Raw genomic sequence first — 144,179 nt, forward strand, 5'->3', positions numbered from 1 at the left:
CGATGCTCATAAGAAGGGGCTCCGTGCGGAAACGTATGGTACAGTCCAATCTTTCATTGTTTACACAATTGATGTAAAGGGGTCTGGCGAGACTGGTCACTGGGATGTTGAACCTGTTGACGAGAGAGGCCAAAATAAAATTTCCTGCAGATCCAGAGTCCAAGAAGGCCACAGTAGCGAAGGAGAAGGCAGAGGCAGACATCCGCACAGGCACAGTAAGACGTGGAGAAGCAGAGTAGACATCAAGGACTGTCTCACCTTTGTGCGGAGTCAGCGTACGTCTTTCCAGGCGGGGAGGACGGATAGGACAATCCCTCAGGAAGTGTTCGGTACTAGCACAGTACAGGCAGAGGTTCTCCATGCGGCGTCGTGTCCTCTCTTGAGGTGTCAGGCGAGACCGGTCGACCTGCATAGCCTCCACGGCGGGAGGCACAGGAACAGATTGCAGGGGACCAGAGGAGAGAGGAGCCGAGGAGAAGAAACGCCTCGTGCGAACAGAGTCTATATCTTGGCGGAGCTCCTGACGCCTTTCGGAAAAACGCATGTCAATGCGAGTGGCTAGGTGAATAAGTTCATGTAGATTAGCAGGAATTTCTCAAGCGGCCAGAACATCTTTAATGTTGCTGGATAGGCCTTTTTTAAAGGTCGCGCAGAGGGCCTCATTATTCCAGGATAATTCTGAAGCAAGAGTACGGAATTGTACGGCATACTCGCCAACGGAAGAATTACCCTGGACCAGGTTCAACAGGGCAGTCTCAGCAGAAGAGGCTCGGGCAGGTTCCTCAAAGACACTTCGGATTTCCGAGAAGAAGGAGTGTACAGAGGCAGTGACGGGGTCATTGCGGTCCCAGAGCGGTGTGGCCCAAGACAGGGCTTTTCCAGACAGAAGGCTGACTACGAAAGCCACCTTAGACCTTTCAGTGGGAAACAGGTCCGACATCATCTCCAGATGCAGGGAACATTGGGAAAGAAAGCCACGGCAAAACTTAGAGTCCCCATCAAATTTATCCGGCAAGGATAGGCGTAGACCAGGAGCGGCCACTCGCTGCGGAGGAGGTGCAGGAGCTGGCGGAGGAGATGACTGCTGAAGCTGTGGTAGTAACTGCTGTAGCATAACGGTCAGTTGAGACAGCTGTTGGCCTTGTTGCGCTATCTGTTGTGACTGCTGGGCGACCACCGTGGTAAGGTCAGCGACAACTGGCAGAGGAACTTCAGCGGGATCCATGGCCGGATCTACTGTCACGATGCCGGCTGGCAGGTAGTGGATCCTCTGTGCCAGAGAGGGATTGGCGTGGACCGTGCTAGTGGATCGGTTCTAAGTCACTACTGGTTTTCACCAGAGCCCGCCGCAAAGCGGGATGGTCTTGCTGCGGCGGTAGTGACCAGGTCGTATCCACTAGCAACGGCTCACCTCTCTGGCTGCTGAAGATAGGCGCGGTACAAGGGAGTAGACAGAAGCAAGGTCGGACGTAGCAGAAGGTCGGGGCAGGCAGCAAGGATCGTAGTCAGGGGCAACGGCAGGAGGTCTGGAACACAGGCTAGGAACACACAAGGAAACGCTTTCACTGGCACAATGGCAACAAGATCCGGCAAGGAAGTGCAGGGGGAGTGAGGTGATATAGGGAAGTGCACAGGTGAAGACACTAATTGGAATCACTGCGCCAATCAGCGGCGCAGTGGCCCTTTAAATCGCAAAGACCCGGCGCGCGCGCGCCCTAGGGAGCGGGGCCGCGCGCGCCGGGACAGAACTGAGGGAGAGCGAGTCAGGTACGGGAGCCGGGGTGCGCATCGCGAGCGGGCGCTACCCGCATCGCGAATCGCACCCCGGCTGGAAGCGGAATCGCAGCGCCCCGGGTCAGTGGATCTGACCGGAGCGCTGCAGCGGGGAGAGTGTAGCGAGCGCTCCGGGGAGGAGCGGGGACCCGGAGCGCTCGGCGTAACACTGTGCACTTTGGTACACACCGACAGGCTCAAGAACTGGCCCACCTTCTGTTCCACAAAATTTAGCAGGGCTGGTACTGCCTTCTTCACAAAGAAATGACGGCTTGACACTCTCCACTTCAGCTTGGCACAAGCCATCAGTTCTCTGAAAGGTGCAGAGTCCACCACTTGAAAAGGGAGGGACTACAGCACTAGCAACTTGGACAGTAGCACATTCAGCTTCTGTGCCATTGGATGAGTGGGCGCATACTGTTATCTCTTGGACATGGCTTCGCCGATGGATTGCTGACGGAATGACTGACTCGAAGTAGGAGGAGCAGGAGCATCTGGTGCGACATAAGATAGGTAGGACACACAGCTCCCTTCCGCTGATGTGGGGGAGCCTTGGCTGGCTGAAACAGGGAGCGGCGTGCCACTGGGGGATGCCGCAGGCTGGACCACTACATCGGAGCCATGGTTCTCCCAGGCTGCTTTATGGTGACCCTGTATATGTTGACGCAGGGCTGTGGTGCCAACATTGGGATCCTGGCCACGCTTAACCTTCTGCCGACGCTTCTTCCATGTGGCCAGGTTAACCTCCTTCGGATGCTTCATGAAAAACTGCCACCCCGCCGAGTAGCTGATTTTCCCACCAACAGTCCGCACTGATTGACTGCTACTACCGCCGGAACCCCTGTTTCACTACATCCCGGGAAGTTATAGTCTATTCAGGAAGGATCAGACAAACAGAAAGGGGGAGGAGTTTGTCTTTATGTAAAGTCCAGTCTGAAGGCCGCACTGTGGGAGGATATACAGAAGGGATAGGTTAATGTGGAATCATTATGGGTAGAAATATATGGATATAAAAAAAAAAATCTTATAGGGGTTTGCTATAAGCCACTAAACATAATGGAAGAGGTAGAAGAACAATTACTGAGGCAAATAAACAAGGCAGCAAATCAGAATGAGGTGATAATAATCGGAGAATTTAATTACCCTGATATAAACTGGGAGACTGAGACCTGTGAATCTCATAAAGCAAACAGGTTTCTGACAATAGCTAAAGACAATTATCTGTCCCAAATTGTGCAGGGCCCAGCCAGAGGGTGCACCTTATTAGACTTAATATTAACCAACAGAGCTGACAGAGTAACTAATGTGCAAGTAGATGGACACCTAGGACATAGTGATCATAATATAATACATTATAACTTGTTCTTCAATAAGGAAATATCACGAGGGGCTACAAAAACAATGAACTTTAGGAAGGCAAAGTTTGATCAACTCAGAGAAGCCCTTAACAATATAAAAGGGGATAATGTCCTCAAAAACAAGAATACTGACATTAAATGGAAGACTTTTAAGAATATTTTTAATTCTCACTGTAAGAGGTATATACCTTATGGGAATAAAAGGGTCAGGAATAAAAGAAAACTAATATGGATGAATAAAAATGTTAAGGGGGCAATAAATGACAAAAAAAAGCATTTAAACTACTAAAACAGGATGGCAGTGAAGAAGCATTAAAAAACTATAGAGAAAAATTTAAAATATGTAAAAAAACAAATAAAAGCCGCAAAAATAGAGACAGAAAGACTAATTGCCAAAGAGAGTAAAACTAACCTCAAAATGTTCTTTAACTATAAAAATAGCAAAAAGGTCAAAAATGAAAGTGTAGGCCCTTTAAAAAATGATGTGGAAGAAATTATAGGCGGGGATCAGGAAAAGCAAATATATTAAGAAATTCTCCACTGTATTCACAGAGGAAAATGAAATGCCATGTGAAATACAGGGGAAATACAGTGTGATAAGGTAAACTCCCCAGTACAGGTCACCTGTCTAACCCAGGAAGAAGTACAGTGCTGCCTACAAAAAATCTAAATAGACAAATTACCAGGTCCAGATGGCATTTACCCTCATGAATTAAGTAGTGTAATAGACAGACCCCTATTTTTAATATTCAGGGACTCTATAGTAACAGAGACTGTTCCCTAGGACTGAACAACAACAAAGACGTGGTCTCAAATGGCAGGAGGTGCTCAACCCCAAATGCAGTTGTGCATTTATACTGGGGGAGCAGATCCTGCCCTTGTGGTCTGTTGCTAAGGACGATCCCCAGCATAAAAATGCATAAAATTGAGGATGCCTGCATCAGACTAAAGTGCCACAATGGCATCCTACACCAGATAAACGGTGTGGATGTGTAACAATTAGAATAATACAATACAATAATTTAGGTGCACTACTGTGGTAGATGTATACAATGACATTGGCTAACCCTCAACACTGATGTTAAAATTGAGACATTCGCCAGTATATCCTTAGATGAAGGACATACCAGAGCCCGCACACCAACGCCAAGGTTTCTCAAATGGCACGGGACCTAACACTAACCTACCTGTGTGTGATAAGCAAAAACCAGGGGCCAGTGGGCAATTACAGCAACATTAGGCCGACTAAACCTTGGCGTTGGTGTGCGGGTTCTGGTATGTCCTTCATCTGAGGATACACTGGCGAATGTTCCCCAGGACTGGCGCATGGCAAATGTGGTGCAAACATTTAAAAAGGGGTCAAAAGGTGACCTCGGGAATTATAGACCTGTTAGTTTAACCTCCGTTGTATGTAAATTGTTTGAGGGTTTTCTAAGAGATTCAAAATGTATGGTATGCGCTGAGAAGGACTTGAATGAATATGTATATATATGGTGTTACTACCTATATATAGCATATCTGTACTAGGACAGCATTCATCAAAGTTATATGGAGAGCTGAAGCAATGAGAAAGAGGCTGGCAGCGTTCCTCAATGATATTGTAGAATAAAATGTGTTCAGAAAAAAATGCTGAAAAGAGGAAACAGTGTGAAGTTATTGATTACTGTACAAGTATAAAATCTCTCATTTGTAGGTACCGTATTTATGGGGGTATATCACGCACCGGCCTATAACACGCACCCTCATTTTTCCAAGGATATTTGGGTAAAGAACATTTTTTACACAAATATCCTTGGTAAAATGAGGGTGCGTGTGTGTGCATGTTTATACCCTGATAGACTGTTTCTGACCCAGCAGAAGCGCGGCTTTTGCAGGGACAGAGACCGCCGTCGCTGCCTGCTTCTCTCCCCCTGCCTTTCCTGGGGTCTAGAGTCCTGCTACCGCCGCTTCTCTCCCCCTGGCTATCCAGAGACTGCCGCCGCTGCTGCCCCATTACCTCCCCCATCCCTGGTTTTATGATTACCTGTTACCGGGGTCCACACTGCTTCTGGCTCCGGAGGCATCCTTAGCTGTCACTGTGTGCCAGGCCACTGACGGTGACATCACGTTGAAGACGTCACTCGTCATTGCGCAGCGCATAGCAACAACGCAGCAGACCGCCGGAGCCAGAAGCAGCGCGGACCCTGGGAACAGATAATTATAAAACCAGGGATGGGGGAGGCAATGGGGCAGTGGGGGCGGCGGTCTCTGGACCCCAGGATAGGCAGGGGCAGAGAAGCGGGCAGCGACGGCAGGTCTCTGGACCTGCAAAAGCCGCCGCAGTTCATTGATTTAAAGTCCCCGCTTTAAATCATTGAACTGCAGCAGCTTATTGGCGTAAAGTACGCAGATAGACTTTAGGCTAAAAATGTTAGCCTAAAAAATGTGTGTTATACGTTGATAAATACGGTAGTCACTGGCATATACCTATTAAATGCAAGCAGATGATGATGATAGTGGTAGTGTGTAGCGTGACACCGCGGCTATGAATGATCTTGGTGAGTAGTCTGTTATAGGAAAGTGGACCAGTGTATAGAAGGCAATAATATAAAAGAACGGGGAACCTGCTGTGTCGGTCCGGATGTCCGTGATGATGTCCGGTTCCTTATTTGTTTTTAGCGAGGCTCCTACAGCTGGATGGTCCTGGGGTCCTCCGCTATGTCTTGTAGCGATTGTGCAGTTGGAGATCGCCCTGGCCGGTGGTGTCTCAATCAAACTGCTGCCGGCTTCCGGGTTGCTCGATATTGCTAGCAGTATTGACATCACTACAGTGGCTGTGGAAGTCCAAAATGCCTTCAACGCGTTTTGGAAACTAATTGACGGCTTCCTTCCCGATGAAGGAAACCGTCAATTAGTTTCCAGAACTGGTTTCTAATTTGCTTCAGCTCTCCACTACAACTTTGATGAATGCTGTCTGTCAGGATCCGGACTGGTATGCAGAGAGGACACTGGAGGTGGATCCTCTGTGTCAGTGAGGTGATGGCGTGGGCCGTACCAGGGGAACGGAATCTAAGGGGTTACTGGTTTTCACCAGAGCCCGCCGCAAAGCGGGATGGACTTGCAGCGGCAGGTAACCCCCAGGTCATTCCACCCGATAGCGAATCAACCTCACTGACAGCTGAGTCAGGCGCGGTACACAAGGACAAGGCAAGAGCAAGGTCAGACGTAGCAGAAGGTCTGGGCAGGCAGCAATGGTTCGTAGTCAGGGGCAACGGCAAGGGTCAGGATACACAGGCTTGGGAAACACAAAACGCTTTCTCAGGGCACTAGGGCAAAAAGATCTGGCAAGGACAGGAAGGGGAAGTGGGTTTTTATATGTATTGAACTGATTGGGCCAGGCACCAATTAGTGGTGCACTGGCCCTTTAAATTTCATAGAGCCGGGGCCGTAGAGAGCGGGGCCGCGCTTGGAGGGCAGTGAAGGAGGACGTGGTGGGTGAGAGACAAGGGGCGCGATCCGAGAGCGGGCAAGTCCCGCACCTCGGATCGCGTCCCCTCTGGGAACATGGAAGCAGCGCTCGTGGTCAGTGGTGCCGACCGGAGCGCTGCATCCAGAAGCACGCCGCGAGCGCTCCTGGGAAGCAGCGGGACCCGGAGCGCTCGGCGTGACAGTACCCCCCCCTTCGGGTCTCCCCCTCTTTTTGGAGCCCAGGAACCTATGGATGAGTTCTTTGTCAAGGATATTGTTCTCGGGCTCCCAAGACCTCTCTTCGGGGCCATAATTCTCCCAGTCAAGAATTTTTTTTTTTTTTACCTCTGACGACCTTGGAGGCGAGGATTTCTTTTACCGAGAAGACGTCAGAGGACCCAGTGACAGGAGCAGGAACGGTGACCTTGGGGGAAAAGCGGTTAAGAATGAGAGGTTTGAGAAGGGATACATGAAAGGAGTTAGGAATACGAAGAGAAGGAGGAAGACAGGGTTAATTTGACTTTTGACTCTGAATGGCCCGAGGTAACGAGGACCCAGCTTGTAGCTAGGGACACGAAACCGAATATATTTGGCAGAGAGCCACACTTTGTCACCAGGGGCAAAGACAGGTTGAGTTCTTCTCTTCTTATCCGCATGTTTCTTCATGCGAGAAGAGGCCAGTGAGAGCGACTTTTGAGTCTCCTTCCAGATAGAGGAGAAGTCCCGGGTCAATTCGTCTACGGCAGGAACTCCGGAAGAAGTGGGGACGGCCGTACACCACAAAGAACGGAGACTTGGCGGATGACTCAGAGTTTTTGAAATTGTACGAGAATTCAGCCCAGGGTGACAGGTCGACCCAATCATCTTGGCGGGAGGAGACAAAATGTTGCAGGTAGTCACCAAGGATCTGGTTCACTCTCTCCACTTGTCCATTGGACTGTGGGTGGTAGGAGGCCGAGAATTTTAATTTGATCTTTAATTGATTACAGAGAGCTCTCCAAAATTTAGACACAAATTGAACGCCTCTATCCGAGACGATATGCGTGGGAAGCCCGTGAAGATGAAAAATCTGCAGAAAAAATTTATTCGCCAACTGTGGCGCCTGGAAGGAAGGCCTGGAAGCGGAATAAAGTGAGCCATTTTGGAAAAACGATCAACAACCACCCAGATGACAGTGTTGCCATGGGATACAGGAAGATCAGTGATGAAGTCCATGGCTATGTGGGACCAAGGCTGTTCAGGCACCAGCAGCAGATGGAGAAGACATGAAGGTTTCTGACGAGGGGTCTTGTCACGTGCACATATTGTACAGGCTCATACGAATTCGGTCACATCCTTTTCCAAGGAGGACCACTAATAGTGTCTGGCAATCAACTGTAAAGTCTTTTTTATTCCAGCGTGACCAGCCAGAAGGGAGGAATGGCCCCATTTGAGGATCCGGAGGCGAAGATGGGGAGGAACATAAGTCTTTCCTGGAGGGACAGGTACCAGAGAAGCAGGAGCAGAAGAGATTAGGCACTCAGGGGGAATGATAGAGCATCAGCTCTGACATTCTTGTCAGTGGGACGAAAATGGATCTGAAAGTTGAAACGGGCAAAAAACAACGACCACCTAGCCTGGCGAGGATTTAGCCGCTGGGTGGATTGGAGATAAGACAAATTTTTGTGATCTGTAAAAATGGTGATGGGGTGAAGGGATCCTTCCAAAAGATGTCTCCATTCCTCAAGGGCCAACTTAATCGCCAACAGTTCACGGTCTCCGATGGAATAATTTTTTTCTGGAGGTGAAAAGGTTTTGGAGAAAAATCCGCAAGTGACATTTTTTCCTTTAGCGGATTTTTGTAGGAGAACAGCTCCGGCTCCAACAGAGGAGGCGTCAACCTCGAGGAAGGGCTTCTGAGGATCAGGTCTGGACAAGACTGGAGCAGAGGAGAAGGCGGCTTTGAGGTGGTTAAAGGCTTCCTCTGTCTGTGGCGGCCAGGATTTCGGATTAGCATTTTTCTTAGTCAGTGCTACAATAGGAGCAACGATGGTGGAGAAGTGGGGAATGAATTGGCGGTAGTAATTTGCAAATCCGAGAAATCTTTGGATTGCTCGCAGGCCAGTGGGACGAGGCCAATCCATTACCGCAGAAAGTTTAACAGGGTCCATTTGAAGACCTTGTCCGGACACAATGTAACCCAAGAAGGGAAGACTGCTGCGTTCGAAAAGACACTTCTCGATTTTGGCATAAAGTTGATTTTGGCGTTGTCGCTGGAGCACTTGACGAACATGAAGGCGATGCTCCTCTAAGTTGGAGGAAAAAAATTAGGATGTCGTCAAGATAGACTACCACACAAAAGTACAGCATATCCCGAAAAATTTCATTAACAAAGTCCTGAAAGACTGCTGGGGCCTTGCATAGACCAAATGGCATTACAAGGCATTCAAAGTGACCATCTCTGGTATTGAAGGCGGTCTTCCATTCATCACCTGCTCGAATACGGATGAGGTTATATGCGCCCCTTAGATCTAGTTTGGTGAAAATCTTAGCACCTCGCAGTCGGTCGAAGAGTTCAGAGATGAGGGGCAGAGGATAGTGATTTTTTACGGTAATTTTATTTAGACTGCGGCAATCAATACAAGGGTGGAGAGATCCATCTTTTTTAGCGACAAAGAAAAATACAGCTCCAGCCGGGGAAGAAGATTTCCGGATAAAACCTCTTTTGAGTTTTTTTTGTATGTACTTGTATGTACTCAGACATAGCTTGAGCTTGAGTTGAAGGATGAATTTCTCATGCCCATAAGGGAATGCTGGGAGTTGTGGTGGTCTGCATCCTGCTGTTGCATAACTACAGCTCCCAGCATGCCCTTTCTGCATGCTGGGAGCTGTTGCTAAGCAACAGCAGGAGGCTGTCACCACCAACTGCTGCTCCACGCCGCCGCACACAGGTCAATCCCTCGTCGTCTCCGCCGCTCCTGGGGCCCCCATCCCAACAGGGACACTGGGGATCGGGGTCCCCAGCTGCCGGGGTCAACTTCCCGCACCGCTCACATCCTCTGGATGAATCAGGACGATCGTGAGGTAGCACCAGTGCCACCTCACCCCTGCTGGCTATGGCTAATTCCGGGTCACCGGGTCACTGGAGACCCAATTGACCCGGAATCGCCGCAGATCGCTGGGCTGAATTGTCCAGCGATCTGTGGCCATCGCCGACATGGGGGGACTTAATGACCCCCCTGGGCGATATGCCGCGATGCCTGCTGAATGATTTCAGCAGGCATCCGGCTCCGGTCCCCAACCAGCTAGCGGTGGGGACCGGATTTCCCTCGGGCGTATGGATACGCCCTCGGTCCTTAAGGACTCAGAATGCAGGGCATATCCATACGCCCTGTGTCCTGAAAAGGTTAAAGTGATAAAAACTATAGAGGACAGTGCACTATTACAAATGGATCTGGATAGGTTGGAGGTTTGGGCTGAGAAGTGGCAGATGAGGTTCAACACTGATAAATGTAAGGTAATGCACATGGGGAAGAAAAATCCAGTCTGGGATTATGTATTAAATGGGAGAACACTTGGGACGACTGACGTGGAAAAGGACTTGGCGGTCTTAGTAACAGAAAATTTTGCTGTAGTGACCAGTATCGGTCAGCTGCTGCCAAGGCAAATAAAATCATGGGGTGCATCAATAGGGATATAGATTCCCATGACAAGGAAATAATTCTACCACTGTACAAATCACTAGTCAGACCACACATAGAATACTGTGTACAGTACTGGGTACCAGTCTACAAGAAATATATAGTGGAGCTGGAGAGGGTTCAAAGACAGGCAACCAGGGTGATATGGGGAATAGGAGGATTACAGTACCCAGAAATATTATCAGAATTAGGGTTATTTAGTTTAGAAAAAAGAAGGCTTAGGGGAGACCTAATAACCATGTATAAATATATCAGAGGGCAGTACAGAGATTTCTCCCATGATCTATTTATACCCAGGGCTGTATAACAAGGGGTCATCCTCTACGTCTTGAGGAAAGAAGGTTTCTACACCAGCAGACGGGGGTTCTTTACTGTAAGAGCAGTGAGACTGTGGAATTCTCTCCCGGAGGAAGTGGTCATGGTGAACTCTGTAATTGAGTTCAAAAGGGGTCTGGATGCATTTTTGGAGAATAATAACATCGCTGGTTATGTATACTAGATTTATAAGGACAGAACATTGATCCAGGGATTTATTCTGATAATAATTTTTAACTCTAGTATGAGTTTTTTTTGCCTTCCTCTGGATCAACTCAGTAGGGACTCATTAGGTTGAACTTGATGGACTCTGGTATTTTTTCAACCTTATGAATTATGAACTATGTAATTATGAACTACCCCGGGCATGTTTGGCTCCAGACTTTTCACTTCTGCCACCATGCTGACTGCCAACCATGCTAACACTTTGCTGGCTCAACTGCTGCCTCACAGGCAACCTGCAACCCTTTTCTCCTGATGATGATGAAGCCCTTTCTGCACCCGGCTCCCAAGTGCTATTGGCTTCATTATAATCATCGAGTTGTGTCTGCACGTCACTGATGTCCTCCTCAGGTTCCTCAACAGTGTCTGCTTCAGGAACCTGAATGCTCGCAACACCACCTCCCACGCCACTCTCCTCATCACAACTTGCCTGCCTAGTGTAGGAAGCGGCAGATGTCTCCTCCACTTGTTTGCTGGGCAGTAGCTGCTGACTGTCCTCTAGTAGATCATCCTTACTAAATACTAGAGCTGAACCCACAGCATAAGATACTTCTGTGGGGGAGGGAACAGCATAGGACAGAGACAATGGGAGGACAGGAACTGCTCGCGGGCCATGCCAACTGAGGGTTGTGTCTGAGGAACCCACCGACTGTCGACTGGGGGTGTCAGATGTCAGTTGTGATGAAGTTGCTGACCATGTTAACCAATCGATGATGGCAGATGGTTTGCTGGTTGAGACACGACCGCTAGCTGATGCCGGGAGATCAGGCCTCTCGCTGTGAATCCTGCTGCCACTTGCCCCTAGTTTGCTGCAACCTCTGCCTGATTAATTTAGGCCTCTGCCACTCCTTTGTGCATGTCCTGCCACTTCTCTGCCTGACATACTTAGTGCGTATATGAGAGGAGTACAATACACTACAGTACGCTTAAAAAAGTATTTGTGTACAACACCTGGCGGTGAGCACTTTTGCCTGGCCTTTCACAGTATCTAGGCCTTTGAGACTTTTACAGGTACAAAATAGTACACCACTTAGATGTACATATATGGTATGCATTTATGATTGGACAAAAATGCGCTACAGTATGCTTAAAAATGTATTTGTGTACAACACCAGCTGATGAGTACTTTTGCCTGGCCTTTCACAGTATCTAGGCCCTTGAGACTTTAACAGGAAAACAATAGTACACCACTTAGTTGTATGTATGTGGTATGCAATTATGAGGGAAGTAAAATGTGCTACAGTACGCTTAAAAAAGTATTTGTGCACAACACCAGCAGTACACACCCATGCTGCAGCACACAGTCACTGTGTATTACACAAAAAATTGCACTTTCTCCCTCAATCTCACTCCCTTCCCTATCAGTGCTTCTAGGCAGGATTTGTACTTGATGTGAATCGCTGTTGTTCTGTGCAACACACTGCTCTCTGTCCCTCTCTGTAATAGAACGATGTAGACAGTGACTGGGAGGGGAATTGCTGCAGAAAGAATGCTTTTCTGTGCAACACACACAGCTCTCTGTCCCTCCCTGTAATAGAACGATGTAGACAGTGACTGGGAGGTGAATTGCTGCAGAAAGAATGCTTTTCTGTGAAACACACACAGCTCTCTGTCCCTCTCTGTAATAGAACGATGTAGACAGTGACTGGGAGGTGAATTGCTGCAGAAAGAATGCTTTTCTGTGCAACACACACAGCTCTCTGTCCCTCTCTGTAATAGAACAATGTAGACAGTGACTGGGAGGTGAATTGCTGCAGAAAGAATGCTTTTCTGTGAAACACACACAGCTCTCTGTCCCTCTCTGTAATAGAACGATGTAGACAGTGACTGGGAGGTGAATTGCTGCAGAAAGAATGCTTTTCTGTGCAACACACACAGCTCTCTGTCCCTCTCTGTAATAGAACAATGTAGACAGTGACTGGGAGGTGAATTGCTGCAGAAAGAATGCTTTTCTGTGAAACACACACAGCTCTCTGTCCCTCTCTGTAATAGAACGATGTAGACAGTGACTGGGAGGTGAATTGCTGCAGAAAGAATGCTTTTCTGTGAAACACACACAGCTCTCTGTCCTTCTCTATGTGCAACAGAAAGCTTACTTGACTAGGAGGTGAATCACTGCTGGAAAAAAGCTTTTCTGTGCAACACACAGCCCTATTTGTCCCTATCTATCTCTCTGCAGTGAAAGGCTGAAGTGACTGGTTGCAATATGGTTGCCGATTATATAGGGCTATGACATCACAGGGGTGACTGGCTGCTGATAGGCTGCATGCTGCATAGGATTCAGGGTCATCCCGCATATCCTTGTTCCCGCCTTCCCAGGATACCATGCCCCATGTCCTCACATGAGGATCCGGTATTTTAGATGGCCTGGACCGCATTAAATGGAGTTTAATGAACGATATTCGCATTCGTTGCAAAGCAAATTTTTCCTGAAATCTGTGATGAATTCGGATTTGTCAGATTCGATTCGCTCATCCCTAATTACAGACAATCACAGCTTAGCTTCCTCTTTACCAGAGCTCGATATGATATGAAAGTGACGAAGCAACAAGCAAAATGCACATCAGGGAGGTTTTCTTGTGACCTTCATATAATGGTAGTATGGCTGGTGGGCTGATGCTTTCTTGGGACTAGGTACATCTAATATCATGGTATGTACTTTTATATATCCTGTATGAGACTGAGGAGCAGTACATTTAATAATAGATTACTGTAATATATTTCTCTACTTTACATATGAGATTGACTATGGTGAATACCGGGCTTGCTATGTCCTTTTCTATTGCCTGCATGTACTAGGTATAGTTGTGTGCCAGATAAAACCCTTGCCAGTTTTGAGTTTACCTGTGTTAATTTGTACCAATTCATACTGCCATTTCCTTTGTAAGGTCTTTCTTACACCATTCTGTGCATTTAAACATTTTATACATATTTCTACACCCTATGTATCAATAACCAAAGGGAGTTGTGCTGTTTGCCATATGGCTACATGCTTATTTGTCTATAATGGATGAGTCAGAGAGAGCAGAGTTTAATTTATAACCTAGAAGTTGTTTATTTTTTTTTATGGAATCATAGTTCAATAGTGACATCATGGAGGAAAGAGGTAACTATGTTCTTTACCTCCTTAAGTTTTAATAGAAACCAATTAAGCTATCTTTAACACATAACCTTATTCCCTATCCAAAGGATCTCCCTGCTGCACCCGGCGTTTGTTTAGAGAGTCGGGTGCAGCTCCGGAAGGCTTGGAACGTCATGGCCGCGCTACGCTTGTGATGTCACAGCCACACCCCCTCAATGCAAGTCTATGGGAGGGGGCGGCCATCATGCCCCCTCCCATAGATTTACATTGAGGGGGCATGGCCATTACATCACGAGCGGGGCGTGAGTGTGACGTCGAGAGCCTCCACCCTGCATTGCCAGTCATCCGGCACGGAGCGAAGTTTGATCAGATATCTTATCCCGTATCCTTTGGATAGGGGATGAGATGTCTAGGAGAGACGTACCCTTTTAATCTTTAACCTCTTCAGATGCCAGTTTTCTTGGGCACTTATAGCCTGCATAGATTTCTATTTGTGGTGAACAGACAGCCACGGATGCAATAGATTTATTCAGTGGCACACATCCCTTAATAAATTTGTTTGCATCTTAACGGCATATGAAATGTCGTTCCTTAGTAATTTGCCCCCCCATATGTTCACAGCCTTTAACCACACTTATCTTTGCTTAAAATTTACAACAAACCATTTACGGAATAGCCGTTTATAAGCAATGCACTTTACACAGAAAGGCAGATCTAGTTTTGGTGACATTTAAAAGTCACCTTTTATAATCAGATCTTAAGGTTTCATGAGTATGTGCTTTAATGTCTTCTGCATGAGTCACTGTTTTGTTGCCAAATGTCATCTCAGTTCGAATAAAGAAGCACAAACACAAAGTACAGTTTATAGTTATAATGGACCTCACATTATCAGACAATAGGCAGTTTCCCTGCAATTAATTTTCAGATTTCTCAATCAGAGTACAGTATATTCTGAATATGCAGCTTGTCTGCTTACATAGTACTAGAGCAAGCCAAACTATCTGCACTCTGCAAAAAGAAGGTAGCGTTGGACTGTCTGCATGAGGTCATGTGACATGCTACATTTACAGTAAGCAGAGAGCATGTACACACAGTGTCTAGGATGGCCGCCATTCTGGAGTTTCCTCCAAAACATCAGGTTGCTAATGACATAGAAGGCCCAGCAACTGGTAGTGCACTGCATCTTTACTGGTAGGGCCCCTCCTGGCATTCATTTTCCCATTGAGGAAACATATTTTTAAATAAGAATATACTACAAAGTTGCTGGAAATGATGCGGGCTTTTTAATAAAGTAAAGTTGTTGTAAATGACAGGAACCCTAAAAAGGGTTTATCTGGTTATTCATTTTTTTTTTTATTTTATTTTTTTTAAAGGCTCCAAATGCATTAAAATAGCAAAAGCAGTTACTCATCCCATGCTGATCTAGTGAAGCAAGGAGTTGTAGGGGTTAGCATTTCTTAGACCCATAGTGACATGGAAAGTTTGGGCAAGAGCCATTAGCTATCTTACCTGCAACCTGATTCCCTGGAGAACTTGTGGTGTGGCACGCAGTCCTTCAGGCACCAGTATGCAAATAGTTTTTCATATATTTATTTTTATTTCTTTCTCCCCTGCCTCTTGCCAGACATGTAAGCAAAACTTGTGTGGGGAGTATTGCTTCCCATAGGGTACAGTTCCAGAGAAGGGTTTGTGTTATGGGGTGTTCACATACTGGTCCTATCAGGGCCACGGATATGTAGGGGTTAGCGAGCGTCTCATTGCTGCTATGATCTCCTTATTTCCAGCTTTTTTTTTTTTTTTTTTTACTGTAGCCCTATTAAATTCAGTAGAGCTATAGAAAAGCAATGTGAGGGTTAAATTTTCTGAGTTCAATAAGGCTGCTATATAAAAACTAGTGAAAAGGACATGTGGGCAGTCAAATAGGAGAAGTTATGTGCCACACATCACTGCCACAGGCCACAGGGAAAGATGGGTGCCCTTAGCTGGTGCTAATTTCATAAGCAATAGACTCTAGTGCAAAAGAATATATTTATTGCAGATATAGCCCATTGATGTGCCCAAAGCCTTCAATTCTAAGCATCAAGTCTGGAGGAAACCAGGCACTGTTCATAACCTGTCCAATACCATCCCTACAGTGAAGCATGGTGGTGGCAAAATCATGCTGTGAGAGTGTTTTTTTTAGCAGCTAGGACAGGGAGACTGGACAGGATTAAGGGAAAGCTCAATGGAGCAAAGTACAGACATATTCTTAATTAAAACCTGTTCCATAGAACTCTGTACCTGGACTGGGCTGAATGTTCACCTACCAACAATACAATGGGGGGATTTATCAAGGGATTTAGAGCAGTTTTTGTTACTTGGCTGTAAGCAAAAAGCAACAAAAGAGCCTACTAAAGTAAATTTCAGTTTTCACTTTGCAGTGGTCAGGGATTTATCAAGTGCGGAAGTCACATAAAAAATCGCAACTGCCTCCAAAGCAGCGTAAATGTAAGTTAGCCCGAACCTAGCTTACAGCCATGACTTGCATAGTTTTGTTGGATTAGCCTTTTAGAATTGTTGCAAGTTGACTTTAGTGCTCTCACTGCTGTTATTGAGTCTCTGAGTCTCCATGGTACACATCTGTTTCTTATTCTCTCCATATTAGGGTAGGACCAGACCTAGAATGTTTCTCAGTAGTACACACACAATTACTTCCTCTATAATTGTCTGGCCAATCATAGCACCGTATTTACTCCACTCTGCTATTCCATGACATAGTGCTGGTGAAAGCGCACCGGACTTAATAAGTTGGCACTGTGCTGAACAGGTCCAAACTAAGGAAATGCATTGCCGTCTATGAGACAGCACATTCCCATGTTCTGCCGGCGCACCGCTTTCAGTAGAATGTCCGCCATTTTTTTCCTCTTCACCTTAACACCCATAACATTTTTAGTTTTTCACCAACAGAGCTGTATGGGTGCGGGACAAGTTGTGTTTTTATTTAGCTTAGTCTTCATTTCACCCTATGATGTAAGAATCTGTGCATCTTCATGTTCTGGCCTCTATAAACATTTTTTCTTTTTTCCCCTATGGAGCTCTTTAAGGGATCATTTGCACCATAATCTGTACCACTAGATGGGACTTATTAATCACTTTTTATAAAATTTTTGTGATGTGACCAAAAATCTACAATTTTGGCAATTGTCTTTTTTTTTTTGTTTACACCTTTTACAACTAAAATAGTTTTGACACTTCTGTACAATACCATAGATGTATCAGTGGCCGAGTCATAGCAGGCACGACTAATATAAGTCCTGTGCTGCCCTGACAACCAATTGACAACTTGTGATTATATTGTGGGAGGTTCTAATCGGGTCACTGCACAACCAGGCAGCAAAACAATTTATATGGCTGTTGATAGTGGCTTTTAGGTCCCATCCACACTGCTGAATTTCCACCTGAAATATTCTGCTGCAGAATTCCCTTATTTTTTTTTAAATAGGATTCTGTCTCACTATTCACACTGTACTGCAGAATTTCAGGAATTCAGGATTTCAAACCCACAAAAAGAATGAACATGTTTGCCATCTATGGTGACGGCTCATGATGGTCCTACCGCCAATGATTTTTGGTGGCGTCTGCTGCAGACTAGTGTTGAGCGGCATAGGCCATATTCGAATTCGCAATATTTCGCGAATATATGGACGAATATTCATCATATATTCGTGAATTTCGATTATTCGTTATATTCGAGTTGATTTTTAAATATTGCGAATTTTCGGCAATTGCGAAAATAATTGCGAAAATAACTGATTACAAAAATTACGTCGCTCACGCACATGCGTGCTATTACATCATGCGATAACAGAGAGAGTTTCCTGGATGCTTGCCAGTGAGATCGCGATCGCGAATAAGCTAAGCAAAGCGAAGATGGTGGGAAGTAATTTCAGCGAAAGTGAGGAGAGAGTTCTGATTTGTGTAAGTATTTTCACCACTGTTAGTTAATTATATTTAACTGCATTTTAGACTAGATTAAAAGTTATGAATCATAACTTTTAATCTAGTCATGATATAAAATCACGCAGTGTTTCCCAAATGTGCTTTGAAAAAAGCAGTTGGGTCTTTTGCTTTAAAAAAAGCAGTTGGGGCTTTTGCTTTGAAAAAAGCAGTTGGGTCTAAGGTAGTACTATGAAGAACAAAGCTCAAAGCTCAAAGGATGCTGAAAAAATGACAGAAGCACTCCACTCTCAAAACCACCATGTGAATCTGCAAGCAAATACTGCTGGGAGTGATCTTATATACTGGTCGTGCCAGCAAGTTTCCATTGGTTGCTAGGGAGGTTGCTAACCTCTGACAACTGTGGTTGCAGAACTATCATTGGCTCAGAGGCATAAGAAGGGCGTGGAAAATATTCGCGAATATTCGCAATACGAATATTCGCATGCGCAAACTAATCGCCTTAGATTCTCCCCCCACGGTCTCTAATCATACCAGCAATGCAATTATCCGTCGATGGAGATCAATATAATGTGATCTGTGTTTAAACAAGTTATATTTGTGGTCGTGGCCCATGTATAAAAATGTACGTACTTACCAACCCTCCGTCCCGATCTGCTATTCAGCTCGTCCACCTGAAAAACACATCCTGCCACAAAATGCAAATGTCATGACCTAGATTGGTTCTAACTGACCCTATCACTGCTTCTAACAGCGGTTGAATTGTGCCAAAACCGCGAACGAGGGTACGCCTATAGAGGGCATACCCTTATAATAAAGAATAGAGAAGAAGGGTTTTGGGAGGGTGGGCAACGCTGTACAACGAACGCCCCGGCTGCAGAGAGGCCGGGCGTTAAATACCCTTGGCCCCTCCCACAAATACAGCCGATAGGCTTCCCACTTGTGGTCGTGGCCCATGTATAAAAATGTACGTACTTACCAACCCTCCGTCCCGATCTGCTATTCAGCTCGTCCACCTGAAAAACACATCCTGCCACAAAATGCAAATGTCATGACCTAGATTGGTTCTAACTGACCCTATCACTGCTTCTAACAGCGGTTGAATTGTGCCAAAACCGCGAACGAGGGTACGCCTATAGAGGGCAAAAAGACACAGATAGGTTTATGATGCAAGCAATTAATTTTATTCCTTATAAAACTAACACTCTAAATACATCCGCCATTTCCAGCTGGGGGTTCGGAATGTATGTAGTGAAGGCATTAGAGTTCCATCTACCTAGCTTTTTTAGCACGTGTACTGGTACTCCGTGCCTGGAGGCTGCTGAGGCTGCCCCTATACGGAATGAATGTCCCGAGTAGCAGCGTGGGTCAAGACCCAACAGCCTAACCAATGTGCGCACATGACTGACAAATTGCGAAGTGGTGAGTGGTGCAGAATCAAACGGCAGCAACGGCCTTACCTCTGGTCGATTGTTCATGATGCTTGCCCACTCAGAAAGTACCACTAGCGGACACCAGGGATTGCCAGAGGGATAGTACCGTATCGCAGTAGCCTTCTTGCAAGTTTTGGTACCCCATAATGTCAGCTCTGCATGATCTTGTCTGATACTAAGTTGCGTTTTCTCTACAAATGGAGCTGCTCGTGACGCACAAGTGAACTCCCCAGGCCTCAGAAACCCATAGAGAGCTAAGTATATGCTGACCTTGATGACCTTGCTGTGAAACCATCCGAATGGAGCGGAGTCAAGTAGAGCCGACATGTCCCTAAACATTTGCCCAGTGATAGGCTGCCTTGGACTCACACGCGGGATGCTGCTGGAATTGATCCCCTTCAAAGCGGCCTTGATAACATGTGTGGAGCATATGGAAGGCTCGCCGGGAAACTGTAACGCGTGGTGGTGTTGAATCCCGGATAAATGTAATTTAATGGTGTTGTATGACAAGCCTAAATCAGAGTGGCAAAAGGCCAAGAACTGCAGTATGGTGGAAATGTTGAAGCCCCATGGTAGAGCGTGTCTGTCCAGGAATGAGCTGTACAGCCTGATAGCTGCTGCATAAGCCTTTCTTGTCCTCGGAGCTAGGGAACTTCTCACTAAGGTTTCTGCTAACAAGGTGTAACGCCTTAATCCAGCGTCAGCACCTGATGTGGAGGCACTGGGGTTGCTACTCGGTCTGCACCTGGTGTGACCTGAAAAAAGAGATCATAGTTACCCCTGGATAAGGCGTCAGCCGCTGTATTGCAAGTGCCCGCTATGTGACACGCTGTGAAATTGAAATTATGCTGTAGTGCTACCCATACCAGTCTGCGCAAGTAGCTCATGACCTGTAATGACTTGGATCTGCTCTTATTGACTGCCTGTACTGTGGCCAGATTATCACAAAAAAAGGTGACCGTGGAGTTTGACCATAAAGGCCCCCAAACCACTGCCGCAGCCACGATGGGATAAACTTCAAACAACGCGGAGGTGCGACCAAACCCCGGGACCCCCAGAACCTCTGGTGGCCACGGGCCGGCCATCCACCGACCGCCGTATATTGCTGCAAAACCCAACGTACCCGTGGCATCCGTGTGTACCTTAGGAGAATCGTTCGTGACAGCTGGCAAGAACATGGACACCCCATTCCACTGGCTGATGTGGTTGTGCCACATGTGTAAATCAGCCAGTGCCTCGGGACCCAACCTAACCTGACTACTTGGCTTGGTTGCTGAAGACAGTAGTGCTAACAACCTAGAAACAAAGGATCTACCTTGTGGAATTATCCGCATAGCGAAGGCCAACATACCTAACAAACTCTGGAGTTCCACCCTTGATGTCACCCTGGTTCTCACAAATTTTTGGATGGTCTCCTTGATCCTGCTTAACTTGTCTGCTGGCAGGCTAGCCTGCATGTTTACCGTGTCTAATATCACGCCGAGGAACATGATAGTGACCGCTGGACCTTCTGTTTTTTTGGGAGACACAGGTACACCAAGGGTGTGGAACAGTGACCTCAATGTGGACAGGCTGTCGGGAACACACCCTGGGGAATCTATTAAGAGGAAATCATCCAGATAATGTATCACGTGTCTGCAATCTGTTACATTGACTAACGCCCAGTGTAACGCTCGTGCCAGCTGTTCGAACAACCAGGGGCTGCTTTTTGAGCCGAACGTTAATTTTGACGCGAAATAGTACATGCCCTGCCATTTTATGCCATACCACTTCCACAACTCTTCAGCCACTGGTAGTAGCTTGAAAGCATCGGTAATGTCCGCCTTCGCTAACCATGTGCCTGGCCCCAACTGGAGAATGATTTGTATGGCCTGGTCTATGGAAGCGTATTTCATAGAAAATTCCTCGGATGGGATCAGAGCGTTTAAACTGGGTACCACAGAGGAATACGGGGCAGATAAATCGTAAATTAGACGTTTTTTATTAGAGAATTTTCCCGTCACCACTCCCACCGGGCTGACCCTCCAAACTTCGAAAGGTGAGGACTGAAAAGGCCCTATTATGTAGCCCTTTGCTAACTCCTGTTGAATCAACTCCGTAACCACCTGGGGCTCTTTCGTGGCTGACGCTAGATTCTCACACTCGAAAGTGGATTGAGGTAACGCCACTAACCCTGTGTGAAAACCCGTCCTGAAACCTGCGAGTAACCATTGTACCCAGTCTTGTTCCGGGTGACTAGCCAACACCCAAGCCAACGCACCAACCTGAACCCCGTCTAGTCAAGACTGCTGAGACCTCTGGGAGCACATGGAGCTAGGATGGGCCCGGAAGCAAAGTAAGCAGACGTGCAACAACCTACAGTTACTGAAATTACAACTCGACAAATTGTAGTTATTGCACACCTGGCTCCTGCCCAGGAATCTCACAGGGCGCCCCAGTTTGTCTACTGCAGACGAGAACTTATGACCAGGAGCAGGTGACGCCATGACACTCCTGCTGGTGCTTGGTTCTGGTTCCTGGCCAATGCTGGAACACCACGGGGCAGTGTGGGAGATGGATTGGCAGATCGTACAGGTGGGTGCCTTCAACCCAGCGAAGTGCTTACAATACAGTTCGGTGTCCACGACACTCCAGTCAGTCTCGTAAGCAAACTGGCTGACCCCTGCCGCTGCCTTTGCCGCAAAGGACTTGTGGTATTCGTAAAAATAGGACCCACCATACTTGTATGCGAACTCAGACAACTTGTATAAGTACAGATCCAGCTCCTCCCTTCTTTCTGGTTTTGCTGTGCAAACCACATCTCTGTATAAGCTGAAAGCAATGACAAATTCAACTATTGTAAGCTTACGATTTAACCTGGCATCCTTACTCTTAAAGACAACTGAGACCTCTCCACACGCCACTGTCTTGGTCTCAGTGACGTCCTGGGTACTGATAAGCAAGGATGCCAAGTTAACGTCCTTGCCATCGAGAATATCTCTGCGAATGGCAGCAGGAATGAAGTGGGATGGTGTGATCTTTGGAGGCGTAGTTCCCCTACCTAAAGGCACTGCCACCGCAGAAGTAGCAGGCGCTGCTGCTGCAACTACCGTAGGAGGGACTGATGCTTGGGATGCACCACCCTTCTCCATTGTGTCCATTCTGGATTGCAGGCTGGACAAGGAAGACATCACGCTGTTCATCATATTGTGTAGTTGTGCCAAAGACGTGGCCACAGTCTGCCCTGATATGTCCTGTTGACTTCCGCTAGCTTCCTCTCCTGACATCATAAGCTTGTACAATTCCGCTTTCCTGGCTGAAGCCGGAAATGGAATTCCCTTCTTGCGGAGTTCCTCCATCAATCTGGGAATTGTCCATGACCTATAAGCAGTACCCACTCCCTGCTCGGAGCTCCTGGCAGGGGTCTCTGGGACGGACAAGGTCTCTTCGATGTCTGATGCGTTTGACATGACGCTACCACCTGTCCGGGCCGTGACGGGTGCCGGGGAAAGATTAACGAGACATGAAAACCACATACGACTATCAACTCCACCTAATACACCCCCTAACTACTGACCTGCAAACAACCAGCGCAAATCGTCTGACCAGGACCTAAAACAACGTTGTATATTAGTATACTACCATGTAACAACTTGACTCAAGTGCCTACCACCTCATTGTGTACCCGAACCGTCCCAACTGCAGTGGTACCCTTGTTTATGCAACCATCACCCCCATCCTATCATGACACCGTGCGCAAGTGCGGATCCGAGCGCTTGGCGTTGGCGCCGGCCCGTATAGAATGTGGTAATGGATGTGTTACACCGTGCCTATGAATCATGCCATGTTCTGACGACCGCGTCGATCGCCACCTTGTAACCCCCTCCTTACAGAAGTGTCAGGAGATAGTCGCGTATATCAATGCAGTCGAGTGTTGCTCTGAAGACGTGTCAGCAGCAACCTGATCATTGTTACCCGCCCCCTGAGTGTGTCAGGATAATGGTAGAACATGTACTTATCGATAACGTATGGTATACTCTGAAGACGTGTCAGCAGTAACCAATCGTAGGTTGCCCCCCTGAAGACGTGTCAGGAACACGGGCGATCGCCTACTACAAGTGTGCCGTAACGTAAGCTCTGAAGACGTGTCAGCAGCAAACCAGCCGAAGCTACCCCTGAAAATGTGTCAGGGTAATGGGTTAATGTCGACCTGCATGTGATACGTGTGGTATACTCTGAAGACGTGTCAGCAGCAACCAATCGTAGGTTGCCCCCCTGAAGGCGTGTCAGGAACACGGGCGATCGCCTACTATAAGTATGCCGTAAAGTAAGCTCTGAAGACGTGTCAGCAGCAAACCAGCCGAAGCTACCCCTGAAAATGTGTCAGGGTAATGGGTTGATGTCTACCTGCGTACGGTGTGCTCTGAATGACGTGTCAGTAGCAACCAAGTGTCTAAAAGTACGTTGTGAGACCAGTCGTGGTAAGTGTAAAACACCCCTTTTTATTTATTTTTTTTTTTTTTATCTATATATTTTTTTTTTTTTTTTACTATATATATTTTTTTTTTTTTTTTTCTGTCTCCAACCCAACAATTTGCCTCGGAGTCTGATCCATACACTGTTTGAGACAGCACTAACGTATGCCCGAAGGATACACGGCCGACGGTCTCCCCCGGAAACATGACGACGGCCTGCTCAGCGGTCCTGCCAAAGCCATGTCCCCGGAGCAACCGCAGCACGTGCACCGCCCGACCCATCCGTGTGCGTCAGAATGGACAACAACCTAGCATCATTATAACCACCTGAACCCCAAATGCTGTTAAACACTCTTAAAACATACCTACCAGTCTAGAATGACGACAGGACTTGTAGCAAGTACTCTTGCACCTGTGAAGTACAAATGACATGACAACCCCTTGCCAATAGATATTACCCCTATAACATTGTGACAACTGCGGCTCAGTGATTTAAACAGCATCTGGTGCAAATGCTGCGTTTGTTTCCAAAAAACCCCGTCGAAACGTCTGTGGTGTAAGCATAACACCCCCGCGGCACTGCCGCGTCCGCCGCCCCCCCCCTCCCCCAGTATTATGGTCAATATTCAATACCCCATTCTAGCAACCATGGATCCCACGAATTCCACCGCATATGTGGATTGACTCTGGTTGGCGGAAGCCCTTGCGGCGGGCTGTGTGCTAGACAGGTGCCGGGACCCGGCGCTTACCCGATCTTCTTGTCAGAGTCTGGAGACGTACACCGCCCGCTCGCCGTGCGCCGCTGTCAGAACCGGAAGTCCCTGATTGATGACGTCACCTTCCTCCGACGTCCACCAACGCTGTACAACGAACGCCCCGGCTGCAGAGAGGCCGGGCGTTAAATACCCTTGGCCCCTCCCACAAATACAGCCGATAGGCTTCCCACATATTCGCGATATTCTAAATATTCGCAAATTTGCGAATATGCTATATTCGCTACGAATATTCGCATTGCGAATATTCGTGAGCAACACTACTGCAGACAGAATCTCCGCCTGGAATATCTCCGGACAGGAATTTAGCTGTGTGAACTGGCCCTTAAATAGTTTAATTACCATCATGGGAGAAATCTCCAATGATGGTAATTACCGTCAGATCTCGGCTGAAGATCTGCCAGACAAACATCTTAGGCACTGCATTTTTCTACAATTCCTTCCCACCTCTTTATAAACCAATCTATAGTCCCCAAAATGGTAATAATGCTTCCTTAGGCATCCTGCATAGTAATGGCTTGTTCACACAGGCGGATCCATAGCATATTTTATGCTGCAGATCCGCCAACGATGGACCCACAGAGGGTGTCTCAGATGTGCCTGCTTGGAGCGGCAATCCGCCGCTACGAGCAGACACACTGTGATGTGCCATTCGCTGCGCACATGCGCAGTATACTCGCACACGTCGTGGCTGCTCTCGGCCTAGCTCAGGGAGCAGGAGAAGCGGCCACAGCTGTGTGTCTGCTCGTAGCGGCGGATTGCTGCTTCTAGCAGGCACATCTGAGACACACTGTATGGGTCCATCGTCGGTGGATCCACAGTGCAAAATGTGAATGAGCACTAAAAGTGGATAGATAAGTGAGTTCCCTATTAAGTAAGAACATCCCTACTCAGGCTGCATCTACTACAACCAATCAAAGGGTTAGATGTGAGTGGCTCTATCATGAGCTGGTTTATCTCTTATTATTTTATTAATACTAATGGCACTGATGTAAATGTAATAGTTTACATCCAAACAATGTTATAATGCTTGTAAGCTATGTTAACACACTGCTGTTTTTTAGGCCATATTTTTAGTCAAAACATTTACTGTTTTTTAATAGTTTTAAATATGGCAAATTTTTTGGCCATAAACAAATGAAAAAAGTGCATGTAAGTTAGGTTTACAAGCAAAGTGTGAAGGAAACAGTCAGTTTATTAAAGGTCAGTAAAATTCAATAGCATAAAGAAATTTACTATTTTACACCAGCAAAATGTCAGTTTTCCAGGTGGAAAAGGGGCCAAAATACCTGATGATGTAGCCAACGGGTTAAGAAACTTACAGTTGCATTATAGTTAGTTATTATAGCCTGAGTGCTATAATATCTAAAAGGCTAAGTTTCCACTTGTTTTTTTTTTTCTGGCAGTTTTTGGAAAACGGCCACTGCAGTTTTTGAGCCAAAGCCAGAAATGTATTCAAAAGGAATAGGACATATAAAGGAAGGACTTACACTTCTCTTCCCTTATGGATCCACTTCTGACTTTGGCTCAAAAACTGCAGTGGCAGTTTTCCAAAAACTGCCAGAAAAAAAAATAAGTGGAAACTTAGCCTAAATATAGCAAAAGGTTTTTCTCCATGATTTACTTAAAGGGAAGCTGTCATCAGCATCACCCACACTAACCTATTGGTATAGACTTGTAGTGCAGGTGATGCTAATAACAATGGTAATTCTAATTAAGTAGCTTAGAGCACACTGACCGTGCCCAAGCCTGGGTGGAAGGTGATGTCAGGCTTAAAGGGGTACTACCATGCTGACAACTTATCCCCTACCTAAAGGACCACTGGAGACCCCGCGATCTCGAACGCAGCACCCCGCTCTCATCAGGTCTCAGAGCGAACATCGCTCCGGATCTGATGACTGCCGATCACGGGGCCGCAGTATCGTGACACCACAGCTCCGCCCCCATGTGACGTCACGCTTCGCCCCCTCAATGTAAGTCTATGGCAGGGGGTAAGACAGCTGTCTCGCCCCTGCCATAGACTTGCATTGAGGGGGCGGAGCGTGATGTCACACGGGGGCAGAGCTGTGACATCACGATCACCGGCCCCGTCATCAGACCCGGAGCGGATGTTCGCTCCAGGGCCTGATGAGAGCTGGGTGCTGCGTGCGAGATCGGGGGGGTCCCCAGCGACAGATAGATAGGGGATAAGTTGTCAGCACGATAGTACCCCTTTAAATCTTCATTGTAAATCCTCCCCTCTGCTGAGCCTCCTCCGCTTTAGAATATATCTCTACTCTACATCTAGAACCCTCTCCTCTGCTGTGAAATCTCTCTTGTAAGCAAAGAGATTTCAATTCATGTCTTCTGTGGAGATCCCTTCTGCAGAAGAAGGGGAGGCATTTACTATGAGGAATAAAGCCGGATGTCACCCTGCAACCGGGGCTTGGGCATGTCCCGTGTACACCAAGCTAATTCATTAGCATATCAAGAAAACCAGGAATATCAGCAGAATGGAGGCACACATCATCCTTCGGGCACAATAGAAAAATGGCAGGCAGCGTGATGACGATCAGCAGTGCAATTTCACCTCTACACTGCATTGGATCGGCACGTCCTCCTGCCTGCTGGAATCTCAAGTCAGTGTCACACTGACTTTATCTACTGGCACCTGTGGGCTACTACTGCTTAGGGTGTTGGACAGCAGGAAGCAAATCTATAGATACATAGCTTTTTGTAGTGAAGCAGGCAGTTGGAGATCCAAGAGCTTTAATGATAATCTGGTCCTGGTGCTGGAGGATGCCTTACTTTGCACTTTTATAGATGGCATATGGAAGGAGAAGAGGTTACTGATGCACTGGTTGTGCAAGATGCTATGTGAGCAGAAAGGACTGAGCTGTTGCTACTGACATGACTAGGAACTAAAGAAGAGAAAAAGCGAGATCACTTCATAGACAAATATTGTGTCATATAGACACCAAGTTTATTGAGTACATAAAAAAGCCTAGACCTACTTACTTCATGTTAAGGGCAGGAAAAGCCTCAGCTTGCATACACACAGGGTTGCTCTCTTCCTCTTCTTCCTTTTTACTGCACATAACACCTGCTAAGCCCCACCCTCACTTCCTGAGTTCTTTTTTGTTGTTGTTGCTGTTAGCCTTAGAGAAAGATTTACTAAGACTGGCATTTCATACTCCAATCTTAAACTGATGTGCATTGGACTAATAATAAGTAAAAAGTGCCATATGTCTTTAAAAAAATCTTTAAAAAACCTTTTAGGTTGCTCTTAGAATATAAATTGTAATGCATGCCTGCTATGAGCAGTTATAGACTACAATATACTTAAATTTAATTGTAGATGTATTGGGAACATTTCAAAAACTTGGTTACAAAGCTGGATTTATAGGACAACTGCAGCGGCATTACACTTATCCCCTATCCACAGGATAGGGGATAAGTGTTTGATCCCAGGGGGTCCGATCTCCCTAACGGGGCGCCGCCATAAGCGCTCATGGTGAGCGCTAAGGCACGTAGCGTCGACCTAGAGGTCGACGGTGACGCCCGGTCTCCTCCCGGTCTCCATACAGTTCTATGGGGGATGCGGGGAGGCACGAACGCTGCCTCCCCGCCTCTCCCATAGAGATGTATGGAGGAGGCGTGCCGGCCGCAACATCATGCTGCGGCTGGCACACCCCCTGCACGGGAGAGCCGCAGCCCCGTACAGGAGATCGACGGGGGCCCCAGTGTTCGGACCCCCCGCGATCAAACACTTATCCCCTATCTTGAGGATAGGGGATAAGTGTTTGTAACGCTGCAGATGTCCTTTAATTGGAGATTTTTCTAGCCTTGGTGACAAAAAATATAGATTTTATTGAAGACAGGAGGCGAATATTATGCTAATTCCTTCTTTACTAGCTCACATAGCAGCAAAGGGTTAAAACAGTTACAGTGAAGAAAACTTTACAGAAATCATGCGTACAGTAGATTTATAATAGCCAATCAGGTCAGAGTCCATAACATATAATATCTGAATCCCTCTTACTTTGTTGCACAGACTAAAATTCAGGAAATAGTTGAAAAAATTGAATATCCAAACTTGAAAACAACATGTGAAACTTGACAACGAAGTAATAATCATGTAGATGAAACTTTAACCGTGAAGAATCTTCCTCATAAAAAGGTCAAACTGTAAAATATAAAGAATAACTCAATGTAGAGGGTGGGTTATTAAGGAGGGATAATATCCGCCTCCTGTCTATAATAAAATCTATATTTTCTGATACCAAGGCTAGGAAAATCTCCAATTTTATGTCAGACAGGAGACTCATATTATGCATGTTTAAAGGGGTACTCGGATAGAAAACTTTTTTTTTTTTTTTAAATCAACTGGTGCCAGAAAGTTAAACAGATTTGTAAATTACTTCTATAAAAAATTCTTTATCCTTCCAGTACTTATTAGCAGCTGTATACTACAGAGGAAATTCTTTTCTTTTGGGATTTCTTTTCTGTCATGACCACAGTGCTCTCTGCTGACACCTCTGTCCATTTTAGGAACTGTCCAGAGCAGCATATGTTTGTTATGGGGATTTTCTCCTGCTCTGTACAGTTCCTGACATGGACAGAGGTGTCAGCACTGTGGTCATGACAGAAAAGAAATCTCAAAAGAAAAGAATTTCCTCTGTAGTATACAACAGCTAATAAGTACTGGAAGGATTAATAATTTTTATGAAAGTAATTTACAAATCTGTTTAACTTTCTGGCACCAGTTGTTTTAAAATAAAAAGTTTTCCACCGGAGTACCCCTTTAAAGTTAAACAATATAGAAACTGGTAGGTGAGGTTTACAATAAGATATGAGTAGTTGGAAAGAAGAAGAAGATCTAAGCAAGTCTGTTCTTTGTTCATAGGATTGTAAACAATGAATCCAAAGTTTCCAGGCTGATTTGTATTTAGATCTGGTACCCAGTGCCCAGGCCTCTGAGAGGATGTCTTTAGTTGTTAGAGAAAATTCTTGGTTAGGTGAGGAAGACCTGATATTAACCATGTAACAAGCGATAGAGTTTCCAAGAGACCAAGGGGATGGAGATTGATTTCCTGATGGATCTTGAAGGATGTATGGAAACATTGGAAGAATACGAGGACAATCTATGGACATCCGTAATACTTGAGGGAATCAAGCTTGAGTTGGCCACCAAGGAGTTATTAAAATTATTGTTACTTTCTGAGATACGGTTTATAGCAGTACTCTCAGTATCAGGGAGAAAGGAGGAAATGCGTAGAGGGTCTTGGATGGCCAAGGTTGAAGAAATGCGTCTACACCTGATGCCTCCGGATCTGGGCGCCAACTGAAGAACTGGGGAAGTTGTTGATTCAAAGGAGAAGCAAATAGATCTAGATAGATCGGACCCCAAAGGGTAATGTTTTTAGCAAAAATCGTCTGATCTAAACGCCAATCGCTGGTATCAACAAGGAAGCGGGAGTTCCAATCCGCTACTGAATTAGAAAGACCCAGAAGATATTCTGCTTTTAAGACGATTTCTCTGTCCAAGCAAAAATGGCAAATCTTTTGCGATGTTGGCCAAAAGTTTTGATCTTGTGCCTCCAAGGCGATTCATATACTGAACCGCTGAAATGTTGTCCATCCGATGAAGGAGTTCTAAACATTTCTAAACATTTCTTCTGTGGACCATTTTCCTACCATGGAAAAACTTCCGTAACGGCCACTCCAGCCGAGGAGACTCGCATCCGATCTAGAAGATCTAGAAGAGAGATGAAGATTGCCTTCCCGTTCCAAGATTGGACATGTAGCCACCAAATCAATTCTTGTTTGGTTTCTGTCATAAGAGATATCGTATCTGTATAACTCAGACCATTCCTCAAATGTTGAGTTTTTAACCTGTTGGGGACGGAGGGGCGTACCTGTATGCCCTCGTCCTGCTCCCCTTCTATGACGCGCGCTCAGGAGCTGAGCACAGGTCATAGCGGGTCGGTCCCGCCGGCTATCTGCCGCCGGGACCCATGTCTAATGCCGGACATCATCAATCACGGTGATACCCAGCATTAACCCCTTAGATGCGGCGATCAAAGTTGAACACGGCATCTAAAGTGAAAGCAAAAGTATCCCAGCAGCTCAGTCGGGCTGTTCGGGACTGCTGCGGTGAAATCGCAGCATCCCAAACAGCTGAGAGGACAGGGTGAGGGTCCCTACCTGCCTCCTCTCCGTCCGATCGGCGATCTGCTGCTCCATGCCTGCTCAGCAGGCTGGAGAAGCAGAGTGCAGATAACACTGATCAATGCTATACTATGGCATATCATTAAAGAGTAGCTCCCACCATTCTTTTTTTTTCTGTCACTGCCTATTGCCCATCTATCCCTAACCCCCTCCCTGCCTTTACATTTTTTTTTTACTATATTGAAAATGCCTTTATGTCTGCCTGGTAGTGTGCTCACTTACCAGGCAGACTTCCATGATGCCTGCTGGGGCCGACACTTCCGCCCTTAGTTCATCTATACAGGGTGCCTCCAGCTGTTTCACCACTACAACTCCAAGCTTGCCCTGACATCTATTGGCTGTCAGGGCATGCTGGGAGTTGTAGTGGTGAAACAACTGGAGGCACCCTGTGTTGAAAACAATATATCTTTGCTATGGCCGCAACACGCTACCCCAAACCCCACCGCGCAACCAGCTCTATATCAATCACAACCCCCTCCCCGGCCGCCACCGCGCAACCCACTCTATCAGACTCCCCCCCCCCCCTGGCTGCTGCCTCGCAACCGGCTCTACCCCCCCACCCCCACCCCACCCCGAAAATAACTTACCTCCGGGAGGCGGGGCCGGCGTGCGAGGCCAGGGAACCAATGCAGACATCCTCTGTGCTCTCAGCGCTCACTCCCGCCTGTCTGATTGACAGGCAGGGAGCGAGCACAGGTTGATTGGCTGACTGAATTAGGCCGGCATCGGTCCTAATTCAGTCGTGACGTCACAACAGGCTGCAGCCGGCCACTAGGAGGGAGACCCCTAGTGGCCGGTTTTCAAATATAAAATAAACAATTTTAATAAAATACAATTAAAAAATAATGAAAGTATATTAGAGATATGTTGCAGTACATAATTACTACAACATATAAAAAAAAAAAGGTTGGTGACAGTGCCCATTTAAACAGTGTATGCAATCAGTAGATTGCATATAATAGTTCCCTATGGGGACAAAAAAATTGTGTAAAAAAAGTTTCTAAAAAAGTTAATAAATGTGATTTAACCCCTTTCCTAATAAAAGTTTGAATCACCCCATAAAAAATTTCCCATAAAAAATGTATAAAATATGTAAACAAAAATAAACATATGTGGTATCACTGTGTGTGTAAATTTCCGAGCTATAAAAATATAATGTTAATTAAACTGCATGGTCAATGGCATACATGTAAAAAATTCCAAAGTCCAAAATTGAGTATTTTTGCTCACTTTGCATACCGTAAAAAAAATGTATAAAAAGCGATCAAAAAGTCCATAAAAAAAAAATTATACCAATAAAAACTTCAGACCACGGTGCAAAAAATGAGCCCTCAGCTCGGCCCGCAGCCCAGTATACGGAAAAATTAAAAAGTTATTGGGGTCAGAAGAGGACAATTTTAAACATTCTTAAATTGTTTATAACAAGTTATAATGTTTTAAAACAAGTAAAACAAAATCAAACCTATATAAGTTGGGTAACATTTTAATTGTATGGACCTACAGAATAAATATAAGGTGTAATTATTTTTACCGAAAAGTGCGCTGCGTAGAATCGGAAGCCCCCAAAATTTATAAAATGGCGTTTTTTCCCCCCAATTTTGCCTAATATTATTGCCAAATATTTATTTTCTGGTTTTGCCGTAAATTTGGTGGTGAAATGATTGACAGTAATACAAAGTAAAATTGGTGGCGCAAAAAACAAGCCCTCGTATGGGTCTGTAGGTGGAAAATTTTAAGTGTTTTTTTTCTTCTTTCTTTTTCTAGTTGGCTATGCATATTCTCTTTTGGAATGTGAGAGGGTTAGGGGACTGGCTCAAAAAATGTGCAGTTTTGATTCCATTTCTAGGTCTCTTCCAGCTATAATTTGCCTTGCAGAGACCCATGACAGCCCAGAGACGGTTTTTAGGATTAAAAGAAGACGGGCTGGGCTTGACTATCACTCATTCTTTTCACACTTTTCACGCTCGAGTGCATTGTCCCGCTCTCCCCTGCTGCCGGCAGGGCTGGGATTCGCATTGTGGGATGCACCCACATGCGAATCACAGCCCGTCACTTACCACGGTCCTCTGCTGCCTCTTCCTCTGCCTCTCAGCTCTGGCGCGTGTGTCCCCGTCTCCTAGGGAGCGCGTGCGCCGGAGCTCTGAAATGTAACCCCTTAAGGACTGAGCCCTTTTTTGCAATATTGACCACTGTCACTTTATACATTAATAACTCTGGTACGCTTTTACCGATTATTCTGATTCCGAGATTGTTTTTTCGTGACATATTCTACTTTAACACAGTGGTAAATATCGTCGTTACTTGCATCCTTTCTTGGTGAAAAATCACAAAATTTCAAGAAAATGTTGAAAATTTTGCATTTTTCTAACTTTGAAACTCTCTGCTTGTAAGGAAAATGGGTATTCCAAATAAATAATATACAGTGGTCCCTCAACATACCAGGGTAATTCGTTCCAAATGAACGATCGTTAGTTGAAACCATCGTATGTTGAGGGATCCGTGCAATGTAAAGTATAGGACAGTGGTCTCCAACCTGCGGACCTCCAGATGTTGCAAAACTACAACTCCCAGCATGCCCGGACAACCAACGGCTGTCCAGGCATGCTGGGAGTTGTAGTCTTGCAACATCTGGAGGTCCGCAGGTTGAAGACCACTGGTATAGGAGATTATACAGAACTCACCTTTACCTGCCGCTCACCGTTGCCCTGGATGTCGCCCTCCATCTCTGCCACCGCGTCCCCAGACCGTCTATGCTGCGTCTCTTCATCGCCATCATCACATCACTGCACACGCCGCTCCTATTGGATGACAGGACGGCGTGCATGATGACGATGATGGAGAGTGCCGGCGATGCAGGGGATCCCGAAGAGGACGGTCCGGAGCACCGGTACTTGGGAGTGACACCCACTGGACCACATGGGGCACCTTCAACGGCTATTTGGCAGCGCAGACTGCTTCATAGCCGTTTTTGCGATGGCCCCGACATAAAAAAGCATCGTATGTTGATGTTCAACATGCAATGGCCTCTAAGAGTATGTCGGGGCCATTGTAGTGTATAGATTCACATATACAATATGTCTACTTTATCTTTGCATCATAAAGTTGACATGTTTTTACTTTGGAAGACATCAGAGGGCTTCAAAGTTCAGCAGCAATTTTCCAATTTTTCACAGAATTTTTCAGGGACAAGTTCAGTTTTGAAGTGGTTTTGAGGGGGTCTTCATATTAGAAATACCCCATAAATGACCCCATTATAAAAACTACACCCCCAAAGTATTCAAAATGACATTCAGAAAGTGTGTTAACCCTTTAGGTGTTTCACACTAATAGCAGCAAGGTGAAGCAGAAGATTCAAAATCTTAATTTTTTACACTCGCATGTTCTTGTAGACCCAGTTTTTGAAATTTTACAAGGGGTAAAAGGAGAAAAAGCCCTCCAAAATTTGTAACCCAATTTCTCTCGAGTAAGTAAATACCTCATATGTGGATGTCAAGTGTACAAGGCTCAGAAGGGAAGGAGCGACAATGGGATTTTGGAGAGTGAATTTTTCTGAAATGGCTTTTGGGGGGCATGTCACAGTTAGGAAGCCCCTATGGTGCCAGAACAGCAAAAAAACAAAACTAAAAAAAACACATGGCATACTATTTTGGAAACTACACCCCTCAAGGAACGTAACAAGGGGTACAGTGTGCCTTAACACCCCACAGGTGTGTTACGCCTAGCGCTCCGGGTCCCCGCTCCTCCCCGGAGTGCTCACGGCGTCTCTCTCCCCGCAGCGCCCCGGTCAGTCCCGCTGACCGGGAGCGCTGCACTGTCATGGCCGTCGGGGATGCGATTCGCACAGCGGGACGCGCCCGCTCGCGAATCGCATCCCAGGTCACTTACCCGTCCCGGTCCCCTGCTGTCATGTGCTGGCGCGCGCGGCTCCGCTCTCTAGGGCGCGCGCGCCAGCTCTCTGAGACTTAAAGGGCCAGTGCACCAATGATTGGTGCCTGGCCCAATTAGCTTAATTGGCTCCCACCTGCTCCCAGACTATATCTGCTCACTGCCCCTGCACTCCCTTGCCGGATCTTGTTGCCTTGTGCCAGTGAAAGCGTTTAGTGTGTCCAAAGCCTGTGTTACCTGAACTTCTGCTATCCATCTTGACTACGAACCTTGCCGCCTGCCCCGACCTTCTGCTACGTCTGACCTTGCCTCTGCCTAGTCCTTCTGTCCCACGCCTTCTCAGCAGTCAGCGAGGTTGAGCCGTTGCTAGTGGATACGACCTGGTTGCTACTGCCGCAGCAAGACCATCCCGCTTTGCGGCGGGCTCTGGTGAACACCAGTAGCCTCTTAGAACCGGTCCACTAGCACGGTCCACGCCAATCCCTCGCTGACACAGAGGATCCACTACCTGGAAGCCGAATCGTGACAGTAGATCCGGCCATGGATCCCGCTGAGGTGCCGCTGCCAAGTCTCGCTGACCTTACCACGGTGGTCGCTCAGCAATCGCAGCAAATTGCCCAACAAGGACAGCAGCTGTCGCAGTTGACCGCCACGTTACAGCAACTTCTGCCTCTGCTACAGCAGCAACCATCTCCTCCGCCAGCTCCTGCACCTCCTCCGCAGCGAGTGGCCGCTCCTAGCCTCCGCTTGTCCCTGCCGGACAAATTTGATGGGGACTCCAGACTCTGCCGTGGATTTTTGTCTCAGTGTTCCCTGCATATGGAGATGTTGTCGGACTTGTTTCCTACAGAACGGTCTAAGGTGGCGTTCGTAGTGAGCCTTCTTTCAGGAAAGGCCTTGTCTTGGGCCACACCGCTCTGGGACCGCAATGATCCTGCCACAGCCACAGTCCAGTCCTTCTTCGCTGAAGTCCGGAGTGTCTTCGAGGAACCAGCCCGAGCTTCTTCTGCCGAGACTGCCCTGCTGAACCTGGTCCAGGGTAATTCTTCAGTGGGCGAGTACGCCATCCAATTTCGTACTCTCGCTTCTGAATTATCATGGAATAATGAGGCTCTCTGCGCGACCTTTAAAAAAGGCCTATCCAGTCGCATCAAGGATGTGCTGGCCGCACGAGAGATTCCTGCCAACCTGCAAGAACTTATCCATTTGGCCACCCGCATTGACATGCGTTTTTCTGAGAGACATCAGGAGCTCCGCCAGGAAAAAGACTTAGATCTCTGGGCACCTCTCCCACAGCATCCTTTGCAGTCTACGCCTGGGCCTCCCGCCGAGGAGGCCATGCAAGTGGATCGGTCTCGCCTGACCCAGGAAGAGAGGAATCGCCGTAGGGAAGAAAATCTCTGTCTGTACTGTGCCAGTACCGAGCATTTTTTGGTGGATTGCCCTATCCGTCCTCCACGTCTGGGAAACGCACGCACGCACCCAGCTCACGTGGGTGTGGCGTCTCTTGGTTCTAAGTCTGCTTCTCCACGTCTCACGGTGCCCGTGCGGATTTCTCCTTCAGCCAACTCCTCCCTCTCAGCCGTGGCCTGCTTGGACTCTGGTGCCTCTGGGAATTTTATTTTGGAGTCGTTTGTGAATAAATTCCGCATCCCGGTGACCCGTCTCGTCAAGCCGCTCTACATTTCCGCGGTCAATGGAGTCAGACTGGATTGCACCGTGCGTTACCGCACAGAACCCCTCCTGATGTGTATTGGACCCCACCACGAAAGGATTGAGCTATTCGTCCTTCCCAACTGTACCTCTGAGGTCCTCCTCGGTCTGCCATGGCTCCGGCTTCATTCTCCCACCCTTGATTGGACCACCGGGGAGATCAAGAACTGGGACTCTGCCTGCCATAGGAAGTGCCTCTCCCCCCCTCCCAGTCCCGTCAGGCAAGCCTCAGTGCCTCCTCATGGCCCCCGTCCTGGTGTCACACTGCCCCGTGCCAGGCTTCGCCCTCTGCCCTCCCTCCCCATTCCCACTCCTGCTGTACTGCCTGCCGTTGAGGAAACCCTCCATTCTTTCCCGGTGTCCTCATCCCAGGGGAGGCAGTTACCGGACAAAGAAAAGGGGAGACCTAAGGGGGGGGGGTACTGTTACGCCTAGCGCTCCGGGTCCCCGCTCCTCCCCGGAGCGCTCACGGCGTCTCTCTCCCCACAGCGCCCCGGTCAGTCCCGCTGACCGGGAGCGCTGCACTGTCATGGCCGTCGGGGATGCGATTCGCACAGCAGGACGCGCCCGCTCGCGAATCGCATCCCAGGTCACTTACCCGTCCCGGTCCCCTGCTGTCATGTGCTGGCGCGCGCGGCTCCGCTCTCTAGGGCGCGCGCGCGCCAGCTCTCTGAGACTTAAAGGGCCAGTGCACCAATGATTGGTGCCTGGCCCAATTAGCTTAATTGGCTCCCACTTGCTCCCAGACTATATCTGCTCACTGCCCCTGCACTCCCTTGCCGGATCTTGTTGCCTTGTGCCAGTGAAAGCGTTTAGTGTGTCCAAAGCCTGTGTTACCTGAACTTCTGCTATCCATCTTGACTACGAACCTTGCCGCCTGCCCCGACCTTCTGCTACGTCTGACCTTGCCTCTGCCTAGTCCTTCTGTCCCACGCCTTCTCAGCAGTCAGCGAGGTTGAGCCGTTGCTAGTGGATACGACCTGGTTGCTACTGCCGCAGCAAGACCATCCCGCTTTGCGGCGGGCTCTGGTGAACACCAGTAGCCTCTTAGAACCGGTCCACTAGCACGGTCCACGCCAATCCCTCGCTGACACAGAGGATCCACTACCTGGAAGCCGAATCGTGACAAGGTGCTTGACAAATTTCTGCTAAAGTTGGACATGAAAATGAAAATTTTTCATTTTCACAATGGGTAATTGGAGAAAAGCCTCCCAAAATTTGTAACCCCATTTCTTCTGAGTATGTAAATACCCCATATGTGGATGTAAAGTGCTCTGCGGGTAAACTACAATGCTCAGAAGAGAAGGAGCGCCATTGAGCTTTTGGTGAAAGAATTTGGTTGGAATAGAAGTGGGAGGCCATGTGCGTTTACAGAGCCCCCCTGGTGCCAGAACAGTGGACTCCCCCCACATGTGGGGAGGGGACCACTGTTCTGGCACCACGGGGGGCTTTGTAAACACACATGGCCTTCAATTTTGGACACATTCTCTTGCCAAAAGCCCAATGGCGCTCCTTCTCTTCTGAGCATTGTAGTTCACCCACAGAGCATTTTACATCCTCATATCGAGTAGTTTCTTACTCAGAAGAAATGGGGCTACAAATTTTTTTTTTCCTATTCTCCCTTGTGAAAATGAAAAATGTAGGGTAACACCAGCATTTTATTGAAAATATATATTTTTTTTAATTTTCACACCCAACTTTAACAAAAATTCGTCAAACACCTGTGGGGTGTTAAGGCTCACTATACCCCTTGTTATATTCCATGAGGGGTGTAGTTTCCAAAATAGGGTCACATCTGGGTATTTATTGTTTTGCGTTTATGTCAGAACCGCAAATGTAAAATCAGCCACCCCTGTGCAAATCACCAATTTAGACCTCCATTTGTTGCATAACTACAACTCACAGCATGCCATTTGGCTTTGCATCCCGAGAGCTGTTGCTAAGCAACAGCAGGAGGTGAACAGGCCTCACCTCATGCTGTATCTGAATTGACCGGCGATTTGCGACGATCGCCGACATGGGAGGGGGGGTCTCAGGACCCCCTCAGGGGTTTGCCCGGGGTGCCTGCTGATAGATATCAGCAGTCACCCCGGTCCGGTCCCTGCCCGGCGGGTGGCGGAGACCGGAATTCCCATGGGCGTACCCATACGCCCTCAGTCCTTAAGGACTTTGAAATGGGGGTGTACGGATAAGCCGGGCATCCTTAAGGGGTTAAAGGGCCAGTACACCCATAATTATGTGCAACACCTGACACTATTCTATAAGTCCCTGCACCTCCCACTCTTTCCTGCCGGATCTTCAGTGCCATTTGCCTGAGATTAAGCATACCTTTTGTCTGTTTGCCCCTAGCCTGTGTTCTGACCCATCCGCTACGTTATTGACTACGCACCTTTGCCACCTGCCTTGACCTCCTGCTAAGTCCAACTTCGTCTCTGCCTCATCCTACTTTACTTCGCCTCGCCTAGCTGTGGTCGAGTTGTATCAGGGCTAGAGAACTGGGTTTCACCTGCTGCTTGCGGGAGGCTCTGGTGAAGACCAGCGGCACCTTAGACTCCGCTCCCCGATACGGCCCGTGTCATCAGCCACACAGGTTAGTGGATCCACATCCAGCAGTGTTACAAGGGGTTTCCCTTCATGTTCATAGGTCAATCAGTTGTACTGAAAAGAGGGCTCTGGTCAACCCGCGAGGCAGGTACATTTTTTTACATCTTGTGGTGGACCAATGGGAGATGATTCTAGCATTCTTTTATGTTCCTCCCCCCCTTAAGAGTTGTATTTTCAAACCTCTTTTAACTTTCTTAAGGGGACGGGCGGACTTACCACTGTACATACTGGGAGATTTTAATTGTCCTATGGACTTGATTCGATATAAGTGGAGTGGAGAGACATCTCAAAACTCAATACAAAACAAACAATCTCAGCCCAGTCGTACTATCTCATAATTGAATTGGTTGGATATCTGGAGGGAATTCCCTCCAGATGACAGGGTATATTCCTGCTACAGTGCCTCCTATAGAGCTGCCTCGCCGATCGACCTGGCATTTTGTAATTTAGTTGCACTAAATTTAGTAAATAAAATCTCTTATGGTAGTAGAACAGTATCAGTAAAACTTTTTTTTTTGTTAAAAACTTCTTAGAGTTGACTCCTACAGACCCATTTCTCTGTTAAACTCAGGGTTAAAAGGGGACTGACACATGTAAACCAATTATACGTTTTAGGCCGTATAATGTCGTTTGAGGATATAGCTCTCAAGTTTGGGGTGGCAGACACTCAGAAATTTTGGTTTCTTCAAATAACTAATGTAGATCATAAATAAAAAAAAGGGAGAGTTTAGGAGAGAACAATCACACCCTGTGGTGGATTTGATGAGATCGCCTTCTGTTTCCAAACCCATGACAAAAATGTATAAAATGTTAGCTATCGAAATATCGATAAACTTTCAAGAGGTTATTAAACGTAGATGAGAAAAAAATTTGAGGGTCGTCCAACCAGACTCCTGGGGTAGATACATAAGGTACGCAATTATGAAAAGAAACAAGCGAAGAAATCCAGGTGGAAGGCTATTGAGTTTGAGAGAATTTGGGCCAAGTGGTAGTTTGGTTTCCTTTTTCTTTTTGCTTTGTATTGAGGCAGATAGTAGGTCTACAATCCAAGCAAGTGTATACTCTATGTACTATTGTATGTACAATTTGCACTATATGTCTGTTTACACTTCTTTTTGCTGCTACTTACCTGTTGCAATGAGGCTTGCTCCATGTTATGCACAAAGGCACTTTATGTGATATCAGAGTGATACCTGTGGTTTACTGTCATCCCCCTTCTGGGTGGATATCCTCCTATTTTTATTATAACTATATGTCAACTAAATTAAAAACAAAGAAAGGAAGGTATGTAGAAGAGAATAAAGTGCTAGCTGACTTCCTTAATGAATACCTCTGTTCAGTTTTTACAGAAGAAAAAGAAGGAAAATGACCTCCATTAGGGAGGAAGACTAATGAATTGTTTGATGGATGTGTCCTTACAGAGGAAGAGGTTCTAAGTTTGCTGTCTAAAGTGAAGACAAATAAGTCACAGGGGCCTGATGGGATACACCCAAAATTATGAAAAGAGCTTAGTGGTGAGCTAGCAAAACCATTAACAGATTTATTTAACCAATCACTGGTAACAGGAGTTGTCCCGGAAAATTGGAAATTAGCAAATGTGGTGCACATTCACAAGAAAGGTAGTAGGGAGGAATCAAGCAACTATAGGCCAGTAAGTCTGACATCAATAGTGGGGAAATTAATGGAAACCCTACTAAAGGATAGGATTGTGGAACATCTAAAATCCCATGGATTGCAAGATGAAAAACAACATGGGTTTATTTCAGGGAGATCATGTCAAACAAATCTTATTGATTTTTTTGATTGGGTGACTAAAATATTAGATGGCGGAGGGGCAGTAGACATCGCATATCTAGATTTTAGTAAGGCTTTTGACACTGTCCCACATAGAAAACTTATCAATAAACTACAGTTGTTGAGCTTGGACTCCCATATTGTTGAGTAGATTAGGCAGTGGCTGAGTGACAGAAAATGGAGGGTTGTAGTCAATGAAGTATAGTCAGAGCAAAGTCTTGTTGCCAGTGGGGTACCTCAATGATCTGTACTGGGACCAATTTTGTTTAATATCTTTATTGGTGATATCGCAAAAGGTCTCGATGGTAAGGTACAGTATGTCTTTTTGCTGATGATACAAAGATATATAATAGGGTTGATGTTCCTGGAGGGATATGCCAAATGGAAAAGGCAAACTAGAAGAATGGTCAGAACTCTGGCAACTGAAATTTAATGTGGATAAGTGCAAGATAATGTACCTGGGGCGTAAAAACCCTCGGGCAGAATATAGAATATTTGACACAGTCCTGACCTCAGTATCTGAGGAAAGGGATTTAAGAGTAATTATTTCAGAAGACTTAAAAGTAGGAAGACAATGTAATAGAGCAGCAGGAAACGCTAGCAGACTGCTTGGATGTATAGGGAGAGGTATAAGCAGTAGAAAGAGAGAAGTGCCCATGCTGCTGTACAGAGAACTGATGAGACCTCACTTGGAGTATTGTGCGCAGTACTGGAGGCCTTATCTCCAGAAGGATATAGATACTCTAGAGAGAGTTCAGAGAAGAGTCACTAAACTAGTACATGGATTGCAGGATAAAACTTACCAGGAAAGGTTAAAGGACCTTAACATGTATAGCTTGGAAGAAAGAAGAGACAGAGGGGATATGATAGAGACTTTTAAATACATAAAGGGAATCAACACGGTAAAGGAGGAGAGCATATTTAAAAGAAGAAAAACTACCACAAGAGGACATAGTTTTAAATTTGAGGGGCAAAGGTTTAAAAGTAATATATATTTTTTTTTTCTCAGAAATCTTAGAAAACTTCTTAGAAAGATATGTCACCAATACTGAACAAAGACCCTAAAATTTATTGTAGGTGAAGGTGCACATAGAAAATGTTACACCATACCTACTAAGCTCCTACCTACTAGGGGCTTAATAGGTGTATGGTCTGGTACTCTAAATGATTCTTTGTACTACACATGTCCAGGTTTTCTTTTGCTGACTTATTCTTTGTTGAATACTTATGTACATTATTATGTTTAGTTACCTGGCATGTTTTATTGTAACATGTTATACTCATTGGCTATGGGTATAGCCTTCATACCTACTTCTATATGTGTCCTGGTGCCTTTATATAATTGTATGTGGTTTTTATCTTCTTTGAGCTGAATTAATAAAGATATATATGTATTTTTTTTTATATTTAGTGTTTGGTGCACTACTTTTTCATTTTTTGGTGTAGCATTCTTAGAAAGATACTGAACCAATGTCTGTTTGATTCACACAATATTTCTGTTTGTGAATTCTGATTTCATATATAAACATTACATATTAAAGCTAGCTGCCACCATGTGACAAGATTTAGAAGAAGAAAGCAAAGCCTTGAGCATTTAAAAGAATAAAACTTTCCAGTCTACTTTTATTCTATATTCATAACTGTCCTTTGATGACACAACCAAGTTATGTCTTTTGTCAAAGAAAACAAATAGAACAGAAGTGAACTGTCTGAGCAGAGAAGATTTATTTTATCATCCATGTCAATATTTTTTTCATATAAAAGTTGTACAGAGAGCAATTACAACAGCCAACGCATTACAATAAGCTTGTTGTTACGCCGAGTGCTCCGGTTCCCTGCTCCTCCCCGGAGCGCTCGCGGCGTTCTCCATTCTGCAGCGCCCCGGTCAGACCCACTGACCGAGAGCGCTGCACTGTCATTCACGATGGGGATGCGATTCGCATAGCGGGGCGCGCCCGCTCGCGAATCGCATCCCAAGCCACTTACCCGTCCCGCTCCCCGGCTGTCATGTTCTGGCGCGCGCGGCTCCGCTCTCTAGGGCGCGCGTGCGCCAGCTCTCTGAGGTTTAAAGGGCCAGTGCACCAGTGATTGGTGCCTGGCCAAATCAGTCTGATTAGCTTCCACCTGCTCCCTGTCTATATTACCTCACTTCCCCTGCACTTCCTTGCCGGATCTTGTTGCCTTGTGCCAGAGAAAGCGTTTAGTGTTGTCCAAAGCCTGTGTTCCAGATCTTCTGCTATCCTCATTGACTATGAACCTTGCCGCCTGCCCCGACCTTCTGCTACGTCTGACCTTGCCTCTGTCTAGTCCTTCTGTCCCACGCCTTCTCAGCAGTCAGCGAGGTTGAGCCGTTGCCGGTGGATACGACCTGGTTGCTACCGCCGCAGCAAGACCATCCCGCTTTGCGGCGGGCTCTGGTGAAAACCAGTAGCAACCCTAGAACCGGTCCACCGACACGGTCCACGCCAATCCCTCGCTGACACAGTGGATCCACATTCAGCTAGCCGAATCATAACACTTGTCACACGGGTAAGACAAGGCTTGATCACTGGTTTGTGCAGTGATACCATTAGAATTGTGGCCTTGTTTACCACTTTGTTGCATCCCAATCTCTCTCTGTGTACTGTGAATTATAGGACTGTCACATTCTAGCTGAATTTGAGGATTAAGGGGGGAGATTCCTGTGCAAAGGAAAAGTTGCCCAGTTGCTCATAGCAACCAATCAGATTGCTTCTTTCATTTTGTAGAGGCCTTGTTAAAAATGAAAGAAGCAAGCTGATTGGTTGCTATGGGCAACTGGACAACTTTTCCTCAGGTTTTGATAAATTTTCCCCTATGTAATGATATCTTTTTGCTTGAGATTTTACTGCTTATTGGTACCAAAGATTTTCTTTTTTGATCTGTTGTTTTTAATTGGTGCTGGTTTTCTAGAATTCTTTAATAATTGCTAGGGAAGCATGAATATTCCTACAGTTCACCATATTGTAAAGAGTACCTGTCATACCCCCCCCCCCCCCAAGAAAACTTATATGTTCCTCAGCACCTAATTGTTATCATACATATATAATTGTTATGTGTCTAACACCTATTTTTCTCTCACAAAAACCTTTTATCTGTTGCTCACTTGGTTTGTCATTCTGTGCTTTGGAGGAGGGCATGTCCTCACTCTGTGTATCTAATCTTTCTCCCTGAGTCTGCTGTGCTGGATCTCCTCATACAATCACTGCAGGCTTTTCTGTAACTCCTCCTCTCTGTTTTTAGACAAGAGTCTAATAGGACAGGAGTGAGCACAGAGGAGTGTTAGTCCCACACTCACTTACTGGACTATGTCCCTGTCTGTGCTTCAGCTTGAACAAAGATCATGCTGCAACCAATCAGGATTATGTCCTGGATGATATGAGGACCCCTAATGGTGTTTTTATAAGCCATGATTTCTTTAAAAAGAAATTGCATTTTCTTATGAAGTATATCAGAAAGGTTAATGTTTTGTCAAGATGACATTGCCCATTTAATCTCTAATCTTAATTGATTATTAGGTCTCTGTTATTATTGGGAACACAACTAATGTAATCACATACTGCATTTATCTGCGTATAACGCACATTTTTTAGGCAAAATTTTTTAGCCTAAAGTCTATCTGCGTGTTATACACTGATACACTGTTTCTGGCACTGCAGAAGCCACTGCAGATCAGTGATTTAAAGCAGGCACTTTAAATAAATGAACTGCAGCAGCTTCTGCGGGGCCAGAGTTCCTCTGCCCGATTCTCTCCCCATCCCCGGTTTTATGGTTGCCTGTCCTAGGGCCAGTGTCCCACCGCTGCCCGATTCCCTCCCCCATCTCCGGTTTTATAGTTGTCTGTCCCTGGGACTGCATTCCTTCAGGCTCCGGCAATGTCCTGCGCTGTTGCTGTGTGCTGTGAAGTGACGTCCTCAATGCAACGTCACTGTCTCTGCGCAGCGCACAGTGACAGCCAAGGACGCTGCCGGAGTTTGAAGGAGCGCAGTCCCCAGTAACTATAAAACCGGGGATGGGGGAGGGAATCGGGCAATGGTGGCGGCGGGACTCTGGCCCCAAGACAGGCAACCATAAAACCAGGGATGGGGGAGGGAAACGGGATGCGGCGGCAGTGGGACTCTGGCCCCACAGAAGCCACTGCAGTTCATTGATTTAAAGAGCCCGCTTTAAATCATTGACCTTCAGCGGCTTCTGCAGGGTCAGAAACAGTTTATCGGGGTATACATGCACACACACAAACCCTCATTTTAACAAGGCTATTTGGGTAAAAACTTTTTTTACCGAAATTTCCTTGGAAACATTAGGGTGTGTGTTACAGGCCGGTGTGTGGTATATCCCAATAAATATGGTAGCTAAAAAGACGCAAATTCCATATCTGTCATTTTTATCATGGCACTCACTGTAAGCCTGCAAATATTACATGCACAGCAGGCGATTATATTGAGGGCAAAATGGGCTACCTTACGGGCCCAGGGACAGTAAGTATTTTCCCCTATTATAATCCAAGACACTGGCCCTGAATCTCTAGGCTAACAAACACCAATTTCAACTGTATGTGCCTATGTGCAAACAGTTGAAAGCTGTCAGTGTAAGAAACAGGCAGGGCTGGACCTACGGCCAACACAGATTGCAGATTGTGACCTCTGCCCTGACGCAAATACAATTACATTATTCATTGATGCCTGCCCCAGAGTGGAGTAGGAAGTGGGCAGCCCAGGGACTCGCATGGAGCAGAGGTTTCTGCATAGAAACCAACCAAAACAACACAGGAGTGGCTTAGGGACAACTCTGTAAATGTCCTTAAATGGCCCAGCTAAAGCCCGGACTTGAACCCAAGCGAACATCTGTAGAGAGACCTGAAAATTGCTTCAATTAACGGTCCCTATCCAACCTGTTGGAAGTGAAATATTGAATTGTGAAAAAATTGAAAACTGTGCCTACATTTTGGAAAATAAGCACAAAGTAATGGATTGGTCGGAATTTTAAGTAAACTTTGGAGGATGTTTGGTGTACTAGGCTTATTAATTGAGTGAAATGCATTCTCCCATGCCTTTTCACCAAATTCTAAAGGGAAGCCGGCTTGCCGAGGTTCCCTGCCTCCTCTCTATGCCACGATATGCCCGCCCCTGATATGAATATTCTAATGTCTTAACAATAACGTTCTAGTGACCTGAGAGTAAAGAAATTAGAATATTAATTTCAGGGGCAGTTATAATGCTGCATATAAAGGAGGCAGGGAAGCTTGATAAACCGCCACCCCACCTCCATTGTGCACACAAGCACTGTAGTAATCCAACTTCGAGGAGGCATAATTTTTATTCCGCTGGACCGAATTATGTAAGTAGTCCCTTGTTTTAATGCTGTTCACTTGCACTATAACCCAGCATATTGGACGTAGTGTGTCAGTTTCCCTTTACATGAACAAATAACTCCAAGACCAAAGCCTGGAGCCACTAACACTGCCAATAATCCTACCCTAAAATATGACTTTTAATATAAAAAGATAAATAACCTACCCAAAAGGAATGTGCTCTTAAAACTGATACTGTGATACACTCTTGTAGTCCAGAGACTGTGGTACCGCAGTGCACTGCGTATTATGGTATCACAGTATGGTGATTAAAATGAAAACTGTCATGCCCTCCTCAACATGTTTCGCTGACGTTATCAAGAGGTATATCATGGCAATGACTGCCAATATTGTATAATAGGGTATTTATAGTTTATCCATTATACGTCATCATGGCCATGAGAGCCAGATGGACTCTGATGACATTTAAGGGAGAAAGTTGTAATAAAATAGATGGAGAAATTATAAAACACAGAACTGAAACTTCACCAATATGTAGGAATATATCAATTTTGTCTCTATGCTTGTATACAAAGCATTCAGTTTGTAAGTGCTTAAAATTGTAAACTCTTTCCTAGTGAAGGATAGCATAGAGAGTAACAGATGGAAATGATGCACCATGAAAACAAAGAATTTGGGTATTCCGAAATGTCAATTGTATAACTTTCATGGCTTATTATTATTGACATTCTCCACAGTGCCTTCAGTCTTAAGATGTTTGATGGTTAGAGATGTGCTTAAGGAAAGGGTTGCTTAAATATAGCAAAAAACATAATACAAATCGTCACAGTTCTAAAGCTCTTGGTCTCAGCATTTTGCTGAGAGGCAGAAATAGGTTATTTAAATAGAATCAATGATCACTTGCATAAAGAGACAATGTTTTTTTTCAATTGTATATACTGTCTGAGAAGAAAACAGATGTATAAAAGTATTTATTGCTATTGGTTTAATAATATTACAGCCTGATTAATAAACAGCTATACTAAGCGCTTGCAATTAAAAATAAAATAAAATAAGAAAAAGAACATTCCTTTCTAAGACAGTATGTGAAACTAAGTAATTCACTCGCTAAATTATGGCTTGTGATTTGACATCTCATGCCTAATTTACTGAGAATATGGAACCCCGGCTATTTTTGGAATGACTCACACAAGTATTTTATTTAATGATATTGCAGGGCAGTGGGATAAAGTAAATGTTTGCTTTAATTACATACCCAATTCTGTTCTATTTCCAATGAGTGGGCGATGTTCAAGTAGTTAATTCACAAATTATTTCCACTTTCCTACCCGCTGTGATAAGGGTTTATGTAGCATGTAACTGGAACACCTTGTTTTCTTCCGTCCCTCATCATTCCTTTGGTAGACATATGGCCACACAAGGGTGCCAATAATTACTTTAGTGCCTTCAATGTTAATACCACTCCTCTAAATGTGTTACTGTTTAGTAAGCCTGTATTTTATGGATATAATCATGTAAATTCAACACCAATGCGTACGTTTCAGAAATTGCGCTAATTAATTATAACTTTTTTCAACGGATGTAAGCTAAACTTGCTTAACCTAATATTAGTATAGTTTGCTTAATTGGATAGCACAACGAATGTATAACATTTTTGACATTCCACATTTGTATAAAAGCTGCAGGACATTGGGCTTATGTAACAATGCTGGCTGGTCACATTCCAGCTATAGCAGTTGTCTTCTTTGGTTCTTAACAGTGGCTTCTTACACTCAGATAGCCCCAGGACTTAAGGGAGGGCTGAATTTATTGACAGTTGTGATAAAAAAAACATACTTATGCACATAATAATACTGGCAGGTACAAGGGACAACAAGAAGCAACTTACCAATAGAAGATAGGAACTCAATAATGAGGGACTGGATGATGGCACATGAATATAATGAACTAGAATAAACTACAAAAAAAAAACTAACACTAGCTAGCTATCCCTAAATATATTTTTATATTTATCCCTGCACACTGACTCCAAACACCAGACACTGATTCTTCAAAGATTCCTAATGGAAACCTTGCTCTGTAAAACTGAACCCAACATAGCAAGAAGCGGATCTAGAGACAAAAAGTCAGTCTGAGCAGTACTACTCCAAGTAGCAAATGCAGCAAAATCAAAACTGAGGGAAACAACAGCAAACTATAGAAACAAGGACTTCACAAGAATGCAGAAACCAAGAAGCAAGGCACTACAGAAATACATGGAATGCTGGAAATAAATGCACAGAGCTAATGTTAGAAACCGCATCATGCTGCAAACACAAGGCATGTTTAAAGATAGGTTAGCCAATCAGGGACTCGAGGTGAAATGTAGACCCTTATTTCTAATATTTAAGGATTCTATAGTAACAGGGTCTGTTCCACAAGAGTGGTGCATAGCAAACGTCATGGCGAAACTCAGAAAGGGGCAAAAAGGCATGAAAGTTTAACCTCTATCATTTGCAAATTGTTCAAGAGTTTTCTCAGTAAAAATAAATGTATAATTCTATGTTACCATAGGTTTATAAGGGATCGGTCCTGTCAGATTAACCGGATCAGCTTTTATGAGGAGGTGAGCTCAAGACTGGACCAGGGTAAATCTCTCAATGTCGTATATATATCTTGATTTTTCCAAAGTATTTTATACTGTGCACATAAAAGGATGATACACAAAAGTAGAATGCTTGGGCTGGGGAAATTTGAGTGTAAGTCACTGGCTCAAGTAACTGATTATTAAAGGGAACCTGTCACAAGATTTTACCCTATATAACTGGTGACAGCAGGTTATTGAGGGTAAAATAAGTCTTTTTACCAGGTCCAGGTGGTCCTCCTAAGCATACGTCATAGTGTAGAAAAGTAGTCTTAAAAGTAACCCGTATTGTATGTTTATGAGGCCCAAATAGTCATCGCACTTGTGCCCAGTCTGTCAGTCACGCATGATTAGGTGTGATTACAACCCATAGTGCTGTGACTACTTCAGGATGCCACACACCCATTTAAACTACTATTCTACACTATGAAGTATACTCAGGAAGACATTTAGACATGGGGGAAAAAATTACCTTATGTAAAATGTTGCCACCAGTTATATAGGGTAAAATCTGCTGACTGACAGGTTCCCTTTATTGGTACAAACTCTGATTGAGTGATTGTTACTATTGGTGTACCACAAGGGTCAGTTGTGGGCCCTATTCTTTTTCATATATTCATTAAAGGGGTATTCCAGGAAAAAAACTTTTTTTTTCTTTTTAGATCAACTGTCTCCAGAAAGTTAATATTATTAAATGTGATTGTAAAGGATCACAAGAAAACCAGATAACGGCCCCCTCAGACTCTCAATACTGAAAAAATATATATCAAGGCGAAAATACGATATGTGGGGTGTCGCTAAAATATAACATTTATTGAAATTTTTCTAAAAGCCACCAAATAGAAAGTAGTGCAACCCAAAAAGTACAAAAGATATCATGAAACCTAATGGCCCATCGTGGTTGGCCAAATAGTTTCACAAAAGAGCTACCCACTGCTTAAATGCAAGCAGTTACAGTTTATTTGTAGTGTAAAGAAACCACACATACAATAATCATGCTGTTATTCCCATTATTCCAGAAAGTTAAACAGATTTGTAAATTACTTCTATTCAAAAATCTTAATCCTTCCAATAGTTATCAGCTACTGAAGTTGAGTTGTTCTGCTGACACCTCTGTCTGTCTCAGGAACTGTCCAGAGCATAAGAGGTTTTCTATGGGGATTTCCTTCTACTCTGGATAGCTCCCGAGACAGGTGTCATCAGAGAGCAGTTAGACAAAAAAGGACAACTCAACTTCAGCAGCTGATAAGTACTGGAAGGATTAAGATTTTTTAACAGAAGTTTTTTCCTGGAACACCCCTTTAATTATCTAGTAAAGGGATTTTACAGTTAAGCATCAATCTTTACTAAACTCTGTAGAGTGGTTAACACAATAGTGGGCAGGGTGGATAGGTTGTAGGTTTGGGGTGAGATGTGACTGATGAGATTCAATACTGATAAATGTAATGTTAGGAACATTTGGAGAAAAAATCTAGGCTGGGAATATGTAATGGGAAAACACCGTGGATGACTGACATGGAAAGGTACCTAGAAGTGTTAGTTAACAGTAAATTTACCTGTAGCAACCAGTGTCAGGCAGCTGCTGCCAAGGCAAATAAAATAATGAGGTGCATCAAAAGGGGCATAGATGCCGACGACAAGAAAATAATTCTACCGCTGTACAAATCAGTAGTAAGACCACACACAGAATACTGTGTACAGTTCTGGGCAGCAGTGTTTAAGAAAGACATAATGGAGTTTGTTAGGGTATAAAGATGGGCAACCAGAATAATAAGTGGATGGTAGGATTACAGTACCCAGAAAGATTATCAGAATTAAGGTTCTTTAGTTTAGAAAAAAAGAGAGCTGACGGTTGACCCAATGACTACAATGATGCATAAAAGTATTTTCCCCTTTCCTGATTTCTTTTTTTTTTAGCACATTTCACTGCTTTCTAGTGAGAGAAGTAAATCGTCAATGCATAGCACTGAACAGCATTAGCAATCTAGTGATGGCTATAAAAAGTCCCCTATAAAAATTGTAATAAAGTTTAAAAAAATGTAAATAAGCCTCTCCTCCAATAAAAACTAAAGCTGCCCATTTTTCCTGTTTTACCAAAAAAAGGGTAAACATTTTTTTTATAAACATACTAGCTGAATACCCGGCATTGCCCGTTTTTTTCTGTCTAATCCTTGTTGGGGAGGAAAATAAAGAAAGGAGGAAGCTTTTAACTTCATATCCCGTCCTCATATATTGTTGTCATATCCCAACCCCATATCCCGTCCTCATATCCCGACCTCCTATCCCGTCATCATATCTCAACCTCATATCCCATCCTCACATTTCGTCCTCACATCTCGTTCTCATATCCCGTCCTCATATCCCGACCTCCTATCCCGTCCTCCTATCCCGTCCTCCTATCTCGACCTCCTATCCTGACCTCCTATCCCATCCTCCTATCCCGTCCTCCTATCTCGACCTCCTATCCTGACCTCCTATCCTGTCCTCCTATCTCAACCTCCTATCCTGACCTCCTATCTCAACCTCCTATCCCGACCTCCTATCTCGACCTCCTATCCCGACCTCCTATCCCGACCTCCTATCCCGTCCTCCTATCTCGTCCTCCTATCTCGACCTCCTATCTTGACCTCCTATCTCGACCTCCTATCCTGTCCTCCTATCCTGTCCTCCTATCCCATCCTCCTATCTCGACCTCCTATCTCGACCTCTTATCTCGACCTCCTATCCCAACCTCCTATCCCGTCCTCCTATCCAGTCCATCCATCCCAACCTCCTATCGCATCCTCCTATCACGACCTTCTATGCCATCCTCATTTATGTGGGAACATACATTTCCCATTGATTTGCATGGGACATTAAACAAAAACCCAGACCCTCACAAATGGGGGTAGTTAAGGGTTAAATTAACTATCCTATATTTTAAGTGGACATATAAGTAACATGTGACCAAGTATTATGGAAATATCTCCAGCCGTTTGGAAGTTATGCAGTAACATATATTTCCCATTGACTTGTATGGGACTTTAAACATAAACCCCACCCCTGGCAAATGGGGGTGAGTAAGGGTTAAATCACCTATCCTATGTTTGTTGTTGACATAAGTAACATGTGTGCCAAGTTTCATGTTAATATCGTTAGCCATTTGGACGTGATGCTGGAACATACATACACACACACATACATACACACATACATACATACACACACATACACACGTTGAGTTTTATATATATAGATTTGGTATTGGCACGTGCATAAATGTATCAAAATATAATGTTAATGACCCTGTACAATGAATGGTGAAAACTTTAAAAAAAAGCCAAATTGCAGCTTTTTGGTCACATCAGATTTTCAAATTTCAAATTTATAAAAAGTGATTAAATAGTCACATATACTGGTTTGACTCCAAACAATGAGGAAAAGAGACTGCGGCAGCTCACCAAAAATCTTCAGGCTTTATTGAATGCGGGTGTACATACAGGTGCAATTCACAAAACGAGCAACGTCTGTTTCACACTAACTTGTGCTTCTTCCGGCCCGACTAAAGATGTCTGTGGCGCCCTAGGTTTTATACAGGTGGGTGCAGTGACGTGTACTGTACTGAAAGGATATTGCATCACTCCCTGTGAATCTAGGATAGTGCCAGTTGGAAACTTTTCTTTTGTTCATTAGTCACATATACGCATACAAAAAAAAAAAAAAAGATCAAGGTAAAAAAATTATCCCTCATACAGCTCAGTATATGGAAAAATTAATTATAGGGGCTAAAGAACATTAACCCCTTAACAACATAGGATGTAAATGTTACATGTACCGTATATACTCGAGTATAAGCCTAGTTTTTCAGCACGATTTTTCGTGCTGAAAACGCCCCCCTCGGCTTATACTCGAGTGAACTCTCCGCCTGTCAATCCCTTCTCAGTGGTCTTCAACCTGCGGACCTCCAGATGTTGCAAAACTGCAACTCTCAGCATGCCCGGACGGCCGATGGCTGTCCGGGCATGCTGGGAGTTGCAGTTTTGAAACCTCTGGAGGGCCTCAGGTTGAAGACCACTGCGGCCTTAGTCATCATCCAGCCCCCGCCCTTTTGTTTTGTACTCACCTCCCCTCGGCGGGAAGTTAGGGTGAGCTGGTCCGGGCCATCTATGCTGCAGGGACCGTCCGGTGGGGATGGTTAGTCATTGCGGGCTGTCCATTTTCACGGACTAGTGACGTTGCCTTGACGACGACGCACAGGGACATTGCGCATGAACATCCCTGTGCGTTGTCGTCAAGGCAACGTCACTAGTCCGGGGCAGGCCCGAAGCGCGGAGAAGAGGGCCCCCCCGGAGAAAATGGACAGCCCGCAACGACTAACCATCCCCACCGGATGGTCCCTGCAGCATAGATGGCCCGGACCAGCTCATCCTAACTTCCTGCTGAGGGGAGGTGAGTACGAAACAAAATGGGGAGGGGTGTGGGCGCTGATTGGATGAAGTCTAAGGCCACAGTGGTCTTCAACCTGCGGACCTCCAGAGGTTTCAAAACTACAACTCCCAGCATGCCCGGACAGCTGTCTGGGCATGCTGGGAGTTGTAGTTTTGCAACATCTGGAGGTCCGCATTTTGAAGACCACTGATGAAGGGATTGACAGGCGGTGATGATGAAGGGGTTGGGGATGATGACGGGGGTCTGGATGATTACATGGGGGGATGATGTATTTCCCACCCTAGGCTAATAATCGATTCAATAACTTTTCCTGGGTTTTTGGGGCGAAATTAGGGGCCTCAGCTTATATTTGGGTCGGCTTATACTCGAATATATACGGTAAATGATACCCTGGTACTTAACGCACCAGGATATACATTTATGTCCTATACATGACGTGAGTACTGGAACGGCAGGTCCCAGCTGCTATCAGTAGCCAGGGACCAGCTGGTAATGGCAGACATAAGCGATTGCGCTGATGCCGCCATTAGCCCTTCAGATGCTGTGATCAACACAGATCACAGCATCTGCGGCAATGTGGTTATTTGAATGGAAGGTCGAATCACCCGCAGTTCTGCCGCGGGGATCCAATCATCCAACATGATCCCCTTACCTGCTCCAGCTGTCATCCTGGGGGTCTTCTCCTCTGTTCTGACATTAAGCAGACCAGAGAAGAAGATCGTCGATAGTACTGATAAGTGCTATGCATATGTATAGCACTGTTCAGTATCTGCAATCTATTGATTGCTATAAATAGTTCCCTATGGGATCATTAAAAGTGTAAAAAAAAAAAAGTTTAAAGGAAAGATGGGAAAAAGCCCTTCCCCCAATAAAAATGTTTATGGCCCCTTTTTATCATTTTATCCCAAAAGGTGTAAAAAAAAAACATAATTAAACATATTTGGTATCACCACGTGCGTAAATGTCTGAACTATCAAAATATCATGTCAATGATCCCCTATGGTGAGTGACGGGAAAAAAAAAGTCCAAAATTGCTGCGTTTTTGTGACAGCGATTAAAAAGTTACATATTCGCAAAAGTATTTTTTAAAGGCACACAATAATAGATAAGCATATAACATGAGTATCATTTTAATTGTATTGACCAACAGAATAAAGAAAACATGTAATTTTTAATGTAAAGTGTACAACTTGAAAACGAAACCTTCCAAAATTTGCAAAATGTTGGTTTTCTTTTTAATTTCCCCATTGTGCCTTACATTTTATGGTAAAAATATTGATTTCATTACAAAGGACAATTGGTCGCGCACAAAACAAGCCCTCCTATGGGTCTGTGGATGAAAATATAAAAGAGTTATGGTTTTTAGAAGGCGAGGAGGAAAAAACTAAAATGCTAAAATAAAATTGGCCTGGTCCTTAACCCCTTAAGGACGCAGGGTTTTTCAGTTTTTGCATTTTCGTTTTTTTCCTCCTTACCTTTTAAAAATCATAACAATTTAAATTTTCCACCTAAAAATCCATATTATGGCTTATTTTTTGCATCACCAATTCTACTTTGCAGTGACATTAGTCATTTTACCCAAAAATCCACGGCGAAACGGAAAAAAAAATAATTGTGCGACAAAATCGAAGAAAAAACACCATTTTGTAACTTTGGGGGGTTTCCATTTCTACGCAGTGCATATTTTGGTAAAAATGACACCTTATCATTATTCTGTAGGTCCATACAGTTAAAATGGTACCCTACTTATATAGGTTTAATTTTATCGTACTTCTGGAAAAAATCATAACTACATGCAGGAAAATGTATACGTTTAAAAATGTCCTCTTCTGACCCCTTTAACTTTTTTTTTATTTTTCCACGTACAGGGCGGTATGAAGGCTCATTTTTTTTTGCCGTGATCTGAAGTTTTTATCGGTACCATTTTTGTTTTGATCTGACTTTTTGATCACTTTTTCTTCATTTATCAATGGTATAAAATGTGACCAAAAATACACTTTTTTGTACTTTGGAATTTTTTTTACGTGTACGCCATTGACCGTTGCATACGCCATTTTTTTGTTTTCTGTTATTTTGAAAGTGTAAATGATGGAAATAAAATCTAACTTTTGTTGACATATTATAAGAATGTCTAATCTGTAATTTTATGCCTTTTGGAGATTTTTCCATCTTTCCTTGGCTTCTTTATGCACATTAATACAAATTTTTACCAGGGGTGACCAAACTTTTGATCCCCACTGTATGCCACCACCTGCTGGTTCAGGTCCTGCTCAAGGTCTACCTGCTGCTGCTGATTAGTTGCTTCACTATGCGGGTGAAGAAAGCTACTCATCAATGACTGTAGACTCAGGCGGCTGCTGATGGAGCTGGTACGGCTCCTGCCACCCCACCCCTCCCCAGCAGCCATGGCAGTCGAACGTGATCACTGAGGGCCCCCCCAGTCAGACCTGCGAGAGGATTGCACAGATAGGCATCAGCCAACTGACTAAGTAGGATGTCTCTGTAGTAGGTCAGTTTGTCCTCCCCCCCCCCCATTTTGTGTTGGTAGCGAGGGTCCAACAAAGTGGAGAGCCAGAAGTCATCCCTCTGCCGAATGGTGACAATTCGGCAGTCGCTACACAAGCAAGTGAGCAAGCATCGCGCCATTTGTGCAAGTGACTTGAAGGTACTCCCTTCCTTCATCTCCACTGCATACTGCAACGGTGTGTCTAGGTCCTCTTTCTCATCTTTCTATAACGCTACAGCTCCTCTGGCTGCTCCTACTCCTCCTCTCCCTGTCAGCTGAGTATGAAAACCACCCATTTCGCTACACATTGCCTGTGCTCTACTGTCCCCCTCTCCTCCTCTTTCAGTTCAGCCCCCACAGGGCTCATTTGGCCGTGAGATGTAGGTGCTGCATCTCCAGTGCCCTAATCAGCCATTGTTTCCACCATCTGTTGTAGGAATTCCATCATTCATCCCGTAATCCTGGCAACTGACAAATAATGTGGTTTCCTCAAAGGACCTGAGCAAACGGCAGGTGTCACGTGTGAGCTGCCACTGGTTGACATCGAAGTTACACAGGGGAGTACCCCTATCTGCTTGGATCATCAAGTAATTGTTGATGGACTTTCTCTGTTCGTATAGTCAGTCCAACATATGGAGGGTGGAATTCCAACGGGTGGAAACATTGCATATCAGACTATGTGGGTGGATGCCGTTCTGACGCTGCAGCTCAAAGAGGGTGTGCTTTACGGTGTACGAGTGGCTGAAGTGCACGCAAAGTTTCCTGGCCACTGTTAGTATGTCTTGCAGATGGGTGGAACACTTTAGGAACCGCTTGACAACCAGATTGAACACGTGTGCCATGCAGGGCGCATGGCTCAGGCTTCCTTGAAGCAGCACAGACAAGTTGTTCTTCCCGTAGTCAGTCGCCATGGTTTCCATTTTCACTTGTCGCAGAGAAAGCCATGATTTGATTTCTTGACAAATCACTTGACAAATCACTTTGTGACTTCGTTCGCCAAGGAAAACCAGGTGAAGAACAGCTTGACACCGCAGTGTCCTGCACACTTGGCATGCTGGAGGGGCACTGAGACTTGTCCATGCAGTGGAGGCTGAGGACATGGTGGAGGATGAGTAGGCAGAGTCGGACATTGTCACAGGACCAACGGCGTGAGAGCTTGGAGGCGGAAGCGGTGTGACCTGGCCAAGTTGCTGGTGTGGCTGTGCAGGAACCACATTCACCCAGTGAGCCGTAAAGGACATGTATTGTCCCTGACCGTAGTTACAGCTCCACATGTCGGCACTGTCGTGCACTTTGGTACACACAGACAGGCTCAAGGACTGGCCCACCTTCTGTTCTACATATTTGTGCAGGGCTGGTACTGCATTTTCAAAAATAAATTACGGCTTTGGACTCTCCACCTCAGTTCGGCACAAGCCATCAGTTCTCTGAAAGGTGAACAGTCCACCACTTGAAAAGGGAGGGACTGCAGCGCCAGCAACTTGGAAAGGAGCACAATCAGCTTCTGCGCTGTTGGATGAGTGGCGCACATTGATGTCTCTTGGAAATCGCTTTGGTGATGGATTGCTAACTGAATGATTGTCGAGAAGTAGGAGGAGCAGGAGCATCTGGATCAACAGAAGATGGGAATGACAGACAGCTCCCTTTGGTGGTGGAGCCTTGGCTGGCTGAAACAGGGAGCGGGTGCCACTAGGTGATGCAGCGGTTGCTGCAGCAGGCTGGACCACCACATCGGAGCCACGGTTCTCCCAGGCCGCTTTATGGTGACACTGCATATGTTGACGCAGGGCCGTGGTGCAAACTTTGGGACTCTGGCCATGCTTCACCTTCTGCCAACACATCTTGCAGGTGATCATGTTAACCTCCTTCGGATGCTTGACAAAAAACTGCCAGAGTAGCTGATTTTCGCAGAGTAGCTGATTTCCCCCCCCCCCCCCCCAACAGTGCACTGACTGACTGTTACTGCCGTGGACTCCAGGAATCCCTGATCCACTACCTCCCGGGGAGGTAGGCTGCCGCGAAACACGTGGTCTACCCCGGCACGTTTGGCTCCAGATTTCCCACTGCTGCCACCCTGCTGACTCCCAACCATGCTACCACCTTGCGGGCTCAGCTGCTGCCTCACGGGCAACCTGATGATGATGAAGCCCCTTCTGCACTTGGCTCCCAAGTGCGATTGGCTTCATCATCATTGAGTTGTGTCTGCACATCACTGATGTCATCCTCAAGTTCCTCAACGGTGTCTGTTTGAGGAGCCTGAAGGCTTGCAACACCACCTCCCACGCCACTCTCCTCATCACTACTTGGCTGCCTAGTGGAGGAAGCGGTAGATGTCTCCTCCACATCTTGGCTGGACAGTAGCTGCTGACTGTCTCTCTAGTTGATCATCCTGACTGTATAGTGGAGCTGAGCCCACAGCATACAATACTTTTTTAGGGGAGGGAACAGCATAGGACAGAGGCAGTTGGAGGACAGGGACTGCTCCCGGGCCATGCCAACTGGGGGTTGAGTCTGAGGAACCCACCGACTGTTGACTGGGGGTGTCGGATGTCACTTGGGATGAAGTGGATGACCGAGTTAATCAATCAATGATGGCTGCTGGGTTGCTGGTGGAGAAAAGACCGCTAGCTTACACCGGGAGCTCAGACCTCTCGCTGTGACTCCTGCTGCCACGCGCCCCTACTCTGCTGCAACCTCTGCCTGCGCATGATAAATTTAGGCCTCTGCCACTCCTCTGTGCTTGGCCTAGCACTTCTCTGCCTGACTTACTTGTAGGACAGTGGTGTGCGTATATATTTTACTTTTTATAGAGCAATATGCACCTATACTGCTGCAACAGAAACTTGCGGAACACTCAAGATGTGTATATAGAACCCTGTTTTTTCGCTAACAGGCCACTATACGCTTGAAATAGAAAAGCAAAGTGCGTCTATATTTGATTTTTTATAGAAAAATTCGCCCCTATATGGCTGCAACAGAAACTTGCGGAACACTCAATGTGGGTATATATTTCCCTGCTTTTACAGGCCACTATACGCTTGAAACAGAAAATACGTACAACAGCGGAGTGTGTATATATTTCACTTTTTTTTAGAGTAATACGCCGCAGTACGGTTGCACCAGAAATAAGCATATCAATCTTGTGCGTAAGTCTTTTAGTGCTTTTACACTTACTGCCCCCTATTAGCTTTAACCAGAAAAAACGCAGAACTGCGGAGTGCGTATATATTTCACTTTTTTTTTAGTAATACGCCCCAGTATGGTTGCACCAGAAATAAGTGTAACAATCTAGCGCGTAAGTCTTTTAGTGCTTTTACACTTACTGCCCCCTATTAGCTTTAAACAGAAAAAAACATAGAACTGCAGAGTGCGTTTATTTTTAACTTTTACAGTAATACAACCCAGTACGGTTGCATTGGAAAAAAGTGTATTCTTTCTCTCTCTCTGAACTGTCCCTTCCTGCACTATGGTTGCTTGCAGTCTTTGAATGGGGCTTGCTCCCAGTTCTGAACTCAATTGGCAGACTCTGAAACAACTTCTGAACTGTCCCTGCCTGCACTATGGTAGCTTGCAGTCTTTGACTAGGGAGTGCTTCCTGTGATGATCTCAATTGGCAGACTATGAAATGACTTCTAAACGCTGCCTGCCTGCATTGATGTGGGCTTGAGGTCAATGGATTCCCCCTGTGCTGATCTGTATTTTCAGTAACGCTGATTAGTGACCATACAGTGTCTGCTCTCTCTCCCTAGCCAGAATGAATGCGGCATGATGTGAATGGATTTGCTGCTGTAAAGATCTGTATTGTCAGTAACGGTGATTAGTGTGCATACACAGTCTCTGCTCTCTCAGCAAAACATCCGAATATAAAGGGCTGTGACATCACAGGGCTGCCTGGCTATCTGCTGATAGGTTGCATGCCGCCATGTGATTCAGGGTGATCCCGCCTACCCGCCTTCCCAGACTTCCTTGCCCCATGTCCTCACACGTGTAGCCACCATTTTAGCCCCCGGACCACACAAAATGTAGTGAATGAAATGATTCGTCACCACAAAGGAAATTCGGATTCATTCAGAATTGAATTTTTCATGAAATTCAGAACAAATTTGACTTCTTAAAGGGGTTGTGCGCTGCCCTGACTTGCGGAGCTCCGCTCACAGCGTCCGGAAGTTCATTACTCCAAACGCTGTGTGCGGGCTTCCGTGTTCGCGGCCGCCGAGCGTGACGTCAAAGTCCGGCGGCCGCGAACACGGAAGCCCGCACACAGCATTCGGAGTAATGAACTTCCGGATGCTGTGAGCGGAGCTCCGCAAGTCAGGGCAGCGCACAACCCCTTAAAGCTTCGATTCGCCCATCTCTAGTAGGGATCATGGTGTGGTGGAATTGTTTGTCCCTTGTATAGTGATTAGATTGGACTTTGTATATTGGTTATTATTCAGCATGATGGTATTAGTCACTGCACTAGTAATATGTCATCCTGGTGTGGAGGTATAATTTTATATCGTGTTTGTACCTGGTGAGCGGCCCAGTAATTACACTGCATACACCGCCATTCTTGGCCAAAGAGATGCACCAAAATACATTTTTGCCTGTGTGTGTGTATATAAATCCTTACAATATGGATGTACCAATGTTTCTACCTAAGGCCGGGTTCACACAGCACAATTTCTACACTGAATTCTAAGTAGAAGTATGTAGGACTGTTAGGCCAGGTTCACATGGCAGAATTTCTGCACCGAATTCTGCATGGAATTTTGTCTGATAATTCAGCATGAATTTATAGCCAATACACTACAATGAGATTCTGCTGTCACATTCAAACAACATAATTTCTGAAGGAATTTCATTAAAGTGAATTGGCTATAAATTCATGTATCATTTTCATGCAGAATTCCATGCAGAACTCAGTGCAGAAATTCTGCCATGTGAACCTGGCCTAACAGTCCTACATTCTTCTATTTAGCATCTGCTGCAAATCCAGCTCCAGTGGTTCCCAATATAAAGCCTTAGGCAAATCCACTTTCTATTGCCTCAGCTATCCTGCTGTGAAACCAGCCCAAGCTCAAGCAAGTAAACCTTTGATTCCTGCTCCTTATTAAGAAGATGGTGTGCTGCAAAGACCGCAATGCACTACTAAGTATCCTTTACAAGTTTAACCACTATTTATTGGTTAACTAGCAGAGTATCAGGCATTGCCTGGTCTTCCTACCTAAACCTTGTGGGAGGAGATAAATAACAATGGCGCTCTCACCCTCATATCCTGAACAGCTCCCTTCTTCATATCCCAACATCATATCCCCTCCTCTTATACCCCATCCTCATTCCCCTACCTCATCTAACTATTCTCTGTACCGGACAGTCGGTAGGATGTTTAAGCGTTCCTGGCAATCTCTGCAGCTGAGAGTAACACGATCAGGAGATGTACCAGTAGTCCGATGGACTTGCATGGGACTTCAGAGAAAAATGACTGCTTTTGCATAGGGGATGGGTTAGGGTTAATTTAACTGTACCATATTTTTACCTGACATATAAGTAACATGTGTACCAAGTTTTATCGAAATATCTCCTTCCAATTTAAAGTGATGCCAGAACATACATGCACACACACATGCATACAAATACATTCAACCTACAGATATAGCAACCAGAATTATGTTTAACCAAACTACTGTGTGAGATCCAGCAACTATAACATATAATCCTACAATTGAGACCTCACTTATACAAGAAAAACATACCAAAATTGATTAAAAATGTTAATCTTTATTGGAAACAAATAGAATAATAGATGACAAAAATCAGTGACCCTACACAAATCGCATAAAATAACATAAATGTCACGATTCGGCTGGCTGGAGGTGGATCCTCAGTGCCAGAGAGGGATTGGCGTGGACCGTGTCGGTGGACCGGTTCTAAGTTGCTACAAGGCGGGAGGCGGGATGGTCTTGCAGCGGCGGTAGCAACCAGGTCGTATCCACCGGCAACGGCTCAACCTCTCTGACTGCTGAGATAAGTGCGGTACAAGGGAGTAGACAAGAGCAGGGTCGGACGTAGCAGAAGGTCAGGGCAGGAAGCAAGGATCGTAGTCAGTGGCAACGGCAGGAGGTCTGGAACACAGGCTAGGAACACACAAGGAAACGCTTTCACTGGCACAATGGCAACAAGATCCGGCAAGGAAGTGCAGGGGAAGTGAGGTATAAATAGGGAAGTGCACAGGTGAAGGTACTGATTAAAACCCATGCGCCAATCAGGCGCACCGGCCCTTTAAATCGCAAAGACCCGGCGCGTTCGCCCCCTAGGGAGCGGGGCCGCGCGTGCCGGGACAGCACAGACGGGGAACGAGTCTGGTAGGCGGGTCGGGATGCGCATTGCGAGCGGGCGTGTCCCGCATCGCGAATCGCATCCCGGCTGAGTACATTATCGCAGCGCACCCGGTCAGCAGGTCTGACCGGAGCGCTGCGAACAGGAGAACGCTGTGAGCGCTCTGGGGGAGGAGCGGGGACCCGGAGCGCTCGGCGTACCAATAAATACACAATACACAACAGGAGTAACCAGCCAATAAATCAATAGGGATCTCCTATGGATATGTCCATAATATTAAACTATGCTAACACAATTGGACATATGGATGGAGGGTAAATATTCCAAACACTATTTACAATTGAACACAAAGTAATCACTAGTACCCCAAATTTACCATCCACTATCAAAATATATACACTGTAAAACATAACTTTTAATTAATTTGCCAGTTATTAAAATAGTCAAACAGTTAGGTCTCATAATATTCACAGTGGCCCTCATTTACTATTCTAAACCCGACCTCTTTTGTCGGGTTTTTTTGGCGCATCTTTGTCTGCGCCATGTCGCAGACATCGTGCGCCAGTCTGCGACACTATGCGACATTTTTTCCCGACGGACCCGATGTGGATTCTCCCAAACCCGAAAAAGGGGCGTTACCCGACATTTCTGAGCTTTCCCACGTATTTATTAAGGTTTCACAGCTCAGAGGAGTTGGAAACCAAAACCTACAAAACCCACGTGCGACAAACAGGATGCGACATAATAATAAATACCAGGGGAAAAAAGCAGTCGGGTAAGAAAGCAAGATAGACTTACAACCCGATTTTCTTAGTAAATGAGGGCCAATATCTCAGTAAATTATGATCAATAAGGCATGTTACTACATGCAATAAAGTAAGAAACATGCACGGCTGCAGTCTGCCACTATTAGATTTGGATATCGTTTAAAATCTGTTGATTTTAAAAACTATATACACATCGCCCCCCTCCCCCCGAAGTTTCACCACCAACAAGTGGCTTTATCAAGGGCTAATAGGCAGGTGGCGTGTATATGAGCCAACATGGGGTTTATATAACCGCCCTTGTATGATGTCATCAGCAGGATGTGATTTATACTAAATGATTGTGGAGTCAATTCTTTGTTTGTGAGCCAAATTCACTATTCACCACATATCCTATATATAAATATATTCTGTTCATGCATTAAATGCTAATGCCCTTGACAACGCTGACTCGCTCAGCGAAACATCGAGCGGGCTAAGTTTTGGCTTTTAGACAGCGGTTAGGCATTAGTTAAGCACTATTTACCCTGCCAATACTAAGTGTACAACACATAGTACACTAAAAAGATTTAGTTATTGGAGAAGTACACAGCACAGGGTGTCTTCTCCCACACTGTCCTAATTATACAGCTGATCATTTTAAATGTTTGTCTTTAGGGTACATTATATTTGAGTTATATTTGAGTTAATAAAGTTTAATTTTACGGGGGGTTTCTAGTAAGGGCTGTCCCCGCAAGGGGGCCACCCCTTAAAGGTTGTTCATGAGATAAGAACATGAGAAGGCTGGTTAGCCATATTCTCTAGATGACACTAGTACAATTCACCCAAGTTAAGGGGGGGGGGGGGGTGAATGGAGAGACAGGGGAGATAAGAAACTGGGAAACTTATAATTATGTCTTATTCAAATGAACCTTAGTTCTTTATATATACGGTAATTCATAAGACATATGATGTTGTCATATATGCAAATAATGGATCCCACAAGTTTCAAAAATACATGTAATATGCATTAAAGAGTACCTGTCATCCAAAAAAACTGTATCTGCTCCAAACAACTTTGTAATTGCATGTATTTAATAAAAAAAAAAAAAAAAAAAAAAGGATATTTCTATGTTTATTTCCACTTCTAAAAACTGCCCATTAGGACTTTCCCTACATGTCCTGGCCGCAAGTCTCTTATAGAGTTCGAACTCATGCTGGCCTGGCAGGGACAGGGACAGATGGGGGGGGGGGGGGGGGGGGGATTATGGACATATTAGTTTGTGATAGGTACTCTTTAACTACATAACCAAATAATTATGATTTTTACTGTCAGAGCTCATTTTAGTGATAGTTAAAACAAAAGGTTGGTTGAGAGATTTACCCACTTGTGCTTTCTTTGAAAAATGTCCCTGGCCATGATCCCATGACAGTTTCCAATGGCAGTTTTCTCTTGAAGCACATTTATTGTTATGATGGAAAGGAATTCAGTTATAAAAATGTATACCTTAAAGGATGAATATTTGTGTCTCTTGCCAAGAATTAATTAGGTAGGTTTAATTTATAGTATGTTGCTTTGCTTTTAGACTAATTCTTTAAATAGCATTTTTCTTCCCTTTGGCAAGGTTAATGGCAGCAGAGAAGAGGTATTTTTTTTCTCATAATGTTGATTCCCAGGCATCCAAACTGCAGTGTGTAATCTCCTGAAGGTACATGTCTGGTGGCATTTTGGGCAGATAAATTATTAGGGACAGATAACTTGTAGAGATCTTTTCTGAATCTGGTAGTAATGATTATAGAAAGTTATACAGTATCGGGAAACAAATCTTACTGGAATTAGTCACAATGAAGGAGATTTATCGAGCTCCGTAGAAGATTTTTTTGCTTAAAAAAGTTGCACGTACTTGTGCACGTGCGACTTTTCTATACATGCTGCGACTTTTTGATTTTTGCTTATTGCAAAGCACATTTCTGAAATCTGCTCACGTAGTAATTTTTTTAACTTTGCAGTGGTCATGTATTTATCAAATGCGATAGTCGCTATTTATGAAGAAAAAATGTGCATCTCCATTTAAAAGTTGCATATGTATTCCAAGTCCAACCTGGCTTACAGAAAGTGCATACGTCTGCAGAAAAGGAAATTAACACCCACTTTAACCCCTTAACGCAGAATGACGGGTATACCCGTCAGCTGCTGAAGTGCATTCGCGCAGAGTGACGGGTATACCCGTCATTCACATAATTGCAGCTGCTGCTGCTGCATCCCGGGGGCTGAACTTTTCACCTCCGGTTGTCTCCGTCAGGTGAGAAGTTCAGCTTAACCCCCGTCGCGCTGGACGCTGCATTTATACAGCGGATAACGCAATACCTTCGCGCATTCCGCCGTATAAAGGCGGCGTTCATTGTGCACGCTCCCGTGGCGCTGATCGGGTTAATTAGCTAAAGTCCCGCCCGACACCCCGGGACCCCATTTGATTAACCCGATCAGTGATCGGGTGTGTAGAGGCGGCGGGGGGTGGGCGTTTGATGCGCGGCGATCCGGAGGTCTGGCAGCGGCGATAGCGGGGGTAAGTGCCCCCGCCATCGCCATGCACCCGCCATCGCCGCTGCCAGACCTCCGCCCACGTGTTAGTCTGGGGAGAGCGGGGCACAGAGGGAATAAGTCCTTCTTACCCGGTGGTGGTGGCGGATCCTGCAGGCTGCGGCGGGATCTGACTGGCCGGTGAGTGATGCTCCAGATGTTGCAAAACTAAAACTCCCGGCATGCCCAGACAGGCATTGGCTGTCTGAGCATGCTGGGAGTTGTAGTTTAGCAACATCTGGAGGACCACTGTTTAGAGACCACTGTGTAGTGGTCGCCAAACTGTGATCCTCCAGATGTTGCAAAACTACAACTCCCAGCATACCCAGACTGTCTGGACATGCTGGGAGTTGTAGTTTTGCAACATCTGGAGAACCACTGTTTGGAGGCCACTGTGTAGTGGTCGCCAAACTGTGATCCTTCAGATGTTGCAAAACTACAACTCCCAGCATGCTCAGACAGCCAATGCCTGTCTGGGCATGTCAGGAGTTGTAGTTTTGCAAAATCTGGAGGATCACAGTTTGGAGACCACTACCCAGTGGTCTCCAAACAGTGGTTCTCCAGATGTTGCAAAACTACAACTCCCAGCATGCCCGGCTGCAAACGGCTGTAGTTGTGTGCCTCCAGCTGTTGCAAAACTACATATCCCAGCATGCCCAGACAGCCAATTGCTGTCTGGGCATGCTGGGATTTGTAGTTTTGCAACATCTGGAGGGCCACAGTTTGGAGATCAGTGTGCAGTAGTCTCTAAACTGTAGCCCTCCAGATGTTGCAAAACTGCAAATCCCAGCATGCCCAAACAGCTGTCTCAGCATGCTGGGAGTTGTAGTTGCGTACCTCCACCTGTTGCATAACTACATCTCCCAGCATGCCCTTCGGCAATCAGTACATGCTGGGAGTTGTAGTTTTGCAACAGCTGGAGGCACCCTGGTTGGAAAATACTGAATTAGGTAACAGAACCTAACTGAAGGTTTTCCAACCAGTGCGCCTCCAGCTGTTGCAAAAGTAGTTTTGAAACAGCTGGAGGTTTGCCCCTCCATGTGAATGTACAGGGTGCATTCACACGGGCAGGTTTACAGTAAGTTTCCTGCTTCAAGTTTGAGCTGCGGCAAATTTCCTGCCGCAGCGCAAACTCCTAGCGGGAAACTCACTGTAAACCCGTCAGTGCGAATGTATCCTAAAAACACTACTCTACACTACACTAACACATAATAAAGGGTAAAACACAACATATACACCCCCTTACACTGTCCCCCTAATAAAAAATAAATAACATATCGTACGGCAGTGTTTCCAAAACAGAGCCTCCAGCTGTTGCAAAACAACAACTCCCAGCATTTCTGGACAGCCACTGACTGTCCAGGCATGCTGGGAGTTTAGCAACAGCTGGAGGCACCCTGTTTGGGAATCACTGGCATAGAATACCCCTATGTCCACCCCTATGCAATCCCTAATTTAGTAATTTTGGCGCTCTCTCACTTCAGAGCCCTGTCGTATTTCAAGGAAACAGTTTAGGGACACATATGGGGTATTTCCTTACTCGGGAGAAATTGCACTACAAATTGTGGGGGTCTTTTTCTCCTTTTACCCCTTATGAAAAGGAAAAGTTGGGGGCTACACCAGCTTGTTAGTGTAAAAAAAGAAAAAAAATTACACTAACATACTGGTGTTGCTCCATACTTTTTATTTTCACAAGCGTTAAAAGGAAAAAAAGACCCCCAAAATTTGTAACGCAATTTCTCCTGAGTACGGAAATACCCCATATGTGGGCGTAAAATGCTCTGCGGGTGCACAACAAGGCTCAGGAGTGAGAGCGCACTATGTAGATTTGAGGCCTAAATTGGTGATTTTCACAGGGGTGGCTGATTTTACAGCGGTTCTACCCACATGTGACCCCATTTTGGAAACTACACCCCTCACAGAACGTAACAAGGGGTATAGTGAGCTTTAACACCTCACAGGTGTTTTACGAATTTACGTTAAAGTTTGATGGGAAAATGAAGAAAAAACTTTTTTTTTCACAAAAATGCTGGTGTTACCCTAAATTTTTCATTTTCACAAGGGAAAATAGGAAAAAAGCCCCCCAAAATTTGTAACCCCATTTCTTCTGAGTAAGAACATTCCCCATATGTGGATGTAAAGTGTTCTGCGGGCGAACTACAATGCTCAGAAGAGAAGGAGCGCCATTGGGATTTTGGAGAGAAAATTTGTCCGGAATTCAAGGCCACGTGTGTTTACAAAGCCCCCATAGTACCAGAACAATGGACCCCCCCAACATGTGACCCCATTTTGGAAACTGCACCCCTCAAGGAATGTAATAAGGGGTACAGTGAACATTTATGCCCCACAGGTGTCTGACAGATTTTTGGAACAGTGGTCCGTGAAAATGAAAAAATTAATTTTTCATTTGCACAGCCCACTCTTCCAAGGATTTGTCAAAAGCCAGTGGGGTGTTAATGTTCACTGTACCCCTTATTAAATTGGGTCACATGCGGCGGGGTCCACTGTTCTGGCACCACGGGGGGGCTGTGTAAATGCACAAGGCCCCCGACTTCTATTCCAACCAAATTCTCTCTCCATAAGCTCAATGGCACTCCTTCTCTTCTGAGCATTGTAATGCGCCAGCAGAGCACTTTTAGTCCACACATGGGGTATTTCCATACTCAGAAGAAATGGGGTTACAAATCTTGGGGGGCACTTTCTCCTATTACCCCTTGTAGAAATGTAAAATTTGGGGAAAAAAATGCATTTTAGTGAGTAAAATAAAAAAATTCATGTACACGTCCAACTTTAACGAAAAGATGTCAAACACCTGTGGGGTGTTAAGGCTCACTGGACCCCTTGTTATGTTCCCTGAGGGGTGTAGTTTCCAAAATAGTATGCCATGTGGGGTATTTCCTGCTGTTCTGGCACCATAGGGGCTTCCTAAATGTGACATGCCCCCCAAAAACCATTTCAGAAAAATTCACTCTCCAAAATCCTATTGTCGCTCCTTCCCTTCTGAGCCCTCTAGTGCACCCACAAAACACTTCACATACACATATGAGGTATTTCCTTACTCGAGAGAAATAGGTTACAAATTTTAGGAAGATTTTTCTCCTTTTAACCCTTGTAAAAATTCAAAAACTGGGTCTACAAGAACATGCGAGTGGAAAAAAGGAAGATTTTGAATTTTCTCCTTCACTTTGCTGCTATTCCTGTGAAACACCTAAAGGGTTAACACACTTACTGAATTTCATTTTGAATACTTTGATAGGTGAAGTTTTTATAATGGTGTAATTTGTGGGGTATTTCTAATATGAAGACCCCCTCAAATCCCCCAAAATTTTGTGAAAAATTGGAAAATTGCTGCTATACTTTGAAGCCCTCTGATGCTTTCCAAAAGTAACAACATGTCAACTTAATGATGCAAACACAAAGTAGACATATTGTTTATGTGAATCAATATATAATTTATTTGGGATTTCCATTTTCCTTATAAACAGAGAGTTTCAAAGTAAAAAAAAAATGAAAAATGAAAAATTTTTCATGAAATTTTGGAATTTTTCACCAAGAAATTATGCAAGTATCGACAAAATTTTACCACTAACATAAAGTAGAATATGTCACGAAAAAACAATCTCGGAATCGGAATGAAAGGTAAAAGCATCCCAGAGTTATTAATGCTTAAATTGACAGTGGTCAGATTTGCAAAAAAGGCCTGCGTCCTTAAGGTGAAAATGAGCTGTGTCCTTAAGGGGTTAAAAACTGTTCTTGTACTGCATCATGAAACAAAGCTGCTATATTAATGTTAATTATAGAAAAACTTAATTATATAACTAATAACTATAAATTTTAAGGTTGAAAATACACACTGCAAATGACGTACCCACTAAATTTTAAAATTAAAGTTGTGTTAAAATAGAATAAGGCACAAAATAATTGTGTAAGAATTTTTATAGACTACGTAAATAACCCATATGCGGCACTAAAATTTTTCCTTAAAAAAAAGAAACATCCATAGTAATATAGCTTCATGCACATTTTGGGGTGGGTAATGTACCGAGCCGTTTTTCTTTTCTTTTTTTTTTTGCTTTACTATTGTTTATGTGCCTGTTTGCCTGTTGGTGCTGCACTGTCTTCCTTGCTGACGTAAACTCCGGCCTCAGCTCAGTGACACAAGACTCCGCCCACCAATGTCACAAAATGATGGGCTCAAAGAGGGACATTTATCAATGTTTGCTTATGTATTCTTTTTTTAGTAATTTTTTCCTTACTTTTTTTTTTTTGCTTATGTGTGACTTATTTATCAACTGGTTTCAGCCAGTTGATAATTTTCTTTCACGTAAGCAATTTTTCCTTTTTTACTTTGGTAGTAGCTTTTTCTGCTCCATGTTTGAGCTGGAGTAAATTTAGTCAATTTTTAACCTTGTTGCAGTTGCGACTGTCGCAGTTGATAAATACCCGACTAAAGCAAATCCATTTTGAAAAATTTACTACGTAAGCAAGTTTGAATTTTCTTGCTTTTCTTGTTCTTCATGCAAATTGTCGCACGAAAACACAAGTAGTCGCAGGTGCGACAATTTTGCGACAATTATAGTAAAGAAAACCTGAATAAACCCGTTGATAAATGTCCATCAAAATGAAACAAAAAAGCCTCCAGAGTACGGATATTCATGGTGCGGCATAGTATTTTTTTAATATGTTTTTTATTTCTGAGGAGTGTGGATGGGTTGTTGCGGGATAGTTGGAGTGCAGCTATTTAGTATCAGGCAGGCCAGTCAGGGTGTCACCCGATGCTGTACGCCCCCCTCCCAGTCACTCTCTAGCAACCCTACTGGTAATAAAGGGTAGATAAAGAACTTCGGCTATTAATATAAGGGAAAACTTTTCTGCTTTAAAAAATGCTTTTGTAAGCGGGTTACCTGGGTTTTGCTTACGTGCGATTTATTTATCAAGGTTGTGTGACTGTTTAATAAATAGGTCGCATGTTAGCAAAAGTAAGTTAAAAAAAATTGTCATATAAAAGCCATACGTTTGAAAAGAATGATAAATCTCCTTCAATCTGATTGAAAACTGTGACAAATCTACATGTCTGCACATAATAATTTGTTGACATGCCAACCAGACTAACTCATTACAGAAAAGTCAGTATGGATTCTGTTTTCTGGCATGATGAGCCATTACCTGCTTGCATCCATCCAAAACTGCTTTCAGAAGGCGTGACAGCTGTAGTCACTTGACTGGGCATGATGAGTGACCACAGCTGTCACACCCCCTCCCATAGACATGAATGGAGGGGGCGTGGTGTGACGCCATGACTATGGCTGACCGAACCCAGCGTTCTGAACATGAATGTTTAGAATGCCGGGGTGACGGCCCGGAGATTGCGGGGGTCTCAGCGGCCGCACCCCTGTGATCAGACATCTTATCCCCTATCCTTTGGTTAGAAGATAAGATGTCCAGAGGTGGATTACCCCTTTAAGGGGGTTGTCCTACAAAGTAGGCAGAGAAGTAGCAGAGCTGGAAATGTTCTGTGTAGCAGCAGGATAAATAGTAGTAGTTGGAGACAGGCACAGGTTTAATGTCATCAGCCTGGCTCTTGCACAGAAAAGTCAGCAGGATACGCAAGGGTCTGGCAGACAAGCACAGGTCAGATACAGGAAAACTGATCAGGAACGTACACACACACCTCTGCTATGGATAAACCACAATATAGCTCAGGCATAGGTGGGTGGAGCAGCTCTTAATAGTTAGTGTCAGGCAATGATAGGTGTAGGACCCATTAGAGAAGTGCACACTGGCTCTATAAGTCGCACCCAGTGCATATACATAGACCCTAGAAGGCAGACCAGGAACTGTAGGAATGGTCGAAGCCAGAGAATGAAGCCCGAGGCCAACAGCAGGGAGGCGAGTGCCAGGAAATATAGAACGCTGGTGGATGCATGCCAACTGCTTGCATTGCTGTTGCTTAGTTTGTTACTTTGCAAAGGTAATACTCCTATAAATCCATTACACGTCATATAAATATCACTCTACAAAAAACGGTTCAACACATATGCTAGTCGAATGTTTTTGGTTTTTGTATCTGCGAAGCTATAATGATGTTATTTGTAATACAAAGAGGTTATCAACTGAAAAATATAGGCATACAGGACAATTACAGGAAAGCAAAGCCTGCCCCTCCATGAGAAAGAGCCAGACAATTTCAGCCAATTTTATGAACAAGAAAACACCAGTGAATGGTTAATTGACCTTCCATTATTGTCCAGTATGCTTCAATGACCAAGAGAGATGTGAAAAAGTCAAAACTCCCAGAAATTCTAGTAGCATAAAAGAGAAAAGAAAGAGACATAAGGGAAGATAAAACTAGACATACTAGGGGAGGGAGGGGTATAAGCAGGATGAAACCCTACATATGTAAGGCAGAAAAGCAGAAGAAGGGAAAGAGATTAGCGGGAATCTTCTACATATGTTATTCACGGCTGCCAAGTGGCATCAAAAGTAAACAAAAAATATATTTTATATATATATATATATATATATATACATATACTGTATATATATATATATATATATAAATATATACTGTATATATATTGTTACAGCTTGTGCTCCGGCCACTTCCCCTGGCCGTAGGCGCACTGTCCCCCTCTCCCCTGCTGCCGGCGAGGCTGGGATTCACATTGCGGGACGTGCCCACATGCGAATCCCAGGCCATCAATTACCACACTCCTCTGCTGCTTCTTCCTCTGCCTCTCAGCCCCGGGGAGCGTGTTCCTGTCTCCTAGGAACCGGAGCCGGAGCTCTGAAATTCAAAGGGCCAGTGTGCCCATAATTATGTGATACACCTTACACTATTATATAAGTCCCCTGCACCTCCCACTCTTCCCTGCCGGATCTTCAATGCCATTTCCCTGAGATTAAGCGTTCCATACTGTCTGTTTGCCTTGCCCGTGTTCTGACCCTTCCACTACGTTATTTGACTATGCACCTTTGCCGCCTGCCTTGACCTTCTGCTAAGTCCAACTACGCCTCTGTCTCATCCTACTGTACTTCTCCTCGCCCAGCTACCTGTGTGGTCGAGTCGTATCGGAGGTAGCGACCTTGGTGTCGCCTGTCGCAGCAAATCCCTTCTGCCTTGCGGTGGGCTGTGGTGAAGACCAGCGGCACCTTAGACTCAGTTCCCCGATACGGCCAGTGTCATCAGCCACTCAGGTCAGTGGATCCACATCCAGCATCGTTACAGCAAGATCCGGCCATGGATCCTGCTTGGGTACCTCTGCCTGAGATTCCGGATCTCGCCACCATAGTGGCTCTTCAGTTGCAGCAGTTGGCCCAGCAGGTACAGCAGTTAAACCAGTTGTCCGCCATGATGCAGCAGCTGCTTACTGCCCAGCAACAACCGCAGCAGCCACAGCCATCTCCTGCTGCGGTAATGCCTCCCGCTCCAGCAGCCACCACGGGATCCAAGCTCCGTTTGTCTCTTACCGAGAAGTATGAAGGGGATCCCAAGTCCTGTCGTGGATTTGTGACTCAGTACTCCATGCACATTGAGCTGATGGCGGAACAGTTCCCTACGGAATGAGCAAAGGTGGCCTTTGTTGTCAGTCTCTTAACTGGAAGGGCTCTGGCCTGGGCAACTCCGTTATGGGATCACAGTGACCCACTCACAGCCAGTCTTCAGGCTTTCCTGACGGAATTCCGAAGTGTTTTTTTGAAGAGCCTGCACGAGCTTCTTCCGCTGAAACAGCCTTGCTGAGCCTTTCTCAGGGTAACTCCTCTGTGGGCGAATATGCCATCCGATTCCATACCCTGGGTTCAGAGTTAACCTGGAATAATGAAGCTCTTTGCGCCACTTTCAAAAGAGGACTCTCTAGCCACATTAAAGATGTTCTTGCTGCCCGGGAATCGCCATTTACCTTAAATGATCTTATACAGCTGGCCTCCCGGATTGATATCCGTTTCTCTGATCGATGTGAGGAACAATATCAAGAAAGGGAGTCTGCACGACCTCGGCGCTTTCCTCGTCTGGCACCAGTCTTCCAGCAACCACCGCAACCTTCTACATTGCCTCCCGTAGTGGAGGCTATACAGGTGGATCAATTAAGTTTTTCTCACAGAAAAGGATTGCAAAAACACATGTTTTGCTATACACATGTTTATTCTCATTGTGTGTATTGGAATTAAACCAAAATAGGGAGGAAAAAAATCAATTGGACACAATGTTAAACCAAACTCCAAAAATGGGCTGGACAAAATTATTGGCACCCTTAACTTAATATTTGGTTGCACACCTTTTGGAAAACATAACTAAAATTAGTCGCTTCCTATAACCATCTATAAGCTTCTTACACCTCTCAGCCGGAATGCTGGACCACTCTTCCTTTGCAAACTGCTCCAGGTTTCTCTTATTGGAAAGGTGCCTTTTCCCAACAGCAATTTTTAAATCTCTCCACAGGTGGGATTTAGATCTGGACTCATTGCTGGCCACTTCAGAACTCTCCAGTGTTTTGTTGCCATACATTCCTGGGTGCTTTTTGACATATATTTGGGGTCACTGTCCTGCTGGAAGACTCAAGATCTCGGATGCAAACCAAGCTTTCTGACACTGGACTGTACAGTGCGACCCAAAATCCGCTAGTAATCCTCAGATTTCATGATGCCTTGCACACATTCAAGGCACCCAGTGCCAGAGGCAGCAAAACAACCCCAAATAATCATTGAACCTCCATCATCTTTCACTGTAGGTACTGTGTTCGTTTCTTTGTAGGCCTCATTCCATTTTCGGTAAACAGTAGAATGATGTGCTTTACCAAAAAGCTCTATCTTGGTCTCATCTGTCCACAAGACGTTTTCCCAGAAGGATTTTGGCTTACTCAAGTTCATTTTGGCAAAATGTAGTCTTGCTTTTTCATGTCTCTATGTCAGCAGTGGGGTCCTCCTGGGTCTCCTGCCATAGTGTTTTATTTCATTTAAATGGTGATGGATAGTTCGCTCTGACACTGATGCTTCCTGAGCCTGAAGGACAGCTTGAATATCTTTGGAACTTGTTTGGGGCTGCTTATCCATCATCTGGACTATCCTGCGTTGATACCTATAATACATTTTTCTCTTCCGTCCACGCCCAGGGAGATTAGCTACAGTGCCATGGGTTGCAAACTTCTTGATAATGTTGTGCACTGTGGACAAAGGCAAATCAAGATCTCCAGAGATGGACTTGTAATCTTGAGATTGTTGAATTTTGGTTCCCAAGTCCTCAGACAGCTCTGTTTTCCTCTTTCTGTTGTCCATGGTTAGTGTGGCACACACAGACAAACAATGCAAAGACTAAGTGAACTTCTCTCCTTTTTATTTGCTTTCAGGTGTGATTTTTATATTGGCCACACCTGGTACTTGCTCCAGGTGAGTTTAAAGGAGCATCACATGCTTGAAACAATCTTATTTTTCCACAATTTTGAAAGGGTGCCAATAATTTTGTCCAGCCCATTTTTGGAGTTTGGTGTGACAGTATGTCCAATTTGCTCTTTTTCCTCCACTTTTTAGTTTAGTTACAATACACACAAAGGGAATAAACATTTATATAGCAAAACATGTGCTACTGCGATACTTCGTCTTCTTGAAAAATTTCAGGGGTGCCAAGGGGTGCCAACATTTACAGTCATGACTATATATATATATATATATATATATATATATATATATATGTATATGTATATACGCACACACATAGACCTATAGCAGCATAATGAGCTGCAAATATGAAATCATGTACATGCTGGGTCCATACAATCTGCATTATTGTAGTATAGTAATGCAGGATTGAATATTTGCAACCTATCATGCAACCATAGGTCTGTTTGCATATTCTGGCTATACCAAAGAGCATGTTCCATGGAGTTAAGGATCAGACCTTGTTTTCTACATCACATTTTACATTGTTTTTCCATGTATTTCAAAAGCATAGTTACATACACTCCTCCACAAATTGAAATTTCAATACAAGGAGGAAAAGTCATGGAGTTATGGAAATCACATAAACATGTATGACCTCCCCTTATCTGCATCATAATGGGAATAGGTGCCTAGCCTGCCCTTGTATCAGTAACCAGTAAGTAGCCTTTTTGTGTGAATTTTTTTCTATAATGTTAGTGTAGAGACTCACAAGAGACTGAGGATCCTTGATGTGGGTTGCATGCTTGCATATTTTGTCCAAAATATCAACTAATACCTCATGTTTATCAAATGAGTATCTATATTTATGTGACCGGAAGAAGTGTCCAAGTGACGAGAAACAGTCTGTTGTCTGAATCCTCCCCTGCACGAGCACCCGTTATCCTGTCTGTTCACCAGCTTGCAAAGAATGAAGCATGACATTTCTTGAATAAAGAACAGAGCCGTTTTTGACAAGCTACTATTCCGGTGTGGTGAGTGCATTCATTTTTTCTACCATACAAGGATACATATATATATATATATATATATATATATGACAATAGAGATGAAGTAGCACAACCAGAGGCCTTAAAGGGGTACTCCGCTGATGGGGACCCCGCAATCTGTCATTCTTCACCCACCTTTGTGAGCTCTCCACAGCGCTGGAGGCTCCGAGTGTAAAGCGTGACGACCACGGTGCCAGAGTATCGTGATGTCACGACTCCGCCCCCGTGTGACATCACACCCCGACACTTCAATGCAAGTCTATGGGAGTGGACGTGATGACCATGGGTGCAGAATGGTGGGACCCCCGTGGGTGCAGCGGAGGGACCCCCGCAATCATACATCTTATCCCCTATCCTTTGGATAAGGGATAAGATGTATTAGGACCAGAGTACCCCTTTAAGATAAATCTGTATGTGCAAGCAGTCTATGGGACCCCTGGTTTTAGGTCCAAAACAGTTAATCCAAGGAAAATAGGGGCTGCAGCACACTGAAATAGTGAAAAAGCATGGAGTAGCTTTATTCCAGAAATACCATGGTACAATGTTTCTGTGGTCTCACACTACCATTTTCAAGCCTTGAAAATGGCGGTGTGGGACCACAGAAACGGTGGTGTAAGACCAATAAAGCTCCACGCTTTTTCATTATTTCAGTGTGCTGCAGTCGCCTATATACTGTAGTATTCAGAATATAAAACAGACTATATAGGCCAAATGGTTAACTGCCAACACATTCTATAGTTTCTGGAATGGCCATCCCTGGTGGTTCTCTGGAACAGTCATAATCATTAGTGTTGAAACTGGTTTTACATTTTGCAACCCCATATTTCACTGTGGAATACGAAGGGGGCATAGTTTAAACCATGTCACCTTAATTGTCTTTAGCTGACATCCCTGCCTTAGACTCCTTTGCAGTGAAATCTGCTGCAGATACCACCATGTTATCTTCAGACCTGCATAAAATGAGAATTTGGCATGAGAGTATGCAAAGTACTGCAAATATTGAGTTTTTAAATTATATAACTTTCACTGATGTAAAAAAAAAAAAAAATTGAGTTGCAAAGCCAAGGACTTATCAGCACCCACTAGCTTTCCCAAATTTTTTACAGTACAGTATTTTTCGCCGTATAAGACGCACTTTTTCTTCCCCAAAACTGGGAGGAAAAAGTTGGTGCGTCTTATACGGCGAATACACACCTATCGCGGCGGTCCCTGCGGCCATCAACGGCCGGGACCCGCAGCTAATACAGGACATCACCGATCGCAAAGCTGACTGCCACGTCTGAAGGGAAAGTGACACTAACCCGGCTGCATCGGGAGGGACCTTACCTGCCTCCTTGGTGTCTGCTCCGTGCCGGGATCCCCTGCATGGAGGCGCACTCCTTCGACGTCATCACGTCGTTGCGCACGCCATCTCGTCATCCAATAGGAGCGGCGTGCGTAGCGATGTGATGACGGCAACGTGATGACGGTGACGGAGAGCGTGGATCCCGGGGAAGAAGACGTCCGGAGCGTCGGGGACACCACGGGGACGCAGCGACAGCGATGGAGCGACATCCAGGCAACGGTGACGAGCGATGACGTGTCCGGAGCGGTGGGGACACGTGAGTATTACCTCCTATACCAGTGGTCTTCAACCTGCGGACCTCCTGATGTTGCAAAACTACAACTCCCAGCATGCCCGGACAGCCATTGGCTGTCCGGGCATGTTGGGAGTTGTAGTTTTGCAACATCTGGAGGTCCGCAGGTTGAAAATCACTGTTGGGTTCAGAATCTTTTTTTTCTAGATTTTGCACCTTTAAAATTGGGTGCGTCTTATATGCCGGTGCGTCCTATAGGGCGAAAAATACGGTACTTCACCGAAATAAAAGGATATCCAACTGTGTATGTAACCTCTTGCCAGGGGATATTATATTGTCAAGGAATAAAGTTGTGCATTTTCACTTTTGAGTGGCTTTTATTTTATGCTTCATTTTATGCCACCATCCTGTCTTTGTGATGTGTTCCTGTAGTTAAAGGGGCACTCTGGTGGAAGTTTTATTTATTCATTTATTTTTTTAAATCAACTGGTGTCAGTTAAACAGATTTGTAAATTACTTTTATTTAAAAATTTTAATCAGTTGCTGTATGCTACAGAGGAAGTTCAGTTGTTCTTTTCTGTCTGACCACAGTGCTCTCTGCTGACAATGGGGGAGATTTATCAAAACCTGTCCAGAGGAAAAGTTGCCCAGTTGCCCATAGCAACCAATCAGATCGCTTCTTTCATTTTTCAGAGGCCTTGTTAAAAATGAAAGAAGCGATCTGATTGGTTGCTATGGGCAACTCAGCAACGTTTCCTCTGGACAGGTTTTGATAAATCTCCCCCAATGTCTATGTCAGGAACTGTCTGGGGCTGGAGAGGTTTGCTATGGGGATTTGCTCCTGCTCTGGAAAGTTCCTGACATTTTGGTTGTGATAGGACTTTTTAATCACTTTTTATACATTTTTTATGATATATGAAATGACCAAAAATACGCAATTCTGGACTTTGGTATGTTTTTTTACGTGTACATCATTGATCATTCGGTTTAATTAACATTATATTTTAATAGTTCAGACATTTACTCATGCAGTGACACCACATATGTGTATGTGGTCACACAGAATTTTTTTTTTTAGAAAGAAAAGAACTTCCTGTGGAGCATACAGCAGCTGATAAGTACTGGAAGGATTAAGATTCTTAAATAGAAGTAATTTACAAATCTGTTTAACTTTCTGGCACCAGTTGATTTTAAAGAAATAGTTTTCCAGCGGAGTACCTCTTTAACACACAATAATAGGACCAAAAGGTAAAAGAAAAAAATAGACATAAAAATGTGTTCAACAATACTGGCCCTTTTCATTTCTTTCACTTTGGCCCAGATTTATCAAACTGTGTGAGAGAAAAAGTGGAGGGATTTTCTCACAGCAACCAATCATAACTTAGCTAACAAGCTCTGGTAAAGTGAAAGCTGAGCTGTGATTGGTTGCTGTTGAAAAATCACTACATTTTTACCCTCAAACAGTTTGATAAATCTGGGCCTTTGTGTTTAAAGATGGCACAAAAAAATAAATCACAGCATTTTTTTTTTTATACTTTGTTCTTTATTTAGGTCAATTTACCAGGGCCAGACTGGTACTAAATTTAGTCCTGGCATCTAAAAGCACATAGGCTCACTTGTGTGGTGACTGTGAAGTATGTTTGCACACTTGTAGGTTATAGCTGTGCCTGTTTTTTTTTAGAAAGAAAATATATAGTTATTAAGTTATTATAGTTATTAAGTTATTATAGTTATTAAGCATAGTTCAATTTATTTGAATATGACCAAAATACTTTTGGATGCACAATATGGAATGGCCCCAGAGACTACCTTTCTGCTGAATCCTGCACTTATATATTGTGGGAGATAAGCTCCATAGAACCAAATGGTGTACAGAAAGCAACACAGAAATAATGTTTGGACAGGGCTTCTCCTGAGAGAGAGACAGAGAAAGCTGATAATGGGTTAATATTAAAATGCGGCATCATAATTCCACACAGTAAAACTATCAGTTGTTAAATGATACATTTTTTAAGTAGTAAAGCCACTGTAAATGTAAATTTATGCATCATTGCAATTGGATTTACCCCTAATGGGAAAGGGAACATTTGAATTTTATATTGGGTATTTTTTTTTTTTTTTTTTTACTATTGTTAAAAACAATTTTTATTATATTTTAGTCCTCCAATGGACTTTAATAATGTCAGGAACGGTCCAGAGCAGGAGAGGTTTGCTATGGGGGATTTGCTCCTGCTCTGGACAGTTCCTGACATGGACAGAGGTGTCAGCAGAGAGCACTGTGGTCAGACAGAAAAGAAATGAAAAAAGAAAAGAACTTCCTGTGGAGCATACAGCAGCTAAGAAGTACTGGAAGGATTAAGATTTTTAAATAGAAGTAATTTACAAATCTAAATAAAAATAAGGCGAGAAAAGGGAGAGCACACTAAAGGCAAACTTCACCTGGACTGGAATGCGGCTTGGTCCCTGTACCTAACTGTGTGTCTCCTGTGGGGTGCACACACACAAGCATGAAGTATCAACGATAATGAATAAAGAAAAACGTAGGTGCACTCACCGCTCGGCGGAGACAGCTGCGTGGCGGGGTCCGCACAAGAGCACTTTACCTATGGAGTGATTTTATATGTGTATCGATATTTGGAATAAAGCTACAAGAAGGTTGCGGTGAATGGCTGCCCTCGTTTTCTTTCTACTCTTGGTAATTTGGAAATAAAAAATTAAGATAGTTAAATTAACCCTAACCTACCCCCTTACGAGAGGGTAAAGTTTTTTGTCTAAATTTCTGTGCAAGTCTATGGAACTTCCAGTACTTTACTCCACAAGCTCTGCATCTCCGGGTTAGTGCATCAGTCCTTCTATGTTCGGCCTACAATCTCTTTATCACAACTCCTGAGGAAGGGATATAAGAACAGGAAATGAGGATGGGATATGAGGACTGGATATGAGGTCAGTATATGAGGATGGGATACGAGTGGGGATATGGGGTCAGCATATGAGGATGGGATACGAGTGGGGATATGGGGTCAGTATATGAGGATGGGATACGAGTGGGGATATGAGGTCAGTATATGAGGATGGGATACGAGTGGGGATATGGGGTCAGCATATGAGGACTAGAGCTTCCTTCCCTTCCTTCTGCTTTGGTATCAATCCAGAATCATTACAGTAGAATGTGCCAGCTTAAAATATACATTTCCATTTAAATAGCACATGTAATGATGAATGAATATCAAAGTGGCACCAGCTACAGGTAATGCTGTGGATAGAGGCAAATGGGGTATTTTATGGACATCTACATAGTAATTCATTTGCATTAGGATGCTATTTATTCTCTTCTTTACTCTATATAATTATATGTTTCAAAGATGCAGGGGTAAATATAGCAAAAATCTGAATCTGTCTCAGTATTTACCAAAATGGTGCACTGCTAGGCACGGAGAGGCCATTACCGCTGTATTTTTAATTCACAAAATAATGGTTGACTAGAGTGTGACTGAGATGTATGCTATCCTCACGTTCCATTGGGCAGGTAGGGCAGAGCCAAAGCCATGGCACCGGGATCAGGGATGGTGCACACTATAGGGAAGATTTATTAAAACCTGTCTAGAGGAAAAGTTGCTGAGTTGCCCATAGCAACCAATGAGATTGCTTCTTTCATTTTTAAAGAGGCCTGTGAAAAATGAAAGAAGCGATCTGATTGGTTGCTATGGGCAACTGCACCACTCTTTCTCTATACTGGTTTTGATAAATTTCCCCCTATGTGTACAACAGATTCAGCTGGACATTGCAACAGTGCCAGCAGCAGAACATCTCTGATCATAGTCCAGCAGCATCCGGTGTCAGCAGTACACACAGTCTGACTCTATGAGCAGGGGAAGGCAGGGTTAGTTCTTCTGGCTGGGCTAACCTGTTCAGGAGGGGGGTCAAGATTGATGCAGCAGCCAGTCAGGATTGCTTGAAAGCAATTGCATGGTCTGCCTTTATGGGCGGTACCCCTGCAAAGATAATAAAACTTCCAGAGGCATTACTTTTCAATATATTTTGATGCTTATTGCTTATTTTAGTATTTGTAATTCACATTAGTTTATTTGCCTTAAAGGGGTGTGATGGTTTTAGCAAGTTATTCATTGTATAGAAAAAGGTATACAATTTTATAATTACATTTCTATAATAATTCCTAAAGGTTTTAATATCTATGCTTGCTATCATTTAATTTCTCATTCTATACTGGTAATGTGATTGACACAGGTGCACAGTAGAGGACTGCATTGGAATTGGGATCTGCAGCATATATAATACGTCTGAACATACCCTAAGGGTACGTTCACGTGTTCACAGGTGTACCTAGTGCCACTTATTGCCATAATGAAGTGCTTTATCTGCGCCCTCCCAGCAACATATCTACACCCACAACCCCTATAGCCCCTCAAAAAAGTGACATGACACTGTAATATACATACAGTTTAATTAAGTGACTCACAACTGACATCTTCTGGATGCCATCCTCTTTTCTTTTCCTCTTTTTCTTTTCTTCTCCATCCTGCTCAGATCACCACAACAACTTCTTTCAGCCACAACTCATCTCTTCAGCATCTGCAGGACAAACATCTTAGGCTCCACATTTGTCCAGTGTTCTCCCCACCCCTACACGATCTCCACATATATAGGCCCCCAAATTGTAATAATGCTTGGTGTCTGCACTGTGAAAGTGGGTAGGTTAGTAGGACCCCATTAAGTAGGTATATTCCCCCACAGCAGGCAGGCAGTTCCCCCATTAGGTAGGTATTCCCCCCCCCCCCCCCCAGTAGTTAGCTCCGTTATTTTGTAGCCCCCCCCCCCCATGGGCAGATATGTCCCCAAGCCAGTAGCCCCCATCCCCAGTAGCTAAATACATTGGTAGGCAGATATGTTCGCTCCCCTGGGGAACCGGGCATGTGTCCTGGTTCTCCATTAGCGAGTACTTGTACTGGAGTTTCTCTGCCCGCGCCATGCGCAACATGTAGGCAGTGATGTACCAATGCTTTGGTGGCCTATGAACCCTAACACACACCCTTCTTCCAGGGGGGTGCCCTCGAACAAGGTTTACCATATTGTAGGTACGCCACTGCATGCAAAAAATCCCCTGCAGATTTTATGCGGCAGATTTTATGCTGTACTTCAACCTGAATGACTATTGTTCTAGATGTTGTTTTCTCAACTTGTACTCTATAGAGTACTACATATTATGAGACTATGGATACATAGGCATTTTTTATTATTCTATTGTACTTATCTGATATTCATACATGTTAAACAATATTGAATGTTGGATGTTATATGAGCTACATCAATTTTGAGCATTGATAACATTCTAATGTAACTTTTTTCCTGACTTGTCTTTTGAGTATAAAGTTGATTTATTATTGTAGCAACAAAATACATTTTAAGCTATGGTGTTTTAAAATACATACCAAAGCACTGACACAAGATTTTCCGCTGGAATGTGTCCAATAATCTAAGTATGCTGTAACAAAGATCAGACTATTTACAATTCTAGGTTTCAGTTGAGGATTGCTGTATATAAAGCTGACAGAGTTTATGTGTCTATAGTTTTTATGTATGTTTGTCATGTGATGCTGTACTAAAACCAAATAAAAAGCATGTTCTTCAGGATGCAATGGGTTAAATTATTTTGAAGTTTCAGCTGGCAATGTACAGTACATCCCAATATTACAATTGAAGTGGTCCTGTTTGGTAAAGCATTGTTTGAGCATCATGATAACTATGTAGAGTATACATAAAAATGCTGGACTTTAATGCAATGTTTTGAGCACTGCTATAAATTTTGAATATGTTTGCATAACCTCTTTATTCTATAACATAAAAAAAATAATTATCGACTTCCAGTTCTGGCACGGCCGATGTAGGTCGCATAGAGGGAGAGCTCCCACTCCCCCCGGCACGTACCTGCTAGTTAACGGCCCCTGGGTGTTTGATTCAGGTCCCGCTGCTCCCCGTGCTTCTCCTGTGTGCTGGGCATGGGGCGCTACTTGCAATGCGGTGGGCAGTCAGCCCCGCAGACCTCCGCACTCCCGTCCTCAGCTCCATGGCGCACAGCAAACATGGCCGCCATCACCACCGGCTCAGTGCAGCAGCTGGCTGCGTCAGGGACAATATCACTGCCACCAATATTGTCTTTGGCAGGGATGACTGACATGGAACCCCAAGAACCCTCCCAAAGGTCCAGCTGTCTTGCGGGTGCAGATAATCCTCCGATCACACAGTTGCAGGGCCCCACACTCCAGGCCTCACAAGGGTACCACAGTTCATATTGATTATCAAATGCTGGCAGCTGAAATGGCGCTCCTCACATGCAGCAGATTGTTGAGGAAGTTTTGAAAGCTACACTGCAGAATTTACAGCTTGAAGTAAAGTAGCACTCTGGTCGATTGAATGAGGTGGAGCAGAGGGTGTCACACCTGGAGGATAAGGAAACTGTCACAGCCAGGTGCCTACGCATTACTGAATATAAACTCGCCAGGGTGAGTGAAAAACTCGAAGATCTAGAAAACAGATCCAAAATAATTTACGCATTGTGGGGGTTAATGAGTCTGTGGCACCCCCAGACCTGCAGCAGTTCTGTAAGAGGGACCTCCCTAAAGCCTCAGGGCTCTCCCATCTGTGCCGTGTAGAAAGGGCTCACAGGCCCACAGAATTGGCCTTGCACCAGCCTCCTCACGTGATGTACCAGAAGCATTGGCAAATCGCCCACGCCAAGTTATCCTTCACTTTCTGGACTTTAATGATAAAGTGGAAATCTTTCAGGCTTATAGGCAGTTATCACAACCATTCATCATTCATGGCATGCGCCTCTTATTTTTGAGGACTTCTCTGTGGAAGTGACAAAACGTAGGCGGGCCATTAGCACCATCTGCACATCGCTCTTTAAAGCTAACTGTCGATTCTGAATTCAGTACCCAGCAAACCTACGGGTGTTCCATGCTGGGGGCACAATATCTGTCTACAAAACACCGGAGGCTGCAGCTTCTTCCCTTGAACAGGTCCTGTCCTCCTCCTCACAGTGCTCTTCCCGGACAAGATCACCTCACAGTCGCAGGTCCCGCTGGCCTAGAGAAACTCAGCGTTCTAGGTCAGCTACCAGAGGCGACACGTGTTCTCCTGCTCCAAGAGACCAACGCAGATGTCACCATTCCCCCGAGACGCATCTACAATGGTGACCAACAATCTTCTCCTGGCTGTGGACTCCCTCTCCTACTGTGCTGCCTCTCAGATGGAAATCTGGACTCTCTCCTGGACATGATTGGGCCTGGAGGCTTTTCTCAGATTTTATGTTTTTGTTAGTGACTTTCTTTTGCATAGTCTTTAGTACATTTTTGAGATTTTTCCTGTTATCTGGGACTTGTCCGTTTCCTATTGTCTTGTGGGATGTATCTTGGGGTCTAGTATCACTTTCTGTGGGTAGACTGGAAGAATGGAAGTCTTGCACCCAAGAGAGGGGAGTCTGGGTTCTTCAGTCACCCTATAGGTATTTTGTATGTTTTACTATACTTTCTCAGTTTTTTGTTTTTCTATATTTCTTCATTCTTTTTTTTTTTGCCATGTCTTACATATCTTCCGCATGCTGTCCTAGACGGTGGTGTTTCATATGTTTTCGGGGGAGCCCGCGGTAGGTTACGTGTCTCCCTCAGTGCTGCTGTATCCTTTCCTCCAATTATATTTTCAGAAAGCCTTTTCCTCCATTAGGGGGTGTCTCCCACTGAATGGTTCCATGGCTACGGTTATATCATGGAACATTAAGGGCCTTCGCTCCCCACATAAAAGGAGGCTCTTTTTGCATTACCTTAAATGTTTCAATCCTGATATTGAGTTACTCCAGGAAACTTATTTGACTGAGGTAAATTTTTTCAGGATGCAGCAGCAGTGGGTGGGGCATGTTTATGGCTCATCAGCTAAAGATGGGAAGGCGGGAGTTCTAATTCTCTGATTCAATGTTTTTATTTAAAAAACAAAAACAAATGAGAAAAGACCTCAATAATATCACAATAAGGGGCTAAAACTTAACCTTTATTATGTAAGGTAAAATTAAAAAATCTAAAAATCACCTACAAAAGTATACGCACACCACCATATCCAAATAAAAGAAAACGACATGCTCCACTAGTTAACGGGACAAGAACATATATGATATTGATAGTGGTTGTTTAACGTGGGAGGGGAGGTGCTGATAGAGATGTATTAATAAAGTATAGGGACCCCTCAGATGAAGTTGCTTCAAGGATCATCCAATGAAAAAAAAACGTTGTCCCTGCCTTTTGAGGTACCCATCTCCTTAACAGGGTGGCCTCAACCATGGTGACGATCCCTTTCCTGATGTAAAGTGAGGGAAAAAACAAAAAATGAGAACAGGATGGAAAACAAAATGACCCTAAGGGTCACTTTGTCCCGTCACACTGGTGGCGCAATGTCACAACCAAGGTATATACAATAATATGATAACTAACTGGTCACATGTTCCATAAAATGAGAACAGAATGGAAAACAAAAAGACACTATTGGTCACTTAGTCCCGGCACACTGGCGGTGCAATGTCACAACCAAGGTATATACAATAATATGATAACTAACTGGTCACATGTTCCATAAAATGAGAACAGGATGGAAAACAAAAAGACACTATGGGTCACTTAGTTCCGGCTCACTGGTGGTGCAATGTCACAACCAAGGTATATACAATAATATGATAACTAACTGGTCACAAGTTCCATAAAATGAAAACAGGATGGAAAACAAAAAGACACTATGGGTAACTTAGTCCCGGCACACTGGTGGTGCAATGTCACAACCAAAGTATATACAATAATATGATAACTAACTGGTCACATGTTCCAACGCGTTTCCCCGGCCTAATCAAGCATGGGTTCATCGGGGAACCAGAGAGCCATAGTTTAAAATTAATAAAGACATGACCATAAAAAGGATAATAGATACATAAGTCAATGTTCAAACTATGGGTTATATTACCTGACTGGTATTGTGCTTAGATGCCAGCAGAAGCAAAATGATAAAGCATTGCTAATACTTGTACCCACTGAATATGATAATGCATAAATCAAGGCCCCGACCTCCGATATCAGTGTATCAACAGTGGGTATAGAACACAATATTGTAAACCTAATATGGCAATGATATATAAAGAATACAGGAGAGAACAACAATCATTATCATAAACATAAATGTACCAAGGGTTATATGAATGAAGTAAAGGTTAGACAGTAATTTAACCCCTTCGGGGAAAGTTGAGACGATAGATCCACTGTGCTTCTTTTTGAAGCAGGTGTCTATCTACGGCACCTACCCTTTGACTTAGCCTAATTACCTCCAATACTTGAAATTGGAATCAGTGGAATGAAAGGAATGCATATGGTTGGCAAGGGGATTATCTCTATGGTGATTGATATCGCCCACATGCTCCAATATTTTACGGCAAAACTCCCTTTTTGTTTTGCCCACATAAATAAGTGGACATGGGCAAAGACAGGCATAGTTGTCTTGCAATTGGCAAATGAACGATTAAAAAACTTTTTCTTTTCCTTAGTGCTCTCCAGGTACTTGGTCACTTTTATAAATCTGCATGCTTTACACGTGCCACACTTATACGTCCCTACCATTTTTTGTTGTAGCCAGGTTCTGCCAGGAGGTGGTGGTGTATAGTGGCTGTGCATGAGACGATTCCTCCCCCCGTCTATAGGTAATTGCCGGCCGCTCACCAACTAATTCAGCCACTACCGGATCAGCAGTAAGTATGGGCCAAAATCTAGTAACAATCTGCCTGATTTCAACTGATGCAGTATCAAATGTGCCTATAATCCTAGCAGTGTTATCAGTAATGTTCTTCTCCTTTGGGATAAGTAGAGAGTTACGGTCACGACACATAGATTCATGATAGGGTGATTTCAGCACTGCGTCTGAGTAACCCCGCTCCATAAATCTCTGACGGAGATCATGAGCCTGTATATTGAAATCATCAAGATTAGAGCAATTTCTTCTCATTCTCAAATATTGAGCCTTCAGATTACCCCGTTTGAGAGGGAGGGGATGGTGGCTCTCCCATTTTAGTAGGCTATTACCAGCTGTAGGTTTTCTGAACATGCTGGTATCTATTCTACCCGCTCCATCCCTTCTCAATCTCACATCCAAAAAACAGAGTTCATCACAATTAATCTTGTGAGTAAATTTGAGACCCAGATTGTTTATGTTAACAAAATTCTCAAACTTAGGTTTGGTCTCCTGACGAGATAATGGCCACATCATCGATGTATCTTCCCCAAAAGGTGATCCAATCCTGAAAGTTCTTAAGGTCCTCACCAAACTCAACAGTATCTTCCCATCAGCGTAAGATGATGCTACGGGACTGCCCATGGCAGTGTCCCTGAGCTGGTGGTAAACCTGTGTGTCAAAGATGAAATAGTTTTTGGTGAGGACAAATTCCAGTAAGTTCAATACAAACTTGTTATGGGCATGATGATGCAGACTCCGACTACTGAGAAAGAATTCTACCGCTTTCAATTGTACATCATGCAGGATTGAGCTGTAGAGTGCCTCTACATCTATAGAACACAACCATGAGTTGTCCTCAAGGGTGATATCTTCTAGTTTGAGGAACAAATCAGTAGTGTACGACAGAAGGAACAAGAAGGACAAAAGGTCGTAAAATCTGGTCCAAATAAACCCCAATATTTTGTGTGAGATTGTTCACTCCAGACACTATGGGGTGACACTTCAAGGGCAATAGTCCCTTGTGCACTTTTGGTAGCCTGTAGAAGGTCGCCACCATAGGGTGTGTTGGATACAAAAACTAAAATTCATTCTCATCAATCAGGCCTTCAGATTTAGCTGCCAGAAATATATTTTTAAGCTGAAGATGGAAAACAGGTGTAGGGTCTTTCTCAAGAATTCTATAACCAGCAGTGTCTTGTAGTACCTGCAGGCACATAGATGCATATTTTGTAGAGTCCATTATGACCAGATTGCCACCCTTGTCAAATGATTTTATAATGATGTTTTTATCCTTCTCAAGATTTTGTAGAGCCTCTAGTTCCCCTTTACTCAAATTTGAGACCGGTGGTCTACCATGATTTAACTAATTTTCAATCTCTCTGATGACCACTGATACTATCATCCTCACTGACTGGTGGCATTCTGGTACTTTTTGGTTCACAACTAGAGAAAGGGCCCAATCCTGGTGCTCGTTCATTTTCATCTAGCATGGATGCCAATAGTCGTATATCTTCTAACTCATCGGCTGAAATGTCCAAAATGTTGCTCTCTCTCTCTCATAGTGTGTAGTTTAAAAATGTTTCCACTGTAAGTAAAAAGGTTTAGATCATGTACCCGAGCAAAAATATCTGGGCGATTTGTTGGTATAAATGATAGCCCTATTTTTGAGGAGTGAGATTTCTGAGTAATTCAAAGTTCTACTAGAAAGGTTAATGATCTGATTATCACTCTTGTTGGTTTTGGCCACAGATGTGCCACTAAAGGGCATCATCCCTGCATTTAGGGGTTTGGTGGACCCTGCTCTAAAAAAGAGGCTGATGCCTGCGGGGGATTGACTGATTGAATGACTGATTTAGGCATTATCTTATTCAGTGGGTATAAGTATTAGTAGTGCTTTATCATTTTGTTTTTGCTGGCATCTAAGCACAATACCAGTAGGGTAATATAGCCCATTGTTTGAACATTGACTTATTTATCTATTGTCCTTTTTATGGTCATGTCTATATGAATTTGAAACTATGGCTCTCTGGTTCTCTGATGAACCCGCGCTTGATTAGGCGGGGGAAATGCGTTGGAACATGTGACCAGTAAGTTATCATAATATTGTATATATCTTGGTTGTGACATTGCGCCACCAGTATGATGGGACTAAGTGACCCTTAGGGTCTTTTTGTTTTCCATCCTGTTCTCATTTTTTGGTACATGTGACCAGTTAGTTATCATATTATTGTATATACCTTGATTGTGACATTGCACCACTAGTGTGACTGGACTAAGTGACCCATAGGGTCTTTTTGTTTTCCATCCTGTTCTAATTTTTTGTTTTTTCCCTCAATTTACATCGGGAAAGGGAACGTCACCGTGGTTGAGGCCACCCTGTTAAGGAGGTTGGTACCTCAAAAGGCAGGGACAGCGGGTGAGGGAGGCCTAGTAATAGAGTGCACTTCACCCATTCACATCTGTTTTTTCATTGGATGATCCTTGAAGCAACTTCATCTGAGGGGTCCCTATACTTTATTTATACATTTCTATCAGCACCTCCCCTCCCACCCCTTTACTCAACAGCCTGTTTTGGCCTTAATGACCAAGGCCTTTTTTTCAAATCTGACATGTGTCTCTTTATGTGGTAATAACTTTGGAATGCTTTTACTTATCAATCCAATTCCGAGATTGTTTTTTCGTGACATTAGTGGTAAATTGTTTTTTTTTGTTTACATTAGTGGTAAATTTTGATTGATATATTCAGCGTTTTTTGTAAAAAAAAAATGAAAAATTTGGCGAAAAATATGAAAAATGTGCATTTTTCTAGACTTTACATTTTATGCTTGTACCATAAATAGTCATATCGCACCAAATTAATGATTAATTCACATCTACAATATGTCAACTTTATGTTCCCATCATTTGATAAACATTATTTTACTTTTTTAGAATGTTAGAAGGTTTATAAGTTTAGCAGCAATTTTCCAGATTTTCAAGAAAATTTCAAAATCTGATTTTTCACGGACCAGTTCAGTTCTGAAGTGGAATTGAGGGGCCTGAATGTTAGATACCCCCATAAATCACCCCATTTTATAACCTGCACCCCTTAAAGTAGTCAGAATGACATTAAAGAAGTTTATTAACCCTTTCGGTGCTTCACAGAAATGAAAGCAAAGTGTAGGCTGAATTTAAAAATTTCTTTTTTTTTGCAGATTTTTCATTTTTATCCATTTTTTTCTGTAGCACAATAGGTGTTGACAAAGAAATAAAACTCAAGATTTATTCCCTGAATTCTGACGTTTTTAGAAATATCCCATATGTGGCCTTTGTGCGCTACGTGTCTCTCATGCAGGCCTCAGACATGAAGGAGTGCTATGTGGATTTTGGGGCACCCTTTTAGTTTAGGATATTTTGTTGGCATCATATAAAGTTGCAGAGGCCTTGGGGTGAAAAAATATTTTTGGGAGACAAGTTGACGCTTTTATTGGTACCATTCTGGGGTACATGTGACACTTTGAGCATTTTTTATTTTATTTTTTATGAGGTGATATACATTAAAAAATCTATTCTGCAGTTGTTTTTTATTAAAATAATTTAGGTCGTTCGTCATGCGGTATAAATGACGTGTTAACTTTACTCTGCAGGTTGATACGGTTACGGCGATACCAAATTTCTATGCTTTTTTTTATATTTTAGTTCATTTATAGCATAAAAACGATTTTTGTCAAAAAAATCACGTTTTTAATTCACCGTATTCTGTGAGCCATAACTTTTTTATTTTTTCACTGACGCAATTGTGTATGGACTCTTTTTTTGCGGGACATGTTGATGTTTTTGGGTGGGACTATTTTTGGGTTTGTGTTGGGGTGTATTATATATATATATAATTTATTTTATTATTTTTTTCCAATTTTTTTCATTTTTTTTTCACATTTTTTATTTTAATTTTTTTTCACATTTTTTTTTCACTTTTTTAATTTCTTTTTCACTTTATTTCACATTTAACTTTTTTTTGTTTTACTGTTATACACAGAATTCAATGGAGTACACATCTGTACTCCATTGAATTTTGCCTATGTCTGTCAGTACTGACAGGCATAGGAAAGATCAGTCCCTACCTTAGGTAGAGACTGATCACTCATGTTGCCATGGCAACGGAGGCTACTGTCAGTCCTCCGGCTGCCATGGCAACCATCAGCGCTCTGCTTTCACTTTGCAGAGCGCCGATGGTGACAGTTGGAGCTCCCTCCCTCTGTAATCCTAATAGACGCCGCGGTCACAGTGACCGCAGCGTCTACAGGGTTAACTCAGGATCGGAGCTGCGCTCTGATCCTGAGTGCTGCGGGCGGCCTCCCCCAACGGGGCCCCTCTCACCACCGATCGCTTCACTGAATGAAGCGACGGAGGAGAGGGGGAAGGAGGAGACCGCCGCCAGATCCCTGCTTTCGGTTCGTCTGAACTGACGGACCAATAGCAGCGATCGCCGGCCGGGGACCGCTGCGATTGGTCCCTGGACGGCTTCAGGGAGGTCCTGCTGTGTAGCACAGCAAGTTTCATAAAACTGTCACAGCGCGCGGCAGCGCTGTGACAGTTTATGTCCATCAGGTACATGTACCTGATGTTGCGCGAAGTCACCGCTAATCATCAGGTACATGTACCTGATTTTGCATAAACAGGTTAAACAACCACTATCACTATCGTATATGTTCTTGTCCCGTTACCTAGTGGCGCATGTCGTTTTCTTTTATTTGGATATGGTGGTGTGCGTACACTTTTGTAGGTGATTTTTGGATTTTTTTATTTTATCTTACATTATAAAGGTTAAGTTTTAGCCCCTTATTGTGATATTATTGAGGTATTTTCTCATTTGGTGATTTTGTCTTTCAATACCTCATAGTCAATCTAGTGCAGTGAATGCACATTATCTGTTATTCATCTAGCTCGGTGATACTCAATTTTTTTCAAGAACAAAAAAACAACAACAGTTGCAGAGTATAGAGCATCATTAAACAGAACAGTAGCACATACGGTATCAGCATAAACGTAGAACCTAAAAGAACACAGCTTAACATATCAATGAACACGATAGGGTATTATAGTGTTTACATAGCTTGTCTTAACTGGATGTTTATTCTTGTAAGAGTATATGCTAGGGTTAATGACATCACAACTCTGTAGGCAACATAGAAATCAAGTACAAATAGACTGAACTACTAAGAGAAAGGGGGGGCATAGGAGGGGACAAAGGGAAGGGTAGTAAAATGGTACTTGCTATGAATGAACACATCAAATATGTCCGTGAGTGATGACAGGGAAATATCATGTGGATATGGGTGGAAACCTAGATTCAGACCAGGAATTCCTCAGTTTTATACAGTCACCCAAGCTGCCAGTAATGTAAGCAATAACACGTTCGCTGAGCTAAGACTGATGAACCAGTGAAACAAGCTCTCCAATGGATGGAATACTGGAAGATTTCCAAAGTCTGGTAATGATAAGTTTAGCAGGATTTTACATACTATCAATCTATAAATCTATATAAAATTATAGATTTAAGAAGGGCCAATGCAGGAGTAAGAGGAAATAGTATACCTGACAAGGAATGTACCATCTGTTCTACCTCTGTTTCTAAGTGTGAGACAGATGAAAGAACCTTTCTAAGGCATCTAAATGACCGTTTCCATTCAGTGTCGGAAATCTCTAGGCCCAGTTACTTATTCCACTTTTTAAATGGTGTGTAATCAGTGGTAGGGTGTAAGGAGTCCAAAAGATTATAAAATACTTTGAGTCCTCTCTGTCTTAGAGGTAGGGTTTGGTAAACGTCAGAACAGTAGGACCACTCTGTTGAAGACCTTGCTTGAAGGTAGTGTCTGATTTGAAAAAGTCCCTACTCAGTAGATTATAAGCATGGCGAAGAACCTCAAAGGATCTAAGAACATTCCTATGATATAACAATGATATAGTAGTGATGCCCTGAGATATCCAACTGGACATGTCTAAACCGGGAATTACAAGGCATAGTATGGAAAGGGGCGTTTCTTTAGGCCGGGAGGTTTGTGGCATAGCCAATGAGTTTTGGAGTATACTCCTGCATCTCAATCCGGCTGTCATTAGAGGAGAAAGGTCAGGGGGACTATCAATATGCCACGGGTGCAAGAACAGCAATGCACAAGTATCTAGAGGTCTACACCAATGACTCTTAATATGTTAATATGTAACTATGAGGACCAGTAAGAACGTAATTGTGACTTCCGATGGTCAGGAAGGCCTAAACCTCCATTATCCCTATGACGGGTCATTAGTCGATAGGCAACTCTGGGCTTCTTATTTTTCCTGACATAGGAGGAGAGTAAACGATCCAGTAAAGTAAAAAAGAATTGAGGGACGTTTATGGGGAGGGTTCTATATAAGTACAGCAGCCTGGGTAACAGTAACATTTTAAATGAGGATATCCTGCCTAACCATGAAACCTCAAATTTACCCATACGGTCTAGTTCCATTTTAAAGGTCTGCAGGAATGGAGCATAGTTACAGCTATAGAGATTTTCAGACCCAAATACGATACATAATCATCACGCCAATCTAAAGGAAATGTAGACTGTAAACTAGTTTTAACATCCAAAGGTAGATGGAAAGGCAAGACCTGTGATTTCTTTTTTTTTCTCTTAACTGTAATGTTTATTAAAGGTGTTTCCAGAAAAATAAATCCAAAAACAAGAAAAACAGGAATGTGACAATACTGGGGCTGTAGCCCAATACAATCTGCAAACTACAGTGGAGCCACATGGGTCAAAACCCAAAAACAATTATCACAAATGAATTAGAAAGCAGGTATAAGGTGAGGCCAAGACAGGCCAATAAAGGCACAGAGATTCGCGGAAGGACTCCGGTGCAAAATATTGCATACTTAGGACTACCACAGTAGCACTTAAATAGCCTAAACAGGTGTGTTACCACACAATATCATACTCAAACATAAAGTTGACAAAAACACAAACAAGGGAAAGGAAGAGGGAGGGGAAACGAACAGTAGACACACCAAAACAGACAAACAACAACCACATAAGACAGGGTGGAAAGGGGGGGGGGGAAACATTGAGAAAGAAGGGAAAGGAAAGGAAAAAGAAAGAATGAGTCAATCAGTAAATCGATATCAGGGCTCCCAGACCGAAAGGAATAAGGGAATGGAATTATTGAGAGAGACCGTCAAGAATTCGAGAGAACGGATCTCTCTAATACGGGCCAGTAGGACCGATTCAAGGGGGGGGGAGAGTTTTCTTCCAATATTTAACTACAAGGGTCTTGGCAGCCAAGACAATATGTTGAAAGAGTTTGAAAGGTTTCTTAGATAAGGAAGGGTGAGAGAGATGGAGGAGATAGATAAGGGGGTCCAAGGGGATCAGGACACCCAAAACTTCACCCAGCAACCTCTGAACCTTAGTCCAGTACTCCGTTATAAGGGGGCATGACCAAAACACATGAAACAAGGTGCCCAAGCCCACCCCACACCGCCAGCACTGAGGGGGGATAGCCGGGTTTAACCTATTCATCAGTTCAGGAGTGTGATACCAGCCCATAATTTATTTATACTGGGTTTCTTTATAAGCCGTACAGATTGAAGCCTTAGAGGCCCTCTCCCAGATAGCCTGCCACTGAGGAAGGATGATGGTAGTGTTGAGAGCAGCCTCCCAGCGGCCTATGTATCGTGAGGGGGGGTCCCCTCAGGAGGGTGGACACGCAAGGAGTAAATATCAGAGAGAAGTCCCCTCGCCTGAGGCCCACCTCGGCACAATCTTTCAAATCCCGTGGGCAGAGAAACTACTGTGGACCCAGTTGAGGATGACATATAATGCCGCAACTGTAGGTAGTGAAAGCACTCAGATGAGGGGAGATCCCAATGAGTCACTAATTGGTCAAAGGGCAGGAGAGAGTGGGAGAGAGGGTCCACTACATCTGCTCAACAGAAAAGGCCCCTAGATTTCCACTCCCGCACTATGGCAGAAGACAGACCAGAAGGAAAATCTGAATGATAAAGGAAAGAGCGCAGGGGGGAGGAGGGGGAAAACAGTTTAAATTCCACAGAACAGTAACCCCACACATATTTAGGAAGGTCTTGGGGCCCAGCAGAGGGGAGACGGAGACAGTGGACGCAAGAGGAGACCAGAGGAGAGTGTTAGGGTGTACGGGGGCTAACCAAAGTTTTTCCAGCTCTATCCAGCGGCTGTATGCGTGACAAGAAAAGACCTGTGATTTCAACACATTTAATTTATAGTAGGAGAATTTGCTTAACTCCTCTATAAGAGACATGGAACCCGACAGGGACACCTCTGGATTGGAAAGAGTGAGAATGACATCTGCATAAAGCGAGATGAGATGGGAACGTGAATCAACCTCAATACCAAAGACTGAAGATGTGGATCTCAACATAAGAGCTAGAGGCTCCATGCATAAGATTAAAATTAAAGGGGATAGTGGGCACCCCTGGCTAGTTCCATTGGAGATAACAAAGTTTGCCAAAAGGGTACCATTTACAAATACTTTCTCATGTGGGGCAGAGTACAACCCTTGAATAGCATGTAGGATGGGGCCACCTAACCCCATACCCCGGAGCACCGAGAAAGCGAGGGACCAATGAATGCAATCACATGCCTTCTCGGTGTCCAGGGCCAGGAACACAGATGGGATTCGTTTTGAATCTACGTGGTGAAGTAGATTTAACACTCGCCTAGTATTTTCATATGCCTGCCTTCCTTGAACAAAACCTACTTGGTCTTCTGAGACAAAATAGGACACTAGCGGGTGTCAGGATCCGGACTGGTATGCAGGAAGGACACAGGAGTGGATCCCCTGTGTCAGTGAGGCGATGGCGTGGGCCGTACCAGGGGAACGGAATCTAAGAGGCCCGCTGCAAAGCGGGATGGACTTGCTGCGGCAGGTAACCCCCAGGTCGTTCCACCTGATAGCGACTCAACCTCACTGACAGCTGATACAGGCGCGGTACACAAGGACAAGGCAAGGCGAGGTCAGACGTAGCAGAAGGTCAAGGCAGGCAGCAACGGTTCGTAGTCAGGGGCAACGGCAAAGGGTCGATACACAGGTAAAGGTACACAAGAAATGCTTTCTCTGGCACTAGGCAACAAGATCCGGCGAGGACAGGAAGGGGAAGTGGGATTATATAGTGTAGGAAGTGAATAGCACTGATTGGGCCAGGCACCAATTAGTGGTGCACTGGCCCTTTAAATTTCAGAGAGCCGACACGCGCGCGCCCTAGAGAGCGGGGCCGTGCGCGCTGGCACAGGACAGCAGGAGGACGGGGCAGGTGAGAGGATTGGGATGCGACCCGCGGGCGGGCGCGTCCCACCACGCGGATCGCATCCCCGCCGGTGATAGCAGAGCACCACTCCCGGTCAGCGGGTCTGACCAGGGCGCTGCACGCAGAAGAACGCCACGAGCGCTCCGGGGAGGAGCAGGGACCCGGAGCGCTTGGCGTAACAGCGGGGCCAATCTATTGGCGAGCAATTTGGCGTAAATCTTTAGGTCTACGTTCAGGAGCCATATAGGTCTGAAATTGCTGTCTTTATCTGGAGTCTTACTAGCCTTTGGAAGAGTTACTATTAGGGATTCTTGGTTTTCCGTAAGGATGCTGCTGTTACGCCGAGCGCTCCGGGTCCCCGCTCCTCCCCGGAGCGCTCGCAACATCCTCGCTACTGCAGCGCCCCGGTCAGATCCACTGACCGGGTGCGCTGCGATACCGCCTCCAGCCGGGATGCGATTCGCGATGCGGGTGGCGCCCGCTCGCGATGCGCACCCCGGCTCCCGTACCTGATTCGCTCTCCGTCGGTCCTGTCCCGACGCGCGCGGCCCCGCTCCCTAGGGCGCGCGCGCGCCGGGTCTCTGCGATTTAAAGGGCCACTGCGCCACTGATTGGCGCAGTTGTTCTAATTAATGTGTTCACCTGTGCACTCCCTATGTATACCTCACTTCCCCTGCACTCCCTCGCCGGATCTTGTTGCCATTGTGCCAGTGAAAGCGTTTCCCTGTGTGTTCCTAGCCTGTGTTCCAGACCTCCTGCCGTTGCCCCTGACTACGATCCTTGCTGCCTGCCCCGACCTTCTGCTACGTCCGACCTTGCTCTTGTCTACTCCCTTGTACCGCGCCTATCTTCAGCAGTCAGAGAGGTTGAGCCGTTGCTAGTGGATACGACCTGGTTACTACCGCCGCTGCAAGACCATCCCGCTTTGCGGCGGGCTCTGGTGAATACCAGTAGTAACTTAGAACCGGTCCACTAGCACGGTCCACGCCAATCCCTCTCTGGCACAGAGGATCCACCTCCTGCCAGCCGAATCGTGACAGCTGCCTTTAGCTATAGTTTCCTCAAAAAATTATAATAAATGAGGGGCAAGGATCGTGGAGAATTCTTTATAATAGCTGTTGGTCAACCCGTCAGGACCGGGAGACTTCCCATTAGGTAAGGTTCCAATAATGTTCTGGATTTCATCTATAGAAGGGGGCGAGTTTAGAGTGTTCACTTGAGAAAGGGAGAGTGACGGGAGATTTATGTGGGATAAGTAGGAGTCTATATCTGCTTGAGAGGGTTGATATGTAGATGGATCATCAGCAAAATTATATAGTTGTGAGTAATAGAACATGAAGCAATCCACAATGGCTTGAGGATGGTATACTTTAGAGGCGCTATTGTTCCATATATAATAAGGAATTTTGGATTTGAGATGTTGTTCTTTTAGGCGAGATGCAAGCAATTTACCTGTTTTATTGTCAAAATCATAGTATTGTGCTTTCAGTTTTTGCTGTTTCTTTGCATAGTCGTCATAAAAGAGTTCTTGAATTTTATTTCTAACAATTGTGATAAGGTGAAAGGCATCGTGGTGGATGGGCGTTATGTGTCACCAAGGCACCTGGCTTTGGTGAAGTAAGAGCCAGTATTATTCAGTGTCTGTGCTGCGATGCAGTCTGACACTGTGGCCGTACTATGGCTGGAAGGCCAATCCGGGATAGCTCTTACTGGGAATGACCAAGTGCAGGGAGGGGATCATTCCCCACAATCCAGGCCACCTTTTGTTGGCCTTAAAGTTAACCTGTTTCACCAGCTGAGGGGGATTTGCTAGTTGCAGCTCACACTGCCAGGGAGAGCTGAATGTGGAGTTCTTCCCTATGTTTGCTCCAAGGTTGGAAGCTGGTGAACAGTCTGCCTGGAGGTCTGTAAAAGACTTGCTTGATGCCGCATGGCACGGACTCAGGTGTGAACAAACACCTAAGGAAAACAGGTGGACTTTTATTTCATTTTCTTTGGTTCTGCATTTAAAGACTGTTTGCTGTGTGCCAAGTTTGAATAAAACACTGAACTTTGATTTAAAAAGTACTGTTTCCTTGCCTCTATACTGCAACCGCACCTATTTGCAAGATCGAGTCATGACACAATGCAGAGTTTATCTAATAATAGAGGTGAAGGATGTGACTTGTTCATATTTGTGAGGTATTCTTGCTCTGCCAAGGGAGCATTAAGTGTAGTCATGTGTTGCTTTTTAACTAGGTGACCTCAGTTAATAAATGAACCTCTAATGACCACCTTATGGGCATTTCATATAGGAGTACTAAAAAATCTCTTGTATAGAATTGATAGAAAAATAGGTAGATAAGTCAGCTAGCAACTCAGCTCTGTAAGTAGGGTGTCGTTACAAAGTGTTACAATGCCATATATATATATATATTGGAGGGCATGTCTTTTTCGTGTAGTTCTAAGGTGATCAGCCTGTGATCCGACCGTTTAAGTTGCTCAATAGAGGAAGATTTATGTGAGTACAGCAAGGATTTATCTACTAAGATGAGATATATTCTCGAGTAGCTATTGGAAACAATTGAATGGAAAGAATAGTCTCTTTCATTAGCGTGAAAAATATGCCAAATGTTGTAGACTTCTTCTCTATGGAAGATGGGATGTATAGAGATAGGGCACTGCCTGTCTGGTCTGGATAAGTCCACAGTTTGATCAGAGACCGCATTAAAGTCTCTGATTAGGAGGACATGCCCTTGTTTATTTTTATTTAGGATACAGAATATTTTCCTCGTAAAAGCTAACTGTTTCCTATTCGGAACATAAATAGAAATGATAGTGTACATAATGTTGTTTATCGAACATACAATCAAGATGTATCGGCCCATTGTGTCTGCAACTATATTTGACAACTGAAAAACCCCTGAGTTACGTATAGCAATTAAAAATCCTCTAGATTTAGATGAGTAATGGGAGTGAAATATGGGGGTACATAGTATGCTTAATTCTGTGGGCATCAGATTCTAATAAGTGTGTTTCCTGTGCACACAGTATGTCGCCGGATAGGGCTTTCTTCTCAGCCAATAAATAAGCCCTCTTCTGAGGGGAGTTTAACCCATTGACATTTAACCCCTTAAGGACACAGGGCATACCTGTACGCCCTGAGTCCGCTCCTGTTCTATAACGCGGGCCCAGCCTGTAACAACGGCCGGGACCTGTGGCTGATCGCAGTGCCGTGCGCTATTAACCCTTTAGACGCAGCATTCAAAGTTCATCGCCTCGTCTAAAGTGAAAGTAAAGTACTGCCGTTAGCTCAGTGGGCTGTTCGGGACCGCCGCGGCGTCCCGAACAGTTGACAGACACAAGGAGGGTCCTCACTTGCCTCCTGCGTTGAGATCCAGGCATGAGCAGTCAAGCAGCAGAATCATCGATCACTGTTATCCTATGAGATAAAAAAAAGATCGATGTAGAAGATCAGTGTGTGCAGCGTTATAGCCCCCTATATAACACTGCAAAAAAAAAGAAAGGGAAAAAAAAAGTTAATAAAGATCATTAAACCCTTTCCCTAATAAAAGTTTGAATCACCCCCTTTTCTCATTTAAAAAACAAAACAAAAACAGTGTAAATAAAAATAAACGTATGTGGTATCGTTGAGTGTGGAAATGTCCAAATTAGAAAAATATATAATTCATTAAACTGCAAGGTCAATGGCATACGTGCAAAAAATTCCAAAGTCCAAAATAGCGTATTTTGGGTCACTTTTTACATCATGAAAAAATGTATTAAAAGTGATCAAAAAGTCAGATCAATAGAACAATGGTACCGCTAAAAACTTTTCCCTCACGGCACAAAAATTTTCCCTCTAACCGCCCTGTACGCGGAAAAAATAAAAAAGTTATAGGGGTCCGAAGATGACAATTTTAAACGTATACATTTTCGTGCATATAGTTATGATTTTTTCCAGAAGAACGACAAAATCAAACCTATATAAGTAGGGTATCATTTTAATCGTCTGGACCTACAGAATAAGAAACGGAAGCCCAAAAAGTTACAAAATGGCATTTTTTCTTCAATGTTGTAGCGCATTTTTTTTCCCGTTTTGCAGAAAGTTACAAAGTTACAAAGTAGAATTGGTGGCGCAAAATACAAGCCATCATATGGATTTTTAGGTGCAAAATTTAAAGAATTATGATTTTTTAAAGGTAAGGAGGAAAAAATGTAAGCACAGAAATGGGAAAACCCTGAGTCCTTAAGGGGTTAAGTAAGCTGTTTTAAGTACAATAGTTACAGTGCACAATGCTTATGTAGATGGCTGTCTTGAATGTCTCGGTTTCAAAGGCCCCTGGTTTGATTGCAGAAATGAAGTCATCAATTATGTAGTACCTAGGGAACAAGAGGGGAAAGAATGGGAGCGGAAAAGGGAAACAAAAAAAAACAAAAGAAAAATATAGCTGTAGCTGTAGAATTCAAAGTGGTGAGTGTTCATCATCACATCAGTGTGGGGGAAGAACAGTCACTTGCAGGGTACAGGAGAGAAATAGCACAGTTGAACCTGCTCCAATTCAGGTGTGACCCTTCTTACGGTGGCTGACAACCTTCCAATCCGGCTGCATGCCGGAGGGTGAAGTCACTCGTTCACTAGGTGGTAAGTCCACGTCCACTCCCCAGGATGTTAGCAAGCAAGATCCTTCTTGTGGTGACCTCATCATATGCATTCTTTCATTCTTGTGAATAAGGAGACGGGTAGGGAGTTCCCATCTATACTTGATCTTGTGGTTCCGTAGGGCAGCCGTGATAGGAGCCAATTTCCTGCAGGTTTGTAGAGTGGCCGCAGATAAATCCGTGAACAATGAAATCATACGGAATTGCTCTGGGAAAGTCTCCTTCTGTCTCGATTTTGCCATTAGTGCCTCTTTGACATGAAATAAATGGACTCTGGCTAGAACTTCCCTAGGCACTTTATCTGCCATATGTTGAGGGCGGGAACCTTGTGAGCCCTATCTAGAAGAATGTTTTTTTGTGACATGTTGGGTAGTAAGGCAGACATTAGATCAGCAAGATATGACTGTAGGTCTTTGGCAGAAATTTCTTCAGGGATGTCCCTAAATTTAATATTGTTCTGCCACGATCTGTCTTCGAGGTCTGCAATTTTCATTCTCATCTCTTGCACCTCTGCTTCTATATCATAATGCACATCTATGAGTTCATTGTGAGACATGCAAACTCGCAGCCCGTATAGGCAATAGTGACTGCGTCACAGTGGAAGAAATGGTGGAACTCAGTATGAGTAACATTTTCTTTAGAGTTACTTCAGTCACAGGGACGGGTGAGGCTGGAAAATCATGAAAAATGGGTACACACAGAGTCTTAAAAGTCCATAAAGGTAGCTGGTTCATCTCCGCAAGTCGGCAACATGCAAGGCCTCTGCTTTAGGGGACTGTCTGAAGCTGGAGAAGCTGGTTGTCACGATGCCGGCTGGCAGGAGGTGGATCCTCTGTGCCAGAGAGGGATTGGCGTGGACCGTGCTAGTGGACCGGTTCTAAGTCACTACTGGTGTTCACCAGAGCCCGCCGCAAAGCGGGATGGTCTTGCTGCGGCGGTAGTGACCAGGTCGTATCCACTAGCAACGGCTCAACCTCTCTGACTGCTGAAGATAGGCGCGGTACAAGGGAGTAGACAGAAGCAAGGTCGGACGTAGCAGAAGGTCGGGGCAGGCAGCAAGAATCGTAGTCAATAAGGCAATAGCAGGAGGTCAAGTACACAGTATGGACAAACACAGTAACGCTTTCACTAGGCTCTAAGGCAACAAGATCCGGCAGGGGAGTGCAGGGGCAGTGGTCAGATATAGTCTGGGAGCAGGTGGAAGCCAATTAAGCTAATTGGGCCAGGCACCAATCATTGGTGCACTGGCCCTTTAAATCTCAGAGAGCTGGCGCGCGCGCGCCCTAGAGAGCGGAGCCGCGCGCGCCAGCACATGACAGCAGGGGACCGGGACGGGTAAGTGACCTGGGATGCGATTCGCGAGCGGGCGCGTCCCGCTGTGCGAATCGCATCCCCGACGGCCAAGAGAGTGCAGCGCTCCCGGTCAGCGGGACCGACCGGGGCGCTGCGGAGAGAGAGACGCCGTAAGCGCTCCGGGGAGGAGCGGGGACCCGGAGCGCTAGGCGTAACACTGGTGTGGAGGAGAACTGAGGCACGCCATGATGGGACACAGCAGCTCCGGAGGACCGGGAGCCAAGGTGAAGGAGCGAGGCAGCAATGTATGTGGAGAACCCTCTGTGACTACGGGAGATGCAGTTAAGGAAGTGCTGCGGCATGGTGAGAATGCCGGGGAGGTAAATGGAATTGATGGATCAGCGCTGCCTGTATTATGCATGCGCTTTGAGGAGAGACGAAGTGGGGCTCACAGGAGCGGAATAGAAATCCGTACGTTTCTTTGGTTTCCCACAGTTTTTGTTCCTTCTTCTAGTCTCCATCTATAGCCGGCAGGTTTACGAAGGATTTGGAGAAAAAGAATTGTCGTTTGCAGGGTCTAAGACGCTGTAAAAGTCACTTTGTGCAGGAGTTAGCAGATCAAGCAACCATCCCTAGCTGCGACCAAGCCATGCCCCGGTGCACCGGTTAATGCACCGGTGGCAGAGGAGGAGGTTACTTATGTAATACGACATTTACACATTGGTAAAGAGTCGGGCCCGGACGGCTATTCTGGGGAGTTTTTTAAATCCCTTCTACCCCAAGTTTCCCCAATTGTAGTGGATGTATTTAGAGAATACATGTCTTCTGACTCCCTGTCAAAGGAAGCTTCTTTAGCATATATTTAAATGTTGCCTAAACCAGGCAAGGACTGGTCCAATATCTTTAATCAATCAGGATGTTAAAATATCTAAAATTCTGGCAGATAGATTGTCTCACTTCATGCCGGCCCTGATCAGGACCCACCAAGTGGGCTTTATCAGAAACCGATCGGCCACCATCAGCCCCTTCCAGGAAAAAAGCCGGCTCTGTTAGCCTTGGATGCCGAAAAGGCTTTTAATAACTGACGTGGCCGGGTTGGGCATCAAGATTGCCCCCTCCTCCATCACCTACTTGTTGATCAAGGTGGGTAAAACTCCTGACACGATATATCATTTAAATTATCCACCCCTTATCTCTAAAATCCGAGTGGAATTGTTACGTTGGGGGGGGTCTTCCACTCCCCTTTATGGGCAGATGTCATCTCCTAAAAATGGTTAATTTTTCTAGGCTGCTCCATCCCTTGCAAACCCTTCCTTTATTACTGAACCTACTGTAGATGTCCGTAGTCTGAATTCGGCCCTCACTAAATTTAAATGGGCAGGCAAGAGACCATGAATCGCCTTAACCAAACTGATGTTAAGTAAACAGGATGGGGGTCTTAACTTGTGAGGGGATATAACTTGTCGTGCCTATTTAGTTTTGTTATTGATTGGATCCATGGATCCTCCGTCTATGCCATCACGGACCTAGAGGGGGCCTTGGCGGCTCCTTGGGATCTCACTGCCCTTCTCCATACTTCGTATTACAAGTTACTTTCCCTGGTGAAGCACTCTATCCTACTACGTGACACGGTGGTGACATGGAAGGAGGTCAGGAAATTGTTTCATCTCCCGTTCTTGGTCTCTAAACACCTTCCTCTAGCAGGACACCCGAAATACCCACAGGGCATCCCTCCACAGGTACTTAACTTTTGGGCATCCAAGGACATGACCACAGTCCATCACCTTATCGATTGGCCCAACAAACGGAGGCTTTCCCTGCAGTCTCTTCACTCCGAATATGACCTGCCCCCTTCCCATGCCTTCCCTTTACTCCAATTGCACTCTTTTATGACTGCTCACTTGAAAGATATAACCAAAGAGTCACAGGACCATGCATTAGATCTTCTTATTGGTTCTAGCCCTCGTAAGGTTACTATCTCCGCTATATACCTGGCACTTAAACGAGTCCTTCTTAAGCTAGACTCTGCTACCATCTTCTCCTCCTGGTCAACCTGGGTACCAGGTACCGCAAGTGGTACTTACTTCAAATTAGCACATAAAGCTCTCAATAGCTTTAATATCCTCCCCTCCCCCAATTTCCCAGACAGGATCACGGCTTGCCTTAAATGTTCTATCCTGCTGACTAACCTATGGCATGGGGTGTGGACTTGCTCACATGCTGGGATTTTTGGTGCATGCTCATTGCCTACATTAAGGACACCTGGGGTTTGAGCTTACGCTTTACTCCGAGAGCCTTACTCTTTCACCAGTGTAGACCACCTAAGCTAGTGCACATTGTCCTCCTAGTAGCATTGCGTTGCCTCTTTGGTTGTCTCCCTTCCCTATCTATTTTAATATCCCAACTTAAACTACTATGTGGGATTGACAGACTGGACACGGAAAGCCATAAAGACACGCATACTGCAAAATTTTTTGATAAATGGAAAGTTTTTATTGTTTCACAATATACAGCCTCTGAAATTGCAAATATTGTTAGACCATTTAGCTCCACTGAATGTCTGGGTTTCTTGGGAGACACTCTGGGGGCTTGCGTCTTCCAGCGTAAACCCAGCTTGGAACACATTTTTTTATTGCTATAAATTGTTTCACGGCTAGTTTCACGGCTAATGGGGACGCTCCTGGATGTGCGCTCTCTGGCCCATCTGAGAAAGTGTTCTCTCTGCTCCCCCTCCCTGGTCTCTCCCCTCTCCTGCATTACTTTACTATACTGCTGGATTGTACTTTTATACGAATGTACTGGCTCTGCTTAGCGTTTGTTTTACTATTTTTATTATACCTGTACACTTTGACATGAAGGTGATTGTTTATATTGCTTTTTTATTTTTTGTTTTGTTATTTCACAAAAATCTAAATAAAATATGTTTGAAAAAAAATTATCAGAGCTTTATTTAACGTGCTCCCATGTACTATCTGACTATTGCAAAACAATAAAAACAAAAAAAAATACAAAAGGTCCCTTGAGCATTCTATGCCCATTTCACATTATTACATTGTACAGATAAATTGTCCACCTGGTGCATAATGATAGTAATATATATGACAGCATGTAATTATTGCTTTCAGCGGCTAATGATCTATCATAAGGGTCCTCACTGTTAAACGCAATGATCACATGCTGCCGTGTGTAATATAACACTTTCTACTCTGAATACGACACAATAAAAACATTGATTTTTAGAGAGCACAATAGATTTTCAGTCCCCAGGCTTTAAGGGGCTGTCCAGGATTTTATAAAAATAAAATAAAATCCTGATTTTTACCAAAAACTGCACCACATCTGTCCATAGGTTGAGTCTGGCATTGCAGTGCACCTTTATTGAAGTGATTTAGCTCCAATATCAAACATTACCTATGAACAGTTGTGGTGTTTTATGGAACATAGCAGAGATCTATCGATAATCTCATCTTTAAAGGGGTTCACCGGTGAGCTGAACTTATCCTCTATTCACGATAGGGGATAAGTGTCTGATCAAGAGGCATCCGACCGCTGGGACCCCCTGCAATCTCCTGAATGTGGCCTGTCCTTCTTACCCATCCTTTGCACACTCCCGGCCCCACCTTTCAAGACGAGCACAAGTGACGGCCTGCTCAGGCAATCACCAGCTGAGGCGGGACAGCGCTGTGGATGGTGATTCGCTGAGTGGACCATCAATTGCACTTGTCTCAAAAGGTGGGGGGGGGGGGGGCTGAAAGCTCCAAGGATGGGTAAGTAGGACAGGCCCTGCACAGGTGATCACCGGGACCCCCTGTGATCAGACACTTATACCCCATTCTTTGAATAGGGGATAAGTTCAGTTCCCCAGAGTACCACTTTAACACGCACACAAAAATAGAGGGAGTTACTAGTGCGTCAATCCCCGGCTAGTTTTGTTACAAGCTCTGTTGACATCTGTTTGTAGCATTTGACACAAATTCTTTAATTTGATTTAATGGAAAGAATATTGCTCTATTATTCATTCCTTCAAATAATCATACCTCAAAATGAAACCCAACAAGTTAATTGGGTTTGTTGGGCACAATTAGTTTCTAACAAACAACAGAAATGCATTGTGGTTAGGTCACTTTGGTAACTTTTATACATATAAAATTTGGGTAGGCCGCATTCACCCTATAGGAATTGCTCTGATTAATTGATTCTTTTTCCTGAGAACACAGACTTTATTTAAAGCATAACAAAGCTTGCACTTTAGCAGTAGGGAAAAGTACATTGTTAATAATATTTCTTAAAATAATCCAAAACCAAAGAGAACGACTTGGATTGGTTGGATAAAAGGGAGATAGTTGGTCAGCAGTTTTGAACCATTATAAAAGATGGCAGTAAGGTTGAAAACTGTAAATACAGAGAGGCTTTTGCACCTAGCAAGAAGAGCTCACCTCCTGGGCACTTGCCATACCAGCAGCTAGGACATTAAACTAGCTGTTCCCAAGCTTTCAGCTAGAGAAAGCCCCCTCTCTGCTCTGAGTGGGAGGTGGTGTGCCAAGCGTGACTTTTGAGGTGGTGTGCTCTCTGTGACTTTTTTATTGTCAGCTGCTGTAACTGATTTCAGGGTCCCTGCACACTACAGACATTCCTCTTTGATCTCAATTGGAGGCTGCTGCTCAGTTCACAAGATTCCTAGTGGTATTTGATTCCGCCAAAACAATGAATCTATTTATTCTGTGACCTCATTGTGACTACCATTAATTAGTCTGTGACTTCAGTTGTATTCTTCAAGACCTTACCATAAATACAACTGACTACTGCCTTTCCTCTTTGTGTTAAAGGAGTAGTCCAGCAATGTCCCGCCTCTGCTGACTATAGGCTGAGCAGCAGTATGGTGCATTGCCCACTGGCACTGGTCTTTTTCCTGGTGCCGGGGCTCAATGTAACACACCACCACTTAGCCTATTACTGGCTGAGGACTAGGACTTCCCTGTGCTCATTCCTGTCCTGCCCATAAGATTCCTGTCTGAAAACAGAGAGGAGGGGTTACAGAGCAGCCTGCAGTGATTGGATGAAGAGACCCAGCACAGAACAGCAGACTCAGGGAGCAAGTGAATGTATGATGAGTGAGAGTGGGCTCAGTGCTCACCTCGGACATGCCCCTTCCTGAGCAGTGGATGTCAGAATGAGAGAGCAGCAATACAGAGGGATTTGTGTGCCAAATACAAAAGCTAGACATATAAAAAAAAAGACCTGTAAAACAGCATTATGACAGGTACGCTTTAAGGTAAATTTATTGCCTGGCTCTTGTTTCTTTGCTTTTGCTATTGACTATTGTGATCCTAATCTTGACCTTGGCTTTGTTCTCGACCTCACTCCTGCCACGTTCTTCGTATTGCTAACTGAATAAAAGTTACTTTCTAAAGCTAGATTCACTTTTGAGTTGGAGGGTTCCTTTAGAAGCCTCTGACACAGACTCAGATAATCTCATATAAAGTGAATACATTTCTCAGCATTTTTTTTACTTAAATCATAAGACATGATTGAGTGGGTTCATACTGCGTTTTTGTCTCCATTTTACTATTTCTGTTACTGTTTCTGTTTAATTTTGCTGTATGCAAAAACCTTGTCAACTACGCTTTTGTTTGTGGCAACATTTTTTAAACATTTTTTTTAAATGTAAGTCTGTAAATTTTTTAAATGTAAATCTGCATAACTAGCTTGCCCCCTGACTGGTGAGCAGTTAAGGGGTTAAGAAATGTACAGGCAAGGTTTTTTAGCCCCCTCCCCTGCCTGTAAAACTTGCCAGTGGCTACAGTGGTATGTCCCATGGGTAGGGGGGAAGGAGTGCACCAATCAGGGGTTTAATAGTTTCCCGGGCTTTCAGGGGCCCTCCCCTGGGTATTTATAGCTGGGGCACCTCCCTTCCCCCCTCAATCTGCCCAGGACCCGGAGTTTTGCCCTCCCTCCCTCCCTTTTTTTGTATCTCTGTTTCTTGTAAGTCACAGCTTGGCGGTAAGAAGACAGTGAAAGCGGGGTCAACCCGGGGTAGACCTCCACACAGGACGGTGTGGCAGCACCTCTCGGGTTGGTAAGAAGCCAATCGGTGTCTTTGTTACAGTTAAATTGTTATTTATATAAGTAATTTTATAAATAAAGCTGTGGCCGATTCCCACCCACGGAAAAGTTGAATTGTTGTTGTGTCAGTTATTATTTAATTAATTATTGTAGTAAGGGGGAGGGGTAGTTATTGCCTGCTAGGAGCTAATTGGGTCTCAACAGTCAAAGAATTCTGCTGAATGACAATGTGGTACGCCACAGGGTGTGATGTGAGGTGTAAGGGGGCAGATGTTATGGCCCCAGGGGTAAATGGTATTAACCTCTTCTTGTCGTTATGCCAGGGCGTGGTTTGGCCTTATAGCCACCCGAAGGTAGTACCGCTAATCCTAGGTTAGGCAGGCGCAATAAAGAGTCCAAGGCCAGGTTAAGGGTAACGGTAGCTTTACTGAGGTAAGACAGAGGGTACAGTCTATGCAGTTTAGCCAATATGCCAGAGAGGTGGCCAGTGACACAGGGAGACCTCGCAGGCTTGCTGGGACTTGCAGTGACTTGACAGACTATAACGCAGGCCAAGATGACGATAGGTGATTTGACTTGACTTGAGATGGTTACAGACAATTGAGATGACTTGACTTACTCAGGACTGACTGGTAGCTGCAGTAATCTAGACTTGAGGCCTCCAATGGCTGGACACAGGCACTGGAACACTTGACTGCACTGGACCTCAACAGGAACTCAAGAGCATGGAAAAGAGCTAAGAGCTAAGAAAGAGATTGCAGCTCATCCCCTTGTTATATAGGGGGGGGGGCTGTGCAACGAGCCCATTGGTCACTTGGGAGGTCACCTAGTCACTGGGGGTTCTCTGGATAACATTAAAATCATGTGGTACAGATTTAGAGGTATATTACACTTATAATACATAACTACATATAACCTGTAAATACTATAGGGTTTGCTGCAGGAGAGCCCCAAGGACACGCAGGGACTCTGCCTGACAGGGCAGAAGTACAGTACGGCAACATCCCGCACTGGGACATTACAACAAAAATCAGCATCTGTTTTTAGCAACCATTGACATATATGTATTTTTTCCTTATCAATTGTATAAAACAAATAAATTCCACAGAAACAAAAGAGCACCGAACCCACCTTTCTGTATTGAAATAATGAAGAAACATCCTTAAATGTATCAAACATGGAATATGCTCTAATGAAAACAAACCATAAAATTGCATTGTAACGCTAAATTTTATCTTCAAAGTGAATATACGATTTGAAAACTACAAGCTATGGAACACAAAGTGAAATGTCACTGTGTTTTAATATCTGAAAACAGCCGATAATAAACTGTCAGACAGATTATCAGACTAGCACATGATAAGCAACATAACGCATTTCCTGATTCACATACAGTATGTTCTATTTCTCACGTTATTTGGATGAAAGAGTAAACATGAACTCATAATGTCTTCTAGAAGTAGTATAATGTGAATCTCTCATAATAATCTAGCTATTAGCTATAGAGAACCATACAGTATAAATTATATAGTAATTGGTCTGATGTGACATGTTGGGGGGCAGTGTGTTGTAGGAATCCAGACTTGTATTAATTGGGGCTCAGTGTGGTCTGCCAGGATAGCGAATAGTTTGCAATAGCTGAAGAAGCACAAACAACATATTGTGATCCAGCAACGCGGTTCTCCCACCAGCTTCAGGAAGAATCCCCTTGCTATTGTGGGTTATGTTTATTTATACCTAACAAAGGGAGGGTATATAGAGCCACTCCCACATACACAATGCCACACCCATATATACAGTCAGCATTAGGTTACAAGGCAAAGATTCAGCCTACAGGAAGATATGACACCCCTCCATGTGCCATCAATAACCTCCACATCTGCAGCTATGATGCCCAGTTGACAACCCATAGATCTACACCATATGAAGCCGCCATGAAGGCAATGTGACTACTTAATATTTTCACGACAAGTGGAAATGTCCAACAGTTGAATTGTCACAGAAGCCAAAGAACTCCCCCTTCCATAGACTTGCATTGAGGGGGCGGGGCGTGATGTCATACAGGGCGGAGTCGTGACATCACGATACTCCGGCCCTGTGGTCATGAGACTTCAGACTTGGAGCCTCCAGCGCTGCATGCAGCTCACACAGATGGGTGCTGCATGAGAAATTGCGGAGGTACCCAGTGCTGGGACCCCCGCGATCAGACATCTTATCCTCTATCATTTGGATAGGGGATAAGATATCTTATGTCTGGAGTACCCCTTTAATTTAGCATCATACAATAAATGTTGACATATCCCTAAGCTCGTGCAAAATGTTAACAACCGGTTGTCAATTTTTTGATCCATTTCAAGGGGGGAATAAAAGAGGAACTACAGGGTGGGCCATTTATATGGATACACCTTTATAAAATGGGAATGGTTGGTGATTTTAACTTCCTGTTTCTTCCTGTTCACATTAGTATATGTGAGTATATGTGAGGGGGAAACTTTTCAAGATGGGTGGTGACCATGGCGGCCATTTTGAATCCAACTTTAGTTTTTTTCAATAGGAAGAGGGTCATGTGACACATCAAACTTATTGGGAATTTCACAAGAAAAACAATAATGTGCTTGGTTTTAACGTGACTTTATTCTTTCATTAGTTATTTACAAGTTTCTGACCACTTATAAAATGTGTTCAATGTGCTGCCCATTGTGTTGGATTGTCAATGCAACCCTCTTCTCCCACTCTTCACACACTGATAGCAACACCGCAGGAGAAATGCTAGCACAGGCTTCCAGTATCTGTAGTTTCAGGTGCTGCACATCTCATATCTTCACAGCAAAGACAATTGCCTTCAGATGATCTCAAAGATAAAAGTCTAAGGGGGTCAGATCGGGAGACCTTGGGGGCCATTCAACTGGCCCACGATGACCAATCCACTTTCCAGGAAACTGTTCATCTAGGAATGCTCGGACCTGACACCCATAATGTGGTGGTGCACCATCTTGCTGGAAAAACTTAGGGAACGTGCCAGCTTCAGTGCATAAAAAGGGAAACACATCATCATGGAGCAATTTTGCATATCCAGTGGCCTTGAGGTTTCCATTGATGAAGAATCCCCCCACTATCTTTGTACCCCATATACCACACCATACCATCATTTTTGTGTTCCAACAGTCTTGGAGGGATCTATCCAATGTGGGTTAGTGTCAGACCAATAGCGGTGGTTTTGTTTGTTAACTTCACCATTCACATAAAAGTTTGCCTCATCACTGAACAAAATCTTCTGCGGAAACTGAGGGTCCTGTTCCAATTTTGCACCTGAAACTATGGATACTGGAAGCCTGTGTTAGCATTTCTCCTGTGGTGTTTCTATCAGTGTGTGAAGAGTGGGAGAAGAGGGTTGCATTGACAATCCAATACAATGGGCAGCACATTGAACACATTTTATAAGTGGTCAGAAACTTGTAAATAACTCATGAAAATATAAAGTCACGTTAAAACCAAGCACATCATTGTTTTTCTTGTGAAATTCCCAATAAGTTTGATGTGTCACATGACTCTCTTCCTATTGAAAAAACAAAAGTTGGATTCAAAATGGCTGACTTCAAAATGTCCGCCATGGTCACCACCCATCTTGAAAAGTTTCCCCCCTCACATATACTAATGTGCCACAAACAGGAAGTTAATATCACCAACCATTCCCATTTTATTAAGGTTTATCCATATAAATGGCCCACCCTGTAGAATATTGTTCAACAAATGGTTGCCACGACATTGTTGATTTAAATGGGAATATTTATTACAAAATACATCTTACTCAATTTGAAAAGAGGTTTGCAGTGCCCTATACTCCTCTTTATCTATATTTTGAATTGCAACATGCAGTGGATAGCTAGTATCTCCAGACTTATAGAAGTCTATAAAAAAGAAATAAAACTAGCAAAAATTGTATTAGAGAAAACGACTGCCTAAGAAAGTAAAAAGAACCCCAAAATATTCTTCACCTACATAAATAATAAACTTACATTTGAAACTGTTGGCCTTGTAAGAAATAATCTGGATGTAATGGTGGAGGAGGATATGGAAAAGGCCAATCTGCTAAATGAAATTTTTTCTCTACTGTATTTACAAAGGAAAATTCAATGTTAAATAACAGGGAAGGCACAAAGTAAATTCTCCAGCAAATCTCGCCTGTTTAACCCAACAAAAAGTGCAGTGCCGCCATTGGTAACATAAAAACACACAAATCCCTGGGCCCAGATGGCATCCATCCCAGGGTTTTGCAGGAATTAAGTACCAAGCTAGACAGACCCTTATTTCTAATATATAAAAATATTCTTTAACCCCTTAAGGACCACGGGCGTATGGGTACACCCTGACATCCTGGTACTTAAAGGGGTACTCCGGCGCTTAGACATCTTATCCCCTATCCAAAGGATAGGGGATAAGATGCCTGATCGCGGGGGTCCCATAGGCTTGCATTGAGGAGGCGGAGCGTGATGTCACAAGGGGGCCAATGCTTTGGCCCCGTGATCGACAGTAATCAGACCCGGAGCAATAGGGGATAAGATGTCTAAGTGCCAGAGTACCCCTTTAAGGACCAAGGGTGTACCTGTATGCCTGTGGGAATTCCGGTCCCCGACTCTCGCTGGGCGGGGACCGGACCGGGATGCCTGCTGAAATCGACGAATCAGGACGCCTGCTGTAGGGGTGTCACTAACGGCACCCACTCCGCCCCTATTCCGGAGGGCGAGAGCGGGTGCCGGGACTGTGTACCTGGACTGGGGGCCCCCCGATCCCCAGCATGGGGGCCCCCGGATCGGAGAGAGTGGCGGCGGTGGCGGGAGGATCCGGCATGTGCGCAGCAGCAGGAGGTAAACTGGCCTCCTGCTTTTGCTTAGCAACAACTCCCAGCATGCACAAAAGGGCATGCTGGGAGTTGTTGTTTTGCAACAGCAGAAGGCACTACTACAACTCTAAGCATGCACTTTCAGCTGAAGGGCATGCTGGGACTTGTAGTTATACAACAGCTGGAGGCACACTACTGCAATTCCGAGCATGCCCTTTGGTAGTTTGTGCATGCTGGGGGTTGTAGTTATGCAACAGCTGGAGGCACATTTTTTCTATGAAAAAATGTGTCTCCAGCAATTCCCAAGTCCCAGCATACCCTTCGGCTGTAAGTGCATGCTGAGAGTTGTAGTTTTGCCACAGCTGAAGGCACACTGGTTGCAAAACACTGAGTTTGTTACCTAACTCAGTGTTTCGCAACCAGTGTGCCTCCAGCTGCTGCAAATTACAACTCCCAGCATGTGCTGATAAACTGTACATGCTGGGAGTTGTAGTTTTGCAACAGCTGGAGGCACACTGGTTGCAAAACACTGAGTTAAGTGACAAACTCTCAATGTTATGCAACCAATGTGCCTCCAGCTGTTGCATAACTACAGCTCCCAGCATGTATGGCCTGCCAGTGCATGCTGGGAGTTGTAGTTTTGCAAAAGCTGAAGGTCTGCCCTCCCCCACCCCATGTAAATGTACAGGGTACATTCACACGGGAGGGGTTTTACAGCTAGTTTTCTGCTGCAAGTTTGAGATGTGGCAAATTTTCCGCTGCAGCTCAAACTCCCAGCGGGAAACTCGCTGTAAACCCCCGCCCATGTGAATGTACCCAAAAAATATTACTACAACACACTACACCTATACAGAATAAAAAGTAAAACACTACGTATACACACCCTTACACAGCCCCCCCCCCCCATCACCACCACGGCCACTGACTGTCAAGGCATGCTGGGAGTTTTGTAACAGCTGGAGACACCCTGTTTGGGAAACACTGGCGTAGGGTATTTTGGTGGCGGAAGCAAATCCCCAATTTAGGCCTCAAAATGCGCATGGCACACTCTCACTTTGGAGCCCTGTCGTATTTCAAGGCAACAGTTTAGTGCCACATATGGAGTATTTCTGTACTCGGGAGAAATTGCGTTACAAATTTTGGGGGCCTTTTTCTCCTTTTACCCCTTATAAAAAGGTAAAGTTTGGTTCTACACCAGCATGTTAGTGTAAAAAAATAAAACATTTTACACTAACATGCTGGTGTTGCCTCATACTTTTCATTTTCACAAGCAGTAAAAGGAAAAAAAGACCCCCAAAATTTGTAACCAAATTTCTCCTGAGTACGGAAATGCCCCATATGTGGACGCAAAGTGCTGTATGGCGCACAACATGGCTCAGGAGTGAGAGCGTGCCATGTACATTTGAGGTCTAAATTGGTGATTTGCACAGGGGTGGCTGGTTTTACAGCGGTTCTGACATAAACGCAAAACAATAAATACCCACATGTGACCCCATTTTGGAAACTACACCCCTAAAGGAACGTAACAAAGGGTATAGTGAGCCTTAACACCCCACAGGTGTTTGATGAATTTTCGTTAAAGTTGGATGTCAAAAATAATAATAAAAAAAAAAATTCACTAAAATGCTGGTGTTACCCTACATTTTTCATTTTCACAAGGGAAAAACCCCATATGTGGATGTAAAGTGCTCTGCGGACGAACTACAATGCTCAGAAGAAAAGGAGCGCCATTGGGCTTTTGAAGAGAGAATGTGTCCGAAATTGAAGGCCATGTGTGTTTACAAAGCCCACATGGTGCCAGAATAGGGGACCCCCCCACATGTGACCCCATTTTGGAAACTACACCCCTCACGGAATGTAATAAGGGGTGCAATGAGCAGTTAAAATAAAAATTTTCATTTGCACAGCCCACTGTTCCAAAGATCTGTATAACGCCAGTGGGGTGTACATGCTCACTGCACCCCTTATTAAATTCTGTGAGGGGTGTAGTTTCCAAAATGGGGTCATGGGGGGATCCATTGTTCAGGGGTCATGTGGGGGGTCCACTGTTCTGGCACCACGGGGGGGCTTTGTGAATGCACATGGCCCCCTACTTCTATTCCAACCAAATTCTCTCTCCAAAAGCTCAATGGCGCCCCTTCTCTTCTGAGCATTGTAGTGCACCAGCAGAGCACTTTACATCCACATATGAGGTATTTCCATTCTCAGAAGAAATGGGGTTACAAATTTTGGGAGGCTTTTTCTCCTATTGCCTTGTGGAAATGAACAATTTGGGGTAACACCAGAATTTTAGCAAAAAAAATCAAATTTTTCATTTTCACGTCAAACTGTAGCGGAAATTTATCAAACACCTGTGGGGTGTTAAGGCTCACTGTACGCCTTGTTACGTTCCTTGAGGGGTGTAGTTTCCAAAATACTATGCCATTTACTTTCCAAAAACCAAATGTGACTCCTTCTTTTCTGAGCATTGTAGTGCGCCCGCAGTGAACTTGACGTCCACACAAGGGGTATTTCCATACTCAGAAGAGATAGGGTTACACATTTTGGGGGGCAATTTTTCCTATTACCTCTTGTAAAAATGTCAAATTTGGGGGAAAACCAGCATTTTAGTGAAAAAAAAATTTAATTTACACATCCAACTTCAATGAAAAGTCGTCAAACACCTGTGGGGTGTTAAGGCTCACGGGACCCCTTGTTACGTTCCTTGAGGAATGCTGTTCTAGCACCATAGGGGCTTCCTATGGCCAAAAACCATTTCAGCAAAATTCACTCTCCAAAATCCCATTGTTGCCCCTTCCCTTCTAAGGCCTCTAGTGCACCACAGAGCACTTCACGTTCACATATGAGGTATTTCCTTACTCGAGAGAAATTGGGTTATACATTTACAGGGGCTTTTTCTCCTTTTACCCCTTGTAAAATTTCAAAAACTGTGTCTACAAGTACATGTTAGTGTAAAAAATTTAGATTTTGAATTTTCTCCTTCACTTTGCTTCTATTCCTATGAAACATCTAAAGGGTTAACACACTTTCTGAATGTCATTTTGTATACTTTGAAGGGTGCAGTTTTTATAATGGGGTCATTAAACGGGTATTTCTAATATAAAGGCCCCTCAAGTCCACTTCAAAGCTGAACTGGTCCCTGAAAAATTCAGATTTTTAAAATTTTGTGAAAAATTGTAAAATTGTTTCTGATCTTTGAAGCCCTTTGATGTCCCTTTGATTTCCACAGGACTGGCGTTTAGCAAATGTGGTACCAATATTCAAAAAGGGGTCAAAAAGGGATCCTGGAAACTATAGGCCTGTAAGTTTAACATCTGTTGTGAGTAAGATTTTTGAGGGTTTTCTGAGAGATGTTTGTCTGGAAAATAACCTTCTGACACAGTACCAACATGAGTTTATACGGAATCGGTCCTGTCAGACTAATCTGATCAGCTTCTATGAGGAGATCAGTTATAGATTGGACCGGGGTGAAGCTGTGGATGTTGCATATCTGGACTTTTTTAAGGCAGTTGACACTGTACCACACAAAAGGTTAGTACATAAAATGAGGATGCTGGGACTAAGGGAGGATATATGTAAATGGATGAGCAACTGGCTCACTATTAGGAAGCAGAGGGTGGAACGTACTCTGGTTGGGTGACAGTTACTAGTGGGGTACCGCAGGGGTCAGTACTGGGTCCACTTCTTTTCAAAATGTTTATAAATCACTTTGTAGAAGTATTACAGAGTAGAATTTCTATATTTGCAGATGTCAGTAAATTGGGTAAAGTGATGAACACAGAGGAGGATGACATAATATTACAGAGGGATCTGGGGAAGCTGGAAGCTTGGGCACAGACGTGGCAAATTAAGTTTAATGTGGTTAAGGTTGTGCACTTGGGCCATAAAAACAAAACGTACAATTATGTTCTCAATAATAAGACATTAGATAAAACTTCAACCGAAAAGGACTTGAGGTACTGGTGGACAGTAAGCTCAACTCTAGTGATCAGTGCCAGGCAGCATCTGCCAGGGCTAAAAAAAAAAAGTAATGGGATGTATTTAGAAAGGCATGGAGGCTTGTGACAGAGACATAGTTTTGCCTCTGTATAAATCACTAGTCAGACCACATATGGAGTATTGTGTTAAATTTTGGTCACATGTGTATAAGAAGGACATGGCTGAACTGGAGAGGGTGCAGAGGAGGGTGAAAAAAAGTAATTCATGGTATGGGAGGATACAGTACCAAGACAGGTTATCAAGCATGGGTGGCTGTCCAAACTGCCCACTTTATTATGCGCTGGCTAGTCTGGGCATCCAGGACACTTGCCCCAGATCCCCAGGGTGAGCTAGTGCTGCCAAGCTGTTGGTGTAGGAAGTAGACCAGGTAGCCTAAACAATGGGGACTACCTGTCTACTGAGGGGGGATACCTGGCTAACTTGGGAACTGCCTGCCTACTGTGAGGGACTGTTTTCCTACTGGGGGGCTATCTGCCTATGTGGGACTACCTAAATACTGGTGAGACATACCTGCCTTATATGGGAGACTTACTTGCCTGATGGAGGAAATACCTGCAAAATGGGGGAAATACCTAGTTATGTCCATACCTATCCAATGGGAGAATAATCTAACTGCTTGGGGAGACATATATAATGGGGAAACTTAAATCTGGCTGAGTAGACACCTGAGTTTACCTGATACTGTGCCACTGCAAAGAAATCATAGAGCACTCCAGCTTCATTTAAAATCATGGTGAGCAGGTCTAGGCCAGGAGCCTATCAATACTGGAGCTCTATATTACAATTAAACACAGTCCAGATTCACTTAATAATTCATAAGAATAATTACAACTTTTTTAATGCTGATCAGGCACATCAATGGGCCAGTTGAAGTGCATGAGCGACACAAATCGATTTGTTGCCCTCTCTATGTCCCCCGCTCTGTTCTTCCTGCTGTCTGAATGCTCCGTTATTTTCTTCATCTTCTCAATTAATACGATAAATGGAAACTTATTTACCTAATGGGGGAACTTACTTACCTACCCACATTTACTGTGAGGGGTCACAATGGGGGGCATTTTTATCGATTGAGGTAGTATAGATGTGGAGTTTGTATAGAGGTGAGATTCATGTTGTAAAAGGAAGAAGCCGAAGATGTTTTTACTGGTACATTCTGTAGAAAATGGTCATGGCTGGAAAAAGTCTTCATGGGGGTTTGGCGACTCCAATAAGACATCATCTGTAAGTCGCTGCTGGTATCTACTGCTATATGGCTGCTATATGGGGAAATAATAGTGTGTATATAAATGTTTTTTATTCACTAACAGTACTATTCAGTACTATAAGGGGAGGGGGGGGGGTCCAATATTTTCCCCGGGGCCCCTGGGATTTTAGTTATGCCCTCCTTGTATAGATTGATTGCTGTCTGTAAGCACAAACACACCATAAAGGGAAAAAGGAGGATTCTGGAGATCAGCATTTTGGTGCAAACATGATGAACCATTAGGAGCAACTGCACAAAGAGAACCGATAATGCTTACTTGTACTGCAGTGTGAGATGGATCTGCGGCAGCAATAAATGTTTATGTTGAAAACACTTCATCGCAAGAATCTTCATTGCCAGGGAAAGTACTGTATGAATTGTTTCAGCTTACACTAGTTATTAGAAGAAAAAGCTTCTCATTCAATAAATTAGTCTAGCAGGATATGGGGAACAAGTAAATACTTGGCAGATTGTACTGTACCATATGACAGAATATGAATGCATCCCACAGTAAAAATAACGGGACAGATTCATTACAACTAGTGCGAATGGCTGCACTCATTTTTCAAGGGTTTCTAAGGACTGCAGCAAAAAAATTAATAAAAATAAATAAAAATCTTATATTATTGAAAACAGGTTATTATCTTGTTTTCACAACTCGAATATTACTCCAAAGTATGATGTGTCTTTAGAGTATGTAAATGCTAAAACTGTGTAATCTTAGAACAGTCTAGTAAATTAAAAGTAATGCAGTGAATCTTATTTTTTGCATAGGTAGGGTTCTATACTCAATGGCCACTTTATTAGTGCCACTTGCCCTTCTAAGAGTGGAGCTCTCCTGTATGGTAAGTAGATATGTAACCCCTGAGTGCAGCATAAAAACAAGTTAGCAAGGTATGGCTGGGTTCCCATTAAGTTTTCCCCCATACGGGACCGCATACGGCAGGGGAGAGCTAAAAACTTGCGCTCCCGTATGCCTTTCTATGTGCTCCCGTATGTAATTCATTTCATTGAGCCGACCGCAGTGAAACGTTCGGTCCGATTGGCTCATTTTTGCCCCGTATGCGCTTTTACAACCGGACCTAAAACCTTGGTCGACCACGGTTTTAGGTCCGGTTGTAAAAGCGTACACAGGGCAAAAATGAGCGGATCGGACCGAACGTTGAAATGAATTACATATGGGAGCGCATAGAAAGGCATATGGGAGTGCAAGTTTTTAGCTCTCCCCTGCCGTATGCGCTCCCCTATGGGGGAAAACGTAATGGGAACCCAGCCTAACTGTGGATTAGTTTCAGTGTGAATCCACATATGAATGTGAAAATTTGAAAAAAACTTTCAGAGCAATGGGATGCTGTGGCTGTAAAGTATAAGTCGATGAAAGTGGTCAGAAGAGGCTGTCAGGAATAGTTCTAAAAGACAAATGGGGCACAGTCAAGCAAATTGTAGCCGAGAACAGTGCTGGTGCTTCAATTAAAGGAGTACTCTGGTGCAGAGTATTCCTGCTCCGTCCTGCCCGGGCTGCAAAAAAATGAAAATAAACCATCACTCACCTTCCTGGGTTCCCGCGGAGCGCCACTACAGCTGATCGGTCCTCCGGTCCATCTTCTTCATACTTCTGTGTGAACGGAGCGTCACATGGCGCTCAGCCTATCGCCGGCTGCCGCGATGTTCAGCCTCGGCCCATAATAGGCTGAGCGCTATGTGACGCTTCGTTCACATGGAAGTATGAAGATGGACCAGAGGACCGATCAGCTCAGCCGGGAACCCAGGGAGGTGAGTGATGGTTTATTTTCATTTTTTTTTTGCAGCCGGGCAGGACGGAGCAGGAGTACTCTGCACCAGAGTACTCCTTTAAAGATGACATTTTAAAGGAAAACTGTCAGCCTGTTCACCCATACTAAACCAAATATATCAGGTTATAGTGTGGGTGTACAGGAGTCTAACAAGGAGTCACTTACTTAAATATGTCCAGCAGGTCCTGAGATATTTCCCACAGAAGATCCTCTGCTGAATTCAGTGAATTGTGCACAGGGGGCGGGGCTCCGTGACTCCACTTCACTAGGATGTGGAGTCACAGACAATGAATATGTAAAGTGAGCTGGCAAAGCCCCGTCCTCTGAGCACAATTCACTGAATTCAGCAGAGGATCTTCTGGAGGACATATCTCAGGACCTACTGGACATATTTAAGTAAGTGACCCCCTGCGTTGTTGCTATGCACTGCACGGCGCGGTGCACTGACGTCATGCGCCGCGCCGTGCAGCGCATAGCAACGACGCAGGGGACGCATGCCGGAGGCCTGAAGCAGCGCGGACCCGACCCCGGCAACAGGTAATTATGCCACCGGGGGTGGGGAGAGACAACGGGGCAGCGGTGCCGGCAATGGGTGCTGCTGCCCCTTCTCTCCCCCTGACTGTCGGCGCCGCTTCTCTCCCCCTGGCTATCGGCGCCGGCAATGGGGCGCCGGCACCGATAGTCAGGGGGACAGAACGGGCAGCGGCGCCGATAGCCAGGGGGAGAGAAGGGCCGGCAGCAGGGCTCTAGACCCCAGGAAAGGCAGGGGGAGAGAAGCGGGCAGCGACGGCCTCTCTCCCCCTGCCTTTCCTGGGGGTGTATCGGGGTATACACGCGCACACACGCACCCTCATTTTACCATGGATATTTGTTTCAGTTTCCCAGCTATTAGATTCCATTGCACAAGAACTACTTTAGGGAATTTTATGGTTAAGAAATCAAAGACAGTTTTGAAAACCACTACGAGTAAAATGTCCCTCTTCTCTGATTAATTATATATGTAATGTCTCACAATGGGTGGTAGTCCTAAGTGGTAGATAAATGCTAGTTTCTTTATAAAAGGAAAGTATATCTTTTTTTCTGTATATATATGATTCAGTATATTCTGCCCAGTAACACTGACAGTAAAGGTGCCACAAGGGTTAGAGCACTACACAAAATGTAATGCAGAGTCACACTAGAGTTAGGCTATCCAGGAATAGAAAAACCGAGCTAATTTCTTTCAAAAACAGCTCCACGTCTGTCCCCAGGTTGTGTGTGGTATTACAACTTGGCTCCATTCACTTCAATTAAACTGCAGAACCACACCCAACCTGGAGATAGACGGAGAGCTGTTTTTGAAAGAAATTATCTCTGTTTTTCTATTCCTTGAAAACCCCTTTAAACAGCCAAAATCATATGACAGATATAGGTCAGGGAAGTCCATAAAAATCCCTGCTCAGCTTTCCTTAAAGGGGTACTCCGCCCCTAAACATCTTATCCCCTATCCAAAGGATAGGGGATAAGATGTCAGATCGCCGCGGTCCCGCTGCTGGGGACCCCAGGGATCGCTGCTGCAGCACCCCGCTATCTTCTCTTTGGTTCTCAACTCGTACTCTCTTAAAGGGGTACTCCGCCCCTGGCATCTTATCCCCTATCTAAAGGATAGGGGATAATATGTCAGATCGCCGCGGTCCCGCTGCTGGGGACCCCGGGGATCGCTGCTGCAGCACCCCACTATCATTACCGCGCAGAGCGTCACGCCCCCTGCCATAGACTTGCATTAAGGGGACGGGCTGTGATGTCATGAGGGGCGGAGCCATGACATCACGCTGCGCTGGCCCCTGTATCGGCCATCATTACGCACAGAGCAAACTCGCTCTACGCGGTAATGATAGCGGGGTGCTGCAGCAGCGATCCCCGGGATCCCCAGCAGCGGGACCGCGGCGATCTAATATCTTATCCCCTATCCTTTGGATAGGGGATAAGATGCCAGGGGCGGAGTACCCCTTTAAGAGAGTACGAGTTGAGAACCAGAGAGAGAAGTCAAGTCTGTTACCTAGCCTCCTCCATGCTGACAGGGCATCCATTGTCCACTACTAGTCTAAGGAAGCTTTCAAGAGAAAGGCAAATACCAACATGTCTGATAACAGAGAAAACCAGGCACTGTATGCATCAAGGTCCTGGTCCAATTAGAAGAACCGATTGTGGAGTCTGGTGTTACCCATCTGAATGTGCCAGCTGGATAGTGTGACAGTAAAGTCAACACCAGTGATATAGGATTCTGTGTAAAAGTCTGCAAACTAGCTCAACTACACCCCTAAAAAGACTCTTTGGGATTTGCACTAGAGAGCCCACAAGACATAAGTCTTGGTCACATATCCAGAGTAAAGGAACAAGTAATGCTATACAGTGGTCCCTCAACATACGATGGTAATCCGTTCCAAATGAACCATCCTTTGTTGAAACCATCGTATGTTGAGGGATCCGTGCAGTATAGCACAGTAGTCTACAACCTGCGGACCTCCATATGCTGCAAAACTACAACACCCAGCCTGCCCGGACAGCCAACGGCTGTCCGGGCATGCTGGGAGTTGTAGTTTTGCAATATCTGGAGGTCCGCAGGTTGAAGACCACTGGTATTGGAGGTTATACTCACGTGTCCCCGCCGCTCCGGACCATCACTGCTCGTCACCGCTGCCCTGGATGTCGCCGTCCATCGCTGATGCCGCGTCCCCGTGGTGTCCCTGACGCTCCAGCAAGGCCTCTTCTTCCCCGGCATCCTCTCTCTCCATCGCCGCCATCACGTCACTACGCACGCCTCTCCTATTGGATGTCGGGACGGTGCGCGCAGCGACGTGATGATGACGATGGAGAGCACCGACGATGCAGGGGATCCCGAAGAGGGCGCTCCGGAGCCCCGAGGACAGGTAAGTGATCGTCAGCGCAGCACACGGGGCCCCATAAACGGCTATCCGGTGGCAGTTGAAGCAGTCAGCGCTGCCGGATAGCTGTTTATGCGATGGCCCCGACATACAAAAGCATCGTATGTTGATGCTGCCTTCAACATGCGATGGCCTCTGAGACGCCATCATATGTTGAAATGATCGTATGTCGGGGCCATCGTAGGTCGGGGGGGGGGGGTCACTGTACTTTCATCAGGGACCTAAGTCACTTTTTGGGATAGACCCTACTGCAGAGTCCAGAACTCCTGAACAAGTCAATCCATGTTCCAAGTTTATTTAGTCACTAAAACACTGCAACAAAAACCTCTACTTTACACACTACAGTAACCCTTGCAGCGCTTACTGCCTGGGACTTTTTGAACAAGTGCATCGTGTGAAATGGTCGTAGCTGAAGTGAATGTACCTGCCTGTACACCCACAGTGGGAAAATAAAGCCTGAAAGCATGCTGGAGACATTTCTATTCTTCTGCAGTAATAAATAATAGCATACCTAACTCATGCCTACTATAGACTTGATAATGTGAGACATTTTTCCAATTGTTAATGTCTGATCAGTACATTTCTCTCATTTTAGATACAGCTCTTCATACAGTCCATGCCAAAATGAATAACAAGAATAAAGACATTTGTGAATCTTTCACTTTAATTGTAACAAAAAAGACATTCTTCGCATGGTGCCATTTGTATTTTTTATTTTCTGCATGTGCTAAAACTCCCCTGCCAAAATTCTAGTGGTACAAACTGCCAAAGACATTCTGGCCTTGGGGCTTTATAATTGATCTTGCAGCTGTCACTATGATCACATCACTTATCTCTTACTTCATTAGCTTGGATTGTAGGAAAATGCTTTTCTTTTACTTTATTCTTGTAAATCATAGTGTTGTATTTGTAATAAATATTTTCTGTCGAAATGTCTTTATTCACCTGCCAGATAATGCCTTTTAACATTAAGGTAAGATCTTTTCATGCTACTTAATACAATGGAGTTTATGTCCTAACGCAGGTTCTCTTGCATATTGTGACTATGTTTATAACTATGTTTTCTTCAGGGCATGCTCAATATTTCTTCCACACTAAGGGTACGTTCACACGCGATGATTTTTGCAGCGTCTTTAGTTACGGATCCGCTGGTGAAGGCCCCGCTCTATGCTGGCTTTACATGTGCCAGCTGGTAGCGGCAATACGCCGCTATGAGCAAACACACTGCAGCGATGTGCGCGACGTACTCGCACATCGCGGCCGCTCTCCCTGCTCTGAGCTAGGCAGAGAGCTCCCGCGATGTGCGAGTATACTGCGACTCGCACATCGCAGTGTGTCTGCTGGTAGCGGCGTATTGCACATGTAAAGCCAGCATAGAGCGGGCCTTCACCAGCGGATCTGCAGCGTAAAATACCATGAAAATCCGTGCGTGTGAACGTACCCTAAGGGTACGTTCCCACCTGGCGTATTTGCTGCGTATTTGCTGCTGCATATTTTATTTTCCCATTGAATTCAGTGGGTAGGAAAATATGCAGCAGCAAATACACAGCAAAATACGCCAGGTGGGAATGCACCCTTATGCTCAACATGTAATATGCAGTCACTGCACTCTCATACAACGCAGTCCTTTAATAGACTGGTTTTAAGTGCTACTATATAGAATCAAACACAGCAATAATATCCAAACAGAAGATAAGAAAGAAACGAAGCACTGAGCGGTTATCTTCATGAACGGAACTCCTTTATTCCTTATACAGGTGCATCTTGTGTGGGAGCAGATTTGCACAGGAGATACTTGGGGCGGCAAACCGTGTCACGCTACTTCACTTCCTCAGGCCCTATGTAATCACGTCTGTGGGAGTGCTTTTAATAGCCAGGCACATATCCCCATGGTTACAAACAAACAGACATGTGGTGGGTTACAAACTTTAATGCATAGAACATGATAAATAAAAAAAATCTGTTTATCAGCATCAGCAAATGAAATATATCATTATAAAAAAACACTAATTTCATTATGATCATTAAGGCCCAATGGCCCAGTTGTGTCAGTGCGCAGAATCCATTCTTTCAATAGTAACCTCTGATGTCTATCGCCACCATCCTGTGACAGCTCCACTCGCTCCAGCGCTGCAAATTGTAAAGCTTTGGAATCACCATTGTGGACATTCCTCATGTGGGTTATAAAATTAGTAGAGCCCTATCCTGTTACCAAGGAGTGTATATGCTCTCTTACTCGGTGAAACAGCGGCCTCTTGGTTTTACCCACATAATAGTGTCCACACTCACATACCAAACTGTATACTACAAAATTAGACCTATATGTGATACATTGCTTTACTACAATGTGAGTACCCCCAAAATTCAGTTATTTTGCTGTACAATTGTATTTACAGAAGGAGCACGACCCGCAAGCCAATTGCTTTTGCTCTTGTTTCTCTGCCCTCTTTTAAGATAATTTTGCATAGTACCATTTTTATATATGTTACTATAGGTTGTTTTTGAGTCACCTTTAAAGAGGTTATCCAGGAATCGAAAACCAGACATCATTTCTTTAAGACCGCTACCTGTCTGTCTCGAGGTTGGGTGGGGTTCTGCAGCTCAGATCCATTGAAGTAAATGGAGCCAAGTTGTAATATGACACCCAAAGTGGAGACAGACAGGGTGCTGTCTTTGAAAGAAAATAGGTCTGTTTTTCGATTTAGATTCATGTTGGACCATGTACCATCACAGGGCCGGCGCTAGCCCAAGGCAGCCAAAGCAGCTGCCTTAGGGCACTGACGATGGGGGGCGGAAACATCTGAATCCCCAGCCACAGGCAGGGGATTTGGATGACAGACGGAGCCCCCAGCCCACTTGCCACCGGGCAGTATGACCGGCACATTCCTGTATCCTGAATGCTCTTTTTAGGACACAGAGATGTCTAGATCTTCTGCTGCGCATGCAGGCACGTCACTGGCTTCAACCCGGGTGTACAAATAACAGTTAAAGACAGTAAGATTATAACATCAGGATTCAGAAAAATTACATCAAAAAATGCTCTGCGTTACTTTGAGACCTCCCACCCGGAGTATGTAAAAAAAAGTATTCGATACAGTCAAATGGTTCGATTGAAACCTAATAATAAAGTCCCCATTACTTACCAGACACAGATGGAGGAGTTGAGTACTCGTCTTTTATCTAGGAGTTACCTGCAGGATGGGGAGGAGAGAGCCCTGGCAAGAGTAGATAGGATCCCTATAAGTGCTATTCTAAAAAATAAAATAAAAAACCCATGGCAGATGCATTTCCTTCAGGAATACCCCTCTTAATGATTGTATTAAAAAAGCTATCAGAAAAAACTGGTACATGATCTAACAAGATGATGACCTTTAAAGATGTGACTCAAAAACAACCTATAGTAAGATATAAAAGAAATGGTACTATACGAGATTATCTTAAAAGAGGGCAGAGAAACAAGAGCAAAAGCAATTGGCTTGCGGAGGGCAGACCAAGAGGCAATTCTGCCTGCGGGATTCTGTAAATACAATTGTAAAGCAAAATAATTGAATTTGGGGGTACTCACATTGTAGTAAAGCAATGTACCACGTATAGGTCCAATTTTGTAGTATACAGTTTGCTATGTGAGTGAGGAATGTCCACAATGGTGCTTTACAATTTGCAGCACTGGAGCGAGTGGAGCTGTCACAGGACGGCGGTGATGGACATCAGGGGTTATTAATGAAAGAGTACTGATGGATTCTGCGCACTGATGCAACTGGCACATTGGGCCATATTGATCACAATGAAATGAGTGTTTTCTTATAAGAATATATTTCATTTGCTGATGCTGATTGTGTTTGCTTTAAAATTCTCATGTTTAATGTATTAATGTTTGTAAACAGACCCTTGTCTGTTTGTTTGTAACCATGGTGATACGTACCTGACTTTAAAAGCACTCCCACAGACGTGATTAAGTAGGGCCTGATGAAGGGCAGTAGCGCAACATGGTTCGTCACCCCAAGTATCTCCTGTGCGAGTCCGATCCCCCACAAATGAACCTGTGTGAGGATTATAGAAGTCCCGTTCACGAATATAACCAGTCAGTGCTCCATTTGTTTCTTATCTTCTGTTTAGATATCAATATTTCTTAGTTTGTCACATGACAAATTATCGGCCACAAGCTATAAAATCTACCCTCATATATTAAATAGCCGTGACAAGCAAAATCATCATTTGTGTGTGTTATGCCTATGCTGGCATGTTACAGAACTCTCACCCAACCAGCGAGCACCCGACTCTGTACCCATGAGAGGCAAGAATGCCTGAAACAGCTGAAGGCAAATGATCTTCCTTTTGGAGGAGATTCTGGTTTAGCTGATAATCTCTAGTCATACAGTATTTTTATGGCACTTTAAGGGGCCAAGCAATAAGTGACATTAGAGAGAAAAATTTTGGAGGTAGTTACTGTGCATACTTTTTGGAGGTCTCCCAAGGAAACATATTACCCCCTCTGAACCGGAGTAGAAATAAATGGAAAATTGGTTTTATTAATAAGTCAACTCTTTAGCCGTTCCCCTAAAACATACAGCAGGGGCCAGGGTTCAGAAAAAATTACAATATTTCCAGATTAATATTGTGCATTTATATATGTTCACTGTGAAGGCATGGATTTCCTATGCACTAGGCACTATTATTGTAAACTTTTTTTCTCATCAAAGACATTGGCAATGTTTCATTAGGATGTATAATTGGCAAGGGTATTACAAAAACTAGACTAAAGTTGCAGTGACACTAGGAAAGTGTTGTAACACTTACTCTGTATTCAGCTATGCTAGTCTTTTTTCTTTTCTTTTTTAAAGTGGCTTAGATTAGCATTACAGTAAAGAGGAAAGTCAACAGTAGACATGGGGCTAGTTGCTTTCCGCTGCAATTGGATGATCAGCTGAGGGCACCAATTAGACACTGGCATATCCCTGTCTTTGAGGAGGCAACCTTAAATGCATATTGGTTAGGAACAGAAATGTAAAGAAACAGTGTATAAATAGTATATACTGTTGCTTGTATTACACATTTGTTTAAATTGAAGTATCTGTGAACCAGATGAACCAGATGTACCAGCAAAAATGTACCAGCATACACAGACTGTAACCTAGATTTACCGTATTTATCGGCGTATAACACGCATTTTTTAGGCAAAAATTTTTTGCCTAAAGTCTATGTGCGTGTTGTACGCCGATAACCCGCTGCAGTTCAATGATTTAAAGCGAGCGCTTTAAATCAATGAACTGCAGCGGCTTTTTGCAGGTCCAGAGACCTGCCGTCGCTGCCCGATTTTCTGCCACTCGTCATTGCGCTTCGCAGTGCATAGCAATGACGCAGGAGACGCCACACCGGAGCCAGAAGCAGCACGGACCCGACCCCGGCAACAGGTAATTATAAAACCGGGGATGGGGGAGGCAATGGGGCAGTGTCGCCGGCAATGGGGCAGCGGCGCCGATAGCCAGGGGGAGAGAAGCGGCGGCAGCAGGGCTCTAGACCCCAGGAAAGGCAGGGGGAGAGAAGTGGGCAGCGACGGCCTCTCTCCCCCTGCCTTTCCCTGGGGCTTCTGCGGGGTCAGAAACAGTGTATCGGGGTATACACATGCACACACACGCACCCTCATTTTACCAAGGATATTTGGGTAAAAAACTTTTTTACCCAAATATCCTTGGTAAAATGAGGGTGCGTGTTATAGGCCGGTGCGTGGTATACCCCGATAAATACGATAATATTGCAAACGAACTAGAATTCTGGTGCAATTTTCCCAAAAAGTTGTGTTACATAACTTTCATTTGATATGTTTGAAATCATTATTTTCAAATGACTTGCATTTGAAAAGTTTTAGTAACGCATTGTAAACACTTTTCTACTAGATTCAAATTGCATTTGAAAAGATGTAGGAACACTCTTTAAGGGTGCGTTCACACGCTATTACTAGCAGCAGGTTTCACGCTGCGGGAAACCTGCTGCAAGTTACGCTACCATTGATTTGAATGTGTCCACAGACAGTCCACAATAGTGTCAGATTTGACTGACACTATTGAATGGGTCCACAGACTGGACTCATTTAAATCAATGGTAGCGTAACTCACAGCGGGAAACTCGCTGCTAGCTACTAGCGTGTGAAAGCACCCTTAAAGAGGGAATGGCTTTTGATGTAAATTCAGCATTACTAGATAAAACATACTATGCATAGACAAAGATTACATAGAGTGACCAATATATACCAGTTCTACTCAGGTGATGTACAGATACCATAAATGTATACAGAACAGTTACATCCAGTGACTTATAGTGCACGTTTTATCTTACCACAGCCACATACCTTTTCTGCAGGGTTTTGCTCACTGCTTTTCCAGCAGCCTGCACACATATGGGGGCATTTATCATTGTGTTTTGAGATTTCTTTTAGCGTTGATTTAGGCGTACAGGCCAGATGTTAAGGGTTAGTCTTGTGCAGTGGTAATGAATTTATCAACTGCGACTGTCGCAAAAAAGTTGCAAAACCCACCATTAAGGCACAATTCTACAACAGACCAGACCTAGCGTAGCTTTTTGGTGTATGTGAAGAGTGAAATTTCAGAAAATGTGTATCCTCCACAAAATTTATCAAATGCCCTGCGACCATTTCATAAATTTGTAACTCAAAAAAACATGCAAAAAAAAAAAAAAGAACAAAAAATGTACTTAATCACACACATCTTAGTAAATGTCCCCCATATTCTCCCCCCTCCAGAAACTTCCCCTTTTTCTACCTCTTTAACAGTATTATCCTGTGTCTGGTATTGCCGTCATAACTACGGTCATGGCTGTAAATGTTGGCACCCCTAAAATTTTTCTAGAAAATTAAGTATTTTTCACAGTAAAGGATTGCAGTAACATGTTTTGTGTGTATTGGAACTAAACCAAAAAAAGGGAGGAAGAAAAGCAAATTGAACATGATATCACACCAAACTCTCAAAATGGGCTGGACAAAATTATTGGCACCCTTAACTTAATATTTGGTTGCACACCCTTTGGAAAAAATTACTGAAATCAGTCGCTTCCTATAACCATCAATAAGCTTCTTACACCTCTCAGCCGGAATGTTGGACCACTCTTCCTTTGCAAACTGCTCTAGGTCTCTCTTATTGGAAGGGTGCCTTTTCCCAACAGAAATTTTAAGATCTCTCCACAGGTGTTCAATGGGATTTGGATCTGGACTCATTGCTGGCCACTTCAGAACTCTCCAGCGCTTTGTTGCCATCCATTTCTGGGTTCTTTTTGACGTATGTTTGGGGTTATTGTCCTGCTGGAAGACCCAAGACCCCAGCTTTCTGACACTGGGCTGGTGCGACCCAAAATCCATTGGTAATCCTCAGATTTCATGATGCCTTGCACACATTCAAGGCACCCAGGCAGCAAAACAACCCCAAAACATTATTGAATCTCCAGTAGGCACTGTGTTCTTTTTTTTGTAGGCCTCGTTCTTTTTTCAGTAAACAGTGGAATGATGTGCTTTACCAAAAAGCTCTATCTTGGTCTCATCTGTCCACAAGAGGTTTTCCCAGAAGGATTTTGGCTTACTCAAGTTCATTTTGGCAAAATGTAGTCTTGCTTTTTATGTCTCTGTGTCAGCAGTGGGGTCCTCCTGGGTCTCCTGCCATAGTGTTTCATTTCATTTAAATGTCAACGGATAGTTCGTTCTTACAATGATGCTCCCTGAGCCTGCAGGACAACTTGAATATCTTAGTCAATGGAGAATATTCAGAGCAATATCTGTAGTCAATGGAGAATATTCAGAGCAAGGTCTTGTCACCAGTGAGATACCTCAGGGATCTGTACTGGGACCAATATTGTTTAATATCTTCATTAGTGATATTACAGAAGGTCTTGATGATAAGGTATGTCTTTTTGCTGATGACACAAAGATATGTAACAGGGTTGATGTTCCTGGAGGGATCCACCAAATGGAAAAGGATTTAGGTAAACTACAAGAATGGTCAGAACTCTGGCAACTGAAATTTAATGTGGATAAGTGCAAAATAATGCACCTGGGGCGTAAAAACCCAAGGGCAGAATATAGAATATTTAACACAGCCCTAACCTCAGTATCTGAGGAGAGAGATTTAGGAGTAATTATTTCAGAAGACTTAAAGATAGGAATGTAGCAGGAAACGCTAGCAGAATGCTTGGATGTATAGGGAGAGGTATAAGCAGTAGAGAGAGAGAGAAGTGCTCATGCCACTGTACAGAACACTGGTGAGACCTCACTTGGAGTATTGTGCGCAGTACTGGAGACCGTATCTCCAGAAGGATATAGATACTCTAGAGAGAGTTCAGAGAAGAGCTACTAAACTAGTACATGGATTGCAGGATAAAACTTACCAGGAAAGGTTAAAGGACCTTAACATGTATAGCTTGGAAGAAAGAAGTGATAGAGGGGATATGATAGAGACTTTTAAATACATAAAGGGAATCAACACGGTAAAGGAGGAGAGCATATTTAAAAGAAGAAGAACTACCACAAGAGGACATAGTTTTAAATTTAAGGGGCAAATGTTTAAAAGTAATATCAGGAAGTATTATTTTACTTAGAGAGTAGTGGATGCATGGAATAGCCTTCCTGCAGAAGTGGTCGCTGCAAATACATTGAAGGAGTTTAAACATGCATGGGATAAGCATAAGGCTATCCTTCATATAAGATAGGGCCAGGGACTATTCATAGTATTCAGATTATTGGGCAGACTAGATGGGCCAAATGGTTCTTATCTGCCGACACATTCTATGTTTCTATCTTTGGAACTTGTTTGGGGCTGCTTATCCACCATCTGGACTATCCTGCGTTGACACATTTAATCAATTTTTCTCTTCCATCCACACCCAGAGAGATTAGCTACAGTGCCATGGGTTGTAAACATCTTGATAATGTTGCACACTGTGGACAAAGGCAAATCTAGATCTCTGGAGATGGACTTGTAACCTTGAGATTGTTGATATTTTTTTCCAATTTTGGTTCTCAAGTCCTCAGACAGTTCTCTTCTCCTCTTTCTGTTGTCCATGCTTAGTGTGGCACACACAGACACACAATGCAAAGTCTAAGTGAACTTCTCTCCTTTTCATCTGCTTTCAGGTGTGATTTTTATATTGCCCACACCTATTACTTTCCCCAGTGAGTTTAAAGGAGCATCACATGCTTGAAACCATCTTATTGTTCCACGATTTTGAAAGGGTGCCAATAAATTTTGTCCAGCCCATTTTTGGAGTTTGGTGTGACATTTTGTCCAATTTGCTTTAGTTTCCTTCCTTTTTTTGGTTTAGTTCCAATACACACAAAGGAAATAAACATGTGTATAGCAAAACATGTGTTACTGCAATCCTTTTCTGTGAGAAATACTTCATTTTCTAAAAAAAACAAATAAAAAAAAAAACAGGGGTGGCAACATTTACGGCCATTTAAACCAGTGCCCCAGATGGTAGTAGTGCCCCACACAATAATGGTAATGCCTCTCTTGGTGCCCAATACTGTAATAGTGCTCAGCAGTGTCATCAACTCAGTAATAGTGACCCTTCTGTACCTCCACACAGTAATAGTGTCTGTTCTATGCCTCCACATAGTACCCGTGTCCCTTTAGTGCCTCTAAACAGTAATAGTGCCCACTTAGTGTCTTCATACAGTAACAGTGTACCCTTTTGAGTCTATACATAGTAATCCTGCACCCAGCACATATTAAGTGCCTTCTTAGTACTCCCACATAAGTAAGTGGCACTTTAGTACCCCTACACACTGTAAGGCCCCCCCACACACAAAGTGCCCTGGTAGTGCCCCCACACATAGTAAGTACACCCATGGTGCCCCCACACACAATAAGTGCCTCCTTAGTGTCCCCATACAATGCTACCATGCTCAGCCCCACATACAGTACATGCCATATCAGTGCACCCCACACAGTAAGTACCCCCACATACAGCAGGTGGCTCCTTAGTACCCCACACCCTGTGTCTCTTTAGTGCACCTTCACACAGTAAGTACCCCATAATGCCACCACACACATTCTGTGCCCCTTTAGTGCCTTCACACACTATAAGTACCCCCCCAAAAAAAATAATAAAAAAAATAAATAAATAAACAAGACACCTAAACCCATTTCCACATTGAATTCTGATCAGCATGGTGTCCTCTTTCAGCTTGTGACAGCGCTGCACAGGTTGGCACAATTACATGACTGTATTGCACCTGCCTGCAAGTTGTGCGGGCAGCAGTATACCAGTTGAAAGGGGTTCAAGGGGAACAGTTAAAACCTTTGGTAGGTCCTGTTAATGGGACCTGCACTTTTATGGAATGAAAGTCAGATTTTGTAGTGGTAAGATTCCAGATGTGTGACCCATAATCCGGGACACAGAAAATGGGGACTTGTTTCCAAAGCGCTTCTCCTCTAATTAATAAGTGGTATGCACAGGCAGAAAGATTCTTGTCAAGTTGTGCTAGCGAGCAGGCACAACTCTGGACAGCGCTTTGGGGGGAGTGCGGCGGGAATCCCGGTGCCGCTGGAGGTCTCCTCTGCTACTGGATCTTCTCTGCTGGCCGTGGATGTTCTGCAGGAGCAGGTTACTGCTGGTACCGTTAGCTGGAAAAGCGATGCTGCAGGTTGCGGTGCTGCGGGAGGAGGTGCTTTGGTCCTCCGATGTTAATCGCAGGATGCGGGCAGAGGTATCCAGATGTGGGGCAGATGTCGGGAGATCCCTGCGCCCCTCAGCCCTTAGGATTAGCCGAGCTTGGATGATGGTAGGGGTCACACGTCTCTCTGCACGTGTAGTGTGCAGGGGTCGGTGGGGGACCACTTTAATTGACCAGGAGCAGCTGGATGTCGGAACCGCTGGAGAGCGGTAAAATACAATGGAAGGAGTGCGGGGTGTCTCTGGCAGGAGGCTTCCCCAAAAATGCCGACAGTGCTGGAGCGCTTCACTGGTACTGGTGAAATAGAACTGCAGACTGCAGTATTAAAATCCAATAGGTATTTATTAGCTATGATAAAGGTAACAGAAAACAAAAAACAGGGGGGGGGATAGCAATCTTGTACGGACTACGCGTTTCGAAAGGTATCCCTTTTTTCCTCAGGTCTCTGGAGGAAGAAAAGCGCATCTCTTTCCTTTTTTCATATATACAGATTTTGTAGTGGAGCATTTCATCTCCTTCCTGGGACACTCAAGGTTTTCAGACTATTCCAGATAATCTCCCCATTGTAAATTGTGACTTCTCCCTCTTTATAGAAGTTTACATTATCTGTATAGAAAAGAAAGGCAAAATCAGCATGGGCCAGAGGATGTGCAGTTATCCCATTTATTGTGCATTATATTCCATGAATATAGACACAGAAGGTGGGAACAAGGTCACGCTTTTTGGGTGTTGGCACCCTTAGTCATACTTCTATGTATAGTTCTATGTTCATGTGTTTTGTAGGGGCTCTAGGTCACAGCTTCATTTCATCAGTGAACATTAGTTGTGTTAGTAAATAAAGTCATAAGAGGTCAGTGAGTACAGTAAATCTGTTATTGAAAGCCACGATATGAATCAATGCACTTAATGGCATCGATTACTGATCTGGATTTTAAATATTTCTTCGTAAGCAGCCAGTTCTATCATATATGTTCATTCATCATGTCCCTTGTGAGTAGAGCAATGGTTTACGTGAGCATAATATCATCTAAAATTTATGACCAGTGACCACATTTGTAATTGTTAAAGCATATGGGATGTTATGTTGTGACACTAAGTCCTTTCTTGTCATTCAATAGTAACCATATATAAAACTATGATAATTAGGAGTTGATGTGTGGCATCGCAAAGTATGAGGCCTTAGTCACAGAACATAATTTTTGGGAAAGCTGTGTATCAGTCTCCATAGTGACTGACACAGGGAATGTCACTAGACCCCTCAATGACAAACTTACATAGTTGTTTAGTAATATCTCTTTAACCCACATAGTTATACCAATGTCAATGCTGGTGACAATTCATATAATTCATATACCTAAACATATGGGATGTCATCTATTTTGTTTAATAAACAGGTATAACTAAGATATAGCTAGACTTTTCTTTGCACTTCTACTTGTGGTCATCAAACATCATATTTCAGGGTCTTCATTTTGTTGTTGTGAGAATACATTTCATAGGTGCCTGTTGAACATATTCTATTCCCTTTGTCCAGGGATACATTTAGCTTTTGATGATGACTTTGTGTCAAAATCCCTGGGTACATTTGAGGGAACAACTTTTAAAAAACAGATGGTGCTAAATCCAAAAACTATTGAATTTGTTGTTTAATTGCTATGGACACCTTTACAGTGAAATGTTGTTATTTTTCCTAATTTATCATTTAGAAAGTTAAAGGAAAACTTAAAGCCGGGTTGTCTATACGTACCCACTAGGTACTGGGTAATAGTGCAGGTGGTACTAAACACAATGGTGTTTTTATTTTTAGTCTATATTGCATCGATTAGGAGATATTGGCGTAAATAATTATATGCAAATTAGTATGCAAGGGCACTGCTTCACCCTCCCCATAATAAATATGCATAAACTCATTCAGCAGAAAGTATGGGATCTCACAGCACATAGTAGCAATGTCACTCCATATCTCCTAAACGGCTTAACGTAGGTAAAAAAGAAGAATCCTCATCACCCACACTATCACCCGGTACCAGCGGGTTAGTACGGATGACTTTCTAAATAGTCTTCATTAAAAAAAAAAATGGTGCCATTTTAATGCACCCAGTACCCCTGCCAATTAGCTGTTCTGCAGCACTGCCGTAGCCAAATCTACACTTTATGTTTTGTTTTTTGTTTTTTCATATTTTATAACAGTAATATTTTCCACGGTAACTCAAGTACATTGCACTCATACCTTAAAAATTGTAGACTTAAAAGATAAGTTCCAGATAAATGTCAAAATGTACCAGCAATCTATGGTTAGTATAAAGATAAGTTTCAAAAGAAAATGACACATGTAAACCTGAAGTCTGCGTGTGTCACAAATTCTGCTCAAACTTCCCTTTAAGGGATAAAATGGATTTAACAAAGAAGGAAGAGAAAATTGGTAACAAATGTGTAATGTCACTTTTAGAGTTGAGCAAACTTTGAAAAAGTGCGGATCACCACACTCGCAGAATAAAAAAAAAAAAAATTTTGATTTGCTGTAAATAAGTTCTAAGTGAACCTGCAATGCAATAACCTTAGAAACTTAAAAAGGGGTCAAAAGGTGACCCCGGGAATTATAGGCATGTTAGTTTAACCTTGGTTGTATGTACATAGTTACATAGTTACATAGTTAGTATGGTTGAAAAAAGACATACGTCCATCAAGTTCAACCAGGGAATTGAAGGGAAGGGTGTAAGGAGATAAGGGGAAGGGATGTTGTTTTATAATTCTGCATAAGCATTAATGTTATTTTGTTCCAGGAATGTATCTAATCCTGTTTTAAAGCTGTTAATTGTTCCTGCTGTGACCAGTTCCTGAGGTAGACTGTTCCATAAATTCACAGTTCTTATGGTAAAGAAGGCGTGTCGCCCCTTTAGACTAAACCTTTTCTTCTCCAGACGGAGGGAGTGCCCCCTCGTCCTTTGGGGGGGTTTAACCTGGAACAGTTTTTCTCCATATTTTTTGTATGGGCCATTTATATACTTATATACGTTTATCATATCCCCACTTAAACGTCTCTTCTCAAGACTAAACAATTGTAACTCCTTTAATCGCTCCTCATAGCTAAGATATTCCATGCCCCATATTAGTTTAGTCACGCGTCTCTGCACCCTTTCCAGCTCCGCATGGTCCCATTTATGGACAGGCGACCAAAACTGAACAGCATATTCCAGGTGAGGCCGTACCAATGATTTATAAAGGGGGAGTATTATGTCCCTGTCCCTTGAGTCCATGCCTCTTTTTATACATGACAATATCCTGCCGGCTTTGGAAGCAGCAGCCTGACATTGCATGCTATTCTGTAGTCTGTGATCTACAAGTACACCCAGATCCTTCTCTACCAGTGACTCTGCCAGTTTAATCCCCCCTAAGACATACGACGCATGCAGGTTATTAGTACCCAGATGCATAACTTTACATTTATCCACATTGAACCTCATTTGCCAAGTGGATGCCCAGACACTTAGTCTATCCAAGTCATCCTGTAACCTATACACATCCTCTATAGACTGTACTGTGCTACAAAGCTTGGTGTCATCTGCAAAGATAGAAACAGAGCTGTTAATACCATCCTCTATATCATTGATAAATAAAATAAACAACAGCGGGCCCAATACTGAACCTTGGGGTACACCACTAATTACCGGGGACCAATCAGAGTACGAATCATTGACCACCACTCTCTGGGTACGATCCATGAGCCAGTGTTCAATCCAGTTACAAACAAAAATTTCCAACCCCAAAGACCTTAACTTACCTGTCAGACATCTATGAGGGACAGTATCAAATGCTTTAGCAAAATCCAGAAACACTATATCCACAGCCATTCCTCTGTCAAGGCTTCTACTCACCTCTTCATAAAAGCAAATTAGATTGGTTTGACAACTTCTATCCTTAGTAAACCCATGCTGGCTGTCACTTATAATACTATTATCCCCTATGTATTCCTGTATGTAATCCCTTATAAGTCCTTCAAACTATTTACCCACAATGCACGTTAGACTTACCGGTCTATAATTGCCTGGCGAAGACCTAGAGCACTTCTTGAAGATTGGTACCACATTCGCCTTGCGCCAGTCCCTTGGCACAATACCAGACACCAGAGAATCTCTAAATATCATGAACAAGGGTACAGATATTACTGAACTTACCTCTCTAAGAACTCTTGGGTGTAGTCCATCCGGCCCTGGGGATTTGCTTACATTTATATTACTTAACTTACCTTGTACCATTTCTACATTAAGCCAGTTCAGTACATTACATGATGTGTTACCAGCACTGACCTGTCCAATGTCAGCTCCTCCTTCTTCCATAGTATATACAGAACTAAAGAACCCATTCAGTAGCTCCGCCTGACTAGTGATTTGTATAATGATTTGTACAATGTAAATTGTTTGAGGGTTTTCTAAGAGATGCTATTTTGGAGTATCTTGATAAAAATAAATGTATGACTCCATATCAATAGGGGCATAGATGCCCATGACAAGGAAATAATTCTACCATTGTACAAATCCCTAGTCAGACCACACATAAAATACTGTGTACAGTACTGGGCACCAGTGTACAAGAAAGATATAGAGGAGCTAGAGAGGGTTCAAAGGTGGGCTACCAGAGTAATATGGGGAATGGGAGGACTACAGTACCCAGAAAGGTTATCAGAATTAGGGTTATTTAGTTTAGAAAAAAGAAGGCTTAGGGGCTACCTAATAACTATGTATAAATATATCAGGGTGCAGTACAGATGATCTATTTATACCCAGGACTGTATCTATAACAAGGGGGCATCCTCTACGTCTAGAGGTAAGAAGGTTTCTACACAAGCACAGATGGGGGTTCATCACTGTGAGAGTAGTGAGACTATGGAACTCTCTGAGGTGGTCATGGGGAACTTTGTAAAAGAGATCAAAATGGGTTCAGATGCATTTTTGGAGAATAATAACATTGCTGGTTATGTATACTAGGTTTATAGGAACAGAACGTTGATCCAGGAATTTATTCTGACTGCCTAATTGGAGTCAGGAAGGAATTTTTACCTCTAGTATGAGGGGTTTTTGCCTTCCTCTGGATCAACTCAGTAGAGACTCTTTAGGGATATAGGTTGAACTTGATGGTCTTTTTTCAACCCTATGAACTATGTTGCTATGTTGTGAACTATGTTAACTTGTATATAACACTGCCTAAGGGTCAACTAGCAATTTATTCAAGTAGTTTTAAAGGGGTACTCCGGTGGAAAACATTTTTTTTAAAATCAACTGGCTCCAGAAAGGTAAACAGGTTTGTAAATTACTTCTATCTAAAAATCTTAATCCTTCCAGTACTTATCAGATGCTGTATACTACAGAAGAAGTTTTTGTGTTTGAATTTCTTCTCTGTCTGACCACAGTGCTCTCTGCTGACACCTCTGTCCATGTCAGGAACTGTCCAGAGCAGGGTAGGTTTGCTATGGGGATTTGCACCTGCTCTGGACAGTTCCTAAAATGGACAGAGGTGTCAGTAGAGAGCACTTTGGTCAGACAGAAAATAAATTCAAAAAGAAAAGAACTTCCTCTGAGGCATACAGCAGCTGATAAGTACTGGGAGGATTAAGATTTAATTTACAAATCTGTTTACTTGCTGGCACCAGTGGATTAAAAAAAATAGTTTTCCAGAGTACCCCTTTAAAGTTGTTTTAAGACTAGGTTAATGTTATAACAACATGTGGTAATCCATAGTAACTAACAGCTTGCTTAAAAACACACAGATTGTGTACACTTTTTAACATTAAAATAAAGATTGACATATAGCCGCTGATGTTCAAATGCACATGGAGCTATTAGAAGACGCAATGGCTTTTTCTAAACGTTCCAAAAATTCTCTCTTTTGGGAGTAGCAACAGATTTTGAGTCTGGCAAGTTAAAAAGCAATGGCTTTTTCCAATCATTTCAAAAATTCACCCTTGCAAATGGATTGGTGTTGAAAAATAGTAAAGAAGAATTAGCTTTTGTATGAAAAAAAAAGATCCCTTTTTTGGGGATCATGGGTTGTATATATGAAAGACTAGCTGGTAGTAGCAACAGCAGCAAGGGTGGTGGAATGGTGGTGGTTGTAGTAGCCAGTAAACAGCAGGCAGTGGTGGGTGGACTAGTGGTAGTTGTAGTAGCCAGCGGACAGCAGGCAAAAGTGGACTGGTGGAAACTGTAGTAGCCAGCAGACAGTGGTGGACTGGTGGCAGTTGTAGCACCCAGTGGTCAGTAGGCAGTGATGTACTAATGGTAGCTGTAGCCAGCAAACAATAGGGGTGGAGGTGGTATTATTTAATCACTGGCATCAGGCACATGAGTTTTAAATTTCTCATTGATTCATTTTAACAAACGTGAGTTTTTTTACATTGCTGGCAAACAATCTTGACAAAAACATAAACACCCATGGCAAACTGGGCAAGTTCTGTCCAATGGTATAATCTGGTGACCCATAAGTCCATGGGGTCTAAGCTCATGGTGTCTGTCAAAGAAAGGGCACAACTTAGTTTGTATGGGTGGTGGTCTACATCCTTTTGGTGATGATTCATGTCAGCTTGGAATACTGCATGTAAACATTTCATCATCACTTACCCCAATGTGAAAATGCTGCTGCTCCTGCCTCTTGCAGGGGTAGCACTGGCAGAGGGAGTGAATCTTTGGCTCAGCAGAGAGTGGAGAGTGGACCACCGTTTGATAGGTGTTTGCTGTTAGACACCCTTGGGAAGCTGACTTTACGGCTTGTCCCTATAAAAATCCAATTTAGCCTCCTTATTAGAAGTTGTAAGTAATTCTCCCATTCTGGCTTTATTCCAAGTGTCTGGCGAGCTGCCAAACCGGGATGGGAACAGGAGGACAGCCCGGCAGGACATGCATCGGCTCTGCTCGGAGCCCCGGGCAAGCTCGGGGCCCCAAGCAATTGCTTGGTTTGCCTGTCCTGTAGCGACGGGCCTGGACAGATGACAGGACTGACTTAACTTGACTCATAAAGCTGTGACTTTAGCTTACTTGAATTGATTGTGGCTTCAGGACTTGACTTTGAGGCCTCCAACACTCTGAACACACTAGGCACGACTGCACTGGACCTCAGCAGGAAGTAAGAGCTCTAAGCTCCAAGAGAGCAAGAAGAAGGAAGCTAGCTCCACCCAGGGCTTATATGGGGGAGACTAGCAGGGAGCCCATAGGTCACTCTTGGGATCACCTGGTCACTGATACCTCCTAGGTAACAATCACATGGCATAACTCTTAACCCCTTAAGGACTCAGCCCATTTTCACCTCTAGGACGCAGCCCTTTTTTGCACATCTGACCACTGTCACTTTAAACATTAATAACTCTGGAATGCTTTTACTTATCAATCTGATTCCGAGACTGTTTTTTCGTGACATATTCTACTTTAACATAGTGGTAAATTTTTGTGGTAACTTGCATCCTTTCTTGGTGAAAAATCCCAAAATTTGATGAAAAAATTGAAAATTTTGCATTTTTCTAACTTTGAAGCTCTCTGTTTGTAAGGAAAATGGATATTCCAAATATTATTTTTTTTGGATTCACATATACAATATGTCTACTTTATATTTTCATCATAAAATTGACAAGTGTTTACTTTTGGAAGACACCAGAGGGCTTCAAAGTTCAGCAGCAATTTTACAATTTTTCACAAAATTTTCAAACTCGCTATTTTTCATGGACCAGTTCAGGTTTGAAGTGGATTTGAAGGGTCTTCATATTAGAAATACCCCATAAATGACCCCATTACAAAAACTGCACCCCCCAAAGTATTCAAAATGACATTCAGTAAGTGTTTTAACCCTTTAGGTGTTTCACAGGAAAAGCAGCAAAGTGAAGGAGAAAATTCAAAATCTTCATTTTTTACACTTGCATGTTCTTGTAGACCCAATTTTTGAATTTTTACAAGGGGTAAAAGGATAAAATTTATACTTGAATTTGTAGCCCAATTTCTCTCGAGTAAGCACATACCTCATATGTCTATGTAAATTGTTCGGCGGGCGCAGTAGAGGGCTCAGAAGCGAAGGAGCGACAAGGGGATTTTGGAGAGTACATTTTTCTGAAATGGTTTTTTGGGGGCATGTTGCATTTAGGAAGCCCCTATGGTGCCAAAACAGCAAATAAAAAAAACATGGCATACCATTTTGGAAACTAGACCCCTTGAGGAACGTAAAAAGGAATTAAGTGAGCCTTAATACCCCACAGGTGTTTCATGACTTTTGCATATGTAAAAAAAAATAATAATTTTTCACTAAAATGTGTGTTTCCCCCCAAATTTCACATTTTTGCAAGGGTTAATAGCAGAAAATACCCCCCCAAAATTTGTAACCCCATCTCTTCTGAGTATGGAGGTACCCCATAAGTTGACCTGAAGTGCATTACGGGCGAACTACAATGCTCAGAAGAGAAGGAGTCATATTTGGCTTTTTGAGAGCAAATTTTGCTCGGGGGGCATGTCGCATTTAGGAAGCCCCTATGGTGCCAGGACAGCAAAAAAAAACGACATGGCATACCATTCTGGAAACTAGACTCCTTGAGGAACGTAACAAGGGATAAAGTGAACCTTAATACCCCACAGGTGTTTCACGACTTTTGCATATGTAAAAAAAATAATTTTTTTTTTTACCAAAAATGCTTGGTTTAGCAAAAATTTTACATTTTTAAAAAGGTAATAGCAGAAAATACCCCCCAACATTTGAAGCCCACTTTCTCCCGATTCAGAAGACACCCAATATGGGGATGAAAAGTGCTCTGCTGGCGCACTACAGGTCTCAGAAGAGAAGGAGTCACATTTGGCTTTTTGGAAGCAAATTTTGCTCTGGGGGCATGCCGCATTTAGGAAGCACCTATGGTGCCAGGACAGAAAAAAAAAACACATGGCATACCATTTTGGAAACTAGACCCCTTGGGGAACGTAACAAGGGGAAAAGTGAACCTTAATACCCCACAGGTGTTTCACGACTTTTGCATATGTAAAAAAAAAAATATTTTTTTTACACTAAAATGCTTGTTTTCCCCCAAATTTTACATTTTTACAAGGGATAATAGCAGAAAATACCCCCCAAAATTTGTAACCCCCATCTCTTCTGAGTATGGAAATACCCAATAAGTGGACGTGAAGTGCACTGGGGGCGAACTACAATGCTCAGAAGAGAAGGAGCATCATTGAGCTTTTGGAGAGAGAATTTGGCCATGTGCATTTCCAAAGCCCCCCGTGGTGCCAGAACAGTGGACCCCCCATATGTGACCCCATTTTTAAAACTACACCCCTCACGGAAGGTAATAAGGGGTGCAGGGAGAATTTACACCCCACTGGCATTTGACGGTTCTTTGGAACAGTGGGCTGTGTAAATTAAAAATTTTATTTTTCATTTTCACAGACCCCTGTTTCAAAGATCTGTCAGACACCTGTGGGGCGTAAATGCTCACTGTACCCCTTGTTACATTCCGTGAGGGGTGTAGTTTCCAAAATGGGGTGATATGTGGGTATTTATTGTTTTGCACTTATGTCAGAACCGCTGTAAAATCAGCCACCCCTGTGCAAATCACCAATTTAGACCTCAAATTTACATGGTGCACTCTCCCTTCTGAGCCTTGTTGTGCGTCCCCAGAACACTTTGCGCCCACATATGGGGTATCTCCGTCCTCAGGAGAAAATGCGTTACAAATTTTGGAGGCTTTTTTTCTTTTACCGCTTGTGAAATTTTAAAGTATGGGGCAACACCAGTATGTTAGTGTACAAAAATGTTTTTTTTTTACACTAACATGCTGGTGTAGACCCCAACTTTACCTTTTCATAAGGGGTAAAAGGAGAAAAAGCCCCCCAAAATTTGTTAGGCAATTTCTCCCGAGTACGGCGATACCCCATATGTGGCCCTAAACTGTTGCCTTGAAATACGCCAGGGCTCCAAAGTGAGAGCGCCATGCGCATTTGAGGCCTAAATTAGGGATTTGCATAGGGGTGGACATAGGGGTATTTTACACTAGTGATTCTCAAACAGGGTGCCTCCAGCTGTTGCTAAACTCCCAGCATGCTTGGACAGTCAATGGCTGTCCGGAAATGCTGGGAGTTTTTGTTTTGCAACAGCTGGAGGCTCCGTTTTGGAAACACTGCTGTAGGATACGTTTTTCATTTTTATTGGGGGGGAAGGGGTGGTGGTGGGGGGGGGCAGTGTACGTGTGTATATGTAGTGTTTTACTCTTTATTTTATGTTAGTGTAGTGTAGTGTTTTTAGGTTACATTCACACTGACGGCGGATTACACTGAGTCTCCCGCTAGGAGTTTGAGCTGCGGCTGCTGCAGCTCAAACCTGAAGCAGGGAATTCACTGTAATCCGCCGCCAGTGTGAATGTAACCTGTACATTCACATGGGAGGGGGGGGGAAACTACAACTCCCAGCATG

General features: G+C 44.1%; 1 long non-coding RNA gene across 1 annotated transcript; it reads right to left on the reverse strand.

Moving 5' to 3' along the window:
- Window positions 1-28,350: 28,350 nt before the first annotated feature.
- On the reverse strand, window positions 28,351-80,783 carry LOC130360986 (uncharacterized). The gene is made up of 4 exons (XR_008890869.1): window positions 80,615-80,783; window positions 79,760-79,896; window positions 76,496-76,578; window positions 28,351-28,638 (listed from the first exon to the last, which is right to left on the reverse strand). It is a non-coding gene; the product is annotated as an uncharacterized LOC130360986 (long non-coding RNA).
- Window positions 80,784-144,179: the final 63,396 nt, after the last annotated feature.

This window comes from Hyla sarda, chromosome 1, assembly GCF_029499605.1.
Source record: "Hyla sarda isolate aHylSar1 chromosome 1, aHylSar1.hap1, whole genome shotgun sequence".
Lineage (NCBI taxonomy): Eukaryota > Metazoa > Chordata > Amphibia > Anura > Hylidae > Hyla > Hyla sarda.